The sequence below is a fragment of the Myripristis murdjan genome, chromosome 3, assembly GCF_902150065.1.
Source record: "Myripristis murdjan chromosome 3, fMyrMur1.1, whole genome shotgun sequence".
NCBI lineage: Eukaryota > Metazoa > Chordata > Actinopteri > Holocentriformes > Holocentridae > Myripristis > Myripristis murdjan.
Genome location: NC_043982.1, coordinates 34,080,863 through 34,215,659, shown reverse-complemented (window position 1 = coordinate 34,215,659; position 134,797 = coordinate 34,080,863). Strand labels below are relative to the sequence as shown.

The 134,797-nt window shown below is 40.9% G+C and overlaps 3 protein-coding genes and 12 non-coding genes across 15 annotated transcripts; 13 read left to right on the top strand and 2 right to left on the bottom strand.

Moving 5' to 3' along the window:
* The first annotated feature begins 22,880 nt into the window (after positions 1-22,880).
* On the top strand, positions 22,881-61,069 carry slc7a10a (solute carrier family 7 member 10a). Its single transcript, XM_030048453.1, has 11 exons — positions 22,881-23,021; positions 29,907-30,111; positions 36,073-36,224; positions 50,442-50,567; positions 51,158-51,311; positions 52,603-52,726; positions 55,261-55,364; positions 55,852-55,948; positions 56,461-56,610; positions 58,395-58,572; positions 58,718-61,069. Exons 1-11 carry the CDS (start codon positions 22,919-22,921, stop codon positions 58,816-58,818), a joined length of 1,494 nt encoding a protein of 497 aa, XP_029904313.1. The 5' UTR covers positions 22,881-22,918; the 3' UTR covers positions 58,819-61,069.
* A 7,206-nt stretch (positions 61,070-68,275) lies between these two features.
* On the bottom strand, positions 68,276-80,363 carry lrp3 (low density lipoprotein receptor-related protein 3). The gene is made up of 7 exons (XM_030048139.1): positions 80,183-80,363; positions 76,755-76,893; positions 75,213-75,418; positions 73,537-74,153; positions 71,706-72,178; positions 70,936-71,068; positions 68,276-69,046 (listed from the first exon to the last, which is right to left on the bottom strand). The coding sequence occupies exons 1-7, from the start codon at positions 80,241-80,243 to the stop codon at positions 68,315-68,317; spliced, it is 2,361 nt and encodes a 786-aa protein (XP_029903999.1). The 5' UTR covers positions 80,244-80,363; the 3' UTR covers positions 68,276-68,314.
* A 3,137-nt stretch (positions 80,364-83,500) lies between these two features.
* Positions 83,501-83,574, bottom strand: trnat-agu (transfer RNA threonine (anticodon AGU)). Its single transcript has one exon. It is a non-coding gene; the product is annotated as a tRNA-Thr (tRNA).
* Positions 83,575-101,516: 17,942 nt separating this feature from the next.
* Positions 101,517-101,590, top strand: trnat-ugu (transfer RNA threonine (anticodon UGU)). The gene has a single exon. It is a non-coding gene; the product is annotated as a tRNA-Thr (tRNA).
* A 992-nt stretch (positions 101,591-102,582) lies between these two features.
* Positions 102,583-102,656, top strand: trnan-guu (transfer RNA asparagine (anticodon GUU)). The gene has a single exon. It is a non-coding gene; the product is annotated as a tRNA-Asn (tRNA).
* A 380-nt stretch (positions 102,657-103,036) lies between these two features.
* On the top strand, positions 103,037-103,110 carry trnat-ugu (transfer RNA threonine (anticodon UGU)). Its single transcript has one exon. It is a non-coding gene; the product is annotated as a tRNA-Thr (tRNA).
* An 8,633-nt stretch (positions 103,111-111,743) lies between these two features.
* On the top strand, positions 111,744-111,817 carry trnan-guu (transfer RNA asparagine (anticodon GUU)). Its single transcript has one exon. It is a non-coding gene; the product is annotated as a tRNA-Asn (tRNA).
* A 401-nt stretch (positions 111,818-112,218) lies between these two features.
* trnat-ugu (transfer RNA threonine (anticodon UGU)) lies at positions 112,219-112,292 on the top strand. The gene has a single exon. It is a non-coding gene; the product is annotated as a tRNA-Thr (tRNA).
* A 448-nt stretch (positions 112,293-112,740) lies between these two features.
* trnan-guu (transfer RNA asparagine (anticodon GUU)) lies at positions 112,741-112,814 on the top strand. The gene has a single exon. It is a non-coding gene; the product is annotated as a tRNA-Asn (tRNA).
* A 530-nt stretch (positions 112,815-113,344) lies between these two features.
* trnat-cgu (transfer RNA threonine (anticodon CGU)) lies at positions 113,345-113,418 on the top strand. The gene has a single exon. It is a non-coding gene; the product is annotated as a tRNA-Thr (tRNA).
* A 939-nt stretch (positions 113,419-114,357) lies between these two features.
* On the top strand, positions 114,358-114,431 carry trnan-guu (transfer RNA asparagine (anticodon GUU)). The gene has a single exon. It is a non-coding gene; the product is annotated as a tRNA-Asn (tRNA).
* Positions 114,432-114,826: 395 nt separating this feature from the next.
* Positions 114,827-114,900, top strand: trnat-ugu (transfer RNA threonine (anticodon UGU)). Its single transcript has one exon. It is a non-coding gene; the product is annotated as a tRNA-Thr (tRNA).
* Positions 114,901-115,223: 323 nt separating this feature from the next.
* On the top strand, positions 115,224-115,297 carry trnat-cgu (transfer RNA threonine (anticodon CGU)). Its single transcript has one exon. It is a non-coding gene; the product is annotated as a tRNA-Thr (tRNA).
* A 406-nt stretch (positions 115,298-115,703) lies between these two features.
* trnan-guu (transfer RNA asparagine (anticodon GUU)) lies at positions 115,704-115,777 on the top strand. The gene has a single exon. It is a non-coding gene; the product is annotated as a tRNA-Asn (tRNA).
* Positions 115,778-124,510: 8,733 nt separating this feature from the next.
* Positions 124,511-130,706, top strand: c3h16orf87 (chromosome 3 C16orf87 homolog). Its single transcript, XM_030048576.1, has 4 exons — positions 124,511-124,778; positions 126,350-126,449; positions 127,929-128,108; positions 129,289-130,706. Exons 1-4 carry the CDS (start codon positions 124,713-124,715, stop codon positions 129,405-129,407), a joined length of 465 nt encoding a protein of 154 aa, XP_029904436.1. The 5' UTR covers positions 124,511-124,712; the 3' UTR covers positions 129,408-130,706.
* The last annotated feature ends 4,091 nt before the right edge of the window (positions 130,707-134,797 follow it).

The following is a 134,797-nucleotide window of genomic DNA, read 5'->3' as shown; positions in this document are numbered from 1 at the left end:
GACATGATCACAAGTATTTATTTTATTTCAAGTTATTTTATTTATTTGTTTACTTTTTTACATTCAGATTTGCACTGATTTGCTGTAAAGCCTAAACTTGAATAATGTGTAAAAGGCTTCCAAAACATAACAATTAAAAAAAAAATGAATGTATCTCCATTAGAGGGTGCACAAAATAACATTAAAAGATTGCAATGAGGCAAAAGAGAAAAAAAAATGAAAACACTGAATGTATCATACAAAAATATTTTCTCAATTTGCAGCTCACAAAGTGCAAAAAGGAGGTTTGCCTAAACCCACATACATAAAACAGTTCTGAAGGTTGTGTAGAGAGTTTTCCTGCAACAGTGTTTTATTATGCACATGAACAGAGCGTTAAAGTGTCGGGCACACCCTGCTACATACACACACACACACACACATACGCCCATGTATGCACACACACACACACACACAGCCTGACAAAGGACGGACAGACAGGAAATATATAAAGAATTAAATGAGACTCTTCTGGTTGCCTGGCAACCCTAACAAGCAGCATGGCTGGTTCAATGTTGCTTGGCCTGATCCTCTCCGTGCGAACTGCTGGTCTCCTGACAGAGCAAAGCAAAGTGTTTCTCTCCTGACAGACAGACACAGAGCCCTGAGGGACGCTGCTCATCATCAAGAAACCAGCAGTGTGAAGTCCAGACACAAGGGGGCGCCGCAGCGGCCCACCTGGTGGAGCTCTTACCTTGCATCAAGAATGCCTACTGCAGAGGCCAGGGTTCGAATCTGACCCGGACCCTTCTCTGCCTGTCATCCCCTCCCCCTCATGTTCCTGTCTGTCTCAAAAAAATCTTCACCCCCCCCGCCCCCAAAAAATGTTTTTTTTTGTTTGTTTGTTTGTTTGTTTGTTTGTTTTTACAGCCAATCGCATTCTGCTGCCTGCTGAGTATTTTTTATTTTTTTTTTTTTTTTTTTTACAGTGCCCCACTGTGTCAGTAGCAGCATCTTGGTTTTGGTTTCACTCAGTCATCCATATTTTCTCAGCTGGTCAGAGGATTTGAACCAGCAAACCTGTCAGTTTGTTTCCCTTGCTTGTTCCCTTGCTTGTTCCTGCTTGTTTACTTTAAAGCCGGCAGATTTCCTGGTTATGGAAGAGGTGGTTATTAATGTCAACACAGGATTATAAAGCTGAGGGACAAACCTGTCTTTGTCTGGGACATTTCTGCGTTATACAACTGAAACAGTTTGGTGTGTAACACCGCATAAATGTCTGCTTCCTCCAAGAGAAGCTGAATTATTTCGATTCACATTGACTCATGAATGAACTTGGTTTGGAAATTCACAACAGTTGTAACAGTTTCTATGCCCTCTGCTGTTCTACATAGAAATCAACAAAAATTGGAAATTGGAAAAATTGAAAAAGGCTGGAAATGTCATAGAACATTTTCAAATTCTTGAGCTGAAATAAAATCAAAGAAACTGTCGAAATAAACTGCCAGTGTCCAAACACATGAAAGACAAATACAGAAATATACTGTGTATATTCTCAGCCATCAGCACTGTCCAAGCCTGTGTGGTAAATGATTTGCATAAGTTTTAAATTAAACCATTTGCAAATACACAGTATGCCTCCCTTCCCGTATCACTTCCTCATGAACATTTTGGTGTGCCACAGTCAAATGTTACCAAAATAAGATATAAAAGATAAAAGCTGAAATGTTTTGTGTAACCTTTGTGGAGATTGAGACAACTTAGAGGCAGTAAAAAAAAAAAAAAAAAAATCAAGCATATAAGTCATGATAAGCTGCAAGTTTACTCCTCCAGCAGCAGAGGACAGGTTCTCCTGATCCTGTAACCCTGTATTTGTCATGTCTTTTGGTGTCTCTTGGATGGGATGTAACTTAAATTGGAATTTCCCCTTGTGGGATTAATAAAGTGTACTTACTTACTTACTTACTTACTTACTCTGACCTGACAAACACACACTCCACTGAGTCAAACGTGATGCAGTGATGCAGCATTTAGACTCATACAATCTGTACAGCTGTGTCCTGCACATGGCCAGTGAAGTTTTTCTGAAAATTTTGGGACAAATGAACCGACCAGCAGAGCACAGTTGCAAAGCCGACCTGATGGGACGCTGTGGACTGAATGTGTTCAGAGCCCATTCCACTTGCATGTAATCATTGTCAAATTCATAACAATAACATAGAATATTTACATAATAAAGAGAAAGAGTTAAAATCAGTCTGTTCTCGTGAATGATCGACTCATTCAGATCATGTTTGCGATGACTTTTTGCATGTCTTTTGGCTTTCTTTTTTTTTTTTTTTTTTTTTTTTTTAAATAAATCCTGCTTCTCCTTTAAGGCCAGGGAGTATCTTGTTTTATTAATGTTTTTATCTTTATTAGACTGTGGTGACCAGTGGTATGAGAGTAGACCTGCCCGCTGGCTGACCTTTATTTACAAAGGTCTCCTTGGTCTGCCCCCCTCCTATCTGTGTAATTATCTATGCACAAGTCACACCCAGCACGGCCTACACTCAAAACATTTTATTCAGCAGGCCACTCCTCGGGACAGAGCTGAGCTAGGAAAACCAGGTTTTGAGTGTGCTGCCCTGTCAGCCTGAAACGATTTTTTAAGCAGGAACACAAACTGTCCAAACTGATCACCTGTGATAAGTTTACATTAATTTTAAAGGACCTTGAAAGAAAACAATACTGGTTGATCTCTTTGCTTTTAAATTTTGTCCTCATAAGCAAATCTTTTCACTAATGATGAACATTGTATATTTGGTGTACATCCAGTGGGTTTATATAACTGTTTAATGAGAAGGAGTGGTAGATTTCTCAGTCAGGAAGGACTGGATAGAGCGAGAGAGGGAGAGAGAGAGAGCAATACTGTACAGAAAAGCGTTCACCACTAGATGGCAGCACATGTTAATGGATCATTTTGATAGGCTGATGCAGCGCTGTGTTTATGATTTATTTGTAAAAGGATTCATCAAAAGGGACCTTGACGCAGAAACATTTTCTACACATGAAAGAGCACATCCACAGCCACAGATATTTATTTTCATCCTTTTTTTTCCTTTTTTTTTTTCAACACAAGTGTGAAGGTAGGTTGCCAGCAGCCACATATGAAAAACACATCAAAGAAAATCCATAAAGGGAAGACAGTGCACTTTTTGAGATTTAGACACCACCAAAAAAATATTTACAAAACTAGGCACAGGGTAAAGCAGATAATCGATGCAGCACCTCGGCCCTGTGACTGCCGCAGTGTCTGAACCACGACACATTCTGAGGTCAGACCCTTTTGTTATAAATTTCTTGGCCCCTCCCAGTGGACCTTAACAATACAATCAATCAGCTCATCAGTGTACATAAAAAGACATCCATTCAAACATTAATTCATGTTTCCAGCAGAATGAAAAATATCTTATACCAGTGTAAGATATAGTATTTCAGTAAACCACAAAATTCATACACTTAATGAAAAAGCTAAAACCCTAAATTGGGATGTCAGCTATTGATTAGACTGATGTGGCCCAGGTGGACGTGCCTGCACATGCAGGGACCCACTCAGGCATATACAAGGCAGCCCAACACAACATTTGGAAGGAAGTGCTGCAGATGGTAAGAACAACAAATACAAACACCTCTCGGGGTACAGTGTTGGAAAACAAATACATATATAATTGCAGCTCAAAGCTACTGGTTGTATGACTCACTCTTTGTTTGCTGAGTAGCACAGACAAATGCTAAAGTTTGTGACAAGGCCCAGCATGCATCCGCTAGACTGTAGTGTATGCACTTTACCTGACACTCATCATGTTACTCAGTCATGTGTTTGTGTTGGTGCTGTGAAAGTGGCAGGGCAATCTGCCACAACATATGATGCTTTTTTTTTTTTTTATTTGTTTGTCCTATATTTCAGTATCAGTTCTTGCATTTGTGTCCTTTGCTACTTGAAGAGGATCTCAATGTGACTTTTTTTCTTTGTTATATTTCAATGTGTCTGCTTTTATTTTCTTCAGTTGATTTGTGTATATGTCTGTTTTCTCTGTGCGATATCTGCACTAGGGCTCATAACGACACAGAAAACCCACTTGAATTGTGAAAGGGTATGATTAATTGTTTTTGTTTTAACCATTTTGGTCTTCAAAATGAGATCTGGTCCAGTTATTTTGGATATGATGCAGTATGACTGACATATTTACAACAGAATTGATCATTAATAAACTGATTGTTTATGGGATGTTCTTAGCCCAAACTGATTCTAATCAGATAATATGATCCAGTTCCAGCCATGTGTGCAAATCTATTAGTAGTAGCAGTAGTAGTGATAGTAATAGTCGTATTCTTTTTTTGGGGGGGATAGTTTTAGTGTCCCGTTGTCCAAAAGCAGCCTGTGCAGTCAGTTCAGGCATTTTTAGCTCACGTGGCGCTGTGCTCTGGATCAGCTGATGTGTTAGTTGAGTTTGTGCATCGGCACCACCAGGTTAGCTGTCTGGTCATTTGAAGCGGTCAAATTCATTTGCTGATTGTTGCTGCTACCTGTGCATCTCAGCATCCACCTCTGTTCTTCATGGAGGGATTGCATTTTTCCATCCCTGTGACCAAACACAGCTTTGACACAAAGTAAAGTTCATATTTATATTTGGAATTATAATGTTGCTCCTCAGTTTGTGAACTGTCTCACTGAACAGCTGTTTTCCACTCCATCAAGAATAAATTTCCAGCAGGAAACACAGAGTATTTGGATTTATCATTCTTTTATGTCATGAAAACCAATGTATAGATACTGATTTAAAAAAAAAAAAAAAAAAAGCCACTTTTGACAGCTTCGATCCAAAAATCTTGATATTGGCCTTTTGAAGATTCGTATTAGTCAAACCCTATGTAGAAGCCTCCTTGTTAAGAATGCAGTGAACTGAGGTTGCTTAGCCTTTCCGCTCATTTCTCTTTTTCTTCACAAAGCTGATTGTAAGGGAACTGCTTCCCAGCTGCTTTTCAAAGGGCGGAGGGGGCACGACGGTGAACAACGGGCACCGCCGTTCAACCCTCAGCTCAACAGGAAGTGCTGTGAGGTTGCTATGCAGCGTCGCTCTTCAGCCGCAAGAACTCTGGCTTCCCCATTAACAAATGATGTTTGGTGTGGGGAGCATGGCAAACCATTGGAGCAGCTACTCCAGAGGAGCTGCTGCAAGAATAGATCAAGGGTGGGATGAAAGGGAGACGTATAGAGAGAGAGAGAATGATGTAGGTCGAGAGGGACGGGAGAGTTGAGGTCATGCCCAGGCTGAAATGAAAAGTTACCTTGCCCCCCATCCCTTCCTCACTCCTCCTCTCCTACCATTTTCCCTCCTTCCCCATGATTGCTTCCTTATCTCCACTCTTGTTTCCTTGCTCTTTCCTCTCTTTGTGTGTGTCCCAAAGCTTATTTGCTACTCCTGCTTTCCTTCCCTCCCTAGTAGTAACTAAATGTCGAATGCACAATAATACTGAACAAAGTTAGGAAGACTCTAACAACCAATGGTTCTGGGAAGCTGGAGGAGTACCTTTGTGATCTCCTAGGCTTGCTTGCCTAAAATAATGGTGATTTTATCATCTCTTAGTCTAGCAAAAATGTTGCAAAATGATTCAGTGATGAAGATGCCTAGGCACACCACAGTTAGGACAAAGAGGGTGAATACTGTGTGTGTACTGAAGCAATGTAGTCTCAATCAGTGCTAGCTCCACAGCAAACCACAACAAGGAAGATAACACCGGCCACAGCAGACTGGTAGAACATCTGTAGCAGCCAAGTACACATATTAAAGGACCTGAGCCGTGACCTGCTGTGCCAGAAGTCCACAGTATCTCATTGGTTTTACCGATGTTGAACTGAAGGTGGCTGCTGTCACACCATCCTTTGAAGTTCTCGAGGTCGAGGTGCCTATACTCTTCCTCCCTGTCGGCTGTTATCACACACGACAGGAGTCATCAGACAACTCCTGTAGATGGCACATTCCTGAGTCAAAGCAGAAGTCACTGGTGTGGATGGCGAACAAAAACAGTGATGGCACCCTTCCTTAGGTCCAGGCAGTCGTGTACCAGGGGCCTGAGGTGCTGTAGAACCAGCCTCTCAAAGGTCTTGCTCACATGTGACATTAAAGCCATGGACCTGAATATGGTGAGAGCGCTGGGACATCCCTTCTTTGGCATCGGGACTATGTGGGATGTCTTCCAGATCTTGGGCACCTTATTCAGCCTCGGGAAGAGGTCAAAATGCCAGGTCAATCCTGTCAGCTGCTCTTGATCCAGCTGCTCTGCACATTACTTAAGCACCCTCAGGTTGATGTCATCAGGTCCTCTGGTCTTGTTGGTCCTGGTCTTGGCAAGTTGCAGCCTTGCCTGGCGGCTTGTGATGGCTGGAGGAGCAGGAGGCAGTATCAGAGACAATAGTGACATGTGGGAGGGGTGTGAAGGGGTGACAGGTGGGGGGAGACGGGCTGTGGCTGCAACAGTGGCTGTGGTGGTGCAACATGAAACCCTGCAGAGGATGGGGTGGCCAAGATGTGAGTGGAGACATTTCAGGAGGTGGAGGGAGGTTCAGCCTGTGTTTGTAAGTCAAACCTGCCGGAAAAACTGGTTTGACTCATTGGTGTGTTCCTTTATCACCCCTGCCCCCAACACCTTTCTCAGGTTTATCTGTTGCAGCTTCCTCTCAATCTGGTTCCTAACATTCCTTGGCTCTTCTTGGCTCCAACTTCAGTTCCTTCTGAGTTTCTTTCCCAGTATCTTTGGTGTCCTCTTCCATGAAACCCCTCTTGTTCCTGTTCAACAGGGCGTTGATGTCCCTGTTGATCCAAGGCTTGTTGTTGTGTCAGCAGTGAACCTTCTTGGTGGGGACAACACACTCCTCATAGAACTTGATGTACACACTCAGCGAGACCCTCAGTATCATCCTCTTAATCCTCCTGAAACAGCTCCCATTCAGTTATCCTGTAAAACTCCTTCACACACTCCAGTTTCCATGGTAACTGTCCTAGAATTAATCTAATTTCACTTCTTAGAACTGAAAATCCCAGATTTCCCTTAACTCTGGGTCAACAAACTTGATTTAGTTTGTAAACATGCTCTTCTGCCTATTTTTTCTTTGTGAATACACACACCGCTCCATGATGTTAAGCAATGTTTTCAAAAACAGATATCTAAAATTCACAGACATTTATTTCTTATAATATACTGTATATATATATGATTGTTTTGGCTCTTTTTTCTTTTTAAGTATATATTTTACATACAGTGCATACAATACATATGGGAATTACCAGGAACCCTCTATAATAAATAAGCTCAGTTAAAATAAACATACACCTTAAAAAAAGTTACTAATAGATAATAGATATTGATATATTGTGTATGATTGTTAATGCATGAATTTCAGCATTTATACTACAGTTCTTTCATCTTACATTGGCAGTTGCAGAGCATTGCAAACTATCTCTTGCAGCTGCAAGTTCTCTTTTTTACACGTGCAACTAATAAGTAAGATCTAGCTTCCTTTCTTTCAACAGGTTCTCTCACTGAGACAAAGGCTGTGTCCGAAACCACTCCCTAACCACTATATAGTGCACTATATAGTGATTACGCCATTTTGTAGGGGTGTCCGAATGTCTAGTGATTATTTATGTTCACTATATAGTCCACTAGATGTATCCCACAATCCACCGCAAAATGTAGTGAACATCCGATGGTCACTAACCAGGCAATATATCCCGTCATGCATTGCGGAACGGCGCTGAACAACGGGCGAAGTAGTGTCCGAAACGGTCCACTATTGAGTTCACTATATAGTCCACTACATTGAATTCCCTATATAATGAGTAGGGAGTAGTGAGTGAGTGAGTGATTTCGGACACAGCCAAAATCTCTCTTTTGGGTGAGACCTGAATACATAAAAACATTCAGTATTCATACATCAAACAGACAGCAAATGTAGCAAATGCAAGAAGCGACAAACAGAACAAAAACAAGAAAATTTAAATATTGTATAGACAGGAGACAGTTTGGTTTTAAAGACCTTTGGAATTCATTCCATTTATGAGGTGCAAGGTATTTAAAAGCACCAACGGGTGAAAGCCAACCCCAGATTCACTCTCTGCAGACACACACACCAACACACACTTCTAGTGGCTCATAAGTGACAACTGATAGAGATTATTTTGGTATGAGTCTATGTATTGTTTTTTAGGAAAATCCTATTCGTTCTGCTTTTAAATAGTACTTATATGTAGCCATTTTCGTCCCCTACAAACTGAGGATAAAATACACACTACAAACTATGCACTACACTAAAGTCAACTACCAAAGAAGATGAGAAGCACCCAGCGTCCATACTCAATTCTTGGTAAACCAGTTACATTACATAAATGGATCTAAACTGGATAATGTTGTTAGAGCTACTTATATAAAATGAACATAGCTGTATATAATTTAGATTTTTCCGTGTTTGATTTTCTAAGGATAATTAGCAGTTCCATAGTCTCATTGCTGTAAACTTAGTTAAGACCAATGACAGCTGCAGTCAGCTCTGGCTTCTGAATATATCTCATGTTGCATGTGCTTGTTAGGTAGTTTGGTTGAAGTTAGTCTTTGACTGTGTTTGCCATGTTTGTCATGCTTTTGTAGTATGTTTAAAATATTTTCTCACCAGTTTTTATTTTGTACTTAAATTTTCAGAAAGAAAGTTTTCAGGAAACAGCTGTAGCAAAGAACATGGACTACAGAGTTTTACTGTATCACGCATCACCTATATGCTTGGACTCTACAGCTTTGTCAAGAAATAGACAGAGCCAAACTAACAAACATGAATAAACAGAATGCCAGTCACAAATATATGAATCCAAAAAGAACATCATAAAGTAATTTCCATCCATGTGCTCTGTGGTATCAATGTACTCCATTGTTTTTCAAACTCATTTGCCTCTACCACATGAGAGCCAAACAAAGATGGTGTAGTGCGCCCCTCTCTTGACTAGCATGTGGTTCTGCCCAAGGCGCTGTACTTCTGCAAGATTTCATCTGCTGCCGGATTACGTAATTTGAGGCCGTGTTGAGTATTTTTGCACTATGTGATTTTATCTGACCACTAGATGATCTCGAGAGAAGCAACAAGTTTGTACGTATTCTCCACAAACATTTAATGTTCAAATCAGCAACAGAACAATGAGAAAATGTTTTCAAAGATATATAAACTAATAAACCAAACCTACGGCAATAAAATCTTTTTACCCAGTACAAAATGCAATCAGACTCCCCTAATGCCAACTTCTAGTCATAAATCTGCCATAACATCGTCGCAGTGATCACCATCACTAATACACAACTTGCTCAAGATGACGTAGATCAGAGAGGATGCAACATTCAGCACAAGATGTATAATTCAGATACATGCTCTCGGTACACAGAGAAAAATAAATAAGTCATTACTCTCACACCACATGGCTCTGCCCACACACTCAGCTCTTTTGGAAATCTGTTACAGACAATTTGTCCCAGAGACTGCCAGTCGGACAACCCAGCAGGCTGCAGCATTACATCATCCCAGCGTGTTGCTCACGCTGCGTCTGAGCAATCAGCCTACCAAAACTGAAACCATGCAAATCAGCCACTCACAAGTCAATACTTGTGGTACTAGCAGCTGCCAAGAAAACAATCATCCTAAACCAAAAATCCAGTAAAACTCTCAACGGCATGCAATAACTAAACCTGCACACAGAGCACAGATCAATGGAGAAAGAGTTCAACTCAGGTTATCAAATCTACAGAGACACTGGCCACAATCCAGCAATTATAGCCGATTATATTATACCGATTATAGATTACTGGTTAGAAGCATTCCTCACTACCGAGTTCATATGTATGTCACTTGGCACAACATGTAAATCATGTTCATAGAGACCCGCACTGGTGGAAAGAGCACTGCAAATTGCTACTCAAGTAGAAGTATCGTTACTTTGCTGATATTTTACTCAAGTAGAAGTTCTGCTGTAAAACTCTACTGCAGAAAAAGCAACAAGTAGTTCATTAAAAATGTACTCAGAATAAAAGAAAAAATAGTTACTTTTTCAAAACAGTAACAGTGTTAGGTGAGATCTCTTCCATGCAGTTAGAAAAGGAGGAGAGAACACACTTCAAACTACATTCTTTTAAAGGTGCTTTCCGCAAAATTTCTTAGGGTTGATTGAGGTGAGGATCCTATAGACTCAATTGATAGGCACATTTTTCCACACTTACTCCACATTTTTGCCAGTTGAGTCTAAATGGTCCTCGCTTCAATCGACCATCTGCAATTTTCCATTGTGCAGTTTATTTGGAAAAACAACTGGAAGTGACAAAAAGTACAACCAACAAAGTACAACCACATTTGTTTTCTCATCTTTGCTGACTGAGCTTTTATTGTGAAGGGTTCCACAGTCTTTCATTGATCATTTGCTCTCTGTAATGGCTGTCATTTAAAATGCAGTGAAGTACACCACTCAAGCAAAAATGTACTACAAGCTACCTATGAACAAATACAAACACTCAGAGGTTAACACACACACTCCTGCATGTGAACACATAACACTGATTCTTGGGAATTTGGATAAAACAGGTTTTAATTTTGAGAAAAAAAAGTGTGTTAAATTACAAAATCTGAAGGTATATCATTATAGGCCAAGGTCTTGGCTGTTCAGCAATGTACCGGTGCAACCTCCTCATTTTGCATTTTTTTCATAAAATAGGTTTTTCCAGTTATTAGGCTACTTTGTTTTTGTCAACACCGTCACCGTAATGTTTTTTTTTTTTTTTTTTAATTTGAAAAACATATTTTTGTATTAAAGAGACTATTACTTTAATAACTCAACAGCACCAAAGAAACATATTGTAAGCATATTCATTTAAAACCAATTTAACTGCCTCTGACGGTGGTGACACTAATCTGACGGTGGTGACAGTGGCCTCATTAAAACATACATTTCCAAAATTTATGCCACTCAAGTCAATGGCTTCTTGCTTAACAACTTTATTTAACTATTTGGTACAAAAAATAACAATCCTGAGCGCTGTTATAAGCATTTTTCAGACTTCAGTCATCACCGTCAGACAGAAAACCTGACGGTGGTGACGTCTGACGGTGGTGACAAAAACTTACTCTTTCACATGATAAGCATGAGTTGTTCACATTAGCCAGCTTGTTTTCGCCCTGTTGCTGCCTGCATCAGACCTCTTCTTAAAAAGTACACATTTATTCCATAATCTAATTTAATATTTTTTATACAGAAGTGACGGTGTTGACAATTTATGGTTGTGACAGTAGCAGTGTCCCAAAACATGAAGAGATTTAAGAGAAAATAGAAAACTTCCAGGAGCCTGAGTAGAGCTGAAGGTTTGAAATGAGGTCCTCAGGAATGTAATTGACCTTGTAGTTTTTTTATTATTATTTTTTAAATAAATATCTGACGGTGGTGACGAATATCTGGGACACATTTTGAGCAACCACAAAATAATAGTAAATATTGTTCAAAACCCATCGTTTGTAGTTTTTAATACATATTATGATGTACTCTTTCATGTGGTAAAGATATTATTCAGTGACATTATTACTTTTTGTTGTTTTAATCAAGTTGAAATGATTATCTCCTATCCGAGGACAACTGGTTTTGTAGGGCATGGGCCAACATATAATCATTAAATTAATACAAATTAAAAATAAACCTATGAAAAAACCTTACAAATGTGCAAAGGACCCCCTGATTATGTCCTTGATTCTTTTTTTTCATTAAAATGTTGTAAATTTCCAGCAGAAATAGCATTTTTCTTAGTGGGACATGATTTATCCAAATTCTCAAGAATCAGTGATATGCCACCCTGCCCCACATCCCCAATGAATCTACTGATTTATTCTTTTTGTTTAATTTACATTCTCAAAATTTGAAACAAAATTGTACCACTATAACTAACCATTTTATTGTTTTTTTTCCCCCATTGTTCCCACAGTGTTATAGAGAAGGAAAGTGTGTACACCATCGCTGGATGGCTGGCAGTTCCAGGAGGGGCTTTTCACATTTCACCACTGTCTGCAATTGGAGTTTATCAGTAAAGAATATAAAACAAAGACAGTAACATCCAGTATGATGGATATGTCTTCCCACCCCTCACCACTTCCTTCTTTCTTCTTCTTCTCATCCCCCTCGGCCATTTCCCCAGTCAGTCGTCTTCATCATATCATCTCTGTACCTCCCTCTCCTCTTTCTGCACTATGATGCTGTGATGTATTTGTTTACAGCACAGCTCCTCCCCTCCTGCACCCCCACAGTAATTAAGCCTTCTCCTCTTTCTCCCACTCCTCCTCCCTCTCCACCTCCACCTCCTCCTCCTCCTTCTCCTCTTCCACCACACTGCTGCCAGTGTTTCAGCCTGACAAAGCCTCTCCTCTCTTTGTTGGGGCCTCCTTTTGGAGAGGGAGGCCGGTCTCCAACTTAATTGTGCATGCGTTAGCATTCGCTTGCCACAACTCAACTTGACTCGACTTGACTTCTTAAACTGTAGTGTCCTGCTGGAGAGGAAGTGCTGGGCTTGTGTGTGTGTGTGTGTGCTTGTGTGTGTGCTTGTGTTGTGAGGGTAATTGAGCCAGACTTGCTATTTGTGTCACACCCAGCTGTCAGTTATGATTAATAATATATCTGTAAATCCTCTGCTGACAGTGTCTGGCAGAACATTGTCACTTTGGCGTGAATCTGAGTTGTTCTTTTTTTTCTGAAGCTGAATTGATCAGCAGTCTCTGTGGCTGCTGTGCAGACAGCTATAACATGGACTCTGCTGGCCATCGCTATCATATGGAGTTAATAATTTGATTTTATCTAATTAGAGCTAATAATTGCCCACTTGGCACCCATTGCACTCCCATTGTAACACATTTGAAAATTCATATTACCAAACAGACATAAACCACCTTCTGATTCTTGGCATTTTAGTGACTTTTGCATTAAGAGCCTTAATACACACCATATACAAAAACTTCTCTTATGCAAAGTATATTTATTATACATTTAAATATATACACAGTCTAAAAAAGATTAAATGAGACATATGGTGGACTGGGTTGAAGACGGTGCACACGTCCTACTGGTGGAAGTCAACATATGGTACAGCATTCAACACAGTATAGAAATAGATGGGTAAGCAAATTATTTTGGCTTTTGACATAAGTTCACTCAGACCTACAGATCAGCCATTAAGTTACTGAATTTTGCCCCAACTCTACAGTACTGCACAGATACCTGTGGTGAACAGGAGGTCAGCAGACACGCTGGCTGATGGCTGGGTGCTATTTGTCTGTAGGTCGGGCGGTCTGAGTCAGGAGCTCGGCTTCTTTCTGGCTGTTCTGTCAGTCTGGTTCTCAGCTGAAGAGGATATGGACAGCAGCTAAGAGAGCAGACTCTGGCCGGGTGACTAAGCCACACTTCTCAAAGACTTGATGGCTGCTTTTGGATGCTTCTCCATTTTCACACACTTTGCTTTGGCAGCGGCGACCAGTTTACCCCCTTGCCAAGCAACAGGACAGGATGGATGTACTTCTTGCTGTGAGGAGAAAGAGTAAGGCCACGGTATCTAGCAGGTAACTGAATGTTACTGAACAGAGTCGCTGGGCACACGATCCTATTCAGGGGCCTCAGGGCAGCATGTTGAGCAGGTCCTTGGGCAGGTTAAAGGTGTGAATCCCTCAAACAAAGGGATCCTTGACTAAAGACTGTGACACACCAAACCAATGGACAGCTGTTGGCCAGTGTTTGGCCACAACAATTAGTCCCTCTCCATTGACTTTGTATTGTGTGAAGGTGTGTTCTTAGCTTCCAACAGACAGCACATCAAAAGTTTCCATCATTTTGCTTCACACTGGTTATGTCTTGATTAAACAAAAGACGCTGTGCATTTTGATGGTATATATGTGTATATTTGGTTTGAACTGCAGGTGTGGCTAAATATAAACAAGAATGAAATACATAATGAGAAGACAAACATCCTAGTGTGTTGAAAGAGAAATAATTAATAAATAAATGTTAATAAAATTAATAAAATGTCATTCAGTAAAACAAAAATGTTCCTATTACAGCAGTGGTGGAAAAAATACGCAACCCCTTTACTTTAGTCAAAGTAGACATCCTCCTGGTCAAATATTACTCTACACAAGTCAAAGTTCAGTCATATTTTATTTGATTTAAAGCACTGGAGTACTTGCTGTCCAAAATACTTATTATGCTTATCATACTAGTATTCAAAAGTACATGTTGTTTTTAACATCAAGGCATTGCTGTATTTTTTTCACAATGCATTTACAGAGCCTTGTAACTCTTTGAAACGAGTAACGACAACCTTCATAGAAATGCAGTGGAATCAAAAGTGCAGTGTTTGGCTTTGAAATGTAGTAGAGTAAAAGTCATAAGTTTCCCAAAAAATACTCAAGTAATGTACAGACACTTGAAAAATGTACTTAGGTAGTGTACTCAGGTAAATGTACCTCGTTACTTTCCACCACCGAATAACACCCCGAGGAAAGCAGGAATCCACACAATCACACCTGGGACTTTCCCTGCACAGCCGGTTAGGGTAATGAGTCTCCTGGGCCCAAAACATCCAACTGACAAATACACTGGTTTCTCGTTATCCTCCTCACCTTGTGTGAGTTTTTTTCTCTGTTCTGGGCCAGTGGAGGAGGTGAAATAAGAAGAGAGGTGTCAAGTTACTTTTTAACTGGCCTGGAGTCTGAGCCGGAGGAGGGGAGGAGGCGATAAACTCAACAAGCCCTCCCTGTGGACCAGCAGCAGGTTGTTGTGTAGGGATTGTTGTTCCCACTGAAACTCAAGGACAATCTGCGCAGATTGGGAGAAGCGTGCTCACTGTGTGAAGGTTTACATGAGTAAAGTGTAAGATTCCTACTTACACGTTACTCTTCCTCCTACGCCCCATCATGCCCCACGACACCTCCTTTTCTTCTTCTTTCTTTTCTCCCCCCTCTTCCTTTTGCTCTCCCTCCTTCTTACTCTCTCCTCCTCCATGTCCTCTCCTTACTGTTCCTTATCTATATATTCTCCCTTTCTGTTCTTCCTCCTTGGCACTGACTTGGCATTGCCTTCCCTTTCTTTCCTTCTCATTGTGTCTAGTCTCTCTCTCAAAGAAATCCATTAATTTGGTGTTGCCTTGGTATGCTTTTGATGGCATTGCATTGTGTTGGTGTTGTGTTGCAGCTGATGAATGTATGCCAGCCCAAAAAAACAAAACACTGAGGTTCAGTTCTTGATGGCTGAGTGAATTCCTCCACATATAATGTATTGAAAGTTTGAGAAATAAAGTGGAAATTTTTTTTAGTGTAATGACTCATGGACTGTCCCGTCTTGTGGTGGTCCATTTTCAGGATGCAGTCTTAGCACTGACAGGTCGCCAGGGCCAATTTCACAGCCAACGAGTCCTGTGACTGTACCTTTCATATGCCACTGGTTTCTGGTCATCTTCTTCGCTTTGAAGCAGGACAGACCCAGACCCGACCCCAGGACATCTGGTAGAACGTTTCTCAAAATTTGGCTGAAGGTTTGTTCAAAATCTGGGCGCTGCACCATCGGATCATGCTTGACCTTTCAGTGATTCTTAGAAACTTCACTACAACCAGTTCCTCTTTCAGAGAAGGGAGCAGCTGCTGAGGCACACTGTACATTCTTTGGCAAACAGGGGCAGGATCTGAGAACGTAATGTGATGCACCACCAAGGTGGCATGACCTGAGAGATTATTCCAGTGGCCAATACTCTATGCATCTCTCTTAAATGGGCAGGAATATCCCCTGCTTTGATGGATTATGACCACACACACACACACACACACACACACACACACACACACACACACATGCATTCAGTGTCCAGCTCCATACTGAATTTCATTGACACAAGTTGAGTTAATTGCAAGAAAATGATTAAATGCCTGGAAAAAAAAATACCATAACACATACAGAGGGACCTATCTTCCATCATCATCATCTGATGAAATAGGAGATGCCAGCTATATGTGCCTAGTTTTGCAAAACCAACTCTGTCTGAGGTCTGAGGTAAACGAACAACCTGTCATGTGATTAAATCCTATGCACATGTCCTGTTTTTATTCAGGAAATGTATTTCTGTCACAAATTGATGCATTTTTATGTTTTTATCAAATAAACGGTTTTTACTAAAGTGAACATATAAACCTTTAAACACATTTTAGGTATTTCCATGGACACTGACCCATTTTTATCCGGCGTTTGTAATTTGATATGGCAAAATGCACATAAAAAAAGGTTGATAGAAACACGGCTACAGAAAGTATTATACATAAGAGATATTCCACATCGAGGCGGCCTTCTACTGAAAAATAATGGCTAATGTTCAACTATTAAAAATAATGGCTGCAGAATACTAATCTTACAATGTGCTTGTATGTGATTGTTCAGGCTGTTCTCATTCAACGTTCGTACAAATTCCTACGAAAAATAATGCACAAATTTCCGTGCATATTCCTACGAATTTCCAGCAGCATGAGCGATCAGTGCGCCGGCGCGAGCCCCGAAGCGAGAGCCTTAAGAAAAATGGCGGACATTCCTTTTATTCTCAGTGGAAAATGCAATATTTTAAGAGAGCTTATGCATTCAAATGCGTTTTGATAACATTTCTAGTGGGAAATGTGCATTTTATTTCCAAAATCTTTGTTCAGTTAGTGTATATAATGTTTACTTTGTTAGTTATTACGAAGATTCTTTCAGGTTTCTATCGTTGCTATGGCTGTTGCTATGGACACTGCTATCACTGTCGCTGATGTAGCTTCCGCTCGGAAGTATTGTCCTCACTGTCACCGTGGAAATCTGGGGATGGAGGCGTGGGGTTAACCTGCTCTCACAGAAATCCGTGAAATGAGCATGACCTCCTAATAACGCATTGCGTGCTCCTCGCATGTAACCTGTTTTAATCGATTTCTATGGTTTTAATTCCGTGTGATCACCACACAAACGGTGTTCACTGGAAGTCGGCGAGATTCCGTGACGTCACGCTGTGGGCAGTGGTTCATAGATCCCGGAAGTGCAAATTTAATCGATATTCCGGAAAAAGGTCTGATTATTAGCCATAACGTTGTAACCATCCAAGGCAGACTTACCACAAGCTATGAGGATGTGTAACGATGGCATGTGCTTCAGCCAAGTCCACAAGTCCCGTATAATATCAACTTTATTTTAAGAAAACACGTTTTATTTGCGATGTCATATCACGGAGAAGCACTACATTACCCATAATCCTAGTGTTTATCAGCGACGTGTCTGATTTTACTTTCATCAATAAAGTCAATAAAGTGTAATAAAGTGCATGAAAGTTGATAATATGCTGATATGTTACGCCATTGAACACAACCCTTTCAGTCAGCGAAACAGAGCGGGTGGAAAAACCGCAGAAACACGTCAAAATAGCACTAAAGATTTATATATATATTTTTATTTTTCATAACACATCTTTATTCGTGATATAAACATAGGCTACATGTTAAGGTTATAGTTTTGGTGTTGAAAAACTACCGTATGTATGTTTTTTAAACCTAATTTCAAAACTTTTCCCCTAACCCGGAAGAGGCGTACCAGAACTACAATCTGCGCGGAGTTGCAACACACAGAGGTGTCCTGCGCCATAGATTTTGTAGTTCTAATATGTTATGTCTATTATGTGATGTTGTGATCACTAATTTTTCAATCTTTATTATAGTTTTTGGGTGTGGGAAGAACGCCTGTTTGGTCAGATTTTATTTATTTTTTTCTTAAGATAGTGAAATCATGTTTTTTCCATGTTTTGACACTAGTCAGTGGCGCCCCCTATTGGTTTGCCATCGAGCATGATAGTAGAGGTCAAGAGCTTTCCAAAAATGTTGACCCCATGTCTGTGCCATTTTTTGTTGCTGCACTGTAAGCCTTTAAAAGTGTATCATACGAACCGTTTCATGAGAATATGTTGGATTGTTGTGTGATATGTGATGTATTTACTGTAACTGAATAAATATGATTTGTTGAATGATCATATTGATCATGTTACTGTATGTTGTGATCTGTATTTTGTCTTGCTGCACTGTAGCTTTTATAATTTTCTTAGTATCATAATTGTCTGCTTTTTTTTTTAAGGTGCAGCTGCTCTGGACAGGGGGCTATGGATGAAAATGTAATCAGGTCTTGGGCTAACTCTGGCACATTTACACTTGATTAATCAAAGTTGATGAATGTGCCCTGTCCCAGACAAATAATCAAATAAATAAATAAATGTAAATAAATAGGTGTGACTTTGCCATATTTTGTTGGAGCACGATTTTGCACAATGACACGATTAGGAACTTTACTATTTTCAGTGGACTATTTCATAATTATAAAATTATAATTCAAAGAAAGCATTGTTAGGCTAAACCATGGCGAAAACACAAAAACGTTTTCAGTGTTGACAGTTCATATAAAATCATATACATTTTACAATTTTGCCATTTCTTAAAATGTTGCTCAGCTTATTTTACTATTGCGGTGTTGTTGATAGAAACATTGCCTATTGTACTTGGATATAAGTGTGCTAATTAAGCATTATTACACTCTAGGGTGTGCTTGACCGTTATTATTGTCATGACAGTGATGAGGCCAGGTATCCGTAGCATCACTGGAGTGACAATAATGACGGTCAAGCACACCCTCGAGTGTAATGCGATTATACAACTATTACCCACAAAATAAAATGTATAATCAAAATGTATTCATACTGTGGGCATTTCGCTCTCAAAATATAAAAGTTTTTTGCTAGTATTCTCTCCGTTTCAGCGGAAATAGCTACATGAGATCTGACATTAACTAGTCCTTGTCAGCCTGCCAACTTGGGCTTATCATGTTTTCTAGACATCGTGATTCCCCAAAACTGAATAAATACCTCACATAGCACACAAAACTGCTTTGCTAGCTCAATCATGTTGTTTGCTAGAATATTTTTTCCATGGACTGATAGTTATACCTCTGCCGACCTCTCAGTCATTTTCAATCTAACAGGTGCCGTGACAACGACTCAGCAGCACAGCTGATCTTTATCTACAAACAACTCATATGAACAGTTATATTTAAATATAGGCTACTGCTTTCCAGTGTCGGCGCCAGAAAAAAAACATCTGTTTTTTTTTTCAACTCACCGGCAGATGCTTTATTTCAGCTGGGGATGTGTCACTCCAGGGCGGCACGGTGGTGCAGTGGTTAGCACTGTCGCCTCACAGTGAGAAGGTCCTGGGTTCCAAAGATGTGCAGGTTAGGTGAATTGGAGAAGCTAAATTGCCCCTAGGTATGACTGTGTGTGTGAATGTCAGTGTTTGTCTGTCTGCCCTGTGATGGACTGGCGACCTGTCCAGGGTGTTTCACTGCCTTTGCCCTATGAGCACTGGGATAGGCTCCAGCACCCCCCCGCGACCCTAGTGAGGATAAGCGGTTTAGAAGATGAATGAAGGTGTCACTCCAATTTAACGTCAGCCAATTTAACGTCAGCTCCGATTAATGTGGCTAAGCAGCAAAAGTAACAAAAGTAAGCAGTAACATAAAGGCTGAACAGAGTTGTATAATTTCAACTCCACCTTTTGGGGGCTTTTGCCACTCACCTTTTTAGGCTGTTATCAATTTACCTCTTAAATAAAGACAACAGCTTTCACAGATGTGTTGATTTGTTAAATGTTCATTTCAATGTACAGATGCAAACCAATTGACTAATCAATTAAATAAATGGCCTAGGCAACTCATAAAGAATAAACAAATGAACAACGATTAACAGGCTGATTAATAACTGATAACATTAACACATTACTAACAAGAACAAAGTTATAGCCTGCATCTCCATCAATGTGCACGGCACCTTTTCAGCAAGCAGGGGCGCCTGCAGCTGCAGGGGGCGCCAATTTTTTTAATTTATTTACTTATTTATTTTTAAGTGCAGCTGCCGCTTCGCCCATGTCAAAAACAGCTACTGTCTCCGTGAAAAGTCTTACAGGTACTGTCCGTGCTGCTGACTCTGCTGCGGCATTTCATTCTGTTTATTATAGAAATTAAAGCTCCATAAAATTCACGGAGGACCTTGTTTAGCTCTTCTTTACTTACAGCTGAGAAATCAGCTGTTTGCCCGGTGTTTGTCAGGTAGTCTTGGAGACATTTGACGGCCCAAGACGTTGACCGGGCCGTACCGGCTTCATTTCCTGAACTCTCCAGCTGATCCAGCTCTTCACTCGTCACTCTCGCGTATCTCTCCTTTTTCTCTTCTGTCTTGTCTTCCTCGTTCAGCCGTTTATCCAAACTTAGGTCGCCAAATAAATCAAAATTGACAACCAAACGGTCCATTATGCAGGCGAACAAAGTTGACAACGGCTTTTGACGCGGGTTTCGGTGAAACGTTTCATGTTGCCATGGAAACCACACAGAGCCGGGCAATAAGATGTAGGCGGAGTAATATTTTCAGTGATGAGGTATTTTTCATTTGAGCAGGCTAGTCGTGCTGTCATGCTCATTCTACACGTCTGATTGACCAATCAGATCTACGTGTTGTATAATACACATTAATTCACTGTCCTCAGTTTGAGAAATCATCAGTGACGCTACATGGGTGTCTTCTCCTTGTGGTTTATGAGCAGGACTGAATATCTTTAAAACTGAGAGTGCATGCAACCACAGCTGCAACTTGCATGCAAATGTCAAGTCAATAGCAGATGATGATGGAAGAGGTGTGTCAAAGAGTTATTGCATCATTTCAGTTCACTGTAAATTGGGAGGGAAAGATGAGTCAGGTCTGAGCTGGTTTGGCCTGAAGAGGAGTAGGTCGCTTCAAACCTCCGCACAACTCCACGCCACTCACAGCCCGAACAGTAAATGTCTGATTTAACTGGGCCATGCTGGGAGGATGAGGTTGAGGTTCTCCCAGTGACACCTGGGTGAAAAACCTGCCGCTCTTGTCAGGTAAAACTCCAGCTAACAGAGCAGGAAGACTGGAATGGTTTGCCTCAGGTGAAGTGGACATGGCCTGTCAAGTAGTGTTCATTGTCACTGGGAGCTTTCAGCATTTAAAGCTCCTCTGTATGCACTGTCGTCATTGTATCCTGCAATGTCTTGAAAAAGGTATGCTGACTGAAATGTTGACCTAGTACCGTAACAGTTACCACATACATGTCTTTATTAGCCCTGCGGGGAGACTGCACCCATTTGAAGCGCTGTAACACATTTAAACATAAGGAACCCAGCAATATAAAGGCCAATCAGTGAGGACTACTTTCAGAAAAAGTGTCAGAGCCATTGTATATTGTACTCTGACTAAAATTGTTTTCCCATGAATAAAAATGTACTAAACTTTGCAAAGTAGTCTGTTCTGTCGACACATCCCTACTCTAAAAGTGTGGAGGCAGTTCTCATGATGGTGCAATCATTTAAAGTTTTCAAAAATAGATGGAAAAGTAAATGGAAAAGTCTGCTATAGTTGCTGTGGCGTTGGATCTTTAACCAAAATGTAGGCCAAAGCAAGAAAAAATGGATATGCTGCAACATTGCTCAGTAAAACTAATCTCTTTTGCAGTTTGTTTCAACATGAACATAGAGCAGCTACTTTCAAAACAATAAATCGAAATAGTTTCAATAAAATTTAATATGATTTTATACATTTTTCCATCTCCAAATCTGATTTTTTTCTGATAAACTTTTTTCTTTGTTTCCTTCTCATTATTAAACAAAACCACAGAATGCCTCCCCTCCTTTGCATGAAAATGTAACGAAGAGCATTCCTGAAGAGTGTGCAGGAGTGACGGCCTCAAGCTAAGCAGACAGTTGCTCTGACCTTTGACCCCCTTGTGAGTGTTGCTGACCTAGAAATGTAAGTTTCTGCTGTTGCCATCACTGGAAGTTTTCCTTGACACCTATAGGTACTGCTAAACCTCACACTGGATATAAGGTCCGTTGTGAAGTGCACACAGAGTCAGACCACCACAGAACAGCACAGGAGGTCTTTTCTACCAGTGGCCATCAAACTATACAACTCCTCCCCCTTCTGGAGGGAGGACAGCTGCAACCTTGGACACTGAGAGGGAACCCTCAGACACACTGTTACATGGCACAATCACCTGTACGCACTTTTTTTTTTTTTCATGTTTCAATCATGTGCAATATCAATATCTCCTCCTCTTTAGGATGTGCAGCATTTTGCCAGATAAGTGCAATTAGTTTAAAGGATCAGCCATTACAAAGACAGACAGCAAGCAAATCAATAGCTGTTTATAACTGCTTTTATTGCTTTTACTATTTTATTTTATTTTATTTTATTGTTTTGCTTTATTTTATTTTACTAATTTATCGTTTTCATTGTAATTTAGGCACTTATGGTGGTGGCATTTTACTAGCTTGTTTAACTTATGATACTGTATTTTTTTTATTTTTTATTTATTTATTTTTATTTTTAGAAATCTCTGGCAAAAGAATTTACCAAGGGATTGATAAAGTTCTGTCGTGTCTTATCTTATCTTAATTATACTTTGCGGTTCATAAGTAGGATTTTTGTCTTCCAGTCGTAGTTTTTCACGCCTTGGCTGGAGGTCATTTAACCTACTCTCTGTTTACCACTACAGCCCCCCGCCCTCCAGGCCTTGCATGTGTCCTGACACACCTTGAGCAGGTAAATTGCGGGCTTATTAAAAATCATCCAGGCGAAGTGGTGGGCTTTGCGCATGCGCCTTTCCTCCTCTGTGCATCAGTATTGCATATAAGGGCAGCCCGGAAGAGCGGAGCCTGGTTCAACCTTCAGTGTGTGGATGGACCGGACCGAAGCGGACAGGACGCGCCGCTCTCAGCTGGGAGAGATGGAGGACGACGAGAAAAAGGATGATAACAACTTCTCCAAGAGCGACAGGGTCACTCTGAAAAAGGAGATTGGACTTTTAAGTGCCTGCGCTATTATCATTGGTGAGTGCATGACAGCTGTTGTCTTAATTATTTATGAGAACTGAGAAGCTACATTTCAGCTGGAGGGAAAAGTTAATGGTGAATATTATGGTGATTATTATGCGCGACTGGCTGGAGGAAAATTTTTAAAACATGCAGAAATGTGTTGTTGAAGTTACAATACCATGAGGGACACTATAGAAGAAGTTTTTGTTCCAGGTCTTCTTTTGCTCTAATGTGTCAGTCCTGGATGGCTTTTGGATGTGATTAATCACTGGGACACGGTTTAGCCTAACAGCCTGGCTTTGGCACGGCATCGCCAAATTATTACGCACAGATAGGTCCCTTTTACGCACAGATGGTCCGCCGCAGCTGTCCCGGTGCAGCCCGGCTGCATGATTTCAGGGTTTGAATGGAAATTGTTGCATCAGTCTGCGATGATCTGGACAGAGCCATGCCTACGTGGCTGGATCTTCTCATGCTGAACAAGAAAGGCGCACATAAAGCAGAAACTCCATGTGATCCTGTAAGATTATAGTTGAGCGGTAATACTGTGACACTGCCATTGTTAACAGTTCGATTTTCTGAGAGAAGAGTGAATTGAGCAAGGCATTACCAGTGGCTGGGCTGGGTGTCCAACTGTGGCAGCCCACGCTAACAAAAAAATGGGTTTGCACTCACACTGCAGCAAAAGATTGGAAACTTAGATAAAGATCACCGGCTTTGCAGGAAGTTGCTGTGCTATGAAGTTATGCGTTGCTGTGTTACTACAGACTGGGTCTCGTAATGAATCGGAGTGTGTTTTTCAGTTTTTAGTTCTGTGACCCCACTCTGCTCCATCTGCAGCACTGAAACCAACAGGTTGTAACTGGCCATATTTCAAAGGCTGCTGCTGCTGTGACATTATAATCTAGGAGAGAAAATTTTTCTCAGTGATTTATCCACCTTCGAGAACTGTGCAGCAGCAGCAGCATCATGCTGAGTGGATTAGATTGAAATGAGGCTTTATGATGCATGCTACATTAGGATGAATGAATGAGTGGATGAACGGATGGAATGCTGGATGGATGTCAAATTGCCAGCCTGTGTGCCTGAATTCCTAACAATCTCCGGATCCCTTTTCGCTGTCCTCTGAAGCATTTCCTTATCATCTTTCACTTTGCTCATTAGCCGCAGTGAAACATATGAGCACATAATTACAGCCATATAACAGTGTCCTTGAGGTTAAAGATCATCCTTCAGCTGCACCACTTTGGTTCAAACCACCGGTCTGCAGGCATCCGCCTTAACCTGACATCTGACCCCCCTGTGAAGGAAGTTGAACAGAGTGAATGAAAATGTTGCTTTTTTCTGCTCGTCGGACGCCACATTGCTGACTGAGTTGAGCAGTGCTGGAGAGAGAAAAAATCAAATGACATAAAGCTGGTGCCCAACCACAGTTTTACTTGTTTGCCTTTTCACACCTCTAATTCATCTTGATATAGACTATATACTCCTCTGTTTAGTCTTAAATTAGCAATGAATGATGCTGAATGTTGCTTATAGGATGTATGATCTCTTAAATTGTTGTTTTAAGCATATTAAGACATTTTTGTTATATATTTAAAAATGATCAGTACTTGAAGAGACTTAATATGCAAGCACTGCCCCAACAGCTGTTGCACAATATTCTTTTACTCTTTATTCTGATCCAACCATTGGTCTTCTTTACAACATTTTACAAGGCAGTTCACATCTCAAAATAGAGAGTACTGCACAATAAACTTTATCAGTCATATATATTATGCTTAAAAAATTTTATGTAAGAGATTCACTGGGCACCAGATCTCACATGAAAGTGCCATCGAGAAACACTAACACAGAGGACAAGAGGATAAAGGACCACTTAACATTTATTAGACAAAAATTAGGCACTATTGGATAGGCAAGGTCATAATTGAAAGGCAACCCACATCATAAAATGAGAATTACCTTCTCTCCATGCTTTAGTCTTCATGGCTTCAGTGAACAGATACTGGACAGAAGGGAGAGAGAGCAGCATGGAGCAGCTTGTAGTTTTTTGTGTTGCTCGCCTCTCTCAGTCTGTGCCTGGTGTACACATATTCTTCAATGTTTATGATGATAATGATCATAAAAATGAATTTGATCCAAACGTACAGCCGTGGGATTAGACGTCAATCTCATGAAAATTGCTTTTGTCGATGCTCAGAGATAACGTGACTGTTGTGGTGGCTCTGCATGGGACACACACCCTGGACAGGCTCCTTTCATCTCTGTTAGCAAACTCACAATAACCAAGTGACTGTCCTCACAGGATTTATGATTGCTGGATATGCAGTTTCTCAATTCAACAAATTGTGACCCTTGTCCCTTTAAAGGTCCAGCTTGCTCTTTATGACAACCTGCTGCTAGCTGGTGTATGAGGAGGGAAGGGGAAGAGAAGAGAAAATACAACCTCTTTCCTTAGAAAAGCCCGCAAGACTGTCATTTACTGCTCTTTTTTTAAAATCTTAACATCTTGGAGTTTCTCCAAGACTGATGCAATATCTGCATCCAAACATACTGGTGTAGCCTCCGCCTCCTCCTTTTTGTCAGGCAGTGAGCTGTAAAGTGAGAGGTTTGTGAAGTGTGTTGTGGGCGTGACAGATACTCATGATGGTTAAGATTATTTTTGAAGCAGCAGCCAATCACAGTACTGGAGCTTTTTTGGTTCCAATGTTGCTTCTTAAGTACAGCTGGCTAACAGACAGTCAGGCAGGGCCTGTGCTGCTGACGTGCTTATATATAAGCCAAGGAAACTGAAGACACTACAGCAAAAGACAATGTCAAAAAAAAGAGAATTACTATTTCATTACAATAAATGGAAGGCAGAAAAGATAAAACAACTCATATAAATATAGAAATAACATTAAGAAATGTGAGGTAGCTGAAAAAATCAAATATCTAGCAAACAGAGGGAAGAGGTAATTAAAGAAAAGGGAGAAGAAGAACAAAGAAAATAATAAATTGAAGGCAATTGTCAGACAGACAGTGCTACTCAGTTCCCTCTGTGGTAAAACGCGGTGAAGCCCAGAGGCAGCACTTTGGTACTTTATTCTGATGTCACTGGTTTTTAGTAAAAGAGCCAAGGTCAAGTGTATTGTTCTTTGTCAGAAACTGATAGCGGGCTCCGGCAGCTTTTGTTTGCACACGTAACTGACAGTGATAAGTCATTCTGCTCGGAAATACTTGAGGAAACTTCTCTCTAAATTTTTTCCTTTTACATGCCATTAAGATTTGAAGGATTGTTCATTCCTGTGAACCCTTCAGGCAGTGTGTTTTGCCTGTCATCACTGCTGAAATTCGTCTTGAAAATCTTGATTTGTTATGTGCTGAAGGAGCCATATATGACAGAGATCCTCAGGTGTTGCATTTGGTCTTGTGTGTTTTAGCTCATATTGCTAATCACAGTAAATAACACTTGCCAAGTCTTCTCCATACCTTGACTACAGGCGCATCTCAGCTGATTTGTGTATTAGCAAGAACGGTATTTGCTTTTGGTTTTATAGATTACTCCCATTTCATTTGTTTGATCACTGGCTGGAGTTGACTTGGACCAAAAATCTGAGCGGTGGTTTGAGAGTGATTTCACAGCCAGCGCAGAGAGGCCAAGAGGTCGGGAGGAGTGTGATTCACCCGCTCAGCTTTGATGCCAAAGTTTGTGACAGCACAAACACAACACAGGCATTATGTAACCACTCTGCATCTCACTGCCGCCTCCAAAATCAAATCTGACAGTGGTAAATGTGCTGCTCAAGCCTCCTCTCTCGCTCTGCATCATTAGAGAGCACTCAGAGGCGCTGCAACGTGGGAGACAGGCCAGCGTGCCTCGCTGGGGTTTTATCAGCCAAAAATGTTTACAGCGGACAGGCTGATCTCCCTTCTGATGTAAACTCCTCTTGTCCCAACCTTCTCCAGAAGAGAGCAAAACATGCAGGAGGTTTTGCTTTGACAGCTGCTGTTTGGTGAATATTTTATTCGATACGGTTCAGAGGGGAGGTCGGGGGGCATGTGACGTGATTCCTAGGCTGGATGTGAACCAGGGACATGTTGACATCCCTGTATATCGCCATTTGGAGGACAAGTTGTCCAGCTGAGTTGGGACGTCAGTGGTCAGACCAGAGCTGAGTATTTACACTTGTGTTAGTGCATTACCCCAGATCAGATTTTATTATTCCAGATGAGATGATTTGCCCACTGTATTGGTTCACTTAGCTTAGACAAGTAATCAGATTGGTCAAAGACACGTTTCAAACACGGTGATCGTTTGGCGAGTCGTGTCATCAGTTATGGAATAAGTATAACTCTTATCACAGGGGAGCTAGTTAGCAACTTTCATTCTGTACTGTGATTATATTTACTCCACTGTGCCAAGCAGTACAGTGCTCAGCCTATTTTTATCCCCATTGTGCCCATAATCACTCTGTGGCATTATGCTGTAGTTGTGGCTTTATCCGCATAGTATGAACCCACAACAACAGCTAACTGAGCCCCATCCCACTGTGGCAACTCTGATCTGAAACAACACAGCAGGTCCAGTTGTATTTGTTTCTGCATTTGCAGAGGCAGCGAAATTATTTGTATTCGGCTAAAGGTGGATTTACGCGTGATTCTTCAGTCAACTGTTATGATAATTAAAGAGTAACAAAATCCCAAACATCAAATCTCTGTGAAGCCTGACCAGTGTTGAAAAGTGCCATGCCTGGTCTTTGGTGGCAGGTGATTTCAGCACCCATAGAGTTCAGGCTTCACAGATTGGGGTTTGGAGTTTAGTTGTTAGTACACTTGCATATAATTTCGGTTTTATGGATTTCATAAACCCAGCAGTAAATGCATAGTTGTAAACAATGCAAAACAATATTTTATGTTTATATGAGGTTCATGACCGCCACGACTGACACCTATTTACTGTGAACAAGTGAAGAAGATAATATTCATGTCAAAAGCAACAACTTAAATTTCCCTCTGCCACTTCTGATAAACAAACAAATGAAGTCCTGGTGTAGGACTGAACAACATAGCAGAGTTATTTTTTACTTAAGCTGCACTCCATATTTCTTCAGTTCAGTCTTTTCGGGTGTGTGTGTTAGTGATACAGAGGTGTGTGTAACCACACACAGGCTGACTTATCTCAGAGTAACAAAAGTGAAGTAGACTGCCAACATCAAATCTCCTCCTCCTGGTTAAACAAACAGCTTCATAAACCCCAGATCCAACAGGAAAGGTAAAGGCAAACTTTTATCGTATTATAAGCTGCCCAGGTAAAGCTACGTTAATACATGCATTAATACAATATTATGTGCATTTTTTTGGCATAAATTGAACCTTTACAGTGTGAGAGTCATCACTCTGGGTCTTTTTCCACTGTGCAATTTACAAACTGTTGTAAATTTAGCTGTTTAGCTGTTTAGCAGTTTTAGCTGTCCAAAATTTCTGTATAATCCCAAATAAGCCCTTCACTTCACCTTCACTCTCTGAAACCCAACATCCTGCAGATAAACACATTCAAATTTTGCCACTGCGGCAACAGAAAAAGTTCATTCAAAGTACCTTACCTTGCACCTGATGATCGGCATCTACAACAAAATTTGAATTGGAGTTCAGAGACAAAACAATCAAAGTAATCCAGCAGTGTTGAGACACTGAAAAATTCACCTTAACTTTCGATTTCTACAAGTGTGCTTCAGGTCTGACTTTTTGTTTGCAAATGGACTTTGAGCTCTTAACACCCTCTAGTGGTTAGAAATCATTAGTGCATCTTTAAAGAAGGCACATCAGTGCATAGTTTTGTCTATGTTGTAAGCAGGCAACTCTTTATTACACGCTGTATTAGTTTGCTCTCATTAATATTAATTAATATCAATATCATTAAAGCAAAAACAGCCTGGCTCTTCTGAGTTGCTTTTCAATCTGTCCCTTCACTTCTGCGTCATCCATGATCATTTAGGGTCACAGGAATATTTGTTTTTTTCTGTGTTTGACTCAGTAGAAGTTACTGTGGTTGTCAGTTGTCAGCCAAATGCCTAAAATTTAACATGTAATTGTAGGCTGAGGACCAAAAAAAAAAAAAAAAAAAAGCAGCGGCCAAGTGAGGAGACCAACTGGATGTTAATGATAAGATGTTTCAGGGCATAAGTCAGTTGATAAAACAAAATGGAGTTGAAAAGAAACTGTCATGCTTTTACTTTTTAAGGGCTGGGATTTCTTTAAAAGTTTTTTTGGCGTTTTATTTTTTCTGCACCATTTGTCTGCCTGTCCATCAGCAGCACATCTCAAAAACTCAGGAAAAAGAGACAGAGACTTGATTTTCTAAGGTTCCATTTGCTGGATCAACAGACTTTAATTTCAGGGCTGGAACTAATGTTTATTTTCATTACTATTATTATTATTATTTTATTGACAATCATTTAAAGTATAAATTGTGAGCAGTAATGCCAAAGTCTCACGGGAAGTTAGCAAAGCCCAAAATGATGTCTTTGAATTGCTTTCTGAGTCTGACCGGCAGCCATAAAAATAAAATAAAAACAAAAACATTAAAAAAGTAGTAATTTTATAATGGTATGAATGGAGAAAAGCATCTTGTCTTTTCCTTTCCTCTTGTCCTGGGGTCTTATTCTCATTTTATCTGCCTTGTATGATTTTATTTCTTTTTTTTGTAAAGCATTTTGTAACTTTGTTAAGAAAAGTGCTGTATAAGTAAAGTTTATTATCATTATTATTATTATTGTTAACATTATAATTATGTCTTATCATTGGAATCAGACTTTTCTGTCGATTGATTACTCGATTGATTGTCCAGTGGCTGCATGTCTTATCCTCTGCATGAACGTGTGAGGAAACTACGGCTAACTCTCCGTCCCTCTGCAGGGAACATCATCGGCTCGGGAATTTTCATCTCTCCTAAAGGAGTGCTGGAACATGCAGGCTCAGTGGGGCTGTCGCTCATCGTCTGGGTGCTGGGAGGGGGGATCTGCGCCTTGGGGTCCATGTGCTACGCCGAACTGGGCGTCACCATCCCAAAGTCCGGAGGAGACTACTCCTACGTGACGGAAATCTTCGGCGGGCTGGTGGGGTGAGTTCTGCAGCTCGGCTTGTTTTGTCTCTCTGTTTTCTCATTTAGCAACACTTGTTTACAACAGGGGACATTTGTGTTATCTTGACATAATAGATGTTCATAGCTACACACAGTGATACAACCTCTCACCGTGAAAACCTTGTATACATGTAAGTCCCTGATGTCTTATGCCCCATTTGAGAAAACAGTGTGTCCATTGTGGAAAATAAATTCTCAATAATAATGTTTATTCATTCAAAAATATGACTGATCACAACTTTTCAAATGTTACCATTTTGAAGGCGCAGGTCCTGAGTTGGTTAAGAATCTCTCTTCATATTTTGTGCTGGAAAATAACATAAAAAGCTGTCTTCTTTTTAGGGTTTTGAGTATATTTCGTGTGCAATAATTTCAGAGTTGTCAAAAGTTTATTTTAGTTCATGCTCCACTTGATGCAGAAAAGCTGCAGAAAAAATAACCTTAACTAACCCTTACTATTTAATGAGTTCAGGGTCCAGTCTCCTTTGCCTCGGCTTGTTCCTCACTAACCACCAAACTGCAATCCAGACGTGGTGAAGTGTTCAAACAAAGTGACCACACCCTGCAGAACTTTTACAACCCCAACACATTTTAACAACCTGCTGCATCACACGTTTAATGACTGATTTCTCAGATTGACTCTGTCATAAAAATGCTCAAACAAAACAATGAACAGGCAGGGACTCTGATGTATGTGACATTATCCTGCTGTCTCCTGAAACGTCAGTGATTTCAGGCTAATCTCAACTTCCGTGATCCAGTGTGAATAGATGTGGCACAATCAGACTGACATCTGGCCCTGACGAGCCTCAAAATCAGAGTCTCCCCTCTTCTAACACTTGAGAGGTCCAAAATTGGAAAACTCAGAACTTGGAAAAACTGGAGAGCAGATCAACTTACCAGCAAAGCCAAAATTCACATTTGGTGTGGTGTATCTCACCTTGTCTACTGAGCTAAATGGAAGCCATTATTTACTGTGTCTATTAAAACATAGTTTATAGTTTATATATAGGTATGTAGCTGATGCTGATGTTTTTGTGAGTGACTCATAGTAACTGAACAGGAGTGTGTTGCTCCAGGGCTCTTTGTGAGAACACATGCTCTTGTTGGACACATACTCACAACTGTGAGTTCAAATTGGTGACCTGTTTGTAGCGGGATGGTTTCTCTAACCATTAGCCCCTCTTGGCCGTGTCAAATCTGCTGTTATGGTCCATTATGTTTCGCTGGCAGATTGCCGGGCTAGGCGGCCATTTGGAAAGTATTCAGTAACATTTAGAAGGCACGAGAATGCAAATCTCAGCCAACACTGACCAGTTCTCCACACTTCATTCCAGAGATATCATAAGTACTGTAGATTTTAAGTGAAATTTATGTCTTGACCCTGCAAACATCCACTTAGGATATTGATTTATGTCTCTTTCTCTGTTTGTTTCATAATTATGGCTAAATAAATGATAATAGTCCAGCTGTGAAAATCCCAGATCTGGATCGCCACCAAAATCTAATCATTTGTCAACTGGCTCAAGCCATATCTGGCCACCAGCTTTCATGGAAATTTGTTGAGAGGTTTTTGAGATATCCCACTTACAGGCAGACAAACTACGTAACCAACAGCGGCGGAAACATGACTCACCCGGTGGAGTTAGCGATAATTAAGTTTGTTTTATAACAGTTATCTCAAAGTACAGTTTACAAACCAAGAACATTCAAATATAGTGTATAAAAAGGAAATAAAAGTGGGCAACATGCAAAAGAAAAGTGGAGTGTTGTCCTAATAAAACTGGGAAACATTCAAAAGAATACCTCAGATGAGAAATATAAGACCGCACACAACACACCTACATCCTGAGCTTGCTGTTCTCATTTCCCTCTGCGTTCAGCATGGTTTGTTTACACTAACAACTGGGTCAGACTGGTTACCTCTACCTGTGTGTGACAGCTGCCTCACTGAACTGCTGCAGCTAGCATGCGTATGGTGTCCACACAGATGGTTTACAACAGGATGATACCTTCGATTTAATCCTCATAGTAAGCAAGAAAACTCAGCTGTAACAGGGAAAAAAAGGAAGAAATCTTGAGGACCACAGAGAGGAGACTCCTCTTTGCACAGACAGGTGTGCAATAAGTGCCGACCCAGTAGGTAAATAACAAACAGTACAGTAGTGCTGCTGTGATGCTGCCACCGACAGCTCGATCTTTTTGCATGGAATTTCCCTTTGATAATGGCCAGTGTGATTTCTTTCATATTAGTCCAGTAATTTTAGGCCAAAATTGGGGTTAATTCACTGTTATATAGTAACCTTTTAATTCAAGGTTACTATATATATAGTAACCTTTTAATTCACTGTTTAAATATCTGTTCTGGCATTTATTCCTTAAATTCCTCATTAGCACATATCAGATCAGATAATGTGTGATATGCATGTGTAAACAAAATAATTCAAAGAACTTGTAATTGACTTTTTTTCTTGTCTTTGTGTGTGTAATCAACTCGTGAATTTTTATAGTGATATCTGAAAGTAAAATTTTGAACCCCTTTCCCCTGTGTGTTAAAAACAGTGTTATTTGGTAATATGTGGTCCTAAATAGGTGATTTTCAAAACTTTCCACCAATGGGATTTCTTGGGACTTTTTTTCCCCCTCACTCAGGACATACTGAGGATCCAAAATCAGTTGAGTTTTTTTCTCTTGCAATTTGTCCTAGGTTTTTTCATAAAATGACTGGACTATATATCCAGAACAGAGAGTTGTAGAAACACAGGATCAAGACTGGCAAGTGCAGCATCCCCGAAAGCCTACACATGCGTAGCCTCCATTTTCTTCATACAGTTGCCAAAATAGTTTTTTCATACTTGTGACATATTCTACAGATACTGCTATTAGTGAAAGGTGTCAGCTATGTAATGGCTGGTATGCTGCCAATATGACTATGAGCAGATCATTTTCCCTGTCTGTGTTTTTTTTACTGGGAACCGTGCACCTCACACAGAGAAAATAGGCTGCCTGCTGAAATGAAGCACACAAACTGCTCAGGTAGACACTGTGGCCCAGATATAAGTGTTCATGTTCTCACTAGTGCTGAAGTGATTAGCTGTTTGATGAGCCAGTTGACAGAAAATTAATCAGTTATGTTTCTGATAACCATTTTTGTCACCTACAGTGTCAAGTAAAAGTACTAAACATTTGGCGTGCACTGGAATCATCAGATGAAGGTCTCCTCTAAAAGAAAATGTTATGTTGAATACAAGGTGATGCTCTGCAGCAATGTGCGGGGCCCTCTTTACTCTGATTTGACATTTAATAGACAAAATGATGAATCAATTAATAACTGACAGTAAGATTTGCTGATAATGAAAATCATTGTTAGCTGCAGCTCTAATTTTTTACCATTTTAGATAAATATTTCCTCTGTCGTTCAAAGTATGGGCCTTGTTTCAGCAGGGATAATGGTTTAGACGAGAACCAATCCACTGTAAATGTTTTGTTGAGTTCATGTTGTCATGTGAAGTGAAAACTGAGATGTTGACACTGTCTGACTCGACCAAAAGCGCCCTGCTGTACATACTGTTGTGGAATCATTAAGTTGGTTTAGATCACCGGCATGCATGAAATGAAGAAATAAAAAGCATCAAAAATGTAAGGGGCTGATAAACATTTTGACAATAAAGACAGCAAAGCAGTCATGCCGTGTTATACAGTACATATTGTTTATCAGAAGTTTATATTGTGATAGTGTAGCCATTAGTTGGTGTATTCAAATATTGAAAAATTGAAATTTCAGTATGACCAGGAAACTGATTTGTTCTCTTCAATACAGCTGATAGAAGCATACCTATGTCCAGTGTTGTAATGTAACGAAGTACAAATACTTCGTTACTGTACTTAAGTAGAATTTTCACATATCTGTACTTTACTTCGTTATTTATATTTCTGACAACTTTTACTTTTACTCCACTACATTTCCGAAATAAAATGTGTACTTTTACTCCGATACATTTCTCTTAACCACCTTCGTTACTCGTTACTACAAAATAAAAGTTGAGTTGGTGACGTAATTCCTGTTTGTTTTCGTTTCAACCGCGGCCGCCAAGTGCGTAGAAGAAGCTCCGCCACCGGACACAGGTTACCCGGCTGCTCATATATATAAATCCCTGTAGGCTTTCTATGTTTTTTCGGCAGCATCTTTGTGATTTTTTGTGCATTCGTTGAAAGACAGCGTGACATATTTTAGGCCATTTTCGTCGTGGCAAATGCTGAAGGAGTCGGGCTTTAATTTGCGGTTGCCCTCGTTCGCCCTGCGTCCCATATGAAGCTGCACGTTAAACCAGACTTTACAGACAAGCCCCCAAGGTGTGTCTGAACTTCGTGCCTGAAAGTGCTTAATCTTCTGGCAGTCTGCCTCGGTTATGGCTTTTTGGTGGGAAGATTTGTCACGTCCTTCTCGGCGGAGTTTCTTTACCACGCCGGCGAAAACATTGTTGCTAGTGGTGAATTCAGCATCCTTTAACAGACACCAAGCAGCTCCTCCAACCACTCATCCAGGCTCAGGCCACCCAGCAAATCAAAATTCACTACAAAGTCTGACATTTTGTTTACAAAAGTCTTGAAACAAATTTGACCTAACGAGTAAGTTGAATGAGTAGTTGGTTGCTAGGCAACGCTATGTCCGTTTCCACTGGCGCAGGGATATTTTGTGCTGCGGTCTACCAGTGGGTTATACTGATTTTACAACGGCATGGAACGCGGCTCAGCCAATCACATTTAAGGATGGGAAGCACCCGTTTTATAATTTCAAATAATAACTCGCGCTCGTGACAGTTGTTGCCAGGTGCCAAGTTCAGTTTGTCCAAACAGGGAGGCTGAGAGACAGAGAGAGAGCTGTTGATGGTGACAGAAGTTTAACGGTGATGTTAAAAAGTTGAAGCTTTTTTCTCCTGTACCCAGGTTGCTTTTACTGTAAGGAAGCCACAATAAATTCATTATCAAAATTCTAACCGCTCACTTTGTTTAAATACTTTTACTTTTACTTCTAATACTTAAGTACAGAAAATATCAGAAAATTACTTTTGATACTTAAGTACAGTAAATGTCAGGTACTTTAAGACTTTTACTCAAGTAATATTCTAAAAGGTGACTTTAACTTCTACCAAAGTCATTTTCTGGTGAGATACTTGTACTTTTACACAAGTATCGCTTTCAAATACTTTATACAAGACTGCCTATGTCTGCTTTCTTCAGAGTGAGGGGATTTTCAGCTCCTGTGTTTCATCTTTTCTGGAGGCCAGGTTGTCAGTCAAGCAGTCGGCTCCTGTTTCCTCTGCATGTCTCATTTAGCAGGAAAAAAAAAAAATGAAACAGAAACGTAGCGCTGAGAAAGTATGTTTATATCCCAATTTGATGCTATCACTATATCCTCAAACTTATCCTCAACAGTAGATGCTGCATACAAGTAGTATCCATCATCTGAAAGTGGGACCCTGTGGATTAATTAGAGATGCAGCTCAGCACTGTGCGTCAAGTTATTCTAGTCATGAATCTGTAATAAATGTTGTTTTGTGGTTTATTTAGAGTGTAGAGCATTATGATAGAGGTATGATGGCTGTGCTCAATTATGTGTTATAAGTTGTTGCAGCAGTTGTTTCAGTTGCTGCTGTTCAGTGACTGGTTATTCAGGACAGCCTGTATGACTTTGTGGAATGGCATGAATGTGAAGCAGGTAGAGCTGAACGAGAGCATGGAGTTCAGTGAACCTTCCCCTGAGAAATAAGAAAAACCTTCTTTCTAAGCATTAAGCCATCAATCTGAAATCGCAGCTTGCAGTAGCAGCCACTCAACTGGATGAACAACTGTAGATTAAAAGAGCGGTTATGTGTGTGTGTGACCTGCTATGCTGTCACATATGTAAGCCTTGGTGTGTTGTGTGTGATGGTCCTGCAGCTTCCTGCTGTTATGGAGCGCCGTGCTCATCATGTATCCGACCACGCTGGCCGTCATCGCCCTCACCTTCTCCAACTACGTCCTGCAGCCGGCCTTCCAGAACTGCCTGCCTCCGTACATCGCCACCAGGCTGCTGTCCACCATCTGCATCTGTGAGTCTCAGCCGGTCCAAAGCCTCCTCACACTCCTCCATCACTAGACACATTTCAGACGTATCCCTCTATGGTGTTAGGTGCTCGTTGCTGTGGTGTTTCTTCTAATTTTATATCCATCTTGGATGCTACATCATCATTGCTTTTGTCCTTTTTGTTTGTTGGTTTCTAGTAGTGTGTTCTTTTCAAGAAATTCAAAAAGGTTGCATGCATTTAGTCAGGATTAGCTACATTTACATTCTAGAGTGCGAATCGGACTACATATATTTGTTCAACCCGATCTGAGACGGAAGCATAGTAACCGAGCCCGACCTGAACCTGACAGCCATATTTTTTTTTTTGTGTCCGAACATGACCTGAGCCCGAGATTTTGTTTGTTCTTCATTGCCACATTACATTTACCGCCTGAAAAAGGCTACGTGTTGCCTTCAGCATTGTCATGTAAACTCTAGCACTATACAGGAGGTTGCCCAGAGCAGACGGTAGGTCCATCATTTTTATTTATTTTACACTCGACTTTCACTTAAGTAACACTGACATGACCAAGCATGACCCGAACCCGAACATAATTATAAAGCTTGTCAGGTCCCGATGGGCCCTGACAGGCTTGGGTCAGATATCCACACTCTATTACATGCGCAGAAGTAGCTGTATTTATGAGTAATTTTTTTGTGCAAGTTTATTCATTTGATTTTATGAACTAACAACTGCAGTGATGAATCCAAATTATTCCTAAAGTGGAAGCTTTTTCACTACCCCTTAATTATCATAAATTAAATTAGATTATTATTATTATTATTATTATTATTATTATTATTATTTATTTTTATTATTTTTTTTATTTTTTATTTTTTTTACTGTGGAACAATGTTAACGTTCTGCCTTATCAGCTGATTAATGCTGTTGTTAGGTACAATAATATTTTATTTATTTAAAGTTTAGTTTTTTGATTACCTGGGGGCATTTATTTATTGATACGTTTTTAAAATTTAAGATAAGTGTACTGTAGACGCAGAATGCAGATCTACTTACACAAACCGAGACAAAGGAATAACAGCAGTACAATAAGATTAATGTTAAATTCATTTCATTTCATTTCAGCAATTTTCAGCAATTTTATGTCTCATTTGTTACTATGATTAAATTGGTATTTTATCAGATATATCAAATGAAGCACTTTTTTAAAAAGTGCCTACTTCATTTGTTATGTTTGTACTTTTTAGGTCAGCACCCATCGCACTTTAAAGACTTTTTAGTAGAGGATGCCAGTTCTCTCTTATCAGATGCCAAAGAAACAAACAAAAAACATGAAATCTGCATTATATATGAGCCACTGGCCGCCTTGTGCTCTAAATATTGGCATCAGCCATTGAAAAACCCTTATCAGTCAACCACTAGCTGCCTAGCGATGTTTCAACCAGAACAATGAACATAAAGCAACAGGGATCAGGCAGGCTCTGCTGAAATAACATGCAAATCCACTTTATTCAACACTTCACCCTGTGCAATGTCTTCTCATGTTTCCTGTCACTTAGTGACAAGTAAAGGAGGAAGTGGGTGGGTCACCTTGCAGGGCAGTGATCTAGGATCCCATTGGTCAGTTGACCTTTTAATTGGCAAGCTTTCATTGTTACTGGTTGCTTGGTGTCCCACCCCTGCACCTCCTCCTCCTTCATCATAGTACACAGTATCAGGCTACAACTCAGATTCATGCCAGTCATGCCAGTCATTTATCAGACTCTCTCTTCCTGAAACTTTCAGTGAGATCAACTGCAGAGTTCAAATCCAAAACATGACTTTGCAAAAAGAATAAACAAGAAACAGTTACTAGGGCCAATCTCTTTCTAATGAAATATCTGAATAAACAAAATGGACAATGGGAATATTCCAAATGCAAAATAAGAATGATGAGAAACAACATTAAAAATGTTCTGAGAGGGAAGACATGGATATACCAGTATATCGGTAAATTGAAAATTGTTCTAACCCTTGAAACAAATATTACTTTGACCCATGAATGGTCATGGATGATAGAGAAGAGCCAGGGGAAGAAGTAATATCTGTCTCTCTCTCTCTCTCTCTCTCTCTCTCTCTCTCTCTTTCTGTCGTCTGTTGTGATGACTTACATGTATGAGGCTGCTTCACGTCATCTGACAGCTGATCTGTGTGCACACATAGCTCACTGAGGCAGGTATGTACTAAGATCAGCTGTCTTCACGAGAAAACACATTCAGACATCAGCTCCCAGAAGTCTAGTTCCACTGGACTCATGACAAACAGCGTAGGAGACCCACACCAGGGATTACTGGGTCCATTATAGGGAGATATTCCTCCTACAAGAAAAGGAAGGGGGCGGCGTTGAGCAATAAAACTGCACTAAATAGAGTAAAATCAACAGCAGCCAGTAAGAGTAACTCTTTAAATTATTATATTTTTTTTCTGTGCACTGGTGAAAATTACCAGATAGTGGATAAGAAGATACGCATTTCAGTGTGCTTAGGAACCATTTAGGGATTTTTTTCCCTCTCATCATGCCACCAGTCAACACCATATACCTTCAGTGATACTGCAAATGTTCTGAAATTGCCTTAATTTTACAACCAACAAGTTCACATTAGTTTATAATCATATCTTCATCATAAATAATGGGCCATGTCACAATAACAGGAATAGTCTAGTTACTCATAAATATTTCGAATCAAATGTAGTAATCAATCAGTGGTGGTTGTGTCTATATGGTAACCCTAGATTTGTGAAAATCTCACACACTTGCACATGCGCAGTTGATTCAGCACACTGGCATTTTACTCAGCCCTAACCGTAACCTTAACTGCTCTTGATCAAACCTGTATTTGTGAGAGTTTCGTAAATCTAGGGTTACCATCTAGACAGGACCGTCAGTGGCTGTGGCTCGGCTTTCTCTCTCCATAGGCTTTGCTCACACTCACAGAGAAAGTTTTTTAGAGAATGAAAAGTTGCCGAGACCAGTGCTAGTCTTGCACTCATGCAGTTTTCTTGGATGATGGGTCACGGTTCAGTGATTACCAGGACAGAGACATCTGGACATTGTAGTCTCCTATTCTTTATCTCATCAGTGACTTTGTGAGAGGTGCCTTACAAACTAAATCTGAAGCCCGTTTTGGATGGGATTCGTTTTACCGGGGTCGCCAGGTAGTTTTGGGTATCAGAGATATCCGCTGTGATTTTAGCCCCATGCAAATCCACTATGTCTGTGTGTTTTTACACGCAACCTTGGTCATTATTACAGAGCAAATTGCCCACTGTGTTTTTTTGTCAAACTCAGAAGTCATCATATAAATTTAATCCAACTCAAATGGAAACTATGTGTGGAATGTAATGTTTTCACAAAAGATTTGACTATTTAATACTGAAAGCCTCATTTACCAGTTACACCACCTGCTGAGGGTCTGGGAGTCTTAAAAAAATAATGATGAGAGCTTGATCACACAAGATGCTGGGAGGGGTGACTGTTAATAATGGGGAAAAATGACAGAGATACAGACATAAATCAAAACCCAAAGATCTTTTAGCAAATGAATCACTTCTAAATAGGGCTTAAGCAGTTAAAGGAAAGTTTTTGTGTGTGTTTTTTTTTTTCACAGACACAAAAAAACAACAAAGCACCAGAAAATACACCATTTTTAACACATAACAGCACAAGTTGACTAGGTTAATTATGACAACAAATAATGCCAGTACCTAAAATGAAATGTAGCATTATGACTAGCAGCCACATTTTTTTAATATATCTTGTAGCCTTGGGTGAAAAGCCAAGCCGCTCAAGACGGTTAAAACACTGCTGGTGTGAATACTGGTCATCGGAAGTCTATGGCGCAAGCACAGTCATTAACATCCTGCTGTCTGTGTGTGTTTCTTTCCTGCCTTTTCGTACATTAGCAGCTCCCAGTGAATGTAACTATATGAGGCTGCAGAAGAGCACAGGGCTCGGTGACACGTCTCTGTGGAAATAAAAGTTAAAACAAAGTCTACACACAGTCTGGCTATTCTCATCCCACAGCTGGATGATATTATAACATGATAGTTACATGTGCTGGCAGATGTTACTGTCGTTTGATGATTACACGCGTTGTAATTATGTAAATTACAATATGTAGCTTTGCTTGATAGCCATCCATTTGTTTTTGGAAAAGTTTAAAGGGGTACCCTGCTTTTGAGAAGAGCAGCTAGTTTGTCCCACAGCTGCAATTGAGCTAAACGTTCCCATACATTCAGACTGAAGCAGTCAGAAAGCAGGCAGCCACAAGACTGTCTGACTCTGGGAACGAGGGAAAATAGCCAAAGTTCCCCTAAACAAATTATGTCTTTAAGTATCAAGTGGGGGGCCCAGTGCAGGCAGTGTGTGTGTGTGTGTGTGTGTGTGTGTGTGTGTGTGTGTGTGTGTGTCTAGTTGACATGTCAACTAGCTTGGGCTTGTCTGAACTGGATGGTGGGAGAGGATGGGTGGTAGAGATGTGTGTGTGTGTGTGTTTGTGGATCTGTGTGTCAGGCTGGGTTTGCCATTTACAGATCACGCCAACACCCCTCCACTATTTTTGGCACCAGAATGTTACAACTGCTGACCGGTTAAGCCAAAGGCTCGCTGTGTGTGTGTTTGTGTGTGTGTGTGTGTGTGTGTGTTTGTGTGTGTCGTTATCGGTGTCAGACTACATAATGGTGCCAGCCTTTGTAGCCACCGCTAATGAGAGGGCGTGTCTCCGCCATTGTGCATTGTTTCCACAACGGTTACCGTGACGCCCCTGTCACTGATCGCCATGGAAACAGGAAGTAGGCAGGACACCTTGCAAATCAGTGCCAGAGGATCCCATTGGGTAGCTGACCTTCTCGCTGACTGTTTGACGCTGCTATTGGATGGTTAGCGTCCTGTTGTCTCCTCTTTAACCACAACATCACAACATCACATTTACATTGTGGGCATATGTGTGTGTGTGTGTGACTCTCACACACAGGTCAACAGGAAAATAAACTCTACTTCCCAGATCAACCACAAAGTGGGGGGTCAGAGGTCATAGCACCCTGACAGCAGGTGGAACAAATATTTCTGTGACCCAAGAATCATCATAAAATGTGAGGGAGGTACCAGAGAGAAAAGGTCAATAAGGGTTTTTACCATCAAAATCACCAAAAACAGGTTTGGACTAATCTTTGTCATATTCACGTACATGGTGTTGAGTTCTGACTGATGAATATGAAATGAGTTTTGACTCTGTAGCTTCAACAAACTTAACTAGAATGTCAAACAAAAAACAAAAAACGTATTTGTGTTGCCCCCTTATGGGAAGTTTTTCTACGGATTATAGGCCAGATAGACAAAATCTTGAAGCTTTTTTTTCTTAACTTTAGTCTAAAAAAGAAAATAGGGGGAAAAATTAAGTTATTATACATTTTCTTAACTTTCTTTTTATGTTTCTTCCTAAGAAAAAACTTTAGTATAAATGGTATTTTTAAAATTATGGATCTCAAATATATGGATTTTTTTTTTTTTTTTTTTGTGTTAACTTTAAACAGCTGTTTTAAAATCCGTCTATTGAAAAGGTAAGACACTGTGTTCATTTAAATTAATTTTAGACAGCTGGCCCTCATAGGCTTTCTTAGTCACAACATAAAGATTAATATATTTTGTAAAACTTTATTCGCAATAAGTACAAGTAAACCAAATCTTTTTTTATTGAAAAAAAGGTAGAAAATCTTTTTTCGGGACACTTCAGCCAAATAACATCAACCAATGTTTAAATCTTTTTATAAACTGCTTATCTGATGCTCATTTGAATGAATGAAAATTTAAATTCAGTCTCCTTGTTTGAATATTAGTAAGCCTAGACTTTATAATTAATTCAGGCCCTATTTTGAGAAGTTCGTAAAGAATATTACAGAAATGAGACTGTAAATATAGAGGATGTTGGCCATTGCATTTGCGATATCTCATCCCATCCCTACGTTTTGCTGTACAGTGAGTTCAGGACGGGAAAAGCTGGACGTCTGTGTGGGTTTTATTCATTTTCACACAATCAGATGAGCTGGATCAGCTGTTGTTCTGGACCTCTGGGTGTTATGGGGCTCCCTCAGGCCCAATGAACTGTTTTTAGTTTAGGGGTTATGAATGTAAGGCAGCTAAAATATTCCCCCCTACACACACACACACACACACATGCACACTTGCAGTCTCCCTCCCCTACTGAATGTACTCAATGAAAGTCAGACATACAAGTGACCCAGTCAGATGACCAACAGAGTGTGTTCCCTCAGCACCCTGTGTGTGTGTGTGTGTGTGTGTGTGTGTGTGTGTGTGTGTGTGTGTGTGTGCGTGCGGGTGGGTGAGTGTGTGTTTGAGCCGGCCTGGACCAGTTGTGGCCATGATCAGCCTCTAATAATAGGACCGTGCTTGGGTCATGTGCCCACTTCGCCCATTTCGGGAGATTTCTGCGTCCACTTCCTGACTGATGACGTCACTCAGTCTAACTGTGAATCTACAAAAACTTTTCCTAGACTCAAGAAAACTGTGTTTATTTTTTTTACCCTGACTTGTGTGTATTGATACCCCCCCTCCCCCTCCCACTCAACACAGAACTGACCATAGAAGCGATCTCAGGTTATACTAAAAAAATTCCCAGAATATACAGTATGTACACACAGAGGAAGTTTGTAAATGGCATACACTCATTGGCCACTTTATTAAGTACACCTGTATAATCTAATCCAATCCAATCCAACTGTTCTGTCATAAAGTTTCCTTTTCATGATGCCTATAATGCTCAGGTTTTCTTTTTGTCACAGTAATAGAGGTGTTCATTCACTTCTATGTTTGGCACTGAGCTCATAGTTAGTGCTGCTGTTGTACTGGACTGCATTTTATTGAGAGGTGTTTCTACTATTCTGTCCCTCCTCATGTATATGAATAGGCAGGACAAAAAATTGGAAACACCTCTCAATATAATGTAGTCCAGTACAAGACCTCTGCAAATTACAGCCTCAATAATAAGCACAGAATTAAATTTACACATTTTCCACAATGTTGACACAAACTGAACATTATAAACTTTGTTAAAAGGAAGAATTTTTGAACTGCATTGGATTGTTCAGCTGGACCTAGTAAAGTGGTCACTGAGTGTATATGTCCATATTAAATACATATACACTTTTTGGGTTTTGTTTATGCCTGCTGCTCCTGTCATGTATTCATGTTCAGCTAACCCTAACCCTGCTCACACAGTATATGACCATATAAGCACAATATATTGGTCCACACAGACAGTCTATCACTACACACAGAGGAAGTATATACCGGTAAGTTTGGTTCATATGTGACTATACATCTAATATTTATGACATTGCTCTGGTATATTTCCATATACTCTCATATATTAGATTTCTATATGTGTTATACACATAAGGCGAAAAGACTAATCCCAAAAATGGAAAAGGTGGATCATCAGACAGGCTTGCCATGCGTTCTGTATTCAGTTGTTTTGCAATCAGCTAATCTGCATCTTCTGGTTCTCAGAGATTTTTGCATATTGTATGTGAGGGATCTTTGAGTGAGTGACATGAGAACCCACCAAACCAGCTTAGACTAAACCAGAGATCAAAGTGTTTTCTCTTTCTTTTTCTGTGTCACGGGATATCTAAATTCCCAGCCAAATTAAATCCCTGCTCATATGTTGCTATCAGAAATTGACAGTGAAAACAGGCTAGTCAGAAGTTTTTGCACCAAGAGCAGCGGAGTCTATAGTTTGAGGGAACGTTTCACACGTTTCAACACTGTGACACCAATTTTCCAGTGGACTCTGACTCTCTTTAGTGAAAATACTGAGCGTAACCTATAACTAACATTGCCTATTTCAGCAAAAGTTTATACACATGAAAGCACATGTACCGGTACTTAATTGCAGTTGGTTGATTATTATGTGTGATGATTATATGTCTTTATTCATAATTACAGGCTTAATAATTCACCAAGATGCTTTATCACTTGTTAAAATGCCGCTATTAAAAGTATAAAGTTATTTGCAGAGCGGTCAAACAAAAGCACTGTAAAAAAAAAGAGTATAAGTTGTTTATTTTTGCTTTTTACATGCCTTACAAGACCTTGGATAAAAATTTAAAAATTAAAGTGCATTGTCCCTCTGTCAGCCTCAGTTTTATAGCCTGGCCCTGTACTAAAGTAACTGATTAACCCTGAATTAGAGCATGAACAAGCAATCAGCCCACAAAACAATCTTAAACACATACTGTAATACAGCAAATGTTATAATATGAAATTCTCGAGAAATAAAAATCCCTGACTTAATGTTTGTCTTTGCTGTGTTACGCTCAGCTCAGCTTTTATAAAACTTTATTGTGGTAGCTGTTGCAGCACTTTTACTGCGTTGTATTTTTGTAGTATTTGATACTACAGTGAGTCAGGCTGGGTGTGCTATACTAAATTGCATTACTGTTTAATTTAAACCCACACAAAACTCATTTGGATTTTGATTTAAGGATGGCGGTCAGTCAGCAGACCAGCAGACCAGCTGTCTGCAGATGGAAACGCTTCATGGAAAAAAGAAAGTTTTAAAGAAGCCGAGTGGATATCCAGTAATTTGCCATGGAAGGACAATAATCTGCTCGTTTTTATTCCCATCAGTGCCTGCTCATTAGTTTGTCTTCTCTGGCCGAGAATGTGTTCGTTGGTGAAAACAGCTCAAGGCACAGGTCTGATTTCCAGTCTGCTGTGTGTCCATCTACAGTCATGTGACCTGCAACGAGCAAGGCACCCAAACCTACACTTCTCACTTGCTGTACACTGCAAAACATCTCCATCTGAACAAGTCATCCACTCTCATATTCAGTGTCAAAATCTTGTTTTTCCTCAAACAAGTGAAAAAATCTGCCAGTGCGATGAGATAATCCCTCGTTTCCAAATCTAATCAGCTTGTTAGAAGTCAAAGAATTTATTTTTCCAGTCAAGTGTAATTTTTTCAATACTTCTCATATGATCTGCCTTATTCCGCTTTGTTTCAACTTATTTATACTTGTTCACAAAAAAAATCCTGAAACTGCTTTGTTTTTGTTTTTTTTAAACTTTGCTTGTTAAGATTTGAGTTTTTGCTAATCTGTTGTTGCTTTGGCACACAGAAGGCTGGTATGCTTTGTGAATTATAAGAATACAATGCTGTGATGTCCTTTTCTGTGGGAGCATTTGATTATTTTCCCTTAGCAGTATGTGACTGAGAGGTAAATGTAGCACAGGAACAGTAAAACTGCCATCAGAAACCATGAGAGGTGTCAGTTTTCTGTGTCCGACCCTTGGCTTTGTTCTGCACTGGAGCACATGGCTTTAATCCCATCCATACCAGAGGCTTTGCTGCTGGAATTTCTCCTGAACTCACATTCATAAACATGTCTACTCCTACTCCCACTGCGTCATATACACTATGGAAAAAATCTATAAGTGTTTTCCTGTCATAGAGGACGGCTGGAAGTTATTTTCTGCTGCAGAAACAAGGCTGAAACTCTGGCTTTAATCTGCTTTAACATGCAGACACCAGGGCAGAAACAAACACTCGGTTCAAATTAAATTTAAATCCTGTCTTGCTGTTAATTTGGTGAAAAATGTCAGTATTTGGCTCCTTTTTGTTGATGTTAAAAGGAAACTGTGGTTTCTCTGTGACAGAAGTCCACTGCCTGCTGTGTGCTTCTGGCAAAAAAATCAAATTAATCAGATTTCATTCATGTGCTGGTTAACACTAGCCAGTTACCGAGTATCTGCTCAAACCTGCAGTAAACACACCATGTAGACCCACCAACAAGCCCAATGTGCTTCATGTATCTCATTGTGGTCATGTGTTGAACACAGTGGCATCTTTTGAGTCAAAAACATGGGGAGGCCAGAAATAAAATCGTCCATGACATTTTATTCTTATCTCTACTAAAATTAAGCATCTTACTACATTCATTGAAAACCTAATACATTTATTTAAACCTGTGTATTGCACCATCTACACACCTGAGTTTCATCAGTTTACTTTAATGTTGTTAAATTGTCTCTGTAAAGGTGCTTCATCATCTGTCAACACCCGGCCTTAATCCCTAAAATTCACTTGTTACTAAAAAATTGCCACTAGAGCTATTCCTGCAACTAGCAAAATGACACTACTGTAGCTTTTCCATGTCATGTTTACTCCCCTGATAATATCATTAATTCGTGCTCACTCTGTGATTCTGATATTTTTACAGCATGAAGGCAGCATAATGTTAGTTTGTTGCTCAGTGTGTGAAAGGAGGAATGCCTTAATGCAGGCTGAAAAATCTGGAAAGAGAAAGGAGGAGAAAAATAAGGAGTTGGCTTGTCAACCTACACCAGAGCTACCAAATAATATGGGACTTTTTTTCAGTGTTTCTGGACTCCAAACCAAACTAAACTATCTATTTATCTTTATCATTTCTTACAAACAAATGTAATACAATGTGCTTCAAAGTTAACCAGTATAAAACTAGAAAGCACTATGCAATCGTCACGCTTTCGAGCTCGACAAGCTCCACCATCCCCCTCTTTGGCCAGTTGGTGTGAAAAGTGAATCATTTCTTCTTTGGCCCATGACCACCACCAAGCCTCATGCAAATCTGTTCATAACAGTTATCATAAGAATGATAACAACATCAAACTGATCAAAGCAAATAAACACGTTAGAAATAAAATAAAAATAAAAATGGAAATAAAATAAAAGGGCTCGACAGGAATGTCATCAGCTTTTGCCTGAAACTCTGAACAGACTCTGATGGCGCCTGGCAGGCCGTTTCACTGTCAAGCAACATAAATTGTAAGAGCTGCTTCTCCACAGGTATTATTCAGGTGTTCTTCTGCTCTTGGTAATTTCAGGTGCTGCTGCATTGTGGAATCTCTGCAGATTATGTAGGTCAGAGAGGAGAACACTTTAGCCCAGCCAGCTAGAAATAAACACATGCATGAGTTTTTCAGTGTCTGACTCAGTGGTGATCATAGGTCACCCAGCCCAGCGGGGAAAACTGGTTCCTCGAGACACACTACAAAACAACACACTCAAACATGATCAGACAACTTTCACAGCCTCAATAACAGCTGCACCGCTCAAGTCTAGGGTGAAAACAATCCAACGGGGACTGAAAGTGCTCCGAACGGTGACCCTCCTCATGAGATACGTCTCATGCGTTGTTGAGTTTTATCTTCCTCAGCTCTGCCGGTTCCATCGCTGGGTTTGTCATTACAAATGCATACTGTGTGGCCAAGCTTTGTTCAAACCAACAAAACACTATTGCCGGGCTGCCCGCCGGCCGGCAATAGTGTGTGCCCCTAACTGACTGACTGATGGACCTCTGTTGTAGAAAAGCACATGCACATTAATCCCACGTAATGCTTATTAATAATCCAGAGTTGTGCTCTTGGCTGCAGCTAGTCAGCTGAAGAGGTAAGCTATGTCATTTCAGTTTTTATCTTATTTTTTGCTCATTGTTAAAGTTGTTCACAGTTGTATGAATGCATTAAGGTATGGATGACATGGTTTTTAGTTTATGGAGTGGCTGTATTACCATATCTGTAATAGTAGTAGTAGTAGCCTACCTTGAGCTATTGGTGTTTTTTTGTTGTGTAGATCAGGTGATCCAGAAAACCCAGATAGATAAACCAGTGAATCTGGATCTACTTTCTCATTCAGACAGCACCTGAGTAGATTTTTTTCACAGTTAAATAGCCTATTTCACATTTTTACAATTTGCACCTCACTAATTTTGACCGTGGTTTCGGCCCTGGTTATTGGGCTTGGTGGTTGTGGTTACTGCCAGTTCAGCAACTTCAGTGACCAGATCCTGCTGCAGGATGAGGCGTCGCCAAGGTTAAAGTAAACCAATAAATCCCTGCTGGATTGGGATCAGAATCCATCAGGAGTAAAAGCAGCAATTAGTTTAGTATTCCAGTGCTGAGGCAGCCTTCAATGGCAGCTCCGACAGCAGGACACAGATTTACCTGTGCTGTCACATTAAAAGACCCCTGGCACCTCCTTCCTGTCTGGGTTGACACAGAGGGAAGTGGAGTGTGTGTGCATGTGTGTGTGTGGTTGTGCGTGTGTGTGTGTGTGTGTGTGAGTGTGTGTGTACGTGTGTGTTTGTGTTTTGGTGGGGGGTGTCAAAGAAACACAGGGAACGGAAACGCATGTTAACACCCACAGGGCAATCCACTATAAAACACAACGGTGTTGTAGGAGACAGAAAGCTCTGCTCAGTGCCACCAAATCCTCCTGCCAAAAATCCACCAGCATCAGTTTCCTGCATGTGTATGTGTGTGTGTGTGTGTGACTGTGTGTGTGTGTGTGCGTGTGTGTGTGCAGCGGAAGCAGTTTGTTTAGAGTTCTGTGGTGGGAGGGGAAACTTGACCTGGTGATGGATGACAAGGGTGATAACGCCCCCTCCTGCCCACACACACACACACACACACACACACATACACACACACACACACACACACACACAGAGAGCTTACTCTGCTGTTGCATGAAGAGAGGATGTGTGTACGTGTGTGTTTGTAAGAAAAAGAGAGGAGGAGGGAGTGGGCAGAAGAGGAAGACATACCGGGAAACATGGAAGATACATAAGAGAGAAAGGGACAGCCAGGAAATAGAAAGAAAAGAGTGATTTGCTCTCTATGTCACACACACACACACACACACACACACACACACACACACAAGACAAGTAAGGAAACAGGAAATGTGTGAAGCCACAGACTTTTTATTTTTACTGAGAAGATGAACACTCAAATAAAATGCTCATAAATCTGGGATTAAATATATAAATAAATAACTGAGCACATGAATAAAGAAGCAGTAGATAGTGCACACACACACACACACACACACACACACACCTCCCATAGTCATTTCCTTTTGCAGTTTTTTCCCTCTGTATTTTTCACTGTAATGATCATAAGGCTGTGGATTGTGTTCACTGTCATATTGAATTGTTCTGTTGGATTTGGCTTTGATGACAATACAACAAAACGTCTTTGCAACAAACTTACATCCTGAAACTTCACAATTAGGCCAAAAGCACGACTGGATAGTTCAGCTTCGGTGAAGGTTTAACATCATCATGTTCCCAAGATCCTCCAGAAAAATGAGCAGTAGTTTAATTTCAGTCGTATTTTACTCCCTGGAGGTTGGCATGGTTTCTCCACCTTTGCAGTAGTGCTTTCCCAGGGCATCTGCATGTGTTAATTAGCATCAACATGCACACACATTCGATTACAAAAAAGTGGTGCTCATGATAGAAAAACAGGCCTATGAGATAGACAACTGCTGAAGGTGTTTCATGAGTACGATGAAATTAAGTTTTGTGAATAAAGCCCATTGGATCTATACAAGGATACAAGGATACAAGGAAGTTTATTTGTTTATACAGCTCTTTATAGTCTAGATATTACCTCCAACTATATATTTCACAAGGTTTGGATTCACAGTTGTAACCTTTTATACCTGCTACACACTCCATGAATCTTCTTGATCATGAACTATTAAAAGGACATAGAGCTGTATGTCATCAGCATAATAATGGAATGAAATGCCATAATTAGGAATGATTTTACCTAGAAAGATAAAATAATGGGGTCTTAGTGTGAGCCGGAGTACCTCAGGGCTCGGTTTTAGTGGTCTGTTGGATCTAATGCTGAACATATTTCAGTGGAGACTTTAATTAGAACAGTGTGTTATGGTGAGCTTTGAAGCCTGTGAAATTTCTTAAAAATATTTTAGTGGTTCATTGACCGGTGTGCTTGTTTTACATCATGACTTCAGGCAGTTAATATGAGAGAGACAAATGGCTTCAAATCCATGAAAATATATCTTCACTGTTATTGCATATAATAACTTGGTATTACTTGGTACTTCCTGCAATATATTATAAAATGAATAAAAGGTTATGAAACTATATAGTTCATGAACTCAATTTTTAAAGATTTAGGCTCCCAAAAAAAAACGTTTAATCGCTTGGCTTTCCAATATAATGATAAAACTAATACTAAACTATTAAAAAGACTTCTCATTTTAAATCCCCACTTAGTGCAATGCTAATGCACAACTCAGTGACCATGTTATGTAATTTTTTCTCTATGCTGTGTGTGTGTGTGTGTGTGTGTGTGTGTGTGTGTGTGTGTGTGTGTGTGTGCATGTACAGTATTCCTGACCTGGGTGAACTGCTCCAGTGTTCGCTGGGCAACAAGGATCCAGGATGTTTTCACCATTGGAAAACTCCTCGCTCTGGGACTCATCATAGTGGTGGGACTGGTCCAGATCTGCAGAGGTAAACACACACACACACACACACACGCACACATACACGCACACATACACGTCGCACACTCCTGAGAAATCTGTGCTTCATATCAAACTCTGAGACCTGTTTTCAGATTTTTCAGATGCAGATGTAGATAGATAGATAGATAGATAGATAGATAGATAGATGGATAGCAGTGTTTCCCTGACATGCTCATGTGGACGTGGACCGGCTCTTCACTGGAGCCCTTCCAGTCACAGTGATTATGAAATACATGCTGATGATGCCAGAAAGCCTATTTTTGTGGTTTGATGTTAAAACAAGGTGACGCTAAAAACAACCATGGTGCTCAGTGAACCTTCCCCAGATAATTAAAGCTTTAAATAACTTAAGCCACTTGTCAAATCATACTTTGCATAACAGGGAATACACAATTTCCCCCCCGAAATGTAGTGCAGTAGAAGTATAAAGTCTCACAAAATGAAAATACTCAAGTGCAGTGCCAGTACTTCAAAATTGTACTTACATACCGTCCTTGAGGAAACACTGCTCTGTCACTTTCCACCTCTTACGGCCATCCTGCACGTACGCACCCCGCCTCCACCCTTCCTCCGCAGGTTACTATGACGCCCTGCGGCCCAGCGTGGCGTTTCAGTTCCACGAGGATCCATCGGTGGGCCAGATCGCGTTGGCTTTCCTCCAGGCCTCCTTCGCCTTCAGCGGCTGGAACTTCCTCAACTATGTGACTGAGGAAGTGGTGGAGCCACGCAAGTACGGAGCACACACACGCATACAAACACACACACACACACACACTAGGGTTTTGCTGAAATTGGCTTTTGGATGTTAGATGTTCTTGCCAATAGATCTCATTAGTGGTCTCATAAATTTTGTGTCCTTATGGTCCCGTAGGTGATTTCTAGATGGGAAAATGAGCAGGTTTTCAGAACACCCTTTTTGCAGACTTTATTTACTGTAAGTTTTTGAAGATTAAGACGTTTTGTACTTAAAGGCAGAATGAGTAGGATTTGTCAGTTGTGGTTTGTAAATACAACATTCAAAGCTGCCCCCTCCTCCCTTGCTAAGCTAACTACCAGCAACGGGTTTTCGTTTCCTGGGATGACAACTAAGAAAATAAGTTTGCCCGCCGGCACCTACTTTTCCAACAGAAAACAGGCTAACACTGTGTCGCTCTTCATCCTCATCCTCTCCCTCAGCGCTCGCCAGCAGGTGAAAGTCAACCCCAGATTCACTCTTGTTGTGGAACTAGCTTTGTCCGCTTGGGAGGGATTATTTTATCAGCCCTGAAGTCAAGTCCACTGCTGCTATTCAGAAAACAACCAAGAGTCCTGCTAGCAGTAGGTGATGTAAATTATCTGGTAGAGAGAATAACATCAAATCCCATTCTCATTACTCAAAGAGGAAGAGGTTGAAGAATTGAAAGGCAGTGCTGATGTCTCTTACCAAAGGCCAATCTTCAGGATTTACACCCACACTGAGCATAGCTGGCAGGTGTGCTGTGAACACTGGCCCTTTGCGTGTCACCAAAGTCGCTCAGAGTTTTTATCCAATTTGGATCAAACTTGGCAGGTTGGTTGGGGGTCAGGTCTCAAACTTTGCCAGCAATTTTTTTTTTTTTTTTTTCAAATCAGTCAGAGGTCAAGGTCAAGGTGGATGAATTAGATTTCTTCTCACCATGTGCTGGTGTAGCATATTTTGCCACTTAAGAGCCTCAAATTTAGTTGTCAATTTAGCTGTCCATTTAGGATTACATATACTGTACACAAAAACAGCATAAGGTGCAAGTGTAGAGTCTCTGAGTGCATCTCCAGCTTTAAATTTGATCATTTTCATGCTGTAAAAATCTAGAACATATTCAGCATTTCTGCCGGGATTTTATTCTTGTCAGAGTGGGAAAGTCTCTGAAAATTAATTTATAACCCTGGATGATAAAACTGCTAAAACTTTTCATTTTTATTCTTGTTCTTCCTCTGCTTCTTTGTCATCTTTTCCTTCTTCTTCTTCTTCTTCTTCTTCTTCTTCTACTTCTTCCTCGTCTTAGGAACCTGCCTCGTGCCATCTACATCTCTATCCCTCTGGTGACTCTGGTTTACACGCTGACCAACATCGCTTACTTCTCCTCCATGACCCCTGAGGAGCTGCTGGCCTCCAACGCTGTGGCAGTGGTGAGTTCATCGTCACATTATGGGTGATCAATATGCCATCTTATATTTTGAATATTAGTGTGTGCTTAAAAAGACTCTTGGTTCCCTGGAAACATATAGCATTTGTGGAGGCTGGGCATCCTACTAGTGACATATAAAAAGTAAGACATGATAAGATAAGATGAAACTTTAATAATAGGGGTTGGTAAATGTGGGTACATGATCACATGGCTTCAGGCTGTGACTGTGTTTCTGTTTTAAACTGGAGACACAGACAGAGTCATGGGAGCTGGACTCAAAACCAAATGTGGAGACATGAAATAAATAAAATTATTGATTCATATGGGAGAACTGGGTCACTGCAGAAAATGGTGCAAGGACACAGCAGCGAAACAGTGGGATCTTAATTCAATCAGGAAGACTCTGATTATGACTCTCATTATGAAGTTGAACCCATTATTGTGAGTGGTTATATGAATGGTAGCATGCCAGACCCCAAATGACTGCAGCAGTTTTGAGGCTCAGCAGCATGCAGAGAGTCCTCAAATGAACTTTCAACAAGATACAAGCAGGACATATCTTGATTTATGGGAAATGATTTATGTCAATAAATCTCTCAAGCCTAGATGTTTGTTGCATTCTCAATGCAACTGCAAGTTTCACTGGGGCGATCTGTTTATTTGACTGCAGCTAAGTCAAATAAACTCACATTCATAATGATATTAAATCTAAGTTTGCCACAGGAGTTCTATATTTTCCATATGATTTAGATATTTTCCATATGTCGCCAGATGTTGAAGGCTACCTGACTTGGAGGATGATGCCCAGGCGAATACCTATTCGATTCATGTTTAGCAGTGTATACGACATATGCCAAACATGAAATCATATGGAGACAAAGCACCACATGTCAAACTGGAGAACCCAAGGCCACTGTGGGATTAAAACAATCCATGTTTGCCAGTGCAACCAGGTGTGAAAGAGCCACCAAACTACATGCATAAACTAGCATTTCTCAGGAATGTTTTGGCAAAGAGAGGTAAAGAGGAAGAGGCGTGTGGAAAAGTTAAACACTGTAGGAGTGTTCTCCAGGGTTACCGCTGACATGCCACAACAGGGATGAAAAATCAGTTTATGGCAACAACAGTGTCACATGCAAGCTAACTTAGACTAACTAATACTCAGGATCATATAGTTTACAGCAATGAAGTTTCCTTTATCTTAGATGAAACTGACGGCAGGATATTTGACTGATTGGTGACAAAAAGCTGCTGCACACATGAACATATGGAGCGTCAGTATTGTTTCACATCTTATTGCCTTTAACCAATTTTCTTCTATTAAAGCCTCAGTTTTCCTGTTTGGGATCTTATAAAAACTTAATTCTGGATTCTTGACCTTGCGCTAAGGACATTCCTCTACACACCAGCTTTTGGGTGTTTTTTTTGTTTGTTTGTTTGTTTGTTTTTTTCACAAGGAAACACAGTCACATAATATAAAGTCAATAAACATCAGTGGAATGTTTACCCCTCTTCGGTGGATTCTGTCTTATGAAAATAAAACAGAATGAAATAAAACAACAACAGCAACAACAACAATAATAATAATAATAATAATAATGATAGTAATGATAATGATAAATCACGGCATATGCAATACAGACAAAATCTTTAAAAAAAAAAAAAAAAAGAAAAGAAGAGAATATGATGGAAAATTCCTTCTGCCATGCAGTATTTAGGTCTTCCTAACTGCTAATTAAATTTATCTATATTTTGGCAGACTGTAGAGCGTTTAAATTAGGGTTGATCTAAAAACCGGAGAAAGTTCATACCGACACTCTGGATCTCTGACCTCCCTCCTGGCTCACTCTCCTTCTCCCTTGCTCCTTAAATACACAATCTCATGTATAAAACAGCCTCACAGTGCTTTTATTGTTATTATTATTATTATTTTTTTTTTTTTACACCCATTTGATGTTACAATAAAAAGACAACAGAACAGCTTAGGTTGGTGTCACTGCCACAACTCACTTGCAGCTGTTTTTTTGTTTGTTTGTTTTTTTTTTTTGCAATAAAACAACTTAAGATGTTTTATTGTTTTAGTGGTGATCAGTTTCTCGTCCTTGTCTGTGCCTGGTATATCACATTCCCACCGTCCTGACCCTCAATGTCCATTAACACCCAGAGTGTTGGGTAACATTCCTCACAAATGTGAATTAGGCCAGTGAGGACCCAAAATCTGTTCTCCCATCTACCCCTTCCAGTCGGGGGATGAGCCCATGAGAAGACACAGAGACATCAGTACACAAATCCTTCAGGTCGTAAAAACTGCTCCTGCAACACGGGATGTGAGATCAGCAGGGGGCACATGTGACAGGAACCAGCTGCTGATGGCTCTTAATACCAGGATTTATGACGTTTTATAGCACATAAATGTGTGCAAAATGAATCTTGAATATATCAGTCAAATCAGTCAGTTCATGTGTCCATTAATTCATGAATTTTCCAATCACTCAGTCAGTCAGTGAACATCTCTCAGTGTCTGTGTTGTTCCAGACATTTGGAGAAAAGCTCCTGGGCGTTTTCTCCTGGGTGATGCCGATCTCTGTGGCTCTGTCCACCTTCGGAGGAATCAACGGATACCTGTTCACCTCCTCCAGGTCAGACACACACACGCACACACACACACACACACACACACACACGCACACACACACACACACACACACACACAAACATAAATACATACAGGAATGGGTGCAAAAAGTACTGAAACATTCTACTCAAGTACAAGGACGGTTACTTCTTTAAGCAGCAAGTAAAATTACAGGTCTAATATTCTACTTAAGTAAGATGTAGGCCATTTCAAAATTTACTCATAGTAAAATTTATTTTTAGTAAAGAGACAGTTATTAGATATAATCTTTCCCATGCAGTCTCCCCACAATGAGGTCAAAACACACAAGACAGTTAAAGTTAGATTCTTTGGAAAAATCCACTAACAGAAATCCAGTTTCTGATGCTTATGAAAAGTCCACAAAATGTATTTTACATAAAATGAGACATTGGTCATTTACAGTAACATGAATCAATGTAACCAGTTGTCTCCAGCCTTGTACACATACATGTGTGTGTGTCTGTTTGCAGGTTGTGTTTCTCAGGGGCCAGAGAGGGTCACCTGCCCTACCTGCTGGCCATGATCCACCTGAAGAACTGCACCCCGATCCCCGCCCTGCTGGTCTGTGTGAGTACTGCACTGCCAGGCCACCTGATATTTAATAACATCAACCAGGAACGGACGCTTCATCGTTCTATGTGTTGTTCATGGTTCTACATAAATAACAAATTGGCAAATCAGAATGAAGAACCCAGTGTGGTACAGGTGTAACTAACTTTATACCAAAACCGTGGGTCTGCAGCTGAAATTGCTTTCTATTTTGGACATTTTTACAGTATACGGTAATTATATGAGTCAGATGAAGAAGCTCTAAAGGTCAGGAAAGTGAGCATGGATTGTTAATCAAATCTAAACCTAGTTTGATAGAATTGTCATTCTCTATTACATCTTCAAATTCAAGTTCAAGTTTATTAATTTTTTTAGCCCCAGGGAGCTTTTGGTTGCGCAGTTACAGAGAATAAATGACAGCCAGAGTCAGAGATGACGCTTTAATCAAAACCCTCTGGTAATGTCATGCCATTTTACATGTTTCCAGTCAGACTCTCTTGACCTTTTATTCCTCCCTCTGTCTCTTGCAGTGCATTGCCACAATAGTGATCCTATGTATAGGAGAGACGCACAACCTGATCAACTACGTGTCCTTCATCAACTACCTGTCCTATGGTGTGACTATCGCAGGCCTCCTCTACCTCCGCTGGAAGAAACCAAACCTGCTGAGACCCATCAAGGTAGAGCAGCCTGCAAATGAGAGGTCCAGCACTGCAACAGAGTGACCTTATGGTACTTTAATACATGGCCTTGTTGAGATCTCAGCTCTGGTTGGCTCTGATGAAGGCGTGTGTTGTGCTCTGTCTTTCATATCACAAAACGCTGCGGTAGGACACAGAGAGAATACTTCAGTCAGTAAGCCTGGTGGATTTTGTTGATTTCTGAGTAACTGGTTGGCAACACCTTATGTGCCAAAAACATGTTACTCCTCAGTTACTGCAGATAGTTCTGAGGGAATCTGTGAAATTATGTAAGTTTGTGATTTTGTTCTAATTTACCTCCGTGGTTAAATTTTGATACTTTTTATAGGACATTTAGTACAACTAAAAGACAGGGCTAGTGTCTATTTTCAAAAACTGACGCGTACTCTTACCATCAAATATAACACAGTAACTTACATCCATGATTGTTGCTTCAGAGAACACTGAATGATTTAGATTTTATTATTAGCCAGTGAATTTCCCCTAAATATTTTAGTACTGATTTTTTGCAAAATGTGCATCATTCTTTCCCTGTAATGTGAGGCCATTCATACAGTGTGTGTAGATATATGCATATGCAGAAATTGTGTCTGAGTGGGTAAATGTGTGTTGGAAAAACAAAATCAGATATTCATGTTTGTGCACCTCAGATGCAAAGAGACTTCATAATCACACTGCGTGGACTGGGTGGGTTTTAAAGGAACGGTTCACCCAAAATGGAAAATTTGTTCAATACCCTCTCACTCCCACACCAGTGAAACACAAGTGAAGTGTCTCTGACTGTACAACACACAGGAAGCTGTTTAACACAACTCTGTTGCCGTATGCTCCAAAATAACTGAAGTTGCAGCTCTGTGCAGTTCCAAAAAGAGCAGAAATGGCAACAAAATGACTCCAAATCATACAGTCGCATCCTGAGCAGAAAAGACCTGTATTTACACCATTCTTCACAGGTCTGACTGACATGGACTGACAGTCATTAAGGCCACACATTGACCAGCATGGATGAAGTGGTGAATATCAGATTGTTGACAACACATTTGAAAGCTAAGTCAGGCGTACAGGGGAAATTTGGTCTAAGTATAGAATAACGTTGTCATTGGCGTCACTGCTTTGCCAAACCAAAGTTAAAAACAAACCCCTCTTTAACAGAATTTGCAGCTGTATTTGATAGCAGGTATGGGTCGGGTCCAGAATTCCTCTAGAGAAAATTGCAGGTAACGCCTTGGGTGCCCGTATTGAGTTTTGCAGGTCTGGATCGGATACAGGTTTGAAAAAACTGGACCCGAGCAGGACTCTGCCACAGACTTTGGAAGCAAAACAGAGTTTGGTCCTTTAACAAAGTGCTCAAGCTTTGTTCCCTAACTTGGATATTTTCAAAAATGGTTAAAGTGTGTGCTTTTCCTGGGTGCTCAACTCTTGCAAGCTCCTTTCAAACAGAATGTGGGTGTCGGAGGCTTCCAAGGCAAGAGCTGCTTCACTATATAGAGAGGATTTGTGTTCAGTAAGGGTGTAAATACAGGTCTTTCCTACTGAGAGTGTGATTGTTTAGCTTTCAAAGTCTTGGATCATGCTGCATGAGTGGTCCCTTGATGTAACTCTAAAACAGTAGCAACAACTATGTTTCAACTGGCGTGGAGGTGAGTAGAAAATGACACAATTTACATTTTGAGGTGAACTGCTCCTTTAAATGCTCAAAAATGTCCCATAAAAAATTTGCACTAATTGTGTTGAAGTGGGTGTGTTGTTTTTGCTCTGTGCAGGTAAACTTGCTGATCCCCATCAGCTACATGATTTTCTGGGCCGTGCTGCTGTGCTTCAGTCTGTACTCTGAACCGGTGGTTTGTGGCCTGGGAATGGTCATCATGCTGACTGGCGTCCCCGTCTACTTCCTGGGTGTTCAGTGCAAGAACAAACCCAAATGGATCTACAGACTGGTTGGTGAGTTGTCTGGCCTGTGTGGCTGGCATTGTTTTTCTTATTATTATGTATTCGTGAGGAGAAAAAATTGCGTCAAAATCGGGTTGAATTTCCTTCAGTCTCTGTTTGAAGTTCTTAAATCCTGCTGTTGTCTGTTGTGTTGCAGAGAGAATTACATACATGGGCCAGAAGTTGTGCTTTGTGGTGTTTCCTCAGCAGGACCCCTCAGAGACCGAACCCCTCACCTCCTCCAAAGCCAACGACTGAGCACAGCAGTCCACCATGGATTCCCTTTTTCTGTCAATACTCCACAGTTGAAATATTTTTTTTTTTACCCTGTTCTGTTTGGTTGGTTTCTTCACGGTGAAGAGATGCATATATCCATGTCTTTGTCCAGATGATAGTGTGAATGGAGCTGTGCTGAAGCTCCGGTACAAAGGGAGTGAAAGGTGATATGAATATGAGTGGCATTAGGGTGTTCAGCCGAGACACAGGTTTTTTATTCGTTAGTCTGCCGGTACTGTCTATCTCTTCCTCTCACCAGAAAGCCGAGTCCTCTCTGTCATGTGAACCTCCTCCTTCCCTCTCTTCGCTCAAACAACCTCCAGCTGTCTTCCTGTTTTCATTTCCAAGATTAGTCGTGGTGTTTTTTTTTTTTTTTCAGTAGAACTAAATCCTTTCACGATTGTGCCTTATTGAAAAATGGGAATATTGTATTTGTATATGTCGGTGTGGCGGAGTAGTCTGTGGGTATTTTGGGTGGGTAATCACTTGTGAATAACTTTTAAAGTGGGAGTATGCAGGGATTTGATAGCACTTAGCAATATTCTTCTCTATCTGCTGCTGCTATCCGCTCTTTTTAACTTATCAATAATTTGTACTATTTGTCTAGTTTGGAGAAACATTTCTTTGCGTCGGTATCTTTTTCCAGCGACTGTGTCTATCTGCCCATTCCTTTTGCTTGATACTGCCTCTCCTCTTGTTTTTACTCTTTCTCCTCTGAGAGATACTGTCAGTGCCTTTGTGTGAATATTACAGTGAGGAGCTACTTAACTCATCTTACCTTTCCTTCCTCACAGTATTAATTGGACAGGAAGGATGGGAGGAGGTGGAATGGGAGGATTCTTGAGGTTTGGCTTTGGCCTCTCTTAAAAAAAACAACAACAACAAAAAAAAAAAACAATGAACAAGCTTCATCTTGACGGCAGTTTTTTGCACCTGTTTTAGCCTTCCTTTGGTCTCTGACTTGAGCAGCTCCACCCAGTGTTTGTACTGAGCTTGATGTTTTGGGAAGTGTTCCCATCTCTGGGAATGTCACTGTGAACTCTCTCAAGGTGCTTAACCAGCCAAGACTGTTAATACACAGATTTCTAACTTGACCATATGTATGATACAGTCCTTACCACTAAACATGTCAGTGTATAACGGTAAAAGCCATATTGACAGATAGGTGGATGGTTATTTGAGAAACACTGGCCTTTTGTTGGCTGGCAGTGGATGTTCACTTGTACAAGGCCTTGTTCCCATTTTCACTGACTCATTATGGCCCCATTCACTTACAATGGACTCACAGACTTATTGCATTCTCATTGACTTACTATGATCTCACTGACTTACTGTAGCCCAATTTACATTCTGTTGTCCCATTGATTTACTGTGGTGCCATTGACTTACTGTGGTCTCTTTAGATTATTGTTCTCATTGACTTATTATGTTCCCACTGACTTACTATGGTCTTATTGACATACTAAGCCTTAACTGATTTACTATGGCCCCATTTACTTATTGCAGCCCCTTTAACATATTGTGATCCCATTCACTTGTTAGGAACTGTACTGGCTTTATACAGCCCTGTTGACTTAAGGTTGTACTGACTTACCATGGTCACACTGACTCACTATGGTCCCATTAATGCCTCATAATCTCAATGATGAGCCAGTGAATTACACTGCTACCACCTCATTATTATAGTCAAATTGACTTATGGTTGTAGTGACTTAACATGGTACTGCTAACTTACTACCTTGTCACTGACTGAACTATTGATTCAGGAGGTGCTGGTGTTGAGATGTGTTTGCAAATCCAGCCCAGTGATACGTTTGGTTTTAGTGGTTTTGTTCATAGGCTGGTTATGCTGCATGTTGACATGAACGCATGTAGGTCTGGGCCTTTTAAGTATGTCATAAAAATAGCAGGCTTGGGCACAGACTGTATTTTCTGTCCTGTGCTTGTTGGGTGTTTCCTCCCCCTCCCTGCTTCAAACCCACAAAAAGAGACGCACATACCACACTCAGACAGCTACAGACGTGTATGTTTCTCTGCTGTGTCCAGACGCCGTTAGCTCAGATCTGTAAATACTGTGTAAAGAAGAAACTGTTAAAAACGCGTCAGGCACTCATGAGAAGGTCACATTCCTTGGACATGTTATGATACATTTACATACAGTATGAGTGACAGATTTTATTTGTGTAATTCTGTGTTTTGTAAAAGCGTGTGAAGATGTTAAAGAATAACAATGTAATAGCTTATTAAATATACTTCTGAGAAACAAACTTTTGTCTTTAGTTTGATGGTAGTTTGATAAGTGGCTGTGTATATATCACAAGGGGGAAAATGGAAGGGGTTGTTTGTATGAGCATGCAGTTTAAATTACTAGTCATGATGCTACTACCAGAGGGCATATAGTGTATTAAATCAGGGGTCTTCAGCGTTTTTCAAGCCAAGGACCCCCAAACTGATCCAGTGATCAGTCAACATATGTTGTATAAAATTGTGTTTTATATTAAACTGGGCCAAAAATTTCACGACCCCCATGCAGTACCTCCGTAGACCCCCTGTTGAAGACCTCTGTATTTAATAATTCACAATCTGTAGGCTACACATTCAGAATGTGGCTTCTAATTCAACGGTGTCCTCTAATCACTGGATAAAATCATATAAAATGCATTATTTCTTCTTCTTACTATCTGGTAGCTGCTAATCATTAGTTTGTTTGTCTGTCTGTGTGTCTGTTACCAAGATATCTAAAAAATGGATTTACATGAAACTTTGTTGAAAGATTGGTCCTGAAGTGTTGATTCAATTGTCATGCTGTTCAATAAGTGATATCCGGTCATATAATACCTCGTTTAAAAGTTGACAAACTCTCGAAGAGGTTAGTGTTGACCATTTTATTTTGTGTTGTTTCAAAACTGCAAAATAGCACACGAGATGCCATTTTTGGGAAATGGTTTCCAAGTTTGTGTATTCTTTTCTTGCAATCTGGGCGGAAAGACAGCCCTGATCCAGATATTCTTGGTATTTATCTTCCCAGGGGCTCACAGTATGTTTTACTCCACAAAAAGCTCCAACTTGAAAAGCAGCAACGGAGCGCCTGCTGTCCGCTGTGGAATTTTCTGCCTTTCTTCAAACTCCTGTTTTCCCGTCGGGTTCAAGGTGTTACCGTGATCATGGATTTGTGTGAGGACAAATCCATGAGTGGGGGGGTGAAAGGCCGATGAGGAGATCACATACACACACACACACGCACACATGCTCACACACACATACACACACATTCCTGTAGTCCAATTTTTGCGAGGACATTATATATTATATATTACTATATTATTATATAATTGATTTCCATTAATTTTGTACAGCCCTCCACAGCATTTCCCGACTCATAACCATAACCAACACATGCCTAACCTTGACCCTAACCTTAACCAATAAAACACAATTTCCCTTTGTAACAGCTGGCCAAAATGTCCTCACTTCCCAAAAATGTCCCTGTGGAGCCTGTACACACTCACACACTCACACACACACACACACACACACACACAGACACACGCACACACACACTCACTCACTCACTCTTTCTCTCCCTCTCTCTGTCTGTCTGTCCTTTGATTAATATTAGTATATATTAGTATTAGTATCAACCCCACATGTAAGCTGTCATCCACTGGGTGCGTGTTCTTGTGTATTTAGCTGATCAAAATAAGATTGTATAGTTGTTTGTTGAGGCAGGAAGTATGCGGGCTCTGTTGCATATTTTGTTGAAAATGAACAAATTATCCAACAGTTTAAAGTTTATTCATCGCAGGCACAGCAGAACATGGACAGTCAGAGGGGTTTAGGACAGAAAAACCCCTCAACCTCATGGCGACATTTCTCGTACCACAAAATATACTAATAATCCCTAAATTAGAGAAATGCTTTTATACAAACATACAGTACATGTTATTTTCAGCCTTTCAGCATTGGGGGGAAAAAGCATCTTACATCAAGGAGAAGGATGCCATTATCAAACAACCTGATTCAGTAACACTTCACTCTCCAGTGGCCTTTTTCCAGCATTTCTGCTGCCTGTGTGCTAACCCAGGGGACAGCGCAGTAAACACATGAAATTGCTGCTCGAGTACTCAGCGAAAATCTCTCGATTACAGTCGGGGATCTTGACGAACACAGATACTAAATCTTGACGAACACAGATACATATAATAATCAATACATTTAGAAAACCAATGGCTTCGGCCCACTAGTACATCAAAACATACCGGTATAACCCAAGAAATAAAATGGCATGGAAACACTCAATCCTGGTTTCTGTCCACAGATAAAACACACCAGCTTAGCGCTCATTGCAACACCACTACAAAATGAAATTTGGCCACATCACTAAAAAATGCATAAGGTGCTTGAGCTGTTTTGGTAACTTCTTTTATTTAGTGACGTTTGTACCTGTTAGTGTGTTGCTGTACCATTATAAGAATATTTCGTCTAGGAAAGATTTTCATTAATTACAACCGCAGCATTATTGTGTAATTACGTTTCCCCAAAAAGTAAAGTAAAAATGATTTTGTTATTATCACTGATTATACCACATGATAGCGATTCAACTCATAGCCAGCTCATGATAGCATTAATGAAGCAATTCCTCTTGTCAAAATAGAAATCTTTTACGTCTCCAGTTTGCTTGGAATATGTCTCCAAAGTTAGACGTAATGTTTTACCACAAACTTTTGCCCAAATATGGAATTCCAGGTCCAGCTCGTTTTCTCGATGGGAAAAATCAATGGAGTTTTCAAATGATCATCCCTCTTACAGACTGAGGATTAAGCTGGCTTTTAAAACCGGCTTTGCCCAGTAAATGTACAACTACAATCATTCTGGCTTACAGCTGAGACATAAAAATATCTGGTTAGCCTACCAGAACTGTTTCTCTGACTGATCTGTTATCTTTGTTCAAGGATGACAAAAGTATTAGGAGGAGAATCACTATTACTCAAACCACTAAGCCATTTTTAATTTTTTTTTTTTTAAATTATACATATCGTGTTCAGGTTATAAATGTTCTCTTGTTTCATATACAAACCAATGAAATTTAAGTACTTTGAAAGAATTAGGACAACCCCACTTATTTTTCCCATAGATGACTGATTTGATTGATTGAGAAAAGAGCGCTACCTACAGAAATTCAATCCCCATCGACAGAAAATCCAAGGAGAAAGTGAAAGGTAGCCACTTCTGAACCAGAACTAGAGCCAACATCACTTTTGGCTTCCAAAAATCAAAGTAAGCCGGGATGACAAGGGACGGTGAGGGTCAAGGCAGACGGGACTCTTGTTAGTTTTGGACTGACATGTTTCACAATCGTCTGTTAGCCACGATACACAACACCAAGCACTGACTGCTCAAAACAGGTGCTGCCAATATCGAGAAAAACATGAATTTAGCTGATTATTATTTTAACACACAGGTAAATACTTTGGAATAAGGTGACTGGAGGTAAAGCTACCCCTGATTCTGTCATAACCATAAGTCACAGAGCATTTCTGAACAGCAGAAAATCGTTTAGACATTCCCACTGACGCCATCACCTCTCATATCCTGCACAAACACCAAGATTAAAAAAAAAAAAAAAAAGTCCTTCTAAATCTCTTCAAACATTTGAGCCACAGCTGTGATTCATGTAAGTCCATGATTATTACAACAGCAGTGAGGCTCCCTTCATTCTGAGAGGAGGATTAGAGAGGAAAAGCTTTAAGGCATTTTTACACAGGACTTTAACTCGCATTTTGACCCACTACAGAAAACCTGATTCAGAACCGATGATAAAGAGGAGAATCCGTCTTTCTCCATGGCAGAGCAGAGACAAAAGTTCATGTGGTTCATTGCTGTTGTTCATCATGTAAATAAAACAGCATATAGCACACACTTTCACAATGAGAAGGAACTACCACTTTTGCCCCTTTCATCACATTTCACACAAAAAAAACCTGCAAGTAGAGCATTTGATTTGCTCTGATCAGACCTTCATCTCCTTACAAACACTTTACATAAACCACACCAAAGCAACATTGGTGTCTTTTGAGACTTTCATAACCACAGGACGCATGAAACTTGATAAATCCTCATTCTTAAATTTAAAAAAAAAAAAAAAAAAAAAATGCATGGACATCAATGAGAAAACGTCTTTGTCTTCACTGCTGACAAACAGACTTAAAGCAGATATGTGGGTTTTCCGTCAGACAGCAGCTTTTTGTTTGCCGCCATGAGGCCAAAGAGCAGCAGCAGGACGGTTCCAGTGTGATGAGACTTTTTGCTCATTTCCTCCATTCTCTTACCATTTTCCATCAGAGGAGATTTTTTTCCCAACACTTCTATCATGTAATGACATATTTTATCCCTCATCACACATGTTCTTCAAAATAAATGCACATTGCAAATAAAATCCATCTAAACAGTACAAGCTACTCCCAGTATAGAAGAGGGCATTGATTTTAAGCTGTACTGTAAATTATAATGTTATTTTCTGTTAAATCTTAGAGACTATAATGGTTTGCTTTGGTTTATCTGCTGGGTTGAGCAGTGACTGACAAAACGTCCTAACATGACCGCAGAGAATGATAGAAATATTGATTCTTAGTTTTATTTTGTAACACAAAGAAGCAGCGGCAGAGCGCAGAAGATGTCTTGTGGTGAAAAGTTCATTCAGGATGTAAAACTTTATGGCTAGCTGATGTTAGTGCTCTGATGCGCCAACCTGGCAGCGGCGGCTCCTCATTCACAGTGACGGGTTAGCTTTACCAACTACATTTAAAGTCTTGGTAGTTATTCTCTATTTTGTTGGGAGCTAAATGAGAGGCAGTGAACCTGAGGGGTTTGGCAGAACTCATTTAAAATACCTAGACGGTGAAGAAAAGGCAGCACCCACAAAATCTGCTTGACTCTTATTCTTTTAAAAAAAAAAAACCAAAACCTGATGAAGGCCTTGCATAAGTTTTCAGAACGTCTCTCATGTGGCCATATTTGTTTCTTTAAACATGGACTAAAATTCAAGCAAAGAGGAAATGAAAAGTGTTTTTTTTTTTTTTTTTTTTTTTTTTTTTTTTTTTTGGAGTGCTGACTTTTCTACATCTTCTACACTGTCCTGCTTTGGGCTCAGCACCCAGCGAGTTTTTTGTTATTGACCTTAAAGGGATGTAAAATGTAAAAAAATGACAAAAAACCCAAATCACACTGGAACTTTCCTTCACACTAAAATCTTTTCTTATCGAACACACTAGAAAACTGTAATTGTAATGTCTCTCCATGTCCCAAACAAAAAAACAAAACAAAACAAAACATTGGCATAATATATTGGGTCTGGATATGGAGTATGTCTCTAATGGCACATTAACTCTTACCAGCAGCTGCTTACAACAAAACCTCTTTAAGACGGGGCCTGACAGTGTTTCCCATAGAAAGGCTCATCTTGTCACATCACACTAATCTCATGAGGCTTGTGCCTTGTAAACACGCCATAAACAAATGCCTTACTCCCTTGTCCATTTGTGTCAGCCAGAAATTACCTGCCAGATAGACGAGTGTCTGACCTAAATTAATTAATAAAAAAAAAAAAAAAAAAATCTCTATTTTGGCAACAGAAGTTAATTGTAAACTTTTATTCCTCTATATTGAATTTGGGATGTGCCCATCCACAGTTTGGCCTATATTAAACTATAGTCATATTCATTTTTAAATTATAGTCATATTAATAAATAAAATAGGTAAAATTACTTTTGTCCCGTGCATTGAAAGTCCAGCTGTCACTTTGCGATGTACAGACCAACAGAGCTGTTGCACTGCGCTCAATATAGAGTTGCCTGTTGTGAAAAGCAAAACCTAAATCTACACAATGCTCCAAATTCACATGTTTTTAAAGGTGTTTGTAAACAGTTATTTGACACATTTTAGCCATTTGAGATATGTAAAACTGCCCCACACTCAGAGAGTTAGCATTAGTGCAGTATAAAAATATATTACCCCTGATCACCATTGGATCTGATTGGAAACATTGCTTTCACTATGTCTAAGGACTATCTAATAATTCATCTATAATCCATGATTTGATATACTGAAATTAAATCTCACCACCAACAATCTTTGCCAGCCTGTGGGAAACACTGGGACCGCTCGAGGCTAGCATGGCACGTTCAGCTCACATAGAGAAACACAGCAGGAAGAAAAGACAATGTCCTCAGGACAGGAAACAAACTTTTCCATCCACCAGGCACAGTGACTGATGGACTGCAAGATTCAACAGCAACGTCATTTCACAAGCTAAAATATTTTTTGAACAGGACTCCAAATGTTGGTTGGTTACCTGTAGAGTAGACAAACTTGCCAGCCACTTTCGCTATTTCACCAGCCAAGCAGATGTTTCAAATAGAAAAGGACTTCAAATGGTGGTTGGTTAGCCGCCAAACTGACTGCTAGGTTACACAGACGACCCAAAAAAATCAAAAAGCATTTGGTTGCTGATCATTTCCATGTCTCTCTATATTGGCGACCAGACTTTTCCATTTGAAGTTAAGGTGCTACTGTGAAAGGAGGAGAGTTTAACTGATTTCAGGGAAATGAAACCAGGACATTCTCAGTGTTAAGGTTAAAAGGTCTCCTGCATGAAACCCCAGATGAACAGTCAAGCTTTAGAAAAAGCATTAGCGACAGGTGACCATGTTGTTTTCGGGTTCAAACTTTGTCAAGGCAAAAAGAGAAATAGAAAGAACTGGAGTAGTTCTCTGCTGTACACGGGAAAATGTAATTTCATACAAAATGCCATGCCACAGATGGACACAATGTGGACATCTGTAGTTTTCACAGCAGTCCACTCAGCACTGCTGGGATAAAACAGACTCAAGAAAGAGTCTTATTTCCATGCGAAGTCTCAATTTTCCCAGCATCAAGTAAACGTAACCGCACCCCAACTGAATGACCATTACAGCAGACCCAGACACTGGGAATGCTGGTTCAATCAAATGAGGACAGCTGAGTTTCCATCCATGTTTCCTTCTTTCATCAAAGCTTATATAAAATTCCTCCATTATCAGAAAAATGTGTCTCACAGTTGAAGTGGAAAATGTTTTTTTTTAAGTAAAGAAATTATTCAACTAATAGTGACAGAAATGGTATTTGTCAAATAAATAATGAAGATGGTTTGGCATGACTGACCCAGTGAATGGATCTGTTGATATCACACAGCAGCTGAAAAGCAGCTTGGGATGCTTGCATAAAATTCACTTGAGGGTTGAATGGAAACAAAGCTAAAGAAAGCTCACTACACGGTGAATCCAGTGTGTTACTGTTGTATGACCTTCTAATAATCCCTGCAGGAAAATCTTTTTTTCAGTTGCTCCCCTCCACAAGGGTCAGAGTCTGCTGCAGGACAGCACCACGGGAGCAGGTAGTGATTCAGTGTCTTGATCCAGGACACTTGAGCAGAGTGCTGTACTCAGTCAGGGGAAGATGAGGACTCGGTGGTTGGCAATGTCCCCTCCTGCCCCTGGGTTGGGCCCTGGGTTCTGGGTATCTGAGGGCCACTGCTGACTGCGGAGGGTGACACAGGCGACAAGGGTCCTAGGGGGGAGTAGCGCCGCAGGGCAACACCCCTCAGGTTAACTGCCAGGTCAAGAACCAGCTTCCTGGTTGTCCGGCAGCGGTAGGGGTGCGAGAACCCATCCTGGGATATAGGGGGTGGTCCACCAGGAGCCAAAGAGTAACTCTGACTAGGGGTGGTGGGCTCAGATTGGGAGGCCCTGCTGCTTTCTCTGCTGACACCGCTCAAAGGTGACCCTGGTGATAGCTCCTCGTCCTCTGGACTGTCCAAAGCTGACGGGGAAGAGAGCGGTGAGGCAGGGGACTCGGAGGGTTGGAGTTCGACATCCGTGGCAGCTGAGAAGCAGGAACCCAGGGCTGGGGCTGCGGCTGGGACTGGGGATGGGGTTGCAGTTGGTAAGCTGCTGGGCTCCTGCTCTTCCACAGTGCGGTAGCTGTGGAGACCCAGGTGGATCTGCGTGGGACCTGGGGGGTCCAGCAGGGGAGCGTGGCCTCTGGCTCGGGATCCACGGTGGAACAAGCGATTCCACAGATGCCCGAGACGCCGCCGGGAGGAGGAAGAGCGCCTTGATGAGTGACGCCTGATCTGCCGACGCATTGCTGACCGCAGGTTCTGTAACACTGAGGCCTGGAGGAGGGAGAGAGAGAGAGAAACTCTGTTTCTAACTGTCAAGTGAATTTTAGGAATATTTTACAAAAACAGAAATAGGTTATGAGTGACATAGTTAGGGTTAGGGTTAGTTTTTCAAGTTTTTCAAAAATGTTACGATTACTAGTATTGTGCAAATTCTTGCCCTTGGATGTCAGTGAACAGTTATTTGATACATGGTCATTTTTTCATTTGGTTCAATTGGTTTTCACATGCCTCAAAAAAGAGTGGACCACTGTATTTAAACCAAAATGACATTTTGTTTATTATTGGTCAGAGGTCCTGCCCATCAACTGGAGTCTGGACCATCTCCCTCCTTACAGTCTGCTCCTAGGCTCCCACATATGCCTGCTATTACTACTTCTTGCCTACATTGCCCTCTACTGTATTTCTGCTCTAAGTTCTATTGAGGTACTCTAACTTCTTTTGATGCCTAGGCAATAGTCAAGTGCATTACTGCAAATCATCTGTTGGTGAGGCTACTTTTCTCACTACAAATGACCCACTCCAGGTTTCCCCTGAATCCGACAGGAGACAACCTCTTTCAAGTGGACTCAGGTTGGTGTATACTTGGTGTACACTAGGATTAGATTAGGGCATTAACTGAGCAGCATTTTTTTTGCGGTCTCAAAAAACAACAACAATGAAATCCACCTGACAATATTCTGACAAACCACTTCAACTGCAGTGGTACTGAATCATTCATCAGCCATTAGTCAGAGTCTTGTGATGTGCCCACTATCATGTATCTGTCTGACTGAACCTCTCTGTTCCCCATGGACTGTCTCCATTCAGCTCCCATTATCTTTTCCCTCTTTGCTACATTATCAAATGCACCTCGCTGAGTAAGCGTGGAAGTATTTCCGTGGGAATGAATCAGCCTAATGACAACTGGCTCTGCTTAACCAATGACAAGCAACTAAGGCTAGTAGTGTGAGTATGCATGCCTGTGACCATGCATGTGCGAGTATGCATGCATGGTCACGTAGTGTAGCACGTAAAAGCTCCAGCCCATAATAAGAAACACATGCTCAACTAGGGCTGCCCCCAGAGAGAAGATGCATCAAATAATCAAACACAGATCCCAGATCCGTCACAAGCTCTTCAACTTTTCTATCATGTTTCTCTCTATATTTTCCATTTGATTTTCCATTTGTCACTTGACATTTTCTCTTGCTATGTGAGCCATACATGTTCAGCTGCTCGTGGTGTCAAAATGTATTCTGTGAATTTTTTCCCCCTTTTTCAGGGTCTGCTTGTAAAATTACACTTGAGCTCCATTCATGCAAAAATTCTCTTACATGAAACTTTGTAGAGTTGATACAACTTTCATGCGACTTGGCCAAAGGATACAACAAGGACAAAGAGAAATGCAACTGTGTCTCACTGCTATGTTTGGTTAACTGATATCATGTGAGGTATTAGACATGAAGGTGCCACAGACTCAAATGTTAAAACTCTGTCATGAAAATACTATTTCAACTGAATGAAGTGGCATACAGGTTACACTCTCGTAATTTCAAAGACCTTATTAAAAGACTTCACATGTTAATGATATATAATGTACCACACAATTGGTCAAACAAAAACTGGATCTGCCTCCTTGGCAGAGGTCTGCACTATACTGAGTGCATTTTCTAGTTGTTGTTATTATTATTATAAGTTTAATTATTTATATGTAAAGTGATATTTAGAGACTACTGCCTATAAGTAGACTGATCTGTGAGACTGATAATGTAATAGTAAATGTATTCTTCTCCTGAGTAGTGTTAGAACTACTGTGTTACAGGTAACCTGGGTAAGGTTACCTGTAACCTTAGCGTTTTTAACTAAGCGTTTTTAACTAAGGTGATAGACTTATTTGTTACCTGAGTGGGGTTGTATACAGGGAAGTCCTCCACTGGAGGGATGAGGCCCTGGGCAATCAGCTGACTATAAGAGGGCGGAGCCTCTCGCTGAACAAACTCCGCCTCCAGCCGAGTCATCTGAGTCTCAAAGGCTCTGTGGAGGAGAGAACGCAGGAGGAAGAGAGAGAGAGGGATTTTGGCATTGTATTGGATGAATCCTCATGTCTTATCTGCAATAAGGTAATAGAATAATGTAGTGAAAATCATTACTGATGGAAAATATACCCAAGGTCAGGTATCTTAAAAAAGACTGTTTCATACTTTCATACATACATGGCTACACACACAGGACAAGCTGTGCATCCGTGTACCTTCATTCATGTTGCTCAGGCTTCTCATGACGTCTGTGCACATGAAAACTAAATACTCTAAAGAAGCTATAAGACAATTCAGCTACACATTCCCCAAGAAAAAATAACCCCAATGGAACTGGCCAATAGTTTCAATTTCTGTTTGAACAGGATATGAGTGCTACAGCTCAATCACTTCAGATTTCAGGTGGTGTAAGACCCTGCAGGTGACTGGTGGTCATGGTCATTCTGGTTGTAATTACATCTTTTTAGCTACATGTAGTCAGCAGAGCTTCATCAGCCTACTCTTGACCACTTTGCAGCCTGGCACCAGGTCAGCAGATTGTTAATGCAAGTTAAAGCGACACATAAAAGAGATGAGAGATGGAAGGCAGCAGCAGACACTGAATAGAGAAATAGACCAAGGTGCTACGTTCTCACCTGTACTCTCTGCTCCTGAGGGAGTACAGTTTGAAGGCACAGCTGAGAGCAATGATCAGCAGCAGGCTGCAGACCAGGCTGCCGATCAGGGCAGCTGTGATCACTTTCCGGGGCACCGCCGCCAGGCAGTCTCTTTCATCGCTCCCATCTAAGCAGTCCTCTTGGCCGTCACAGCGCCACGTCTCGAAGATGCAGAGGTTGGTTCCACAGTGGAAGTTTCCGGGCTGGCACTCATAGCAGTTCTTCTCATCTGACCCATCCGGACATCTCTTTTGGTTGTTGCAGCGCTCGGAGGGTGGGTAGCATACTCCAGTACTGCCCTCGCAGGGGTACTCCCCATCCGGGCACGTCGGGCAGGCCTCCTCATCACGTCCAGATGGGCAATGCCAGTAGCCATCGCAGCGCTGTCGTTCGGAGTAACAGCCCTGCTCGCTGCCACAGGGGCGTTCACCGGGGAAGCAGTAACCTTTGACCTGGGAAGGTGGAGAGGAAACTGTTTAGACACGGAGGAAGAAGACTAGTTCTCTGCCAGACTGACAATGTCTACTAAATACCATCCAAAACATTACAATGGCTACAACAGCTGAAATGATGAAAGCTCTGATCCCTTTGTAATTTTATAAACCCACTATGGTCATAGTGGGTCAGAGATATAGAGCTATACAATTTCTATAGTATGGTAAACAGAAAAAAAATCAGGATTTATCAATAGAATTACTACATGGAATACCACAGAAATCAGAATTTTTGTCATTCATGTAACTAACATTAAACTATCACATATCACTGACACTATATAATGGTGGTTAAATGTGACATAGATGACTATGTGTGCTGTCACGTAAACTAGGCAAAATTCACAGCAGACTGTTTGGAGGCAACATGTGGAAGCGATCAGCTGACTGAAACAACACTGTATCAACTGTAAAAAGTTCAGAAAGGCTACCTTTTGTGTAAAATTCAGCACAGAGCAATTTCTAAAGTACAAGAAACAAAATCCTGGAAGTCTTGCTTTAAAGACATTAGTCTTTAGGTGATGCAGACAACCATGGAAGAAAAAACTAAGGAACTCCATCTTTGAGTGAAGCAATCATTTATTCTTTGGCAAACCAACTAAACAGACCAACGCATATCGACTTTAAGTCTTCATTAGGGAATGAAGACTTGAAGACTTTCAGTCGGTATGTGTTGGTTTGCATGCCTCAGCTTTTTTTCATGGTTGTCTGCATTACCTAAAGACTAATATCAAGCAAGCCCTCCAGGATTTTGCTTTCTTGTACTTTCACCTGTCCCACTAAAGAGCATCCTCCCTTCTCCCTTAAACAATTTCTGAAGTATTTTTACAAATATGAGAAAGTTGATTTAGCTTGCGCAATAAACAATCATATTCGGTCAATGAAATGGTCAATGGAATATTATAGGGACCTAGAGATGTGGATGAAACTTAAAGGTTTAAAGGTGGAAACTCTGAGCCATTGATTATTAAGAAGAGGGTGCAACTCAGTATGATGAAAACAATGTAAATATTATATATACTCAGTGCTGGGAAATAAATCAATATTATATCAATATTGTGATATGACATCGTGAGGGATTTTGGATGTTAGGACATTGAGAAATGACAAAATACTCTATGTCATAAGTATGTTATGAAAGGACCAACAGTCAGCTCTATAATATTGTCACAATAATGGTATTGAGGTATTTAGTGAAAAATGTTGTGATATTTGATTTTGTCCTTGTTGTCCAATCCTATCCCGATATCATATGATGGAATACAATGAAACTACACTTTATTGCCAGTTTGCAGGAGACTAGCTCTTCCTGGTACCTGGTAGGTGGCGTTGAAGCCGTGCCCTTGGCTGTGAGGCTGGGCCAGGTACAACACACTCATCTGTCCTCGGCTAGACTCCAGCAGGGTCGGGTGCCGGTTGTTATGGTGCGACAACACCTGCAGCAGGTGCTCTGCCCGCTGCACGAGGCCGTCATAGACATGCAACGAGTCCCCGAGGCCCAGCTGTAAGTCCAGCCGCAGCACGATGGGTTTGGGGTCCTGGGTGTCCAGCAGCCAAGAACACCGCAGCTCTGCCCCGGCACTCCGATTGGCCCGAAAGAAATCAGGCGAAGCGAAGGAGCCGTAGAAATTCCCCAGACGCTTGCCACATGCAGTGTCAGGGCAGCCTAGCTCATCGGTGCCGTCGGGGCAATCCATGGCTCCGTTGCAGCGCAGGGAGGGGGGCAAACAGCGGGTTGATTGAGCCTCAGTGCAGGGCAGGGCACCAGGGGGGCAAAGGCCAGCCCGCGCCTCAGTGGGCGGGGGGGAGCAGCTATGTTCATCAGTGGCATCGCCGCATTCATCCAAGCCGTTACACTTCCAAGATCGTGGAAGACACTTCCCATTCCCACATAGGAACTCATCTGACAGACAGCTGCTCTGGCCAAGGTGCCCTGCAGACAGAAGAGACCAACGCGATGAACCAACAACAGTGGCTGCTCAGCTACTTATTATTTAGTTAATAAAGTGTCAATAATAATGACCAAAAGAGAGCTCACAGTGATGTCTTCAGATTGCTTCCTTACTCCAACCAGCAACCAAAAAACCCAAAGTAGTAATTTTATAATGATATGAACAGAGGAAATTACGCCAAACTTAGCATTTTAGTGAGCTTATTGGAGATGGAATCAGCAAATGTTTGGGATTTTTACCAGATAAATGACTAAAACGACTGAATAGCAAAATCATAATCAATCTTCTGTCTACTGACATTTTTTGCTTGATATTTAGATTTTAGGCGTTCAGCTGATGCTCTTATCCAGGATGACATAATCAGTTTAGTCACCAGCGCTCGCAAGCACTCAGTTGTGACTGCCATTACACACAGTGTAACCTGCAGTTTCCTGACGTCCTTTTGCAGTAAACACATACCTAAACACAAACATTTTACTGCTGTTTGATCAGAGACAAAGAAGGAGTGGTACAGTGTTCCTAATGTGGTCAAGTAGGTATAAATGTAAAAACCAGAAAAGGGAGATGCGGTTCGATTTATGAGGCAACCACTGTCTAATTGGCTTGGTTGTGGGCAGATCTTTGGAATATATTGTTTCCTGCAGTTGGATCCACACCAAGCATATTGATTTAACACACTGTAATAAATACCTGTCTTTGTGCATCAGTTTTGATGTTTTTCCTCACTGAACTACTTCTCCTATTACTATAATAACTACTACTATTGATGTAAGGGCCGACAAGATATACACAGGTCATCAAACTGTCAGCTAAGCCTGAACATTGGCTTTGAGTGCGCCTGATTAATTTTTTTTTCCTTTTTTTTTTAGTGATGGCTTCCTAATAAAGTTCTTGTGCTTTGTGCTTTATCTTGACAATAAAACTAAATGCTGAGAGATCAAATTTGGACAAACGTAGACAAAGCGATAACGACTATATTAAACATGGGAAAGAAATAAACAGCAGGAGATCTCCACAATTTACCGCCACCTCCAACTCACCTCTGATGTAGGAGAGGCGGAACCCCTGGGCCTGACCTGAGCTGTTGGCCCGAGAGTGGAAGTACAGCCAAATACGCCCCCTGGTGGAGATGAGGGGAGGAGGCAGCGTGGAGCCACACAGCCTGGACTCTCCGTTCCACGTGGGTGTCAGCAGGAGCCAGTCGCCCAAACACCCGCCTGACTCCTCCACGTCAAAGTTGCGGAAACTGGGGGGAGGAGGATGGATATGGATAGACGCTGGTTATATATCATTTAGTCTCATCTTAAGTGTTACAGTCCTGTTTTTCTTTTAACAAGGGAAACTGCGTTGGAAACAGTTTGGATTAATTCATCCTATTCGCAAATTTTTTTTTACCCTGTTTGAAGAAAAAAAATGCTTTAATACTGAATTTAAGACTGAATGACTTCTTGAGGTAGTGTTTGCAGAGTACAGGTGTTTCTGGATGTGGCAAATAAAGAGATGAATGGTAGACCTCAATGAAGCTGGTTAAGGCTACAGCCATCGATTACTTTAATGTGATAAGAAATACTTTTGTGTTTTAGTAAAAGGCAACAGTAAATATGTAAAAAATAAATAGGCCAGGTTTCTTAAAATAAACAATTACCTTGTTTCCTTGCAGAAAAATCAACTTTTTATTCCATATTTTAATGATAGAAGAGCCGTTTGATGCATAAAGTGCTGTGATTCTATTGATTATAATTAGTGTTAGAAAGTTAAACAGCTCAAACTGCCCCCTCCATTATGTAGCCTATGGAATTTAAATGGTGGTTGTCACATAAATATAGACAGGGTTTTTGTTTATCATTATATTGGTGGTACTCTTCTACCATCCGACAGGCCAAGAGTCCTAATTCCCAAGTTTATTATTTGGAAATATGAGAAGTATATGCTTCAAAACAAAGTGGAATTTATTTAAAAAAAATATATATTAATTGCAATACCTGGGCTTCAGAATTGGGATCAAGTGTAACTGTGTGTAATAGCACCTCTGTTCAAATCGTGTCTGGGGAATCTGACGAGGTCAGCAGGACCATTTACCTCATTTTTGTAAATACGAGGTAAATATGAGGTAAAGTGTCGCAGGGCTATGGCTAACCACAGCTTATTTAGTTTCTTCAACTTGGTAATAATAGCCATTTGCACATTTGTGAATAGTCTTAAACCCACTGTGTCAGAGAGTGTGAGCATGGGTAGCCCTTGTTGTTATTATCTCTCTTTCTCTTGTTTTAAGTAAGTAAGGAAGGAAGCACTGGTGTATTATTGTTTCTTTATTTTGCTTAGGTTAGTTAGACTTTTGGAGGTGAGTTCTTCTGTTTATTATTTTGGGTGTTCCCACCCTGAGCCCCTTTGTTTCCTTCAGGCATTAAAACTGTCTTTTGCACTAGAGCAGTGTTTTTGTTCTTCCTTGGGAGCGAGGAAAGAGGAGGGAAGTCCTGGTTCCCCCTGAGCTGGGGTGTAACATAACATATAAACAACAGATCTATATGTTTGTGTGTGTGTGTGTGTGTGTGTGTGTGTGTGTGTGTGTGTGTGTGTTCTACCTGATGGTGATGGCCTCTCCCTGGCCTCCCTGGATGCTCCAGCTGCAGTTGACCCCGGCAGGATAGTTGAGAGGCCACGAGGGGCTGTAGATCGCCCCCCTCCGCTCCGTGTGAACCTCCACACGCCCACTACAGGCCACTGGGCAACACAGAGACAGAGGTTAAAAGATAACAACAGTGTAATTTTAGTTTTTTACTTCCCACGAAAAGTTTAAATCCACCGGTGTATTTGCCTCAGCAAGAAGCTTTTACTGTCTGTCTGTTCATCACCTGCAGTGAGTCCCAGGCGCCAACTGGTGCCAAAAATCCTTTTTAAAAAGTCTGCAGGGGCTGCACTGATGAATCTAAACCACCATTTTAAATAACATGTAGTGGATTTTTTACTTCTTTTTTAAAGAGTGTGAAAAGTGCAAAGGCAGCCTCTCTGAAAGACAGATTTCATCTGTTCCTGTATTTGTGACAAGCTGTGAGTAATGTTTGTTAAGCCCTGTCCAACGGCTGCTGCCAAAAACACAAAACACACACAAATCCTCATAAACACACATACACAGACAGGCACACATGTACACAGACTTCCTCACACGTGTATGCACAAATTATGGTATGTGATTTATGTGATAACCAAACAAACCAGTGGCAGGAGCAGCTGCCTGGAGCATCAACACCAGCGCTCCTTCACCTTCACCTCCTCCAGAGCTGTTTTCTTCTCTCAGAAATTAGTCAAGGATGAATTTTTCACTGAAATATTTTCTCTGTAATGAAATAGTGCCAATGCCACCATCTGCCAGGAAGTCACTGTAAAAGAGCATTTGCTCTTGAAGATTATTAAAGAAAACGAGACAAAAACCCACACAATTTAACTATATGAGAGATCATAGGGGGAGTTTGAAATTTGCGCTGGGGGGGGGCAAACATTTTTTTTAAATTATTTTATTTATTACAATACCAAACATAATGTAATTCATATTTATTTCTGAAAATAATCTTATTTTATTGCATTGCTTAAATGTTTATAGATATGTATACAGGAAGAAAAAAAAAATATTGGAGCTATTTTTGACTCAATGTAGTGACACATTTCAGACGCTGGGGGGGGGGGCAATACCCCCCTGCCCCCCCCCGCAAACTCCGCCTATGTGAGAGATATAATCTAGATAATATCTGTGGATAATTTTAGAACTTTCTAGCCCGATCATCATCTGTTTGTCATTTGAGAAAAGGGTCCATCTAAATGAATCGGCACCTTTCTTGTCTTAACCATTCAGCGTGTCATGACATTTGATTGACATGAGCATGACACACCATTTCAGGCACGGTTTTAGAAAAATAACTGCACTTAGATTTATTCATAAATATAGGAATTGTTTGTTTTTTGCCCCACTAGGAAACAGGGGCTTACATATCACTGTGTTGGTCTGTCAGCATGCAGCCCAAAAACTATTTGGTGGATCACAATTAAATTTGGTGTCAAAATTCATGTTGGCTAGAGGATGAAACCTGGCGATTTGGGGGACCCCATGACCTCCCATCTAGTGCTACCAGCTGGTGTGCTTGTTTTAGAAACACTCAGTTATATATTTATGAAAAAAAAAGCTAATGACTGCATTGCCGTGGATCACAAAGGACCACTAACATTTTCATAATGTTGGAGCCGGTGAGAAACCCCAATCCACACTACAGTCACACCCATTCATGCTTTACACATTTAGAGAAATTCACAGTGAGAATTACAGAAAATTAAGATCATGCCCTCCAACTGCCTGTGTAGTTGAGACACGACCTGGGATTAACCATTCATTGAAGGCTCCATGGGCCACTTGGGAAGCTGATGAAAACAAGAAGCAAATATACAATTAATCAACAGCATGAGGAGATACACCTTTTCTCACTGAGGCCTAGAAGGCGTTCTCACCGGGCTGGACAGGCAGAAGTTCTGGGTGAAACCAGCAGAGGTGCAAATTGGAAGTATCACGGAAAGTTCATATGAGCAGGATGAGGCAGAAGTCCTCATGCTGGGGTCTGAGCACACAAAAAATTGTGGCCTCTCTCTCATTAATTCATGTGTGTGTAACATAGCACTTTTCACCTCCCAGTTCAAAGTGTAATGATCATTTACTGTAAGGTAACACCGAGTTGCCCTGGAGCTGGAGGTCCAACCATCACTAGTGAGAACATTGTGGGGTTATTATGTACTGAATTTTAACAGTTTGGTTTTTCACCCCTAGTTCAGATATAAGCTGATAATATCTGAGTTTGTGAAAAACTGACTGTGACTACTAACTGGTAATAAAGGCCGAGAAACAGAGAACCATCTCATGTTTTTAGAGTGGTTGCTGCAACAGCCTTTTTCTTGCTGTCAGTGCAGCTAGTGTAAGTCAAGTGAAGTGTGAATAATAAAGCCAAAGTCTCAGCGAAAAAGTCAGCAGAACACAAAGTGATGTTTTCAAATTGCCTGCTTAGTCTGAACAGCTACCAGAAAACTGCAAAGTATTCCTTTTAAAATGACATGAACACAGTGAGCACAGAAAAGTAAGACAATCTCAGCATCTCAATAATAATAATTAATTAAGGCATCAACAATGACTGATTATTATTTTTTTCTGGTTACTTTTCTGATGATGGACTAATGCATTAATCAACCCATCATTTCAGAGCTTCACTCACTCACTCACTCACTCTCACTCTCACACACACACACACACACACACACACACACACACACACACACACACACACCTCATGAGTGAGTGCTGATCTTTTGTCTGACGGGTCGCCAGGACCCAGCACAGCACGCTGTATTGAATATAGAAAGTGAAAGGGGGGCGCCTCACTGCAGAGCAGCAGTGATGTAATGCTGATAGCAGCATCAGATTTGTGACAAAGCGTCCATGTTTTCACACCGAACCAGATCGGCAGCTCACCGCAGATCAATACCTGCAGAGTGAGACCTTCATCATCATCATACTCTCTGTCCAATCACGACGAGAAAACAGCTCCTCTTCATGTATCACATCACCTTGTCGGGACAAAAAAAAAAAACAGCAGACACAACAACAACCTGGGTTCGCCTGGGAATATCAGGTTTTACAAGACTGCTCTGGTCTAGTATCCACTGTAGTGCAAATTCAAATTAAATGGAAAAAACACAGGTTTGCAAACTAGAGGCTCCAGTCCGGTCATCATAACGCAAACATCCAGAAATCCACTTTAAAAATAAAATGATGCATCAATCCGGCTTCCCCCAAACACCCATTCTCGCATAAGTTACACCAGTTTGATAGTTCTTACCACGCATTTTCATTCATGTCAGCCTGACACAATCAGTGCAACTCTGTTCTGCAAAGACACGCAGGTAACAATGACATGATGTGGATTTTTACCTGGCTGGTTGCAGTATGACAGCATGATAAAGGCACTGGGTTTCTCACCTACACAGAGCAGAGCGGAGCGGAAGCACAGCACTCTGAGCAGCAGCTCCATCAGTCCCATGGTGCAGGGGCTTCTCTTGTCATCTTGGAAACATTTCCCACATTTTATTCAGCATCTGCGGCCTTTAATGAAGCCTGCGCATTTATTTTCCACCGAGCTGCGCCGTGCAAGCAGCACAACCCTCGGTCCTGCGGGAGAAACGGCACATTATCCTTCGCACTGCGAGGAAAGCCGCTCTGATCGAAACACCAGGGTCAAGGCATACACAATAAGCAACGCGTTTTCCGGTCATAACTTTCAAAGTAAAAGTCTTAACGTAATCGTATCACTGTAGCAACTTCAGTAGCGACGTAATTTATGAATGAATACAATGCGCCAGAATGATGATCAAGGATGTATAAGAGGAACCTGCATCAAATTGAAATTTCTTTGTTGCTCCTAAATTGTCCTTTTCACAGCTTGTATCCATGACAATGTTAAGTCTGTATTAGGCGTAAATGTCATAAGCTGCAAGCTGTAGCGCTTTTAAAAACACACAAATGCTCGGTCAAGGAAGTTGGCCAGAATAAACCAGCCACAATAAGCCAAAACTGAAAAATCTTGTGCATCACATGTATAGAGTATATGGATGTCAAAGTCCAGGCTGTGGTCCACTGACAGCTGATCAAGACTTTATGAGTGAAATATTTTAGCTTTCAAAATGTCCATCACTACAGATAAAATCTAAAGGAATTCACGTTACTATAACTTTACAGTTAGAGTTACACTGAGGTCGGCCTTGTTGACCCAAATCAATCAGTCTTTCCAGGATTAAGAAGTTGTTTGGTTTCAAATCTGTGCTTCAGTTTTTGTGCATTTTTCCAGATTAAAATTATATGAAGAAAAATCAGGAAAAACCACCATAAAGTGTCATATGGTCCGTTTTGATTGTTAAGCGTGCTCAAGATCTGCATGTTCGTCTTCAAGGCTCTCAACAGTCTTAGCCCAGCCTACATCAAGGACCTCCTGGATCTGTCCTCCACCTCCAGGCCCAGGCGTAACCTCAGGTCCGAGGACCAACTGTGCCTGAGGGTCCCACGGACTAATTCAGTGAGGCAGGGGGACCGTTCCTTTGCGGTAATGGCACCGAAGTTGTGGAACAGGCTCCCTCTGGACATCAAGTCTGCCCCCACTCTTGAGTCCTTCAGAGCCAAGCTGAAAACTCACCTTTTCAGTGGTGGTCTCTGCTATGCTGTGTGTTGTGGCATGTATGTGAGATGAATGTGTGGGTCTTCTTGTTGTTCTTGTCATGTATTGTCTCTTTTTGATTCCTGGGCTGTGTAGTCTTAATTTCCCCCCACTGTTTGATTGTGAACTGCATGCCCAGCTCACCCAAATGCAGTGAAATCTTTACCCTTTTTTTTTTTTTTTATATATTCAAACCACTGATCTACATTATTTCATTACAGATCTTTAGGGTTAGGGTTTGGTGTTTAGTAAAGAGTTGGGCCACCACAAGCTGCCAGAACAGCTTCTATGCCTCTGAAACTCTGCTGGAGGGATGGAGCACCCTTCTTCCAAAAGATTTGACAAGTGTTGGTGTTCTGAAGATGATTCTCAGTGGAAAATCTCCCACAGGCGTTCAACTGATTTAAGACGTGGTGACTGTGAAGGCCATACAATAGGATTTACATCATTTACATCGTGATCAAACCATTCAGTGAGCCCTCCTGCCCTGTGGATAGAGGCATTGTCTTCCTGGAAAAGATCACTCTCATCAGGCTAGAAATGTTTCATCAATTACAACTCAATTTCAATAGCTTAATCATCCTAGATGGGAAATTTGATTCGCAGTCAGGCAAGAAAAACAGTTAAAAAACTAAAAAACCAACAATACAAATTCAAACACAATGATTCAAACAAAGAACATATACATGTAAGACAATTTTCCTGAGATCAGTGCATAAACCAAGATCTGTATGTGAAGTGCTCATTTTAATAATCCAGTCCAGGCCAGTGCAGTTATGCTGACTGTGCAGGGTGATGGCATAAGGCACAAAGGAGCTCTTTGTCCTTTGTCCTGGACTTCAGTGTCAGTAGTTTAAGCAGCAACCTGAGGGGATGAGCTCAAATTCAGCACATAAAGGATGAGCCGGGCAGCTGAGGATGTTGTTGGCCTTCCTCACCACTAGATTACTTTGACTGTTTTGTTTGACCTGGTTGCCACATTTCCAAACCAGGCGATAGAGGAGAAAGTCACCACTGACTCAATAAAATGCCTGTAAAACAATGTCATCATCCTGTTAACATCACCAGTTAAAAGTGATCACTCAGAATGACTTCGCATTGATTTGCAGTGACCCTTCCCTCAGGGGAAAAATGCCCCCACTGCACAACAGAGCCAGTGGACCCCACCCCCGACCCCATCACTGTAGGGGTCCAGTATTCAGGCCTGTAGGCTTCTATTGGTGGACGGCACACATGCATTCACCTACTTGTCCAGGATTTATGGTGAGGGATGATCACATCACTTTTTACCCCATTTTTGTAGACCATTATCTATGGGTTTTGCACCACTAAACTTTCAACTGTACATCCGTCTTTGTAATGAAGGTTTCACACACAGCAACCCTGCTATAATATGTACAGTATCTTTTGGAAAAATTGTGTTATATTCCTCCAGTAGAGTTCAGAGACATGGAGAATCTCTGCCAAGGAGCACTGAAGCTGTTCTGGTGGCTTGTGGTGCCCCAACACCTCACTAAGACACTTTATTTTGGTTTTTCCTTTAATGTGTCATACATCACTGTATAGCATGACACCAGGTCGCCTGTCTTTTATTTTGAAAAACAAAACCGTCTACCATCCGGCCACATTGTATCCAACTTGACGTCTGTCCGGCTTGCTGCAGCTGACCAGGACAAAGTGATTGGCGTTGTGTTGCGTCTACAGGTCCGGTTCACTGAGGCGCTGCAACAGGAAGACAGAAGCGGAGGAGGATGAAACTGAAGTCAAACATAAACCACCAGCGGCGTTTACATGTTTTCAAACTCGAGTAAAAGACAAACATCGTTTTCCATCTTCTCCCACTTTACAGCTAGATTACTTTGAGGGATTTCTAGGTCGTGTCATTGCCGCCCCCACGTGGTCAGATAGGTGTATTGCAAATAACTATTATCGGGGCTCTGATTAAATAAATGTAAATGAATGCGTATTCTGTTGATACGTCACTGAAAGAAAGGACACTGTGTGTTTCTAAATAGAAGAGGCGAGAATAAAGCGGTTTAGGTTGAGATTTTTAAGATTTCGTGGTGTGCGGGAAAAGGAGAATGAGGAAAAGGCACCGCTGGGATTCGAACCCAGGATCTCCTGTTTACTAGACAGGCGCTTTAACCAACTAAGCCACGGCGCCGCTGCACACAAGGCGGACAGAAGGGTTTATAGATTATAAGTACCTCACAGACAATCGTCAATTATTTTCATATTTTTGTCTGTTGCGTCAGTTGTTTTGTCTGTCTGGCTGCTAACAAGCATGACAGAGAATTTTACATTTAAAACACCGACGTGTCACGAGGTTCAGGAACACAGCTGTATCAAATAGGAACCACGTGCGCGTGTTGGAGAGGGGCGAATCGAGGTGAAAATAAAGATGTTATTTTTACCGTCTGACCGACTCACTCATTTTGTAGTTTTCATGGATTATGAATCAGTAAGCACTTTATTTATGTTTTTTTTATATATATATATATGAAACTTGTTTTCTGAAGGATACTTTTTGTGCTTGTGCTAAATAAGTCAAGGTAATGAGACAATATAGATGAAAAATAAACATTCATAACAAACAAAAAAGAAAATAATCTGTAGTGCCAAAATGCAGTATGGAAAATTAAGTAATAAAATAATCAAATAGAAGAAAAATGACATAAGAACATGCTTAAGATATATTATTTACAAAAATTCTAACAGGTGAGATTAAAAAAATTTATGGATTAAAAGGATATAAAAGTAGTGCTTTCTATCATTTTAATAATCCCAGTGTGAAAGAATGATAAACTGAGTTGATAAATAAAAACAGATGCATAGAAACAAAGTTAAGCAGAAACATTTACATTTGCGGCAGCTCGGTAACTTTCAGTCACTCCGTCAGCCTGAGAGGCAGCAGCCTGATGAGAACTAGCAAGAAAACCTCCTCAAGTGAAAGCCAGTGAGTCATTTATCACACCACTTGTTCACCAAACACAAGGCTGTAATATGAAAAGCGATATTTTTTCCTGCTTGGTCCAAAACCTGCCTCTTTCAGCTCACTGTTGAAGCTAATAGCTAATGATTGTTTACAAGCTCAGGCAAGTGCATGACAGTGAGGGAGAGAGAGGACAGACCACAGGAGGAGCAAATACTGAGCTTTTATTCTTTCAAAAAGTCTGTCAGGATATTAATGTCAGAAATAGTTCATATTTTACTGATATTTTGAGTTTGTCTCCAGATAGATATCTGGGTTTTTTTTGTTTGTTTGTTTTTTTTTTTAATTTAAAGTAGGATATTTGTACTTTGAGTTTGATGTTGTATAGTTACACTTTATAATTTAAATGTATAAAGGCTGTGCATTTTAAGTTGCATTATTTTGTGACATAGTTTCATTTCATTTTCTTATTTGATCTAAAAGGGACAGTGTACAGCTCAAACATATACTGTATGTCACTATTTGATCCCAGGTGAAAAAGAAATATACTAAAGTAGTGCTTTTTTCTGATGAACTTATTATATTTAAATTGTACTATACTAAGTGCATATCAAATGTGTTAATTTGGAACAAATTTAAGTATGTTAAGTGTTCTTTTAGAGGCACTTAAGTAATATTTTAAGCTAATTGCAGTATATTTTAACATACTTAGTTGTGTTAAAATGGAACAACTTTAAGTACCTTTAGTGGATTTTAAATGTACTTCTTTAAATGACATTTAAAATACACTTCTGTGCCATACTACAAGCATAGTCTGAATATATTTGTAATATCATATAAATGTTTCCTGCACATTTTCAATAGCATATCAGCTTATTAGTAATTTATTAATAGTATACTCAAAGAATCACTATTAGTATATTAAAAAGCTGTTTAATATTATATTATTATTGTGTTATTTTTGTATTAATTATTAATGCATTAAAAATACACTACAAATGCCCTTTCAGCACAATAAAAATCTGTAAAATAATATACTTAAAAACACACATACAACCAGAGACCTGCAAAACTTTAATGTATATCTTGTATACATTACAAAAATAAATTCTGTGTGTACATTAAAAAGTACAACATATGTCAAACCTCAAACAAATATATAATCCATATCAGTGAAATGATATGACAGAATTACTTTTAAACAATTTACAGTACATTTCAGTTAAAGAAGACAACAAATATTTAATCATTAATGTGAACTAAGAGTGCATCACAATGCCTTGTATGTATGTATGTATCTGCACGAAACACAGAGGATACTACACAACAATAAACAAATTGCAGAAAAGGAATAAAGTGCATTTTTACAAACTCAAGTAACACCTGCAAATGGTTGAATCAAACACTGAAACTGAAAAACGTAAATGTCACCATCTTCATCCTTCAAGTGGGGGGTCAGTTTTCTTTGCGAAGGACTCATTGTTGCATTTTCTGTGAATGAGGGCTCGCACTTCAGACACGGTGGTATTCGGAAACTGCTTTATCACTGTGTCTGTGTAAGAGAAAAAGACACTTTTAAAATATAAAAGCAAAACTGACCACTGATTACAGTTTTGTACCCTTGTTTGAATATTCTTCCTTTGCTCCAAAGTTGCTGCAACACAATATGACATCACAACATTTCTCTAACCATTCTAAGTTTTTTCAGATGTTAACCTTTCAGAGTGAAATGTTTTTCCACATGGCAGCCAGCCCATTTAATGCTAAGGTCTTCATTGTTAACAAGATTAGAAATGTAACAATAATCTTTTATGTATATTCAGCCAAAGAGTTCATGCATGATGAAATGCTATTACAGAGGTACAACAAATAACCAAAAACATTAAGATTTGCTGAACAACTATGCAATGTCCAATCAGTTTGTGAAGTAGTTTAACCATGTCGTACCCAGCCAATAATTACCTACATGTATGGCAATATTTTAAAACATTTATTTATCAATTATATTTGTTTATTATAGTCAGACCCTCTTGACATGTATGTAGAACAAGAAAGGTTTTCATGTACAGGAGTCACACATACCTGTGAGCACACTGACCTTGTGAGGGTCCAACTGGTCCTTTGAGGACTGAGTTCCAGATTTCCCTGTGGATCGGGCCAGTGTGTCTTTCCCAAAAATCAGCATGGCCAGGTCTTGGGTGAAGAGAGAAACTCGTGATTTGTTGAGTCTTTCAAACATCCTCCTGGGGACTGTAACATCAGAATCATCCAGGGCAATCTGGGTAGAATGAGAAACAAGACTAGATATTATAACAGTGATTCACACAAAATAAAAAGAAGGCACTATGCTACTGCTTTCTGAAGTGCTTGTACACAAACACACAAAACAATAAAAATTTAAAATGAATTAAATCATTGTTACAACTACAAAATTTTGATTATCATACAGTCTTCTAACCATTTCTGAGCATGCAGGAATACACAGCTCACTGGAACTTGTGCTTGAACTTGAGATGTAAGAAGATGACTCTGTCTTCATGGTCTCTAAGACATCTTTGAGTGACGCAACAATCTCAGGAAGCTCTAAAAGAAAAACATGCAGTTGCAAGTATGTTAATTATACACAGTTAGGGTAGCTAACACCTGCTTTGGTCATCTGTAGTGTCTCTTGCGCACTGCAATGCTGTTGTTACACTAAATCTTTATTATTCTTTTCATGATTTTCTGTGTCAAGGCATGAAATTCAGACTAACATCAGGGGCAACTTTAAAGTTGGTTATAGCTGGCTTTACCCTGATGTTTAGTAAAGTCTCTCGGCTGTGGGTTATGCAACCTGAGAGTCTGAGTTAAGCAAAACATTTGAAACTTCCACTCCCGCTGATCTTTGGAGGGGCCACTGCGTCCATGCGCGTCGCCATCACCATAGCAATACGATTACTATGAGGAGTGCCAGCTAATACGAAGAGTCCTGAGAAGGACTAGCAACTAGCTAACAACTGTTACTTAGCCCCTCTCAGGACTGGTTAGCGTTGAGTTATGACTTAAGTTGTGGAATAGCGCCAGATAATACTTAACCATTCCTGAGAAAGGCTAACAGCTAGCTAACGTTATAGCATAAGTGTTGTTGCAGAAATTGTATTGTATTCATTGAAACATAGTTGTCACGGTGTTGTCAAAGAAACGACCTGTGTTTGTGTTGTCCTGAAGAGAGATACACTATGTCTTACCTTTGCCATTATGAGGTACATTCCTCTTCCGTTATCGTAGCACCGCGATTCGGTGACCCAACCGGCTACAAAGAACTGATAAGCATCCAGGCTTTTGTATGCTTTTAGATCTGCACCTGTGTATGGGGACACTCCGTTGGTCACACAGTGGTAGAGATCGTGAGGACCGAAGTTGGGCAGACTGGATGACTTTGTTAGGTCCATGAACACAGCCACTGGATAAAGGTACGGGTCGGTACATAACCCCGCTATCGCCAGCTTCTCCAAATATCTCTCTTTGTGCTGTCCATCAATGTCATTCACTTCACTCGACAGTTCCACAGCAGCATTATCCCGACTATAGGTCGCCATCACTTACATTTAAAATATCTACTTGTCACTATCACTATCTATCAATATCTACTCGTCACTATCACTATCGTTGCCGTCCATCATGGCGCCGCCTCCCATGTCACGTGATAATTGTGACGTATGTGCAAAGGGTCAATTCTGGAAGTATACCCTAACCGCTCATTTGGAAAGGTAAATAGATCCTTCTCTGCTTTTTTTCTATAAAAATTTTACATGGGTGGAATATTCTTGTGCACCTGATGCTGTTTTTTGTTTTGCCTGCCACCAATTTCACTGTGATAGTGGCAAAGAAGATCTGTTTACACAGAGAGGGATCCAGGACTGGAAGACACTGTCTGAAAAACTGACAAAGCACGCAACATTTCAGACCCACCACACTGCTATGGTAAGATGGGAGAGCTACAAAAAGAGCCATGTGTCAGGGTCAGTGGTCGCCTAGCTAGATGAAGGTCACCAGAATACTGTGATTAAAAAAACGTGCATACCTTCACAAAGTGGTGGACATCATCAAGCTCATCACCAGACTTGGGCTACCGCGTGGACACAGGACCTCTGAAGAGTCCACAAACAAAGGCAATTTCCAGGATTTCTGTGACTTCTTTGCCAAGTACGACAAGCATTTAAGATGAGTTTTTGTTTTATAAAAAAAAACTGTTTAGTGCAGCAAAGAAAACTTTCTCAATGTTTAGGGGAGGCAATAAATTGAATGAAAATGGAATGGTTGTTGCTGTTCTTTTCTAATGTAAACAATGACTGACTGTGTATACATGCATAAGGTGAAATTCATTAAGACACACCTGCAAACTTTTGGCTACAGTCACCTTTTAATGCCAACCTGAGTTATTGAAGTGAATAGGCCCATTTCCACCAGAATGTTCCTGTTAGTATTTGGGGGGCAGGGGCGACTACAGGAACGTCCTCTCGCTCGGCCCTCTCACCTGCCGTGTCTCCACTGAGAGGCCGAGGAGGAGGAAGGTTCCTGTAAAGTTACCGGGCGGTTGCGCGACCATGACCGGGGCATCAAAATGCATGTTGTTAAAAAAGCCTGTTGTTAGCGTTAGCTAATGTCCGCTAAAGCTAACGTTAGTGCCCCTAAAATGCCGGTTAAAAAGTGTTTTTAACGTTAGCTAGCACGTTAGCGTTAGCTTGGTAGTGTTGGCCGTGTTGCTAGGGACGCCTGCTTTCTGTTGACATCACATCGCGCCGTGAGTAAACCCAGGAGTTTTTCGGGGCCGCTCAGAGTCCCTACCCCGAGGCAGGGCTGTTTTTTAGCCCCTGTAAAGGTTCCTGAACTCTCTCCTTCGGGGTAGTTCTGGCGGTGGAGACACGCGACAACGGCCACGGCCCCGTAAAATTACCCCGAAGTTCCGGGGGTGGAAACGGGCCTGAATGGAGTTTTGCATGTTGTCACCTTTTTCACTACAGAGTTTGCAGGTCTGTTAAGTTTCCATGAACTGATTATCCTAACATTACCTTCTATATTACCTCTATGAACATTACCCATCCAACAGGTCTCTGGGTCTCTGGCACCACCCACAGGAATAAGGAAGAAGAATAGACAAGCAGAGCATTCCTGGAATATTCCTGGAATACTGTAACCTAGCTCTCACTGATGTTTGCGTAAGTACACAAACATCTAGTACCTCGATGCATGTGAACTGCTGTAGCATTCAAACGAAAACAACATATCTCCGCTGTGATAGAACGCCCTGCTGATTGGTGCGAGGCAAATCGACTCGGGGAAAAGCTCTATGGAGCGGTATCAGACGTTGGTGTGAGAGAGCATGAGCTCGCGCTCACCACCGTCTGATGAGAATCAGGCAACGAATACTCTGCTTATCTATTCTTTCTCCTTATTTCTGTGGGTGGCACCAGACAGGGCTCCAGACTAACTTTTTCACAGGTAGCACTGGTGCCACCTAGCTTTTCATTTAGTAGCACCAAAAGAAATTAGGTAGCACGATTATCTGTGATTTGAATTTTGTGAATGGGAGTTCTTCTTTGGCGATGTTGTAGGCGGTGTTAAACTTGATTATCATTTCATCATTTTCTGCCAAGCGATTGCTCTCATTTATCCTATTAAATGATGTGGGGAGGGGCTGGGAGCTTAGCGCGATGCAGCGGTCCCTGCATGTCTTATGCTTCTGGCTGTCGTGGTGCAACGTTAACGACTGGACTTTAAACTGTGTCGACCCGTTTACAAAATGTGTTCTTCTGCCTGCAACGGACGGACCACATGTCCTGCAGTACTCACACACCATGGTTTGTCCGTCGTAACGCAACCACGGGAACTGTGCTAGCCATTGTTGCTGAAAAGTATACTTTTTCTTTCTCCCCACACTGCCCCCCGTCTCTTTTGCCAACCTGTCACTGGCCTCCTCTTCTCCAGTGTCAGAAGAATCTGTCATTGTCGCTTCCCTATTTTCAGACCCTCCAGCATCAACAGCCTCCTCTGACACATTCTTTTTCTTAAAATAATCAACGATAGACCGCTTCATCTTCTTTGTTTATTTTTTTTTAGCGGGATCGTCGGTGATCATTCAGTGAGTGCGCTGCGTGTATGCGTGCGTGTACGTCTGTGCACGTCACGCATTAAGACAGACAAACAGGCAGAGACAGGGAGCGAGAGAGAGGAGAGATAGGAGTCGCAGGAATGAGCCAGAAAGTAGCCTAATATTTTTATTATCAACCACAACCATTACTGCACTAACATAGCCAAGGGAATGATGAGAGAAAAAAATGATTTTTTTTTTCACTCGTCCTCCTGCAAGTAGCTACGACGGCGTACTAGGGCCACTGAAGAAAAAAAAAAATACGCGGAGCATGGGGGGTGCGGTGGGGGGGTAATATTCTGAGAAAAAACTCAGAATTTCTGAGATTAAACTCACAAATTTGCGAGAAAAAAAACAAATTCTGAGATTATGAAGTCGCAAATTTGCGAGAAAAAACCCCCACAAATTTGCGAGAAAAAAGTCGAAAATTCTGAGATTATAAAGTCGCAAATTTGCAAGAAAAAACTCAAATTTGCGAGAAAAAACGTGGAAATTCTGAGATTATAAAGTCGCAAATTTGCGAGAAAAAACGTGGAAATTCTGAGATTATAAAGTTGCAAATTTGCGAGAAAAAAACAGTGCTGAAAGAATATTCATATTAATATTGCCATATTAGTTATCATATTATATTACCTGAACGAGGTCGAGAAAGCAGAACTGGATTAGGCTTTTATCCAGAAAGTCGCCACAGAAATGGCCATTCTCTTAGAGGGATTTGAACAAGTTCATCCAGAACTGAACGCTTTGTTTTCTTAGTATTCCCCACCAGGATTCAATGCGATGATTGCCCGTACTGCGTCCATAAATAAAACTGTTGTCTTTGGCAAAAGCATCGGTGGGGTTTCTTCTCAGAAACACTTGCATGGTGGCGACATGTCCATTTTCAGTACCATTACCCGCACGAATCCTCTCAGGACACACACCCAAGCGCGTAACGCATTGAATATAATAGTCAGCTACAACCTTGGGGTCGTTGTTTGTTGTGTAAGCTTCCATCCATAAAACAAAACGACTGAAGCCATCGATACATCCATTAATCCCTATACCATAGGGCTTCAATTTGTCATAAAAATCCATGTGCCATAGAGCATTAGGCCCTTTACTGTTGTACTGCCGGCGCCTAAGACGCTGCGCTCTGCGAAGCTCCACACCTTGAGGATCAATTAATTTGATGATCTGTCGTATTGTGTCCTGCTGTACAACAAACCCCATCTGAATTGCATGCAGATGTAACCAGCGATATCCTTGCATCTGTCCATTGCGTTGTAGCTCCTGATACACAAAAGCGATCACCTCATCCAAATCAGTGTGTTGTTTTCTTCTGAATAGGCCCAAGTCACGGCAATGTCTCTTTAAAGTCCGGATGCCGATGATAATATTGTGATTCTGGGCTAAAATCACCAGGATTTCCTTGCTACTAAAGCCGATTGCAAAGTATAATTTGATAAGGTCATCAACTGCAGGCATGATATACGGCAAGCAGCAGTGTAGGCTATTCAGTGTGTGGTTGATCCAACCTTGCAAAGTGAAGCATAAAAGTAAATATATTTTTCCGAGTTTTTTTCTTGTAAATTTGCGACTTTATAAAGTCAGAATTTGAGTTTTTTTCTGGCAAATTTGTGAGTTTATAATCTCAGAATTTTCGACTTTTTTCTCGCAAATTTGCCACTTTATAATCTCAGAATTTTCGACTTTTTTCTCTCAAATTTGTGAGTTTTTTTTCTGGCAAATTTGTGACTTTATAATCTCAGAATTTCCGTTTTCTTTTCTCGCAAATTTGTGAGTTTAATCTCGGAAATTCTGAGTTTTTTCTCAGAATATTACCGCCTCACCGCACCCCCCATGCTCTGCGTATTTTTTTTTTTTTCTTCAGTGGCCTAGTACACCGTTATAAGTAACACCGGCGCGACCTAATTAAATTTTAACTGGCACCTTAAAAAAATTTGGTCGCACGCTGGAGCCCTGGCGCCAGAGACCTGGACTCGGTCGCAACCCAGCCATGCTTCCTGCCAATCAGAATAGCTCTTTCATTCCATTATGATATACTGATTGCAGTGATTGGCTGCTGTCACGTTCAAGATTAAGTCACACGACATTCTACCGGAAGACAACAAGGCTGGTGCTTATGTTTGTTAAGCCTGAGCTTCAAAAGAACTGAACCCACAATGCAGATTCGGTGACAATAACAAAGTTCTTTTAATAAGCAAAAAGAGTCCAAAACAACAATAGGACAAAACGGAGAAATCCAGGGGTGGCTGGGCGCAGCAGGCAGGACATGGAGGGGCAGGCAGGGTCTAAAGGCAGAGCCATAGGCGGAGTTTGCAGAGGGGGCAGGGGGGGCATTGCCCCCCCCCCCCCCCCCCCCCCCCCCCCCCCCACCCCCCTAGTGTCTGAAATGTGTCACTACATTGAGTCAAAAATAGGTCCAATATTTTTTTTTCCTGTATACATATCTATAAACATTTAAGCAATGCAATAAAATAAGATTATTTTCAGAAATAAATCTGAATTACATTATGTTTGGTATTGTAATAAATAAAATAATAATAAAAAAAAAAATGTTTGCCCCCCCCAGCGCAAATTTCAAACTCCGCCTATGGGCAGAGCAGGAAGCAAAAAGTCAAAAACAGTTTGACAATGAGCAGAGCAAAAATCGCTAAATGGAGCCGGGACGTTACCACGCATGGTACAGGACGAACTGGCGGCGAGTGGAGGTCTGAACCGGGGTTAAATAGGCAGTAGAGTGGTGGAGATGATGACAGGATGAAATCCAGGTGCGTGAGAGGAAACAGGTGAGTGGGATGAACCAAATGAGCCTGCCACGCCCAGCCTACAGGGAAAGACTGACAACACAAACACTGGTGGAGGGGAACAGAGGAAAAACACAGAGACAGGACAGAGGCGGCTCCTAACAATGTTTGCTTGCTAGCTAACAAGCCAGCCAGCCTGTTCAAAACGATGAATGATATCGGGCTAACACAAAGCTGGAGAGGCAAAGTCCCTACAGAGAGCACTAACTTAGCTAACGTTAGCTAGTCTAGCTACTTCTGTCTCGCATAGGTTCAGGGCACTAACGTTGTAAACTCAGTTTAGGCTAACATTACTATGTTTCGGCTACTATGGATTATGGCTACACCAACGTTGATGGACTTTCGTGTTGAAATCAAGGTAAGATGGCATTTGATATTAAAGTATTTGGTTGTTGCTGCTGACTGTGTGCTCATTGTGCTGGGCTGCTCATAGGGCTGGTGGCGAGCTAACGTATCTTTTATAGATTTCTGAGGAAAATATGCTGCTATGTGCTGAACCTACTGTATCAGCACAGCAGGATAAACGTGTGTCAGTTGTCACATGGTCTGACATTGTCTTTTTTATTTTGTCTGCTAATATGTTTTCTTCTGGAATAAATTCTGTAGAAAATGTTGTCATGCGGTGGCTTGATTCTGCAGGTCAGTGGAGTCAGCGGAGGCATCACGAGCAGGGAGGGGCCAACTTCCATGTTGTAGAGGACAGTCCAGGTAAACGTTCACAACATGCCATATTTTTATTTTGGCCGATTCCAGTGTTGAGATGTTGAGTCTGCACGTGTAAAAATTACATCCCTGTTTGCAATGACCCAAGCAGCCTCAAGATACCGCTGCAATACATTTGCACTTACTAGCATATTGAAGTTGAACCAAACACACATGTACTGTGAAAAAAAAAAAATCTCTTGTTTCAAGATTTTTTTTTCTGGGAGCGAGTATAAATATGTTGACACAACGCAGAACAAGGCAACAAACAGCTGACTAGAATCAAGAAAATTATATGTGTGTGTGTGTGTGTGTGTGTGTGTGTGTGTGTGTGTCAGTATCCTGCAGATACTGAACATCACTGGAGCATGCTTCAGTCCACCATCATGAACTCCTGCAAGACTGGTATGATGAGAATGACATGGAAATCCAACTGCTCACAGCTCATAGACATCAAGCGGCAAGCCTTTATCACCTGGCAAAACGACATCAGCTGCAAGGCTAAGACAACAGCCCATGCTAAAGTGAAGGCAGCTGTCCAATCTCGGGTTAGAAATGTGAAAAACCAGTGGTGGACAAAGAAGGCTCTGGAGATACAGCAGCTTGCAGACTCTGGAGACACCAGGGGCTTCTTTGCTGCTAGAAGAGCGGTATATGGCCTTACCTACCGCTGCCTAACCCTTCTCCGCTCAAAAGATGGGCTGACACTGCTGAAGGACAATGAGTCCATAAAACTACCGTGGCATTTCCCTCCTGTCCACCACTGGGAAAATACTAGCCAGGATTCTGGTCAACAGACTTGCTCCCCTGTCAGAAAACATCCTTCTTGAGTTGAGAGTGGATTTCAGCCAAACAGAGGTACCACAGACATGATTTTCATTGCTCGCCAGCTGCAAGAAAAATGCCGGGAACAAAATCTACCACTATACATGGCTTTAACGGACCTCACAAAAGCCTTTGATTCGGTGGACTGTCAGGCATTCTGGCTGATTCTGGCAAAAACTGGATGCCCAGATAAATGCATCTGGGTACTGAGACTGCTACATGACAACATGTCGGCCACAGCACTCAGTGGCAATGGAGAGGAAACAGAGCCCTTCAGGGTTGTCACTGGAGTCAGTCAGGGCTGTCATTGCCCCTGTTGTGTTCTCAATCTTCATTGCTGCCATTCTCCATCTTCACAGGTGAACATCTACCTCAGGGAATCCAACTTGTGTACAGGACTGATGGGCAGCTTCTGAACATAAACCGATTCAGGGCCAATGATCGAACCACCACCATACCCATCATGGAGCTGCAGTATGCTGACGACAATGCCCTTGTGGCCCTTTCAGCAGAGGACCTACAATGCATCGTGGATGCCTTTGCCAAGGCATACAAGCAGCTTGGTCAACCCGGGGCAACAAAGACAAAGATTCGAAATTTTATCTGATTTTTTTTTTTATTTCATAAAACTAGTGATTGGCTTGTTTATGCTGCTCAGACCTTGCATGTAATTCAACACCCCCGCGCATCCATCTTTTGTAAGATGCTTTCTTCCAGTTTTTGAATCCAAATGGTGAGTCAAAGACTGTGACTGGGCTATTAGGAGGGCTAAAATGTCTGCAAGCGTAACAATACACAGAGTCCAACTGTTTTGAACATTCAAGCCAGGGGCGGATGTGGTACCAAGCCGCCTTGAAGCTCCTCCTCCTGTCCCCCATCAAAGTCCACGGAAACAACTTTAGGTCCGGCTGCATCGGTGGGTCTTCTTTACAGTTGCTGATGTCTGTGGAAAAAACAAACTGAATATATGTAAATAAACATATATTCTGCATGGACACACCATATAAACTGAAATTACACTGACACCGCTTAAGCGCGTGCACACTGTATTTATTTATTCATGGTATTTATTAATTGTATTCATTGTATTTTCATTGTATTCAGTGTTGTATTCAGTATATTCTTTCATTGTATTCTAAAGCCTGACCAGGGACAAAGACTGCAAATTAGCTGAAGCTAGACATCTTATATGCATCACATTTTCCCATTTTTTAAAGGCAGTGCTGTATGTATCGTTCCTGTTAAATAAACATTAACATAAAAAAAATACCACACACACACACACACACACACACACACACACACACACACACACACACACATTAAGGAGGCGAATGTTTTTTTCAACATGACAAACCTGATGGTCCAGTGCTTGTTGATGCACATATTCTCTGTCTGTGTCTCACACTCTGCTTGTGTCTCACTCTCAGCCTCCTCACTCTCAGGATCTTCATCTGTCTCTCTTTCCTGCTCTGTGTCCTCACTTTGAAAACCAGTCTCTCCTGAGTCCTCTGGCTCTCTCTCTCTCTCTCTCTCTGGTGCTCTCAACTTGCTTCTCTTCAGCTCTAACACCAGCATCTGGCTCTGTCTCAATGCCTGCCTCATTGTCATTCTTCTTTTTGGTGCAGAAATAGGACATAATGTCCTTTTTTCTCTTCATTTTGAACTACAGACAAAAAGCAATGCAGAGGAATACACAACACTTCAGCAACCCAGTATATAAATAACTTTAATTACAATAGGCTAACGTTACTGTTGCTCGCTTGTTTGGTTTTGTGTTGTGGTAACGTAACGTTAGCTAGCAAGCATGCAGTCAACTCAAGCTAACATTAACTGCTTAGTCTTTGCCTATAGAAACACAGTACAACAGACACCATTACAAAACAGGGACAACCACAGCATGATTACAGAATAAGACCACATACCCCCATTTGCAGTGATTTTGCCCTGTAGAGACCTTTGTATCAAGAGATATTTTAGTTTATGGTCAATACTTGTGAAAAGTATGGCAACACTGATCTAACATTTGAACACATCATGGTAATAATTAGAAATATATTTTTCTTGCAACTTTTTAAAAATGTGTTTTTCTAATTTTCAAGTCTTATTTTTTATTTTATGGTAATTTTTGGGTGATATTTTTCTAGTAATAATGTAATTTTTTCTCCCTTTTCAGTGTGATACTTGATACTCGCAAGACATTACAGCTAATTTTCATTTAGAGTTAACAAAAAAAAAATCTCCACTGAAATCCTAAAAATAAAATCCCTCAAAAGAGCATTTAGACCATATCCTCCTGAGACCCAGCAATTCATTTTTGTCCTCTGTAGGGGACATGAGTTTGAGACCTCTAAGTCAAACACAATTTATGCCACCTATTTGAGTCCCACTTTCCTGTCAAGAGGACATCCAGGGCTTTCCAGTGATGTCACATTTGTGGGGATGTGGCCAGCAGAGAACATGATCTCTTTTCAAAATGGCGGGAATCTCAACTTCCACATTTTATGGCAGTAGAGGAGTTAAGTGATCATTTTTTTGCAGATATCGTGCTTCTGTCGATAATAATCAAATTGTTTCTTCAATATGAAAGTCTTAACTTCAATTTAGTAAGATTTTAGGAATGTACAGTAATTTTAACCCTGTCAAAACACAACTTTTGTTCAATGTCCTTTGTAGAGGACAGCGGGACTTGCTGTTATTTTTATTCAATTTGCATACATCAGGAAACAGAGGGCTGAGTGAGGCAGAGAGGATTTTGATGAGGATTGTGGAAGGGAGATGTCAGGAGATGAAATGCAGGAAGGCCAGACAGAGGAGCAGGAAGGTGAAAGCTCAGAGGAGGAGGAATCAGCTGTTGAGGAGCCTGAGTCTGAGGGAGAAAGTCAGGGCACCCGCCGTGCACTATGGGTAAAGAGCAGCATGTAAGCTACGGCTATGAAATTCCTACAGAAAGGGAAATGAGCCTTTTTAAGTTGAATGCACGTATGCACACACACACACACACACACACACACTCTCTCACTCACACTCACACTCATACTCACACTCACACTCACTGCACACACACACTCAATTAAAAGCTTGATTTGGCAAGTTATCGACTCATATAGTTAATAACACATTTCCTAAATGTGTATTAAACTATACCTCTCCTTTCTTTATCATGTGGAAAAAAAAGTGGAAATTATCTGTTCTAAGTGTTTGGGAAATTACAAGACATTTTACACCAAGCAAGACCCGATGTCCTCTGTAAGGGACATTTGATAAAAAATAAATAAATAACATTTCTGATTTTTTTTTTTTTTTGCTGTGACATGTTTCTTTCAACTACAATACTTGAACTATCTTAAAAAAATCGAAAAATCAAAACATTTTTTCCTCTGGGTCTCAGGAGGATAAGACAACAAGCCTCTATTGTATCCTGAAACCAAGACTAATGAAATAATAGTATTGAGAGCACGGGGCACTCAGACTCTCCACTAACACTAACAATAACTTGATGGCAATCCGTACAACTCACATCTCCACCAACAATGCAGCAATACAGCTGTTGAAAAATAAGATCCACATGTTGGATTTTCACCAAAAGTGAATAATTTCTTCCCTGTCTCATCCTTTCCAGCTGGTTTAACATCAGGATCCAAACATTTTCATGACCTTTTATTACCTGAGTCATGCCTGAGTCTGAGATATGCCAGTTCACTTTCTATCTGCTTTTAATAATTTTAGTCAGACATAACAACAGAAAAGAAAAGGTTGGCACACACATGCAACTGTCTGCTTCATCTTTCTTTTTCTTTTTTTTTCCTTTTTAAGCACGCTGAAGAAGGCATGAAAAGTTGAAACGTCTGTTTTCTGTTCCCCTGCTGTTTCAAAAGACAGGAAAAAAAGATAAATTAAGTGGAGCTTCTAGACAGTTGTATTGCAGCAACAACACAGCAGCCAAACCAAGAATATCCATTTCTAACAGTTGTATTTAGTCGTATTTAAATACTTTTCATTGAGGGGAATGAGGTCTTTGACTGAAGCTCAGTAGTAATCTGAGCCTAAAGAGCAGACGATCTGCAGTTGTCAGCCCTCCCTCTGTATTATTCCCCGTGTTGGTTAATGTTACCAGTTTACCGACCCTGTCACAGCGTATACATCCTTCAACACAAAGAGAGAGATTCAAAAGAGAGCATTTAAATTTTAGAGCCACCTACAGGAAAGTGACCCACACACTTCATAACAAAGCCTTTACCTACAGAGACTCCAGAGAGAAGCCCCCTCGGCCAAAAAACAGACCAAAAAAAAAAAAAAGACATCGAACACATTGCAAAGAATCAATTAAAAACCAGCAGCTGTAATTTTTAACCACCTGCCAACTGTGCCAAGACATCAGAGGCATATCCTGTCCTGCAAAAGCATGGCTAATAACAAAACACTTCCATATCTGCTGGTGAAAGACAGCAATGTACAAATTTAGCAGCAGGATTAGTGAGGTGTTGTGAGTGGAAAAGGGCGTCAAGTGGATGAAAACCACCATGAAGACTGTCATCCACCTGTGTGTTCCTCCAGTGACCATTTGCACTGATCTCTGTAGACATACGGACTGTACAGGCATAGAAATATCTTTAAAAAACATGAATTTAAAAAAAAAAAAAACATTTTGTAACTGCAAGTCTAAATATTATTTTTGTTTCATTATTATTATTATTTTTTTTAAATTATTTATCTGTATATGTGTATATAAAGGGTGTAAAACCCACTGTATGAGAACCACACAACACACTTATAAATATACTGAAAGTAGTTTTATGTTTGTTTGAAATGGTCTAAGTACACTTTTGCCTTTGAAGGAATATTTGTTGATTTCATATATCAAAATCATGTTATTCCCATGTTTTTTTTTGAGTCATTATCCCTGGTTGATCCATTCCCTCCCCTTTGCTCCAGTCAGCCGGTTTTCTTGTTAGACATTTGTCAAACAAAAGCATACAGCTGTGACTCTAGCTCACTATGATGCGACCCAGAGCCACTGAGAAAGATTAAATAAGTTAATAAGTTAAATATTAATTAAGTGTAACACTGGGGTGTGTGCTTGTAAAGAGGAGGGTGGAGGAAGTGAAATGAGGATATCCAATTCGAAGTTAGAGCTAGTAGCATGTATAATAATGGTGATTTTACACAATGTTTTGTAATACATGGCTATTGATATGGATTTAGAGTGTGTCAGGGGCGAAAATCCCATTTCACCCCCCCGGGATTTCCGCCTATGGGTATTTGGCACTTCTAAACATTAAACATGTAATTTATGGGTTGAGTGTTTTTAGGCTTTGGGATTCTGTTCCTTACATATTTTGTTGCTGTAATGTTGAGTGACAGTAAAATTTCTCCTGCAGACTTGAGCCAGCCATTTCTTTCTCCTCTCCGTGTCGGAGAGGAGAACAACTCTGAACAACTCTGAACAACTGCAGCATCCTTATGCAACACATCAAACCACGGTGGAGACTCCATGCAGGGACAACATGGATGACAGGACACCAACATGCTGCTTGACATGCTGTTCATGTTATTCATTCTGCTATTCAATCTCACTTTATCAGAGATTTGCTTCATGAATTCATTGCAGTAAATAAAGTAAAAAACTTGTTTTGTTCAAATATCAGGCTACGTTTACACGTAGTCGGGTATTTTGAGAAACGAATATTTCCCTCCCTCCGTTTTCCAAAATAACATCGTGCACACGGCATCGTTTTCAAAAAAGTTTCCATTTACATCAACCCGCATAAATACGCCGTTGAACGCCATCATAACTACACCAAGCCTATGGGCGGCGGTGTAGGAAGAAGGAGAAAACCATGCAAGCCAATCAGAAGCCAAACCTGACAGCAGTCTGCCCAGGTCGGACCCAAGCGATGCTGGCGGTGTCGCTGACTGGCTCTTTGTGTTCGAGGGAGGAGACTGACCTCCGAGCCCTCATTCATCTCTGCTCCTCTATATAAAAAAGCTGCTGTAATTGAAAATGCAAACATATGGACAGAAATGCGACTGCTACTGTGAATGCATCCCTGATCAAGACCATTATAGACATAATATACGTATATCATGTCTATGATCACCATAGCCAAATGTAAACATTGCGCGCACTTTTGGCGCATAATGTGACGTCGGCTGCCTGAAACTCTGTATTTCTCCGTTTTCTCAGTTTACATGCAAACGCGAAACAGGAGTTTTCCTAAATCTCCACTTTTGCCGGAGTTTTTAGAAAGAATCGTTTTCAGAGGCGAATTCGCCGTTTGCGTGTAAACGAAGGGCACAAACGAAGGGAAATGTCGCTGTTTTTAAAAATACCCGTGTACGTGCAAACGTAGCCTCAGTCTGGTGTGTGAAATCTCCAGTGTACGAAAGCCCACATTTTCACTCTATCCCCTGTTTCTCATCAGTCACTCCTGGAGTCCTTAACTGACACTGTCATCATGAAGAAAGTCACTGTTTGTTGTTGTCTCCTCCATGCTTCTGCAAAGCTCAAAAATTTGCAGTTAACAAAATACACTCCATACGTTTACCTGTCAAGTGGTAGCTTTGTGGATCTCATTTTCCTTTTATCGCAATCGTAAATTTCTGTTTTTTTACAGACACCCTTCAATTCAAAGGTCATTTTTAACATAGTTTGTTTTCATTCCAAAAGCCCATTGAGATGCTGTCTTCAAATGTAAACAACCAAGGGCACTGTGGCTTAGTTGGTCAAAGCGCCTGTCTTGTAAACAGGAGATCCTGGGTTCAAATCCCAGCAGTGCCTGCTCGTCATCTAAGTGTGCTTAAAAGTTTCCTGTCAATTGATTTCTTCATATACCCTAATGAATGGGTTTTCAGTAATCGGGTTTCCATCCACCTATTTTTATTCGCATTTTCAGAAATTGCAAAAAAAAAAAAAAAAAACTTGGATGGAAACGGCAGAAATTCGAAAAACGGCCGAAAATTCGCAAAAAAGTTTTTACGCTTGGAGGGGGTGGATTTCTCAGCGTATCGATAAAAGAAAATGCGACTTTTTGCTGTGGAAACAGGTTTTGCGAATAAACGATGACTGGACCGGATACCACGTCACACTTCTATGCTACAGTCTTAGTATTAGTTATTATTATTATTATTATTATTATTATTAGTCTCTTTTTCTTTATTTAGGATGGTTTGGTACGAAGTTCGCGCTGCCAAAATAGTAACCAGACTTCTCCCAAGAGCCGACAAATTCAGCAGGAATCTGTCCATGATCAACTGTGTCAGCTGAGTGTTTGTTGTTGTTTAGTGGACACAGACGCTATCTTATGACATCATCTCACGGCGCACTCTTCTCCCAATAATCGCAAAACAAAACTAATGGAAACAGGCATAAATTTGCATTTTATTTTGCGCATTTTGACAAAATTCGCTCAAGAATTTCGATATATTTGGATGGAAACCTGATTAGTGTTGCTCTTTGATAGCCTTTGCCATGTAATCTGTCACTTATGTACTTGAGAGTCATATGACGCCCCACATGTCTCTTCTAAAACGCATGGGCCTCACATAGCCACTTGATAACCAAAATCATGATGCCAGTTATCTCAACTTGGAGCTTTAGGTTTGTTGAGCCAGCTCACACAAAGAAAGTCTGGCTCTGTTGAACTTGCCTTGTCGTACAGCCCTCAGCATGCCTTTGAAAAGATCGTTTTCTCTCTTTAGCATGAGCACTGGCTGCAGTGTTTGAAGTTCTAGGAGGGTAATTTAGATGTCTAATGAAAACAATGTATGCAGGTCTCTGTGGCGCAATCGGACAGCGCGCTCGGCTGTTAACCGAGAGGATGGTGGTTCGAGCCCACCCAGGGACGAGAATGGACTTTCTTGTGGACAGATTTCAGACTAACATTTGAAGGCCCACGGATGTGACATACTGTTGTCCTCAATGCTTTTCCAATGACCACAACTTGCACTCTTAGACTTTCCCCTGTTTCTCATCAGTCACTCCTCCAGTCCTTAACTGACAGTCATCATGAAGAAAGTCACTGTTGTTGTCTCCTTCATGCTTCTGCAAAGCTCAAAAATTAGCTGTTAACAAAATATGCTCCATACATTTACCGGTCAAGTGGTAACTTTGTGGATCTCATTTTCCTTTGATTGCAATTGCAAATTTCTGTATAGTTTACAGACAACCTTCTGTTCAAATGTCATCTTTAATGGAGTCGATGATTTCATTCCAAAAGCCATTGAGGGTGCTGTGGCTTAGTTGGTTAAAGTGCCTGTCTTGTAAACAAGAGATCCTGGGTTCAAATCCCAGCAGTGCCTGTTTAGTGTGTATAGCAGACAATTGCACGAGTCACCCCGATCCAAGTTTTTCCTGTTGTGGGCAAGCAAGTCGAGTCGAGTCACAAGGTTATGTCGAGTCAAGTCGAGTCGAGTCACAAGGTTATGTCGAGTCAAGTCGAGTCGAGTCACAAGTTTGTCAAGTCAAGTCAGAAGTTATGTCAAGTCAAGTCACAGGTAATTTGATTTCATTTGCCCATTACAACATTGCAGGTCTGATCATTTAGACCTAGATAGATGGGAAATGCAACAGTCTATTGAAGAAATGGCATGTTTGATACAAAAAAAATATTTTGAACATTTTGCAACAACAAACTGCAGGCTCGAACTGCCTTTCAGATTGTTTTCAAGTGTATTTTTTTTTTTTTTAACATTCTAGGTAGCTACCTTTACAAAGGTAAACAAAGTTCAGTTGAACTTCACATTGAACTGATCAGTGCAAACTTAAGAGCTTCTGTAAATACCACACAGCTTAAATAAAAACATTTAACTTAAAATAAATGACTATCCATTTAAGGGATTTTTTTTCCAAGGTGTTTGCACGGACTGACAGTCACTCCATCATGAGTAGTACTGTCAGACAATTCTAAAGAGATATCAAAATATTTTAAAGATAAGAGTTCTAAAAGAAAATAAGACCTGGGGAACTTCTATATATTTTCTTTTTTTCAGACATATAAGGTTTATTTATTTACTTGACATGTTTCGGCGTTTGACTTCCGCCTTCAGAGTGTCACTGGGTGTTGGTGTGACGCATCTTTATCAGCTGTTGTTTTCTGGAAGGCGTCAGATTTTGACAGGTCGGTCACGCCTTCTGCTGACCGCTCGCCCCCTGCAGGATGCCGCTCCAGGTGTGGGAGAGCATGTATGCTCCCTCGTCCCTGTTGATGGTCCTCGGGCCTCGCTTCCTGATCTCAATTGCCTCCCTGATCCAGCGCTGGTGTTTATTTTCCTCCGTGCGGATGACTCTGGCCTTCTCCCAGTCCATGACGTGGTTTTCCCGTTTACAATGATCCGTTATGGCTGATTTGACAGAATACAACCAGAAAACAAATGCAACACCATATACGAAATTCCATGTCAATCATGCAATAAAACATATATCGGGGAGACAGGGAGGAGGTTCACCACAAGGAAAAAGGAACACAAGAAGGAGTGTGAGAAGGAGACAGCAACAAGACAAACAAGAACAATAAAAGAAAAGGGACAACAAGAAAACTACAAATCAGCCATAACGGATCATTGTAAACGGGAAAACCACGTCATGGACTGAGCACCACAAACGTGGGCATTCCTGATGATGTCCTCGGTCCAGTCGGTTCGTTTAATGGCTTGCAAACACAGGCTCCTTCTGTGTTTTTGAAATGGCCTGTTTCCTCTTGGAATTGCATAGTTTTAATTCCTTCAAACTCCGATTCGTACACCCGTACACGCAACAGCTTGGCATGTTGATATTGTTATTATTAAAACTATATCTCTAAAAGCTATAAACTAATAAACAGAAATCTACATCTGCTACTCGTATTGTCTTTGGTTGTTTTGGGTCAACAATGCGCGCGCATCCTGTGATGACGTAGGTTGGAAAGGGGTCTTTATTGTATCTCTTTCGCTCCATTTTTCTCTCGTTCTATTGTTTACATCCCAGAATGCATTGCGCAGTGACATCGGTTGATTGGCCCGACCATATGTCACTCAGAAAACAGTCAGCCAATCAGTGGAGAGTGGCTGATTCTCTCTTCTGATTGGCTAATCAAACCATGTTGCCAGAGCTCCGGACAAAGGCAAGAAAGAGGAGCTGTGAAACTATATTTAGCAGACCACAGGTACTCAAAACCACAAATACATCTAGGGATATCAACAATTAAAATAAAACCCTGGAAACGTGTACACCATGGGGCCTTTAATTTACTTAATTTACTTGACGCCGGTGTCTTCTCTGCATTGTAACGATCATGCGACTCACTCTAGGCAAGTGAAAATTCCGCAATACACACACATTAAGAACCGTCGGCGGGAACAGAGAAAACAGTCAAACTAAAGCCATTATTCAAAAACGGTATAAGATAGCAAAATCATGTAAATACAAGATTTATAGATCCAAGTCTTGTGACTCGTTTAAAATTCGAATCGAGTTTGTACTACGTATCCATATAGAATCCCCACTAGGGATGGTCCGATCCAGGCCAAAATGACTGGATCGGGTATCGGATTTTTTTATTAGAACCAGTCCGATCCGATCCATAAGCCCAAGCTATCTCATATATCCTCAACTTCACTTTGCGCAACATGCCGTAACACAGACGAGCTGTCGCCATGGTTGCCATGTGCCTGTGTTTTCGTCACGTGAGCAGAAGCCTGCAGAGCTGTAGTCATGCCCTCCATTAACTTTACGTTAACACAACAGACTTAATAAAGCACCTGAAGAAGCAGCATGGAAAGGAGTACAGAGACTTTTTACAGGCGAGTGCAAAGAAAAACGAACCGTTTTTGTTTTGGTGCAGCAAATCTTGGGTCCGTTTCCCAAAGCAGGTTTAGTGAAAACTCTGAGTCTGTTAACCCTGAAATGAGGGAAACTCTGAGTTTTCCGTTTCACAAAGGGAGGTAACTCAAAGCAGAGAAAGAGGGGTAACTAGCCTGTTTCCCAGAGGGAGGTAACTTAAGCTCTCGGTCAGTTGCCGCAGTAACAGACTCCATGAAACTAACCCGGTATGGACCAGGTTTTTCTCATGAAACCTCGAGTTTCTCTCTGTGCCGCCCTCTTTCAGCCACACACGGTATTTAACTTCCTCATTCATTCAGTCAGCAGGCGAGTTTTGGCGTGGCGTATTAGTTCTGCCGTCTGTTACATTTAAAAAAAAAAAAAACAGTAGGCCTTTATTAGAAGTCCATTAATAGTTAGATGGTGTCTTTTTTTCACGAACATGGCATGTCCTTTCGACAATGATCCCGTGGATGAAGGTGCAGTGTTACTGCACAGAAAATTAAATATTTGTCGGGAGATGGTTATAAGACCGCGCATAGATGTTTTAGCATTTCCAGACAATTATCTTTTTGAGCGTTACCGTTCCACGTCACCTAAATGAAATAAATTAATAGGCCAGCAGTAATTCAAGCAGTTTTCCCCTGTAATATTATTGATTGCAACGGACTACATTTAAACTTACGCATTGACCCGAGCAGCAGTGTTCTCCCACGCCGTCTCCCTCTCCTTTGCCGCTGCAGCGGTGTTGCACTTCTTTTTTTTTTTTTTTTTAAACATGTTGAAACTCGCTGTATGAATGCATTAAGATTTCCAATTCAATTGGGGTGAAAAACGCAGCCCGACGCTTCCCCGTTGCCATGGTGACTCGTCTTATAGCTGTTGTGCACGCGCTTAACTCCAGGTGAAACTACTCCGAGTTGATAAAACTAACTCAAATGCAAAATTTGCACCAAGTTGCACTTTTATTTAGTGTTACACATGACTTCAGTTGTTATCACATATTTTCCTTCTTTCTTTAGGGGACCAGAATAGTTGTTGTACAGTGAATGTGGTGTTTTTAGATGTCCGTATCAAGCAAATTACATCCACGTATTATTAACAACTTTTAGAGTGACAAAAAGAATCGGATCGGTATCGGTATCGGCCGATCCTCAAGGCTGCAGTATCGATATCGGTATCGGATGTGAAAAAGTGGTATCGAGCCATCCCTAATCCCCACACACTTCTGCTAATGTTAGCTTACTAGCTAGCTACATATATATTGGCCACAGGTCGTTTGCAGGTTTCACTTACTTGGTCCCATGTTTCTTCAAGTGCCGGACAAAGTTCGACGTGGTGCCCTCTTTTTCACTGATCGTAGTGTCGCAAATCTTGCATTGCGCGATTCTGCGGTGACATTTTCCATCAGACTGGAAATTTTTAAAACCAAACTGAATAACTTTGGGAACCAAAGAACTGGCTGCAGGCGGGGTTTCCATCATTCCAAATGACAGCAGGGCGGCTGTGTCTCTGGCACGCCCACTGATCTTCAGAGTGCGTGCGCCGCTCATATATGCATGCAGTGCCTCTCTAGCGGGAAAAACTAAAGGGAGTAGGCGTAGTCTCCAATCAATCAATCAATGTTCTGAACCTGCACTGCTCTATACTAATATGATATTCACGTGGAAAAAAGCCAAACTTATGTTACATGTTGTCCAAGTCAGCCTGTCTCAAGTCGAGTCGAGTCAGGAGTCATTGTCTGCAAGTCCGAGTCAAGTCAAGTCTTTTTACCTTCAAGTCCAAGTCGAGTCGCAAGTCGTCAAATTTGTGACTCGAGTTGACTCGAGTCGAGTCACTATGACTCAAGTCCAATTGTCTGGTGTATAGGCCTGTTTCCACCGCCGGAACTTCGGGGTAATTTTACGGGGCCGTGGCCGTTGTCGCATGTCTCCACCGCCGGAACTACCCCGAAAGAGAGAGTTCCTGAACCTTTACAGGGGCTAAAAAACGGCCCTGCCTCGGGGTAGGGACTCTGAGCGGCCCCGAAAAAAACTCCTGGGTTTACTCACGGCGCGATGTGATGTCAACGGGAAGCAGGCGTCCCTAGCAACACGCCCACCACTACCAAGCTAACGCTAACGTGCTAGCTTTAGGGGCGCTAACGTTAGCTTTAGCGGACGTTAGCTAACGCTAACAACACACTTTTTAGCCGGCATTTTTAGGGGCGCTAACGTTAGCTTTAGCGGACGTTAGCTAACACTAACAACAGGCTTTTTTAACAACACGCATTTTGATGCCCCGGTCATGGTCGCGCAACCGCCCGGTAACTTTACAGGAACCTTCCTCCTACTCGGCCCTCTCAGTGGAGACACGGCAGGTGAGAGGGCCGAGCGAGAGGACGCTCCTGTAGTAGTTCCTGCCCCCCAAATACTAACAGGAACATTCTGGTGGAAACAGGCCTTATGTGTCAAATTTGGAACTCCACTGGAAGCATGTAAATTGCAATTAAACAGTTTCCTGCCAACTGATTTCTTCATACATTGAAGACTGCATAGGCACCCGTCCCATGGCCTCTTTGCCCTCCTACCCTCCGGTACAGGAGCATCAAGGCCAGGACAGGCAGGATGAGGAACAGTTTTTCCCCGAGTGCAGTGAGGCTCGTAAATGAACTGTGCCCCCTGATTGGCGCAGTCTCCTCTTAACAGTTGTTCTAGAGATGGGTCTGCTGCTAGAACTCTGTGTGGCATTTATCTGGTCTCTGATCTGAGCTGCTGTTAACTTGCGATTTCTGAGGCTGGTGACTCGGATGAACTTGTCCTCAGAAGCAGAGGTGACTCTTGGTCTTCCTTTCCTGGGTCGGTCCTCATGTGTGCCAATTTCGTTGTAGTGCTTGATGGTTTTTGCGACTCCACTTGGGGACACATTTAAAGTTTTTGCAATTTTCCGGACTGACTGACCTTCATTTCTTAAAGTAATGATGGCCACTGGTTTTTCTTAAGTTAGCTGATTGGTTCTTGCCATAATATGAATTTTAACAGTTGTCCAATAGTAAGTCCTGTAAGTCTAAAATCTCATTTGGGTAATTTAAGACCTAGGTTATAGTGCAAAATATCGATGTAGGATAAATGTAAAAATAATTATCTTTATGTCCATTTCCCGTCCATTACCCACGCCGTTCAGTTTTTTTTTTTTTTTTGTTCCGGTGACTTATGGTCCTTGTAGTTCTGCTAGCGGAACTCACTGTTAGCGGAATGCACAATAAAACTACAGACGTGAAGCGGAAGTATTGTCACAGGATGTTGGAGCAAGCACAGCTCTGGTCTGTATTGCGCTAGGTGCGAGGCGGGAATGGCAGCAAGGACAAAACACAAGAAATGGGCAAATGCAGATTCAATAATATCTGGTTCGAACGTCAGGATTTTGCCGACTGGCTCAAACGTGTTCCAGATGATGACACCGAGGCGTTTTGCACGTTGTGCAAAAGATCGCTGAAGCTCGGGACCCTGGGCTGCTAAAGACAAATTCTCCCAATTTAAGAATCTGGAGACCGAGGGCCCTATCTTGTGTCTCCCGCTACCCGCTGCCACTAACCGCTACCCGCAAATTGCGGATTTAGGAACTTCCGCTATCCCTAAACGGTATCTTGCGCCACCCGCTACCCGCTATCCGTTATGCCGACTCCGTCATTTGCGCCTGGAGGTGTGTCCGTGGGTGTGTTTCATGCGCTATCCCTAAAATTGCTATCTTGCGCACACACTTTAGGGATAGCGGATAGCGGGTGGTTTGGGCTGTTAGGAGAGCGCGCCCAGGCGGCTTCAATGCGCGCCCCGACGGAGCCTCGCCACGCACACGGTCGGACTGATACCGGGACGCCGCCAGAATGGACTGAGTATATTACTCATATAGACTGTTTAGAGGAAAGACTGTTTTAATTGGACACTTTCGCCAGCATGTTTTATTGTTTTATCATAAGCCAGCAGCTGTGCTATATTTTTATTTTTAATATTTTATTTGCCCAATCTACCTTGTCAATAAATTAGTTTACACATAGTTCCACCTCTGCCTCTTGTGTGTGTGTGGTGTGGCCCGGGGATTTTACTCAATCAGTACAACCTTGTGACACGTCCACTTGGACACATGTGGCTCCACCTCCCGAATTAACTCGCCTGTAATATAATATATAATATGTATATAAAAATAAAGCCAACTTGCTTTAGCCTCAGTAGAACCCCTGAGAAAATCTACCTCCCTCTCTTCATCGCGGGTTTAGGATTTAGGATTTAGGATAGCGCAGCCTGCCCTTAAAGGCAATGGCACCTGGCACACTGATTGGTTTAACTGGCGTAACGCCCAAAACACGCCTATGCATAATATAGCGGGTAGCGGAGGTGTTTTGCGGATAGCGGGAGGTGCACAAGATAGCAACTTTTACGGGGGAACGCCTCTTGCGCAACCCTAAATCCGCAAATAACGGGTTAAGGGAGTCTGGCGCAAGATAGGGCCCTGAAATTGCTACCAAAAGTGCAGAGCTAAGAAGCATGTAGTGCTGCGCATTTCACACACACACACACACACGCCCACACACAATCGCTCTCGGGCTCTCTCTCGTTCTCCCCATCTGAAGATGTAAAATGTGTATAAATGTGGTTTGTTTCAATGTTTTCAATGTTCAGCATTTGAAGTAGTTTCATTTGAAGGCATTATTTTGAAAAAAAAAAAAAAACTGAAAATGTTGCATGCTGTAGTTTCTTGCATCTGTTTGTTCAAATGACAATAAATGTTGTCATTTGAATGCAATCTGGATCTATTTTTTCTTAGTTTTAATACTTCGTGAAGGTCTTAAATTCTACACAGGATGGTCTAAAAAAGGTCTAAAAAAGTCTAAAATTGCACTTGTTAAAACCTGCAGACACCCTGTATGTAGTAACCTGACTTCTGCACAACACAACTGATGGTCCCAACCCCATTGATAAAGCAAGAAATTCCACTAATTAACCCTGATAAGGCACACCTGTGAAGTGAAAACCATTTCAGGTAACTACCTCTTGAAGCTCATCGAGAGAATGCCAAGAGTTTGCAAAGCAGTAATCAGAGCAAAGGGTGGCTATTTTGAAGAAACTAGAATATAAAACATGTTTTCAGTTATTTCACCTTTTTTTGTTAAGTACATAACTCCACGTGTTCATTCATAGTTTTGATTCTTTCAGTGAGAATCTACAATGTAAATAGTCATGAAAATAAAGAAAACGCATTGAATGAGAAGGTGTGTCCAAACTTTTGGCCTGTACTGTATATATACATATATATGGATATATATGGATATATATGGATGTATGGATGTATGTGGATATACAGATATATAGATATGAACTGCATGTCACAGTGGGGCTCTTTTTAAATGGTTGTCTATGTTATGTCCTCGGGGTTTTTTTTTTTATGTTTATTGAATGGGCTCTATGTGTTGTCTTGCACTGCAAGTGATTGAGGAGAAACGGCATTTCAGGCTCCTGATGTATTTAGGTACATGGGGAAAATGACAATAAAAGTGATTCTGATTCTGATTAATGCAACGGCTTCCAGTGTTTCTCTTCCATAGCCTTTTCTATGTAATGTGTCACTTATATACACCTGATATTCCAGGTGAATGAAATTAGCAACCTGGTAAAATAGAAATCAAGGACCAGGCTTGAGATCCACTACAGAAATTACTTAATAGTGGGTGGCTTTAATTTGCCACAGAGTGTCAGGCATCATCTTTGTCAGATCAGCATGCCTTTGAAAACATAGTTTTCTCTCTTTGGCATCAACACTGGCTGGAGTGTTTGAAATTGTAGGAGCGTATTTTGGATGTGGTAACACTTTACAATAAGAATACAACAATTAACGTTAGTTAACGTTATTTAATGCCGTAATGGTTAATTAACTGTTAGTTAATGATTATTATGGTATTTACTAATGTTAATAATATCAACAATAACCCTTAAATAACATAAAAATGAATACCTTGAACAGCATTAGTAAATGATTCTTAGACACATTAGTTAACGGTTAGTTACCTGTTACTTAATGTTTATTACAGCATTAATTAACATTAATTGTTGTACTCTTATTGTAAAGTGTAACATTAGATGTCTATTGAAACCAGTCTGAACAGGTCTCTGTGGCGCAATCGGTCAGCGCGCTCGGCTGTTAACCGAGAGGATGGTGGTTCGAGCCCACCCAGGGACGTGAGTGGACTTGTTTTGTTCGAATTTCAGTCTGATGTGTGAAATCTCCAGCACACGAAAGCCCAGGATTATGATCACAATTATGATTATGATTACTTTGTCACTCTTTCCCCTGTTTCTCATCACTCCTCCAGTCCTTAACTGACACTGTTTGTTGTTGTCTCCTCCATGCATCTTCAAAGCACAAAAACTTGCAGTTAAAGTACATTCCATGTTATGTACATTCCATTCCGTGTTTACCTGTCAAGCGGTAATTTTGTGGATCTCATTTTCCTTTTATCGCAATTGTAAATTTCTGTATAGTTTACAGACACCCTTCTGTTCAAAGTTCATCTTTATTGTAGTTTATGTTTTCATTCCAAAAACCCATCGAGATGCTGTCTTCAAATCTAAGCAATCAAGGGCACTGTGGCTTAGTTGGTCAAAGCGCCTGTCTTGTAAACAGGAGATCCTGGGTTCAAATCCCAGCAGTGCCTGCTCATCATCTAAGTGTGCTTAAAAGTTTCCTGTCAATTGATTTCATACACTGGTGACTGGGAAGGCACCCTACTGAAAGGGTTTTCAGTGTTGCTCTTCGATAGCCTTTGCCATGTAATGCATCACTTATGTACGTAAGAGTCAAATGACGCCCCACATGCCTCTTTTAAAATACAAGTGCACAGAGATCAGAGAAGAAAGCTGGGCCTCACAAAGCCACTTGATAACCACAATCATGATGCCAGTTATCTCAACTTGGGGCTTTAGGTTTGTCGAGCCAGCTCACACAAAGAAACTCTGGCTCTGTTGAACTTGCCTTTTCGTACGGTCCTCAGCATACCGAAAAGATTTGAAAAAATCGTTTTCTCTCTTTAGCATCAGCACTGGCTGCAGCGTTTTGAGTTATAGGAGCGTAGATTAGATGTCTAATGAAAGCAGTCTGTGCAGGTCTCTGTGGCGCAATCGGTCAGCGCGCTCGGCTGTTAACCGAGAGGATGGTGGTTCGAGCCCACCCAGAGACGCAAATGGACTTATTTCATTCTGATTTTAGTTTGATGTGTGAAAACTCCAGCGTACAAAGGCCCATGGATGTGACCACAACTGCATTGTCACTCTTTCCCGTTTCTCATCCCTACTCCACTCCTTAACTCACTCAGTCATCTTGAAGAAAGACAGTGTTTGTTGTTGTCTCCTCCAAAGCACAGAAATTTGCAGTTAACAAAATACGTTACATATGTTTACCTGTGAAGTGATGATCTTATTTTCCTTTTATTGCAATTCTAAATTTTTTTATAGTTTACAGACATCCTTCTGTTCAAAGGTTATCTTTATTCATTCATTCATCTTCTAAACCGCTTATCCACACTAGGGTCGCGGTGGGGGGTGTGTGGGGGGGTGGGGTGCTGGAGCCTATCCCAGCACTCATAGGGCGAAGACAAGGAAACACCCTGGACAGGTCGCCAGTCCATCGCAGGGCAGGTTATCTTTAGCATAGGTTATGTTTTCATTCCAAAAGCTGTTGAGATGCTGTCTTCAAATTTAAGTAACCAAGGGCGCTGTGGCTTAGTTGGTCAAAGTGCCTGTCTCGTAAACAGGAGATCCTGGGTTCAAATCCCAGCAGTGCCTTCTCAGTGTATTTCTGTCATGTCTATTACTGTGCTGGAAGGACACAAATTGCTTAAAAGCCGTGTTCTTCCCTGCGTTCCAATACTCATACTATCATACTATTTAGTAGGGAAAAAAAAGATTTAGTATGTCCCAATACATAGTATGTCAGATGCAGTATGCCAAGAGTACCAGGATGTTCTACTACATCCGGTCAGATTTCGCAGTATGGATTTCAGCATGCTGCTCTGGCCATTCTGACCCACAATCCTTTGTGCAGCGGACGTTACGTCTCACTGACTGAGTTGTGTGTACAGGCCACGCCCACATACGGACGACAACAAAACGCACATATCGCACAAAACTCGCTCAGTGACAGCAGAAGCAACAGGAAGACAGAAGATAATAAATATGACAGAGGACAGCGCAGTATGAAACAGCAGTGGCATTTTGACAACAACATTCAAATTTGCCGCTACGGACGGCGGCGGAAGTGAGCGAGAGGGCCGGACTTCAGGGATGATGTATGTAGTGTGTCCCAATAGTATGCATATGCATGCATATTTCATACTAAACTACATACTTTGTAAGGGCAGCTGCAGTACCTACTAAAAGTAAAAAGTATAAGTATGCGATTTGGAACGCAGGGCTGGTTTCTTCATACACTGGCGACTCCAAGACTGTGCAGGTACCCCAGTGCAACAGCTTTCCATGTTGCTCTTCAAGGAGGCTTGAGATCCACTGCAGAAATGCAGTGAAATAAACACTGGACGTCTACATGTGTTTGGATTCTCAGTTCATAGTTTGTGGCTTTAATTCACCACAGAGTGTCAAGCACGAACTTTGTCAGATCATCATGTCTTTGAAAAGATGGTTTTCTCTCTTTGGCATCATTACTAGCTGCACTGTTTGAAGTTCTAGGAACGTAGTTTAGATGTCTATTAAAACCATAGTCTCAAGGTCTCTGTGGCGCAATCGGTCAGCGCGCTCGGCTGTTAACCGAGAGGATGGTGGTTCGAGCCCACCCAGGGACGAAAATGAGCTCTTTTTGTTCAAATTTCAGTTTTATGTGTGAAATCTCCAGCGTACAAAGGCCCATGGATGCGATCACAACTGCACTGTCACTCTATCCCGTTTCTCATTAGTCACTCCTCTAGTCCTTTACTGACTCGGTGCTCATGAAGACAGTCACTGTTTGTTGTTGTCTCCTCCATGCTTCTGCCAAGCACAAAAATTTGCAGATAACAAAATACGCTCCATATCTTTATCTGTGAAGTGATAATCATGTGGATCTCATTTTCCTTTTAAAGCAATTGTAAATTTCTGTATAGTTTACAGACACCCTTCTGTTCAAAGTCCATCTTAATTGTAGTTTATGTTTTCATTATCAAAACCATTGAGATGTTGTCTTCAAATCTGAACAATCAAGGGCACTGTGGCTTAGTTGGTCAAAGCGCCTGTCTTGTAAACAGGAGATCCTGGGTTCAAATCCCAGCAGTGCCTGCTCATCATCTAAGTGTGCTTAAAAGTTTCCTGTCAATTGATTTCATACACTGGTGACTGTTGAGCCCACCCAGGGACGAGAATGGACTTGTTTAATGTTTGAAATCTTGAGCCTTTGAAGGCCCACAGATGTGACATACTGTTGTCCTCAATGCTTTCCAATAACTGCAACTGCATTGTCACTCTTTCCCCTGTTTCTCACCAGTCAGTCCTTCTAAACTGACCCAGTGCTCATGATGAAAGGAAAGGCACTCATCTTAATTGAGTTGATGATTTCATCCCAAAGGTCATTGAGATGCTGCCTTCAAATGTAAGTAAACAAGGGCAACATGGCTTAGTTGGTCAAAGTCCCTGTCTCGTAAACAGGAGATCCTGGGTTCAAATCCCAGCGGTGCTTGCTCAGTGTGTATGTGTCATCTTAAATACTGGAAAGACACAAATTGCATGAAAACTCTGTTCTGTCAGTAGTTTTCTTATTATTTTGAAGACTGCGCAGGCCCCCTGGTGCAATGGCTTTCAGTGTTGCTCTTCGATAGCCTTTTCTATGTAATCTGTCACTTATGTACACCTGTTATTCCAGGTCAATGACATTAACAACCTGGTAAAATAGAAATCAAGGACTAGGCTTGATCATAGTTGTTCATAGTTTGTGGCTTTAATTCACCACAGAGTGTCAAGCATGTACTTTGTCAGACCAGCATGCCTTTGAAAAGATCGTTTTCTCTCTTTAGCATGAGCACTGGCTGCAGTGTTTGAAGTTCTAGGAGGGTAATTTAGATGTCTAATGAAAACAATATATGCAGGTCTCTGTGGCGCAATCGGTCAGCGCGCTCGGCTGTTAACCGAGAGGATGGTGGTTCGAGCCCACCCAGGGACGTGCGTGGATGTGTTTCATTCCAGTTTCAGTTTGTTGTTTGAAATGTCCAGCATATGAAGGTCAACCAATGCGACCACAATTGCATTGTCACTCTTTCCCCTGTTTCTTACCAGTCACTCCTTAACTGACTCAAAAAAACGTTTGGATGTGTTACAATTGGCCGTATAGTTCAATGTTTCTTGCATTATCCAATGTATTACATAGTTCAGGGCAGCTTGGCTGCTAAGCAGAGGACAGACACAGCAGGAGCCAGATGTACTTTCTCTATCTTGTTATTTAGGTCTGTTGCATTAGATACACGCCCAGTCAACATTCACACACATAGCATCACACATTCCAGAAACAAGATATGGACAGTGGTTGGCCTGTCCATGTCCGGGTAACTGGCCAATTATTCTCGGTTGCGTTTAAGTCCAACCTATGTACGGGGCAGGCCCAAGCCCAAGAACATAAATGTGTATCATTTCCTGATATCGACACTCATTCTGACTAAGATCCTGCGGGAGCTCTGTCACACTGAGACCAGCGCTGCCTTGCTTTATATGTGACCATAATAAATATTGCATCAGAAAATTGAAGACTGACTCCGGTCTGTTCTTGGGCTTTCAACAAAAGAATCGGGAGCTAACAGATGTGTGTTTTGAGCATGATTTTGAGCCAATTACAAGAGATTAAAATAAAACGTAACAAAAAACATGTTGGTGCATGTTTTGAGCCAATCACATCCATCTGATACCCCTTTTCCACCAGGGCTGGTTCGGAGCCGGTGCCTGACTTAGCACCAGTTTTTTGGTTTTCCACCGCCCGAGCTGGGGCCAAACTGGTGCCAAACTGGTTCCAAACTGGTGCTAGGCAAGCACCGACTCCGAGCAGGGGCTAAACAGGAGCCAGAGAAAGAACCCACCGCGTCATCAACAAAACAGGAACTGCGAACGCTACAAACATAAACAATAATCCCCGAGAAGCCGCGGGTTATAATGATTTTACAACGGCATGGAACGCGGCTCAGCAAATTACATTTAAGGATGAGAAGCACCCGTTTTATAACTAAACATCGCTGTCATTTGTTCCGATCGCGAATCCGACAGGTAGCCGGCAATAATTGTTTTTTTCGCCTCTGTATTGAAATGTTGGCTTGTAAAGACACAAGCAGTATTTGCATCGCTAATAAATCCAGATCCTGCTCCACCCGGGGCCAGAAACTGTATCGGGAAAGCAGCGTTATATGCTTGACTGAGACGCGGCTCACCAACATCATCCCGACCGGCTTCAGGACAGGACGGGCGGACAGAGAGAGACGCTGCAGCCGCTGGATTGTATGAGTGTGCAGTTTTATGTGTGTTGAAGTGGTGAAACTGCCGTGACAATGTAATTTCCTGCAACGGATTAATAAAGTATCATTCATTCATTCATTCATGATGGTTATTGTGATTCTGAGCGAACGTCTCGCGCACCCGTCATCACGTTTTCCGAAGACGTCATGGCGTGGCTCTGAATTGGCTCCACTTTGCTCTTGACCGGTGGAAAAGCAAACCGGTTCTTCGTTGGCACCAGTTAAGCACCGGCTCTAGCACCAGCTCCGAACTAGCACCAGGTTTTTTCTGGTGGAAAAGGGGCATGAGACACTGCCACAGTTTGGTTTTGGTGAGAGCCCTCAGGCTCAGTCCCTTACGTCATCGCAGAGGAGCAACAACACATAACACGGGCCCAAAAAGCATTTTTCTCATAGACAATAACAGGAAAAGAAGTGGCTATAAAATGGTGGATACATTTTTTTGAGTGTCACAACGCCTGCGAAACAACTCGTTTCACTAGCAGAATTTGATCCATTCAGTCCGATTACGTTTGGAAAGTCTAGAAGAGCCACACGATTAAATTATTTTATTCTCGTTCTAGTTAGCCAAGAGCTAAACCGGAAGTTAGCCGGCTTCCCACTTCTGGTTTCTTCCCGAATCCGAATGTAGCACCCCAGCGCTCTATAGTAGCCTTGAACACTTGCAAACTAAGATGATGGGGTGTTGGGTTCGGTTTGTAAAGGTAGCTACCACGCAGGTTTACCTGTTTTGAGTAGAACTTTAAGTACTCTATGTATCCACCAATATTTACACACATGAAATGTACTTTAAATAACTGATCCCAGACAACTTCTGTAAATGATAGTAAATATGACTTTACTGAGGTTTTTCTTTGCAATGTACAAATAATATTTGTTTTTGGTGTAAGAAAAGAAAATGAATAAGAAAACAAAACTCAAAGGACACACTTACTGCCCCTTTAAAATTTCAAAAGAATCGACTATGGCAATGTAAAACACTGCAATTACCTGGCTGAATTGCCTTGTACACAAAATTCACCTTAAGTAAGAGCCAAATAGAAAAAATCCTTGTCTAGGCTAATTACTTGAAAATATGCAAAAACCCGTTTGCCAACAAACAACCAAATACAAGAAAATATGCAAATCTTCTCTTATACGCACCACTATGCCTATATAGCAGATAATCAAAGTCGGATCAAAACCTTAACCAAAATAGTTATAGCTTAATACTACAGCAGTGGGCCCACACACACACACACACACACACACACACACACACACACACCCACACAAAATAACAAACGTTGCAGGCCTGTAGTTGCTCGGGTTCGGTGCGGCCGGTAGAATAGTAGAATAATCCGAACAAAGATGAGGAAAAGTCTGAATTTACAGTTTGACGTCCTACCACGTTTCAGTAGCAGTCCGGGGAAAACAGGGAATAACAGTCCACAGCGCGCAGTCCGGGGAAAACAGGGATGAGCAATCCACAGCCGAGAGACGAAACCAGCAGCAGCGGAGATGAAATCCTCTTCAGAAAACAGTCGTACTTGCTCGTTATACATGAAGCAAACAGCAGTCTTCACACGAAGCAAACAGCAGTCTGTCTAGTCCGTAATGGCGCCCGCTACACTTCAGCTAGCGACTTATTAGCCGTTAGCACAAACACAGTTCACATCGAACTTTCAGCTCAATCCACCGTGATAAAAGCTGAAAAAACGTGCTTGTCTACAGCTACATCAACTGGACATACGCTAGGCTAAAACATCCCAGCGATTTCTTAACTTTTCTCCCCTCTCTGTATTTCTCTCTCTTACTGCGTCTGTACCCGTTTTTTGTCCTCTCGTTCTCTTCACAGCAACTCCTTCCCGACTTTTCTCTCCCCGCCCCTTCTGTTCTCTTCCGTACTACAACCAATCATCACAGGTGAAATTGACTGACTGACTCCGGGAACCAATCACACACACAATATCATAAAATAAGGACTTAACCTGTGTTTTTTCCACTAAATTACACTCACAATTTACCTTAAACATATTATACAGCTACTTACAGAGAAAAACAACATTCACATTGTAACATCCAATCATATTTATGACTGAATTATTTTACCTTTCCGTGAACCATTTGTGTTTTCTTTTATTAAACTACATCACTTTTAGTTTAATTATTTGCTGAAATTTCTACTCCTATTACTTTAAGAGGGTAACATATTTATTTTATGAAAATAACATATTTTAAGGCCTGTGTATTTTACACCGGGCTACACGAATAATGAATCCAAAGCTTTTTTTAAAAGCCCAAATAGTGCAATGGCTGTACACAGGGCTCCAGACTAACTTTTTCACAGGTAGCACTGGTGCCACCTAGCTTTTCATTTAGTAGCACCAAAAGAAATTAGGTAGCACCATATTTTTCTTTTTATAGCGTGTTATTAATGCATGACCTTATTATGTTGATGATAAAAATGACCCAAACTTGTCTGCAAAATATTTTAATTTGAACTTTACGTTTCTCTGCAGCAGCAGTACAAAATAGATCATCTTCTTCATATAAACAAAACATAAAAATGAAAGTAGGGATGTCCCGATCACGTTTTTTTGCCCCTGAGTCCGAGTCATTTGATTTTGAGTGTCTGCCGATACCGAGTCCCGATCCAATACTTCTATAAAACCACAAAATTATATGTTATTAATGACTGAACAAAAATGACAAGAGGATGCATCAGTAATTATTTCACCTGAGGGTTGACAGAGTACTTTTTACTGTAACAACAGGGACGGTTTTTGCTATGGGCAGTGTGGGCAACCGCCCAGGGCGCAATCTACTTGGGGGCGCACAAGCGCCGTCCAAAAAAAAAAAAAAGTGCGTCCGCCAAAAAAAAAAAAAAAAATCGTTTCTAGACTAATATCGCTCATTTCCATGTCAAGTTGGTGCAGTGGGCGCTGAGGCGCCCCTACTATCACGTCAACTTGTTGCTGAGAGTCTTGTATACAGGTCGTGTGTGTCAGAAGAAAAGGCAAGGGGGAGGGGGGCGCGGGGGATCAACTTGCGACTGCAGAGGCTGTGCGCAGGTTGTGAGTCTCAGGAAAAGCAAAGGGGAGGGGGGCGGGGGATAGACTAACCTCTGATATGAAAGATCCCAGGCCAAACAACACAAACTGCTGCTTCCAAATAAATTGTATTTCATTCATAAAATTAATATAGACCCCTTATAGCTACATGTAATTTATTGGGTTATGTGAAAATGCCAAACAACAACAACAACAACAAAAAGTCAATGGAGTATCATGGACAAAAGGCCAAAAAAAAACATCAGGTGCCCAGTTCAGAAAGAGAAGGAGAGAAGAAGAGGAGAAACGTTCAGAAGATAAAGGTATGCAAGTCTCTATGCATGACGTTAATTGTGCATGTAATGAAACAGTAGCCTATACCCTATTTATTAGCCTCTTGCTAATATGTTGCCACTTAGCCACAGAAGTTTTTTTTTTTTTTTTTTTTTTTTGGGGGGGGGTTTTAGTTTTGCTGAACTAGCAACTATTAGAATTTTAGGCATCATGTCATGGAATTAATTTCACCCATAGGCTAGTTTGTGTTTGCAACACAACAAGTGCAAGTTCACATTGGCCTGTTAGTCTGTGGATTTGGTAAACAATACGTCCTGACTGTGGAATTTTTAATTTTTTTTGCTATACGTGGGTCTATGGTAACCTAAATAACTTCCTATACACTGACATAACATTTTGTAAGCTTTATGTGATATAGCTTTATGAGTAATTTCTAGTGTGTTATTCTTAGTTAATAGGATGTTAACAAATGATAGGCCTGATGTGGTGGGGGGGTGGGGGACGGTTCGCCCAGGGCGCAAAACTAGCCAGGACCGCCTCTGTGTAACAATATGTTAAATTATTATTTGTTTTAACAATGTAAATTGCTTATCAAACAGACCTACCAATTCAGCTATATACTACCAATGAAAGAGCAGTAGTATGCCTGTGATAACATAGATTGAAAAATAAGCCGAAGTGATACCTCTTCTCTGAACAGACAAGCTAAGCCAGTGTGCTGCTGTTAGCCAGTGAAAATAGAGCGGAGTGGCAACTCTTCGCTTTGTTACACAATCTATGTCAGTGCACTGCTGTAGCTGGAAAGTTTCTCAGTTTCCGAGTCCAAAATTCGCTTGTTGCTTTACCCTCCAGCACATTAAAAAAATTAGGTCGCATATGCGACCTAATTGGTCGCACGCTGGAGCCCTGGCTGTACACCCCTACCTTGCATTGTATGAGGAAAGCTACCACAATGGTTGACTCCATTGAATCCACTGATTCGACTGAAATGACACATTAAAGATGCCTTGCTGGCAAAGTAGTGGATCACTACAGGCAAGAGTTTTCACGGTGATGGATAGTGTAGAGATTCAGTTTGGTGATCACTTTGACTAAGAGAGTCTGAATGTCCTTCAAAAGATAGAGAGTGCACTCCTCAATCGGGATGTAAATGATTCTCTAGACTGGTACACTGAGCTGAACAGAGCTTCTTTCTCCATGCAGTTACTCCTCTTTCACAACAAGTACCCCTGTAGCAGGATAGGAGAGGCAGCAGAGGGGCTGCCAGTGGAGGTGCAGGGCCTGTTTGACCAGGTTGAGGTTCTCGTCAGGATTTTGCTCTGCTGTGGTTAAAGACTTGACAATGTAATTACACAAAGAGAGCCTGGACCAGATGAACATTAAAATGATCTGCCAGGAATTTGTCAGACGCAGCGACACCTGAAGAAAGATAAAAAGATATCAAAGGATCACAATGGCAATATTCATACATCTATCTACAGAAAAAGCAGTGACCAAAACACCATCTTCATAGCGAACATACCCTTTGGGCAGTTCGAGAGATCAAGGAGAATATGTGATTTAGAGGGTGACTGCGACCAACAAGCCATCAACATGCACCAAAGATTCAAACAAAGGGACTACAAGACAGATGCCCTTAATCAGGCATACACACCAAAGCTAAATCTCTGGAAAGGAGAAGCCTCTTCCAAAAAAGGTCTTGAGCCTCTTGGACTGGCACGGATATATTTAATCCCCAATATAGCACTACACCCGCAGAATCAAGGATGTAATCAAAAAGAATTAGCACATAATACAAAATGATCCTTTTTTACAAACTGTCTTTCCTAACCCTCCAGCTTTTTCATTCAGACGGGCCCTCAAACTTAGGGACAAGCTGGTGAGGAGCTACCTGGGTGGATGTAACCACTGTACAAACAGCGTCAAAACACACTGTGTCATAGATATTTTTATGACCAACTATTATAAAAAAAAAAAAGAAGCTTGACACACAAATCCAAACTCACTAAAAGAATGAAGATGTTGACTTCTCCCACATTCTTTAGAAGACGTTAATTTTGAATATTTTTGCCTAGTGTTTTTCTTTTTGCTTTTATTGGGTAACCATTTCCTCACTCCTTTCCCCCTCTTTTTCACATGTATTTATATTGACGTGAGATGTTTTGTGCTGTGCGTGCCACAGTAGTCTTTTCTGAGGGATATTATTGATTTATGTAGTGATATGCACTTCCTGTCATTTCCCCTCACCCTGATGAAAGCTCTCTGAGCTGAAATCCATTGGTCAGCATCCGAGGTTTTAAATCATATAGCCATGCAATAATAAAGGCTGTTAATTTTTTTTTCTTCAATGGAAGTATGCATTGGATGTTTTTTTTGTTTTTTGTTTTTTTTTAAGTATGCTGTCCATTTTCTGAACAGTGTTTATTAAAAAAGAGACACACTTTTTTCATTCATTTCACTTTTTCATTTTTCATCAGTTTACTCCATATCATGATAAAAATATCGAGCAGGAAATAATTATTCAAGACATATTCAATACATTCCAGCTGGTTATACAAAAACATACACAGCCTGAGTCACTTTCTCTGATGCTTTAGGCATTAACTCTAATGGAATAAATGTTGCTTTAACAGCATTGGTAGAATATTAATAGGTCCTGTAATCATGTCAGTTTAATCTGGTCATTCAACAGCTCATAATCACAAATTAGAAAAAGGATCTCACGTGACACAGATCAGATTTTCTCTTATTTCTTACCATTACTAAAGCAGCCTTCACACGTATGGACTCAGAATGGAAAACAACAGCAATATTTTACAGTTTTGGGGTGGTTCATAAACGATTCAGTTTATTCTACATGAAGTTTGCCTTGGGGACTATAATAGTGACTCATTTCACATTGTGTTCGTGAGGAAACGTTTATCTGTGGTAAATACAGCCTATATACTAATGCCTAATCAGCACACCGGCTTCTACTGTATGGTCACCGACTGCGCATGCTTAGTGTTATGCTGCGTTCCCGTCCCATGGGAAAAAAAACGGAGACACGGTTGAAAGCAGCAACGTGGACGAATTCACGTGTTCTCATTTAAACCCGTCTTGTTCTGTACTGAGTGTATCTTCACACGTGGACGTGCATGCAAAGTGATGATACATCTGGGTTGATTTTACGGCATACTAAATATTGCCCACCCTGTCAACCATAGATAAAAATTTCAAAATAAGAAAGAAAAAAAAAACATGATTACAAAATTGTCGTTAATTGAGTTAATTTTGATTTAAATGTGTTTCTACACAGGCCTACAGAAACTGGAGTTTACAAATGTCCTTGCGACCACATGGTGCCATCATGAGAGAGAGGGTGAATATGAAACATCCAGGTTTGAGGGGGGAAATCCTTCAAAAGATCAGTGTGGTGTGCCTGAGGGTACGGTTCAACAACATCATACATTAAGGTGAACAGGCTGTGGCTGTAAATTAATTAATTTCCTGAGTTAGGTTACTGTGTGCGGGAGTTGTAGCTTGAAGGTATTCAGCTCACTTATCCTAATCATAGGAGAGTTAACCTGTAACCATCTGTGTTATTACTTTTGCCTCAAACACATATCAGATCTGTTTACAACAAGACCATGATGGCTGTCTGACGTAGATGATATTATCTAAAAACAGCATCAGTCAGTGTCAGTGTTGAGGCAGTGAAAGCCATTGTTACCCAATAGGACCTCCAATATATGGATGTATCATATTTACGTCACTTTAAAATTCTTTAGAAATGTCCTTGTTGGAGGTGTCGGAATTAAAATATGAATAAATAAATAAAGTTGAAAGCAGAGGTGAACCACAGTTACCAGAAATATCCACCAGCTGAACACTGGGATTAATAATATTTTCTAGCAGTATTTACCAGCTGACATTGGCTGAACGATAAAAACGATATTGTTATCTGTTGATTAGAAGAAAAGTTCTGTGAATGGTATTTTCATGAAGGACAACCCAATTTACTATCTTCCCGTGGGATTTGAATGCAGCACCACAGTAGGCCGTTCTTTAAGTGTGAGCCCTGCTGCGCATGCTCCGAGTTTTGGCGTTATTAGTGTGTGCATTGTAGTGTGTGTGGAGTGTGTGTGTGTGTATGTGTGTGTAGTTATATATGTGTGTGTGTTTGTGTGTGTGTGTGAATGTGTGTCTGTGTGTTGGAGCTGATCAGCTGCCCTCCATGTATTGCAGAGAGAAGTTTTACTGCAGAACTATCGGGCTGCTCAAGTAGGAACAGACTATGTCGGCAAATAAAACAAAGAAAGTCAAAATGGCTACTAAATCATGTCCTGAATGCGACCAACAGGTGAGAAAATTATTTACACATTTTTATAGTGAGTGCTGACTTGGTGTGCCAGATGATAATCATAATGGCAGAATAAATATATGCGGCTACACTCTCAATACGGAAACGGGATTTAGAGGCAGCCCTGATAGTTGCCGTTCTACCGTACGCCAAACTCCGTTGGAAAATGTAGCGATATTATGTTGCCCTTTTATTTGGCAAAGTTACACATACCATGAATCATTATTCAAGACGTGATTGAATGATTAAAGACCGCTCTTTAATTCGGCCTACACAAATTCTCCATAGAGCTATTTTGTTTTTGTAAAATATCAACTTTTTTATTTATAATATGGTTCGCTTGCTATCCCCACAATCTCGGAAAAAAAAATGTATAGAATAATAGCGACTAGAGTTGTAATTTTATTCAAGTGAGTGATGTCGTGTGAGTTGGCTGTGTCTCGAATGGAAAGGTGGCGTGTATTGTTTCGCAGAGGGTCTTGAGTCGTATTTATCGAGTGCCAATGAGCATTTAATGGTTCAGTTTCGAGATTTTTTGAATGGAGTTTGGTATGCGTTTTACACGATATCGGGGCTATTTTTGTACAGGCTGTGTGGAATGTGATCCGTCGGCGGCTATTCTCAAATTCTGTATATTCTGCCGTCAACACATCAAAAATACCCCACATGTCGCCTTTATTGTGATATACCGAACCATTTATATTCTCAGTGTTTTTGCTACAGGGTTTCCTCGGTGTAACGTGCTATCGTGTCGATTCTGTGGCTTGTCGTGGACACAGTCTATACCACGCTGATAACCAACAATTTAAAACATTTTTGCTTCTATACAGGGGTGTTAATTAGTAAATCAAAGTTACTAAATACAAAAGATGTTAAAAAAAAAAAAAAAAAGGTCTGAGCCATATGCTGATTGTTAAGGGGGCGACATTTGCATCTGCCTATATAATTTCCCAATTTCTAATTCTAGTTGCCGCGATGACTTCATTTTTTTTTTTTTTTTTTTTTTTTTTTTAAGAGCAGTGTATGCCTTATGTGAGTTACGTGTAATAAGATTTCATTTCCATGAACTCTGCGGCTCTGGGATCCAGTCCAGCACTATGATTAAGAGTTTCGCCTTCATTTTCGTCAAGGACTTTTTCATGAATATGGAGGGCCAGCAGGCTGCCTTATGTTTCTTATGGGGAATTGTTCTTCCACGCCCATTGAAATGTTACAAAGGCAAATAAGCGTATGCATCACTTTAGTCTCTGGGTTTGGTTGTTATACTGCTCTGTTTATCGTGGTTTTCCATGCATAGCCTCGAGACTTGCTGTTTTCTCCTGTATGGACAGATTATCTCGCCGTTCTCCATTTAAAAAAAATAAAAAATGGTATTTTGTGGCCTTGGCCATTTAATCATTATTTCTGCCATAGCAACACTCAAGACGTCATATGCAGTACTTATTATGATCCCCAGTCCTTGCCAGCACACATCCAACACACCAAGCAGCATTTCATTTCAACAAAATTTCAACTTTTCCAGTTTCCCACAGTGGTTTCCTCACCCTTTTGCCCTCTCTGTTTCTCTCCAGATTCCAGTGGCTTGCAAGTCTTGCCCTTGTGGTTATGTGTTTATTAGCAGAAAGCTTCTCAATGCCAAGTTAAACGAGAGGACATCTCCAGCATTAGCAGGTAACAGTTTCAGATCACACAAAACTATAGATGATTATGTCTGGTGAAAATACTCTTGATCCCTGTGTTTGGTAACTCCTGTTTGCTTATTTTGAACGTGTTGAATTTGTCATACAGATTTTGAACAGTTTTAACAGATAAAACACAATAAAAAATGAATTCTGATATGTCCGTTTATTTTGCAGTGTCACTGCACTTTGCTTGAGTGAGAGTTGGTTGATTAGCAGAATTGTACAAGGTGCAGTATTGGCTGGTTTAAATGGCTGTTTGCTCTAGTCTAGAGTAAGCAGAGCTCAGTCTGCTGGGGGAGGGGATCAGGAAAACAGCTCTCTCTCTCTCTCTCTCTCTCTCTCTCTCTCTCTCTCTCTCTCTCTCTGCAGCACTGTTGAATTTAGGCTACTAGGCCTTCTGCTTGTACACAATACTTTATGTTCAATATAGGAAAGTAACATCCAGGCACACATTACAGTTTAGAAAAAAGCCCATACATGTTTGGTGTCTCATCAGGTGAAACTTTAAAGCCGTCTGGAGAGATTTGGTTGTTGCAGCTGCAACATAAGACTGAGGCACATCAAAGGAATACAACAATAGAGGTGAAGGGTGTTAAACACACAGCTGACAAGTCGAGTCTTTCCAGAGCAGTGAGAAAATGTTGCATCACCAACATTGTGCTTTTATTAAAAATCAGATGTGGCCTTGTCAGTGTTCTCATATGGAAAACATGATGCAGATATGTATTATAAAATTAATACTACTCTGGCTGTCTAAGGGAAACCCTTAGCCTGAATTGAGGCTCATGCCCTATTATGCTGGGTTTAAATTAGAGTGCTGGTTGGGCTGCATATTTTTGTTTGAACTCAACCAGAGCCTGAGAGCACATTAACGGAGCCCGACCTAAACCCAACAGGCATTCTTGTTTATGTGCCCGAATGTGACCCAAGCCCGAGGTTTTGCTTGTCCTCCATCGCTAGATTACATTTTCCACCTGAAATAGGCTACGTGTAGCTTTCAGCGTTGTCACGAAAACTCCAGTACTACAAGTTGCCAAGAGAGTCTATTGTTTTTCACTGAAATAATGCCGACATGACTGAACCCAACCCAAACCCAAACATAATTTCTAAATGTTTGTCTGAATCTGGCCCAACCTGTCGGGTCCTGATGGGTCCCCACAGGCCCGGGTTGGGTATCCACACTCTAGTTTAAATGCAGAGTTTTCGTGTTTTCGTGTTTCAGAGGGTTTTCTACCCTGCCAAGAATATAATTCTGAGGTAAATACTTAAGACATGGGTTTTTTGGGTGCAAAAATAGTCAAATTTAAAGATTGATGTATCCAAAGATATTGAATCTTGGCGGCTTTGGTCCAAAAATATCAGTACTGGCCTTCAGATACTACATCAGCTCTACTCATATCACACATATAGTATAGGTGCCATATACACATCGTATTTTAAATGTCATTGCTGTTGTTGTCTGCCTCAGACAAGCTGGACTCAAAACGGAGGAGGACGGAGCGCATTCGTCGAGACCGGATCGACTCTCCTTTAACCAATGACATGGAGAACAGGAGGAGATCCCGGTCCAACAGCCAATCAGATCCCATCCGCAGAGGGCGGGGCAGACCTAAAACAGTGGGGCTGAAGAAACAGGAAGAGGAGAAAGGTAAAAGAAAGGGCTATTTTCCATACTGGGTCAGTCTTCTCTTTCTTGAACAGAGAACACAACAAAGTTTACAGTCTAGCTGTCCTGCCTTTTGCTTTGAGTTCAGAGGCTGAGATTAAAATCTTGGCCGATACTGATAGTTTCATTTCCTAAGGCACTGGATTCTTGTTTGGCAGTGTGGCTGGTAGGAGTTATCTCTAGCTTTGTTTAGTCTTTTCCATTCCACTCTCTGTGTCAGGATAGGTGTCAACTCCCACCCTTACCTATTGTGCCCCTGTTGGTTGCATCTGTAAACTTTTAACAACATGACTTAACTTCAGCAGCAGATGAAACATCACAAAACAAGTAGGCTAGATCGTGTAGAATAACACTGTAACACTTTATAATGTGGCCTGTTTTTTTTTTTTTTTTAGTGTTAGAAAAGATGTTTCCTGTTGAGGCTAATGCAAGTTGTCACAGTGTTCAGTCTTTCTCTTTAGTCACGTACTGTAAGACCTGATTAGCAGGAAACATTTGTGACACAGAGCTGAGGATTTACATTTAAAGGTGATATTTTCTTGCCTTTCTCCCTCTTCTGAATAAATCATGCTTCATAGCTTTGCCTCTGCATAATAACACCACAGGCAGTGAGTAAACATCACTCTATGTGTTGGTTGTGTCCCCCCCCACCACCACGGCCACAAAAATTTGAAAACCTCACTGCACATATAGAGCCTCTTGATACAGAGATTCAAGTTTCTCATACAGCTGATCCTGGCACTGGTGCTTCATGAGAGCGTCACTCACTCTAATCCTGATTTGGCAAGTCAGGCTTTTGTATTTAGTTTCACAGAGCCAAACAGGTCACCGCTTATCATGGATTCTGTGCTTGTTTCCCATTTTCAATTCCAATGTGCTTTATTGGCATGAAATACAAGAGTACCAATGATATCAGTGAATTTATCAATGTATACACTTATCAGTGCTGTCTGAACTCAAAAGAAGTATAGTGCTCATTTCCCCCCCAGAATATATTGTGTAGTGTGTCATTTGGTGTACCGGGGAAGGCCCCAGATTGGTACTTATTATAAATTCAGTAAAATGATTTGCTCCTACTGCTTCATTGTTACTAATACAGGAATGTAAGGAAATGCATACTTTTCTCCGTGATTCATTCTGTACATGCAAATTCTGTCCACAGAGAAACAAGAAAAAGAAATAGACATCTATGCCAATCTGTCTGATGAGAAGGCCTTTGTGTTTTCTGTGGCTCTGGCTGAGATCAACCGCAAGATCCTGGGTCAAAGGCTTATCTTATAGATCAAAGCCTCAATTCCTGGGACACAACAGACAGAGGACTACAGAGGACGGATTGTGGTTAAAGCTATCAATCGGCAAGAGGATGACCAAAGAGGGCGGGGTTGAACTTTGACTTGGATGTGCGTGGATGTGGAAAAGCGGATGGAGCCCGGAAGAATCGCCAGAGCTAGAGACTGACGTCAAGGGTGTAGTCATCGATTTGGAACAACTGCAGTTCCTAAATTCCAGCTCTACATCCTTTTTTTTCCGCCCTTGAAGTATGCACTCACCACAGACATGCATACCTTTTTTATGACTAAAATCATAAACATGGCCTGTGTGCTGTAAGATAAACAGTGACAGCGATGTAGCCAGGGAAAGAGGCAATAATGCTATTTCCTATCAATTCTCTACCTGAATAGGCTATATATAAATTAACACCCTCTTTGAATGTTTTCAGAGAGATGAAAAGAAACCCACCCATTTTTAAATCACAGAGAGTTTGAAGCAGGACCCACCAAAACTCTTATTTCAAGAAACATTTGTTATATATGAAATAGGTTAAGTGGGCTACCCAGTAAATATCTTAATTCAGCTCAGCTCCATTGATAGTGGAAGATCTGACATGCTTTTTGTGGCAGATTTTTTTTTTTAATTAACTGAAAATGATGTAACCAACCTCTTTTACTCATTGGACTGAAGCCTATCACATAACTAGTAATTATTGGACTGTCAGATATGGATTAAAAAAAAGACATTTATCCCATTATGTGGTATAGATTATCTTGTTTAAGTGTTAAAACCTATAGTGTAAAATGCAATAAAGTTGTGGGCTGTGGGATGTTGGCATTATCATTGACTTCTGTAATGCACAGTGAATAGTTGGACCATCCCTCCTGTAGGACACGGGTTCAAACCCCTGCTCTGCTTAAGTGTCTTTGAGCCAAACTCAATCCAGCTTGTCAGGGAAACTTCCTGTCCATGAGATTTTTTTCTTTGGGGATTAATAAAGTATTCTGTTATTATTATTGAATACCATAATGAATTCATATTCCTATAACTTAACATTATATTAGTGTTTCCTATGTATTTTTTTTTCGCAGTTGTGCTTCTTGTTTTGTCCCATATGTCTCTTTGAATATCAGTTTTTGAAATCATGTACTCATTCCTTTTAAAACAATTGGACTGCACTTAATTTAGTTTTAGATAATAGTGAGACTAAATCACAATAATTTTAATTTCACATTTTCTCTAGCAGGTTGTAATATTGTTGCTGTGGTGGCCAGCCACTGCTAAATGAATACAGAGGCAACAGTACTATATTATTGTATACAATATACTGTTGTAATGATAAAGAGGCAAAGGTTTTTTTTTCTCTCCTGTAGAACAAAATGACCATATCTGCGGGGGGTCTGATAAGGTTGTTGATCTAAAATAATTATTCAACAGTTACTTAGCCAGGTCCCAGGTGCCTGTCAGAACCCACTTCATGGCCTGCACTCCATTTTGGAGCCCAAACTCCCCACCTATTGGAGTTCAGTACACCCCTAATCCCTGACTTATGTGTATTATCGACTGCTCATTGATGGAAGATGGTGCTATGATTAAACAACTGGAATCAATTCAAAAAAGCAAATGACCAAGCACTGTAAATTTGACAGTATTTTCTATGATTATATACACTGTATACAAAAGTATTGGACCACCGACACATTACACCTACAGGAACTTTTATGACATCCCATTTTAAATCCATAGGCATTAATATGGAGTTGGTCCCCCTTTGCAGCTATAACAGCTTCCACTCTTCTGGGAAGGCTTTCTCCAAGATTTTGGAGTCTGTCTGTGGGAATTTTGGCCCGTTCATCCAGAAGAGCATTTGTGAGGTCAGACACTGATGTTGGACGAGAGGGCCTGGGTCACAGTCTCTGTTCTAGTTGATCCCAAAGGTGTTGGATGGGGTTGAGATCAGGGCTCTGTTTGGGCCAGTCAAGTTGTTCCACACCAAACTCAGCCAACAATGCCTTTAAGGAGTTGCTTTGTGCACTGGGGCTCAGTCATGCTGGAACAGAAAAGGGTCTTCCCCAAACTGTTCCCACAAAGTTGGAAGCAAAGAATTGTCCAAAATGTCCTGGTAAGCTGAAGCATTAAGATTTCCCTTCACTGGAACCAAGGGGCCGAGGCCAGCCCCAGAAAAACAAGCTCATAACATTATCCCTCCTCTACCAAACTTTACAGTTGGCACAATGCAGTCAGGCATGGAACGTTCTCCTGGCATTCACCAAACCCAGACTCGTCCATCAGATCGCCAGATAGAGAAGTGTGATTGGTCACTCTGCAGAACACGTTTCCACCGCTCCAGAGTCCAGTGATGACATGCTTTACACCCTCCATCTGACGCTTGGCATTGTGCTTGGTGATGTGAGGCTTGCATGCAGCTGCTCAACCATGGAAACCCATGCCATGAAGCTCCCGGCGCTCAGTTTTTGTCCTGATGTTGATGCCAGAGGAGGTTTGGAGCTCTGCAGTTACTGAGTCAGCAGAGCGTTGGCCACTTTTACACACTACACACCTCAGCACTCGGCGACCCTGCTCTGTAACTTCACATGGTCTGCCACTTGGTGACTGAGTTGCTGCGGTTCCTAAACACTTCCACTTTGCAATTACAGTTGATGGTGGACTATCTAGGAGGGGCAGGCTGCATAGCTAAGTGCTTGATTTTATACACCTGTGGCAGTGGGACTGAATGAAACACCTGAATTCAGTGATTAAGAGGTGTGTCCCAGTACTTTTGTCGGTTTAGTGTATTACCTCCGCTCTAAACATTTCTGTTGAATCTCTGGTCATATGAATGTGATAACTCTGCCTGTTAGAAAATGTGACTTAAAAGTTTATGTCCCTTACAGGCCATTATAGACCAAAGCGGTGCAATGTGGGGGAAGGGGATGCCTGTGCTGGTGACTTGTGTGTAAAAAGAGAAAATCTATTCATGTGGTAATGCCTGCTGGCTGCCACTAGATGTCGACAGAGGTCGCTGATTTCACGATGCTCCTTCAACTGGTTCAAGCTGTCTCATCCTTTGTTTCAGTGTTGCTGTCGAGCCATGCTCTGTGTGGATGTATAACATGCAGATTATGGTTTTCACATATACCATGTAATATTTTGAGAATTAGAGTTAGGTGTCTAGCAGTTGGCCTAAATTGTGTCTGAAACTGTGCTCCAGATATGGATTGCACAAAATTATGCCATTAACCATTATTATTAATCTTGTTATTTTATTAATTATTAATATTATGAATCTTTAAATTAAATGTATAAAGCAAGTCTATTTAACCCGACTTTTAAAATTACATCTACTTACCTTTACACCCTTGTTTGAATATTTTATCCATCCAGGTACTGTTGACAAATTATGGTCAGTAGTGTCCTTCATGGCTGTTGGCACATCATGGATTTCATTTTCGACTCATTTAGAGGGACATTTATTTTTGTTATTACTTAATCTGACATATAACAATTATCTCTGGTCACCGAGAGCACATTATTTTTCATTCATGCACATGTACAATAATGATTACATTGCTAAAAAGCATCTAATAATCCCATCATGGACAAAAACCTTTTTATTTGCAGAAAATATTTATTCCAAAGCTTAGAAGAAGAAAAAACTCACATCTGGGATTAGACAAAAAAGCCCCACTGTGGTTCAGAAGTTACCTCAATGACAGCAGAGTTGTATAATTTAATGGAGTTAACTCTCTTCCTCCCCCTACTGAGCGTCATGCCTTGGGCCTCTAATGTTTCTGCTACACAGAGCTGTCTTAGCAAATGCAACAGAAAATCTTTTCAAGACTGTGTGAGTCAAAGTGTTTTCTGTTCAAAACCAATAAACTGTCACTCATTATCAAGAAGTGGGCCGACCAAGAATACCATATGCGACTTCCTAACTGTGAGTGAGTGACTGACTGCACATAAATCCTCAGTAATGACCTTGAACTGGAGAGGTAATTCATAACTAGGTGCATGCATTTAGTTTATTGTATAGTGTGCATGCTTGTGTGTGCATAAATTTATTTACTGCAGATAGAAATTACACTTTATTCAGCAGCAGTGTTTACCATAACCATATTGCAGTTTACTAAGACTAATAAGTACTGCTACAGGTCATAAACCAGATTACTGTATAAGGCAAAAAGACTCAAGAATTCACTTAAAATGTTCCTTTATCATTCCTTTTGCCTTGTTTCACATTGCATTGGGCCTCAAAAGCTGCTAAAGCACTGCTATCTTCTGTCAAAACTATCATCTGATAAACACTGACGTGTGCACAGTGTGTTTTTGTATACCCATATAACACACCTGCACTACTATACTGCTGTGTTGTCTGAGCATGGACCAGGCCAAATTGTGACAGCGTATTTCAAGGACATCCATGTTAGTCATTATAAAAATAAGCAAGTCAGTCACCTTTAGGTTGCTAAATTTGCTGGCAGGTCGTTAAATAGGACACACCCTCGTATTTCACATGTTCAGCTTTAACCATCAATTATAATTCCAACCATATCCTCTGTTAGCTTGTGTCGTCTCAATCTTGCACATCACCATCTCAGTTTAGTATCATCACTGAGACCAAGTTATGAAATTCACTTATTGAATCACTTGTTAGGCTATGTGAGACTGAGTGTGTGTGCATATCTGTGTGTGAGTGTAGGAGATAGAGAGAGAGAAAGAGAGAGGGACTAGAGAGAGAGACTGTAGATGGGTTCTGGGCCGATGTCATTAAAAAGATGCCGGTGGGTATTGGCAGTGGAAGTTTGGTTGTGTTATTGTGGAGGATCGTCCAGCAGGCAAGCAGCTAGTATGTTCACATTTTTTTGGAGCAAACTTCAATCAGAAACTGTCAGGTTGTGGTGTGTAGAGCTGCCAGAATCAATATTCAACCCACAAAGATATGAAATTCTGTTGGATTCCTTTGGGATCTTGTCCTTTCGAAATGCAACAAGAGAAAACTGCTGCTACAGGTGATGGCCCGCCATTTCTCATTCATGTCTGTAGCTCAGTCCTGGAAGTTTGGGCCTTGTTGAGATTGCCAGTCCAAATAAGTTTTTTCCCATATCTAGATTGTATCTAGATTGCTTAAACAAAGTCATGAAATTGGATCCAAACCACATTTGTGGGTGGTTTGAAATGTGATTCTGATCAGATTTCTACAGATGTGTCTCAGTCCGGATGCTCGGGCCGGTCAAATTGGATCTCAAACTGTCTTTTGTTTTTTTTTGTTTTTTTGATCAATTTTTTCTTTATTTTGTAAATTACAACACAAAAGATGCGCAACAAACAACCATACAAAATATAAGACAATCACAATGACAAACACACACCCTTGGAAATCCCTCCCACCACCCCTTGAG

Excerpts from the sequence above, each read along its gene's own strand:
- slc7a10a (XM_030048453.1), top strand. The coding sequence starts at position 22,919 with ATGGAGGACGACGAGAAAAAGGATGATAACAACTTCTCCAAGAGCGAC. Across the intron at positions 50,568-51,157 it reads ACTGGTCCAGATCTGCAGAG|GTTACTATGACGCCCTGCGG; the intron begins GTAAACACACAC and ends CTTCCTCCGCAG. Across the intron at positions 55,365-55,851 it reads TACCTGTTCACCTCCTCCAG|GTTGTGTTTCTCAGGGGCCA; the intron begins GTCAGACACACA and ends GTCTGTTTGCAG.
- lrp3 (XM_030048139.1), bottom strand. The coding sequence starts at position 80,243 with ATGGGACTGATGGAGCTGCTGCTCAGAGTGCTGTGCTTCCGCTCCGCT. Across the intron at positions 74,154-75,212 it reads CCGCCTCTCCTACATCAGAG|GGCACCTTGGCCAGAGCAGC; the intron begins GTGAGTTGGAGG and ends TTCTGTCTGCAG. Across the intron at positions 71,069-71,705 it reads CTCAGGAGCAGAGAGTACAG|AGCCTTTGAGACTCAGATGA; the intron begins GTGAGAACGTAG and ends TCTCCTCCACAG.
- c3h16orf87 (XM_030048576.1), top strand. The coding sequence starts at position 124,713 with ATGTCGGCAAATAAAACAAAGAAAGTCAAAATGGCTACTAAATCATGT. Across the intron at positions 126,450-127,928 it reads GACATCTCCAGCATTAGCAG|ACAAGCTGGACTCAAAACGG; the intron begins GTAACAGTTTCA and ends TGTCTGCCTCAG. Across the intron at positions 128,109-129,288 it reads GAAACAGGAAGAGGAGAAAG|AGAAACAAGAAAAAGAAATA; the intron begins GTAAAAGAAAGG and ends TTCTGTCCACAG.